The 144,179-nt window shown below is 46.4% G+C and overlaps 2 protein-coding genes across 7 annotated transcripts; one reads left to right on the top strand and one right to left on the bottom strand.

Annotated features, from left to right (window-relative positions):
- The first annotated feature begins 210 nt into the window (after positions 1-210).
- On the top strand, positions 211-4,656 carry Rpl31 (ribosomal protein L31). 2 transcript variants are annotated; one of them, XM_057794477.1, is made up of 5 exons: positions 211-281; positions 558-664; positions 2,626-2,751; positions 3,563-3,675; positions 3,915-4,656. In XM_057794477.1, the coding sequence occupies exons 2-5, from the start codon at positions 558-560 to the stop codon at positions 3,944-3,946; spliced, it is 378 nt and encodes a 125-aa protein (XP_057650460.1). In that variant the 5' UTR covers positions 211-281; the 3' UTR covers positions 3,947-4,656. The 2 variants fall into 2 exon arrangements, with proteins under 2 accessions (XP_057650460.1, XP_057650459.1); XM_057794476.1 differs by lacking the exon at positions 211-281 and adding an exon at positions 288-402.
- Tbc1d8 (TBC1 domain family member 8) lies at positions 4,654-104,228 on the bottom strand. 5 transcript variants are annotated; one of them, XM_057794474.1, is made up of 20 exons: positions 103,921-104,228; positions 54,749-54,859; positions 42,695-42,813; positions 38,119-38,347; positions 35,909-36,149; positions 27,859-28,066; positions 25,606-25,803; positions 24,612-24,782; positions 22,650-22,800; positions 19,633-19,847; positions 18,758-18,875; positions 16,834-17,119; positions 15,809-15,938; positions 15,575-15,673; positions 15,033-15,101; positions 11,829-12,069; positions 11,347-11,412; positions 6,849-6,926; positions 6,464-6,561; positions 4,654-5,625 (listed from the first exon to the last, which is right to left on the bottom strand). In XM_057794474.1, the coding sequence occupies exons 1-20, from the start codon at positions 104,045-104,047 to the stop codon at positions 5,170-5,172; spliced, it is 3,411 nt and encodes a 1,136-aa protein (XP_057650457.1). In that variant the 5' UTR covers positions 104,048-104,228; the 3' UTR covers positions 4,654-5,169. The 5 variants fall into 5 exon arrangements, 4 of the variants coding, with proteins under 4 accessions (XP_057650457.1, XP_057650456.1, XP_057650455.1 ...); XM_057794473.1 differs by having other exon boundaries at positions 6,837-6,926; XM_057794472.1 differs by having other exon boundaries at positions 6,837-6,926; positions 54,704-54,859.
- Positions 104,229-144,179: the final 39,951 nt, after the last annotated feature.

Consider the following 144,179-nt stretch of genomic DNA (forward strand, 5'->3'; position numbering starts at 1 on the left):
GGATTTAAATCCCACCCACCATCTTCAAACACAGCAGACACGGACGCTGCTCACAGCAGTCAGAAGACTGGAGCCTCGGCCCCGCCCCCGGTCCCGCCCCGGACCCGCCCCATGCCGCTCGCTCCGCCTCCGACGCGCTACCTTTACGTCGCGACCCAGCCTTCGACCTTCCCTCGCCACACTTCCTCTCCCCCGCCTCCCGACCCGGAAGTTATACTCGCGACGCGGCTTTCCTTCCCACAATCCCTCGCGCCCGTCCTTTCCTGCTTGGGCCCGGCAGAGTGAGTATGGCGGCGGGGTCCTGGCTCTGAAATCCAGCGCCATCCTCTCCGGGCGCGGGGCGGGCCGGCTTGGGGGATTTGTTCCGCGCTGACCGGAGGCTCTACGATCCGGGGCAGTAGGGCGCGCGCGGACGCAAGGCGCTGGGGTCGCTGGGAGGACAGTGGCAGGGCTCCGAGGAGCAGGGGTTCCGGGGTCGGCCGGACTCTGAGCGGAGGAATCAGCCCGGCTTTTTCCCGCTGTCTGCTTAGAGCCTCCCTGTCGCCTGCATTTTTTAGATGGCTCCCGCAAAGAAGGGTGGCGAGAAGAAGAAGGGCCGTTCTGCCATCAACGAGGTGGTGACCCGAGAATACACCATCAACATTCACAAGCGCATCCATGGCGTGTGAGTACCTGCGGCCGGCGTGGCCCGCGACCCACGCGAGCCCCTTCCGGCTTCTGGCTGTCCTTCGATCCTTGCCCTAGAGAGCATGCGGGGTTTGTTTTGTCTTTTCGATCCTGTCGCGTGTCCTTGAGAGTGTGCAGGTTCTGGGGTGTACGGTTCCGGTTAGGAACTGGAAATGGGAGGTCGTGTTGGGACTTTAAGAACAGTGGAGCTTGGAACGCTTGGTGGTGCTAAACCCGGAGTTTTGGTCTTCGGACGGCTCAGAGGAGAAGCTCGTGAAGGGGAACCTTGGCTAACTTCTGTGCTGCAGGAACTAGGCAGTTGTGAATTGCTGAGCCCCAATAGGTTTTTCTTCGTCCTCTGACTGATGGAGATTCATACTGCTGCGGGTCCATTTGTAATACTGGAAATGCTGAGGAGAAGCGCGTGTGAATTTATCGTCAGTTATATTTGCATACATGCCGAGGCCAGCATGTAGAGCAAGATTTCTTGGACTTGGCTGTTCAGTCTCTAGAGACAGGTTCTACCGTGTCGAAATTGTGCCGGCGTTTCTGTTTTGTCCCATGTGAGGTCTCTGCTGCCTGTAAGTGCCACTTGCGACCAGCCACATTCCATCCTCTGGTTGGTGGCACGTTGAGCGCTGTCGGGCATTGCTTTGAAGTGCGCAGATAGGTGAGAAAGGTAAGACCCTGCTCTCCCAGGGTCACCAACGGGGGGAAAGGTCGGTGAGAAGCAGTTTGAGTTGAAGATTGTTTGCTTTTAATTGCCCCATGTGTTGGGTGATTCTCGGGGAAAGAGGTGCTCTTTAGAAGCCCTAAAGGAGGTATAGGGTGTGTGGGCGGGCATGATTTTCGGGGATTTGTGCTGTTGGAAAGGCCTGTGCGAGGATCTCCATCCCCCTTCATTTTTTGCTTATATCTTGGTCCCCGTTTTCCAAACCAAACTTGCTCCCTGCTCTCGTCTTCTGCTTTCTCTATTTCATTGGTGATTCAGCTGACTGCCATTAAGTAGTGACAGCGGCATCTTGTTTACATTCCCTGACCACAATACTGGAATCGCTCACTGCTCCATCTCTTTCCTGGTGTGTCCTGTTTGGTACTTATTGATACCACCTGATGGGTAGCTTACGCGAGCTGTGTCCAATAGATCACCAGCCCTTGCTATTCCTAACCACGTTTTTTCCAGATTAGTAAAGTGGTTTCGTTTGGACACTGCACGTGGGCTGATACTGAGTGGAGAAGGTGGTTCCACGTTGTCTGTCTTGGAGTGACCTAGACAGATGCCGAGCACAACTGGGCTTTTGTGGTTATGAATTTTGGAGTTGAGATCTTCCTGCCCAGCTTCCAGTGTTGTAGTTAATGGGAGCACCACCCCCATGTCCTAGAAAAGTTTGTGGGTTTTGTTGTTTCGTTGGGTCTTAATCTGTATTGTGTAGCTCTGGTTGTCCTGAAACTAGCTATGTGACCAGGCTGGCCCTGAACACAAAAAGATGCACCTGCCTTTGTCTCCCAGATGTTAGGATTAAAGGAATACACCACCACATCCAACTAGTTTTAGGGTTTTGTGCTGATTTGGCTGAAAGCCTAAAATATAGGTAAATGGCTGCCTTGGTTTTACAGAGTGTTCTTGTCCTCTGTACATGGCTTGTTTGCATGTGCATCGCATGGATGCTGGGAAGCAAACCTGAGTCCTCTGAAAGAGCAAGTGTTCTCAAGCCCTGGGCCATCTCTGCAGTCCCTGGCACTTCAGGACTGCTGTGAGAGTGTGTTGTAGGAGTGGTTTCTGGGTGCTAAATTGGGAAAGCCAGAATTGTAGAATACTTCGTATTTATTTCATCCTCTTGTTCAAAGTACTGATGCTGGTTGTTAGAGTATGTTTCTGACTAGTTTTGATTGTTTTTGAGAGCATGCCGTTTATATATTGTGTAATTTGATTTTATATTCTTGTGTTTTGAACCTCAGGGGCTTCAAGAAGCGTGCTCCTAGGGCACTCAAAGAAATCCGGAAATTTGCCATGAAGGAGATGGGGACTCCAGATGTGCGGATTGATACCAGGCTCAATAAAGCCGTCTGGGCCAAAGGAATAAGGTACGGAAGTTATTAACAATGCACCAGCTATTCCTTCTGCATAGTCTTTTGTGACAGATTTGGTAGTTTGGTTGCCGGACGTGGAGTATAGATACTGGGACCGCAGCTCTAAGCTAGTGTCCTTTACAGTAAGGGAAAGAGCAATGTTAGAGCTTGGTGAGATCTGGGAGAGACACTCAGAAAAAGCAGTGTTTGTAAGCCTGAGGAAAAAATCTTGCTGCCCAGAAAGGTTGATTTGTACCATATCCTATAACATGAAAGGGTTTTCAGTTTTATCCAACCTGAATGTAAATTAATGCCAAGTTTGGGAAGTCCCCTTTAAAGGGGAGTACATACGAAGATGGAAGGGGGTACTGCTGCAGAAAGTGGACCCTCTATATAGAAAATTGTGCAACAAGAAACTACAGTGTCTACCTTGAGGTAAGGGGTGGTGTCACGGGGGCATGGAGAAGCCTTGTTTGTAGGAGTCTGAGGTCTAAGAAAACCTAGCATGTCCTGAGATGAGGAAAAGGGAATAAATCAGCTATTCTGCTTCTGAAAGGGGAGAGGGTTGTGCCTTTTGTTTGGATTAATGAGTATTTGTTGGTGACAGCCATCTTCTGCCTAAGAACAGTCCGTTGTCGTGGTGGCTGCCTTGGTGAATCCTAACAAGCATGTCATCTTAAGATGACAGCTTGATGCTCATTCACCTGGGAATTATTTTCATGGTCAGATAAGTTTTTCAGAGCATTAAGAAGCAGGAATAGGTGTGAATGCCACTGCTTTCTGAAAGGAAGCATTGACCTTAGCGGCACAATTATGTTTTTATTAGGAATGTTCCATATCGTATCCGGGTACGTTTGTCCAGAAAACGTAATGAGGATGAGGACTCACCAAACAAACTCTACACATTGGTAACTTACGTGCCTGTTACCACATTCAAAAGTAAGTTTCATGCTCTTCTCAAAGCTGTTGAAATTATTAGCACCTTTCAACCCTAAATTGGTTCATTGAATGTTGGTGCCTATTTTCAGTGAGATGAGTGGTGGGCAAAATTATCAGACCTTTAAGACTGTCTTAATGTGGGGGAAATAATGGAATTCATACAACTGTAGTGTTGTGCAGGTGCTCTTAAAAGACGGGGCGAGTATGGGTGCTGATTGGCTGTCATTTCTGCATTTCAGATCTACAGACAGTCAATGTGGATGAGAACTAACCTACTGAATCTCAAATAAAGTTGGAGAACTGCCTTCAGGTTTTGGTTTTCCTTTTTGTTGTTTGCCCCACTGGGGAATTTTTGGTAATGTTTAGAATAGGGTCTAAGGAGTATTGTTGGGAGTTATTTAATTGCTGCTTTGGGTACTTGGGAAATCAGGATTATGTGACGTGTTCCTTTCAATTGTTTTGATTTTTCAAGACATATTCTCTCTGTAGTCCTTGCTGTTCTGGAACTTAAGCTGTAGACCAGGCTGGCCTCAATATTGCAAGGGCAGGAATTTAAGGCGTTCCCCCGCCATGCCTAGCTTGCCTGTTTTTTTGTTTTTTTTTTTTTTTTAGCAAAGAAGCTACAGTATTATTAGGTCTCACATTAGTCCCAGGTGTGTATGTTGAGTTTAAGGATTGAGGTTATAACTTGTACATGATAACTGAAATTTTGTGTTCTTAGTCTTTAACCATCTTTGCCAACCAGTCCAGTTCATTCCTTGGAATATGCTATATATACTCTTAAGACAATATAAGCTCTTTTTTTTTCCTCCCCTCATCCCCAAAAGACAGGGTTTTCTGTAGCAGCCCTGGCTGTCCTGTAACTCCATTTGTAGACCAGGGTGGCCTCAAACTCTGATCTGCATGCTTCCTTAGTGCTATGTTTGTTTAATTTTAAAGAGTCACTACAAAAAGAAAGTTTTTTATTAAAAACCTTGGGAGCCAACATTGAAAGCATGGTTTTGCACATGTTTTTGGAAGGACATACAAAGTGAATACAACGAAATATATTAAAATGGTTTCAATTACCAGCATTGAAACAAAATTAGTGCAAAAAAAGCCAAATACAATTGTGCAGACAATGGTTCTGGGATCTTGGTGAGCTTATTTCCTGACCAATCCCATAACCAGTGGAAAGCGAGCCTGGGGTTGATGTCTCTTGGTTACCATGACATCTTTTTGTCCATCAAAGGGTAAACGCAAAACCAGGATCACAGCAGAAACACTAGTTTCAGCAAAGTCGATAGTCACAGTGTAAAAGGCATTCCACCTGTCTTGTCTGTCCTCTTAAGAATAAATAAACTGTGGGAGTTGCAGCAATTCCCCAGCCGTAGGTCTGAGGTTCGTTGTCCACATACTCAGCTTGTCGAGTTCCCTGTTTAGACTGAAATGTGGACAGTGACTGATGACAGTCCAGTCCATGCTTTGGTGTAGTGGGTTCCAGCAAACTCCTGGCTACAGGTTATTTAGCTTCAGTTCAGGCTGTGGTGGATGGCTCATTTCCAAAGCTTTGAGACTGTACTGGTTGAGCTTGGCATTTTCAAGTTTGGATTTAATGTTGAGTGGCTTTTCAAAAAAGTTTACCAGTGATTGCTCAGTGAGAAGTGAGGCCAGGATATGTTCCAGCGAGACCGTCCAGTCTCCTTCCCCTGCCTCCGGAAAGGCCTGAGGGTCTTGGGGAGGCTTCCCAGTCTCAACAAAAACTGAGTCCTGTTCAGGAGAAGGAGCTGAAGCCTGCAGCTCCTCACTACATTCCTGGGAGCAGCTTCCTGAGCTGCTGCTTCGCTGGCCCACTTCTCCTATCTGTAGTAGCAGAGTGGTTACTGTGGCTATGGCTTGGTACAGCTCGTTCTCCTCTGGATCTTCATGGAACATACTGTACAAAGTTTTACAGAACTGGATAAATTCTCTCTAGAATAAAAAAAAGCCAATAAAACAGCATGAGGATGGGAAGTATAATTTTTCCATTATCAGAAAAGCGTGTAGCATTTAATTTTTGTTCAATAGCAGCTCCCTGTTTTAAGACTGTCCTGCAACCTGTGATCTTCCTGCCTTACCAGCAGGCACGTACTGCTAGTTCCTGGTCCCACATGCAGAAAATAAGAAAAGGCTAGGTGGTGTTGTATTGATTATCAGTGAGAAATTATATGTCTCAACAAAATTGCTACATTTGCATCTTAGTGGAAAGGGGGTATGTGGCACATACTTTTAAATCCAGCGCTTAGGAGATAGGCAGGTGGGGTTCAAAGCAAAATGATGCGGACAGCTCTGGGTGGCTTAACCATCACATAAATAAGGAACAGAATGAAAGTTGCACCCATGTAAAGCTGGGAAGACCAAGGACTGTCTACCTAGCTTGAGCTTGATTGAGAGACTTGAAGTAAGGTAGAGGAAACCCATTGGCCTTCATGCATGCCTACTCATGTATGCTTCAGTCAAACATGGTCCTAAAGCCTCCCAGTATGTGGCATGAAGAAAACATTGATGTCTTAGGAGCATTCCTAACTTAAGCCTGCATTTCTTGTGTTAGCAGGAAGATCCTTTCCAAATTAAACCTGCCATCTTGTAGCACCTAAGAACCCTCCCTGTTCTGGGAAGTGATTAGAGGTATGAAGACTTGAATGGTGTGTATCATTTTGCAGCCTCCTGTTTAAGAAGTGACTTGATCACAACACTGGTCTGGGAAGTCCTGAGATTTATGGTTTCAAGTTGCTGAGATGGTTTCTTTTTTCTTCCCAAAAGTCCTTACCTGGCTCATTTTGGGCAACTCTTTTTCCGTTTTATCCTTTTCTTTGGCTAAATCCTTAATCATCTGTTTCAGTTGTTTTTGATAATCAATTGTGTCACCTTGACAAAGGGAAACAATAGTTTAAAGTCTACAAAAGCAATTAGGACAGTAAGGGAATGGGGTCCCACTAAGAAAATTTCATAGAAAGCCAGAAAGCAAGAGGCTACATTTTTATAGCTGACTACATAGGACCTTCCTGTTAAGATCTTAGAAAAAGATGAAAGCAGCAGAAGGCACTCAGTGGGCAGTCAAGCAGTGCTGGCCATGGGCTAAATGGGAACAGGAGGGAGAGGGGATGGGCTGCGAGGAGCAAGTGGTGAAGACAGATACTTGCCATTGGGCTTACCCAATACCAAGGGTCTTGACGTTGACAGCAGAGGATTCTTCAGTGGTGACTGACTGTCTCTGTCATTTTCAGTGAGTGCTTAAAAGAGAAGTGTTAAAACTGAACATAGTTTCTGTTTAACTGACAAAGACTAAGCCAACAGTTCCAATATTGTAAAGAGCCTTTAAAGCCAAATGAAGTAGGCAAATTCTGTCTGATGTTCTGAGATAACATAGCAAACCCCTTCTAATACTATGAATAAACTTATCTAGACAATGTATTAATTACAGTGAGCATATAATCAGTATATTTAGATGGTGTAAGTGGGGGCTCTTGGTTGGAGGAGGGTTTTGAGACAGCGTCTTTACGTAGCCCTGGCAGTTGTAGAACTTGAAGAGATCCACCTATCTCTGGCTTCTTACATCATGTAGGGTTTTTTTTTTTTTTTAATTTTTGTTTTAAAGTAGTGCTGACTTCCAAACATCATATTGGTGATTTTTGGTTTTTCAAGACAGGGTTTGTGTGGCTCGTAGACCAATTGGCCTCAAACCACCACACTGGTTTCTTTGAATTGCACTAAAAGTAAAACATCAGAAGTTTCAAACATTGCTAGTAATAAAATGGTTTAATCAGTTTGAAAAATTTGCCATTTCTCAAAAACTTAGGTAAATATGGTTCACACCTTTAATCCCAGCGGAGGAAGGCAGATCTCTTAATATCTACATCATGAGGTCTAGACCCAGTATCAAAACAAAAAAGCCTTCAGTTAAGAGCACATATTTGTTTGTATATATTATATATACTCCAGTACCAGGAGATCTGGCCTCTAGGCAGCAGGCAAAAATGCCTATACATTTTTTTAAGGTTAAACCCAGAATTCCCACTTCTGTAGTCTACTTGGGAGTATGGAAGATTTTTTTTTTTTTTTTTTTGGTTTTTCGAGACAGGGTTTGTCTGTGGCTTTGGAGCCTGTCCTGGAACTAGCTCTGTAGACCAGGCTGGTCTCGAACTCTCAGAGATCCGCCTGCCTCTGCCTCCCGAGTGCTGGGATTAAAGGCGTGCGCCACCACTGCCCGGCGAGTATGGAAGATTTTTATGCAAAACTGATAGCAACACAACCACAGCAGCAGTGGTGGTCATAGCCACAGTAGACACTCCTGGCCAAGAAGGACTGATTCTACAACATGGACCAACTGAACACAGTTATCAGCAGAAGCCAGACAATAGTGGTGCACGCTATAGCCACTTAAAAAACATGGAATAGGCAACAACAGATTGCAGAAGGCTGCATAAACATGGAATGGTCGGGGGCATTGGGGGGTTCGTTTTAGGGTGATGGGTCTCAGTGCATATGTAGTTTGTGGTTAGATACTATAAATGGGTAGAGCTTTCACTATGTTTCACTTAGTTATTTGAAACTTGCCATTCCAGACTTTGATAGATAGCTTTTGTCACCTGACACCCAATGTAAGCTAGAGACAGCAGTCCTATCCCTTGTTGTTCGTTTGCTGCTTACATTAGTGCTGTTCTTAGACAAGTTGTTTTTGCATACCAGAGCTTATTACTTTTGATATTCAAATCTCTTGATCTACAGTTTTGCAGTCTATGGGGTAGGTTTGTCCCATCCACTGGTGGGCTCGCTGCTGCACCAAAGCTAGCAAATGGATGTGCTATCGTGACAAGCCCTGAAGTAAAGACACTTGTCCAGTAGAGGCACAATACCAACATTGGTTTTAAACTCAATTTTACAGTCTAGAATCACCTGAAAAGTGTGTCTTAAGAATAGAATTAAGTTGGACAGCCATTTCTGGGAGATTTCTTAATTGGGCTAACAGGTGGGAAGATTCCCTGGGTAGCACCATTCGGAGAGTTTGAGGTTCCTTCCCATGAGTGGGAGAGTAAACTGAGCACTGGCATGCATTAATTCATTACTTCCTGTTCTTGTGATGTGACAGCTTTGGGTTTCTGTCACCCCACAATGACCTGGAATTGTAAGTCAAATAAACTTTCCCCTTTAGGTGCTTTTGTGTGAGTATTTATCAGAGCCACAAGAAAGATTTGGTCAGCCAGACCCAACCCCCCCCCCCCCTCAGTGCATCTAATTTCAGTCTGGTCTTCAGGGGTCCAGGAAACAGCTACCCCATCTTATTTTCTGGCCTGTCTTTGCTTCCTGAGTTTTCTTTCTTTTTAACCCTGACTGTCCTGGAACTCACTCTGTAGACCAGACTAGCCTTGAACTCCTGAGGTCCTCCTGTTTCTGCCTCCCATGTGCTAGGATTAAGGTCATGAGCCACTACTGCCTGGCTTCACTTTTAAAAAATCTGTAAATTTTTATTTCATTTCCCCTTCATACATTGATATACTTTTGTTTATGCGTTTTGGGCATTACTTTGATAACCTTTTCCATCTATGTATTTTTAATAGTTTTTAGTCCAACATTTAAAACCTCATGCTTTTATTTTTTATTACTTCATTTTCAAACCTCCTTATTTAGAAGTTAAACTTTCCCCTACACTTTTGTTTTTTTTTTTCTTGATCTCTTGCTCTTTTCTCTTCCCCCTCAGTAGCAGCTTCCCTGCCTCCACCTGTGTTTTCCTTCTATTAAACTGCTTTTCTTCCATCTTTCTTGTATTCCACATTTACCCTAAATAATTTTCTAACAATTTACAGTTACCATTTTCCATTCTACAGTCATCAGTGCTCTTTGGTTTTAACTAAGCAGGTAAGACATGGTCATTGCACATTCATCCTGTTGAGAAAGGGGCTCAAAAGGTCCTAGCCCTTCCTCTGAGGCCCAATGGGCAGTTAACAGTTGTTAGAGGAGGAAGAAACATTTCCTTCCTAGTCAGGTGTCCATACCTGCAGATAACACCTCATCTCAGCTATGCTTACTGAGTGGTCAGAAGAAAGAGATAAAACAGGAATGGGAAGGGTATATATTATCAAATGTTACATATATGGAAATGTATACTCTTAAAACTTAATGGAAAACATCTTCATCTTAAGTTATAAATGCTTTAAAATGATCATTTACGTCTAAGAGCATAAAGACAAGCCAATTCAAATCTGGGATCAAGAAGTCAGTAAAAAGCCAGGGAAAGAGTCAGCAATGTAGTTGAAAAAAACAAGGACATTTTTGAAAGCAAAGGGAGGAGCTAGGAGCTAGGGAGAGGGCTTCCCATGCAAGCATAACGACCCAAGTTCAAATCTTCAGAACTCATGTAAAAGCTGAATATGTTGGTACATATTTAATAGTTCCAAGTGTTCTTGTGGGGAGATAGATGTAGACAAGAGAATCCCTGGAAGCTCTGTACGGACTAGCCAGCCTGATAGTACAAAGCTGCAAACAACATTGACCCCTTTGAAACATGGTGACAGAATGGACACTCGGTCCTCTGACTTCCGTATGTGCATACACACATTAAAAATGTTGAGAATGAAAAAAATCAAGACCATCCACCAACACAAAAGCTTATGTGACCAAGAAGAAACATCAGGGATGGAGGAGAAGGGTAATGAAATACTACATTCAAACATCAATCAAAAGGTTTTAAAAAGCATGACCATAGGCTGGAGAGATGGATGCTCTTCCAGAGGACTTAGGTCTAATCCCAGTACCCATGTGGCAGCTCACAACCATCTAAGATGACACCTTCCTCTGGCCTCTGCAAGTACCAGGCATGCACATGGGACAAAACACCCATACGCCTAAAAAAAATTTATGACAATTAAAACTCAAATATAATCAAGTGACCAAAACCTTAGGATGTATTCATTTAAGTTATAGCAAGAAATTGGTTAAATCTAAAGATCTAATGGGCATTTAGAATCAAAATACAGTAAGATCAAAGAGTTCTATTCAGTCATGATATTAAAAAGTTCCAAGAAACATTAAAATCTGAAAGGAAAAGCCCAGCTCTACAAAAGCAGAACTGCTTTTCTGGAACCCAGGAAAAATATGACACAGTCTAGTCCATGTCCTAGGATAAATGGTGACAGAATAGAAACGTATTGCTGACATCTGAAAATTTTAGTTCAGTCTCTATCAGTGATTCAAAGATAGATGTATCATCACAATAGCTGATCTCAAATTTGCTACCATAACCATAGTATCAAAAATAGCACAATGGGGGAGGGACATGACACAACTTTAATCCCAGCACTTGGGAGGCAAAGGCAGACAAATCCGAGGCCAGCCTAGGCTACAGAGCAAGTTCCAGAGTCAAGGTTACTCGAAAAACAAGAACAGCCAACAACAAACCCCCCAACATGATACTACCATAAAAACAGACACAAAGGCCAATGGAATAAAATAGAGGACGAAGAAATCCACATAACTATATCCAACCAATCTTAAACTGAGTCCAAAAATGCAAGGGGGTGGGAAGTAGAGTCTCTAATGAATGGTGCTGGGAAAACAATATCCACATGGAGAAAAGGGAAACTAAATTTAGAACCGGTCACTGTCCTGCACAAAGTTGGTCTTGTGTTAAAGCAGAGCCCAAAATGACTTTCTTACCTGGTGGGATATGAAGCCTGTATAGCAGCTTAATCTTTTCATTCATTTCTCCATTGTACATAATGTCTGCAAATTCAAGAAAGAGACCGGGTACAAATGAATCCCATTAGTCATGGCTTCAGCTCAGAGTAATGCCAATGCTTGTTGCTCTTAATACCCTCAGCCCAAATGCACCTCATACTAGAAATGACTGAAATGCAGGATAACCTCATGACTTTTCAAAGATTTTGGTTTTATGCACAGCAAACTATGGTTGCACCTTAGGTATCAAGGAGAACAGATCAGTGGCTTTAAATATGGAGAGCCAAGTCCTCTCCTCCCCAAAGGACAAGTAAGGATGACCCTAACAGGAGCCTGTAGAGCAATATTTTAAAATCATGGGATAATTATAAGCACATTGTGTGGATCTGCCTAGCAGCAATCCACCTCATCTGTCCAGAGATAAATGCCAAATCTTACAGTGAAGACCTGAAGAGTCATACCTAGACAGCTTACGAAGGCTTTGAACTCCATGAGCTGGTCCATGTTGTCATCCAGGAGCCTGAAGGTTCTCTCAGCAAGGATCTCTGTGTGGACTCCACAGGTCCACGGAGATACCAACTGGAACAGATGTGCAAACTGCCGGGCGTCGATGCGGTACTGCTCAGCATAGGGCCTGCTGGGGTCATGGCGCAAGGGCATGGGCCTGGGGTGCTCCCAGTAACAGCTCATCATGTGTGCTCTCTTAAAGCATGGGGGGAGAAAAAGCTGTGTTACACAGGGCCATGAGTGCCTCAGAAAGTGCTGCTTATTGAGACTGACCGTGCTGAAGGACCAGACAGGTGAACACCTCGCCAAAGTCAGCAAAGCCTGGAATTAAACATCCCTCAACAGGAAGATGGCTATGGTATTGTTATCTTTGCCAAAAGGAATATGAATTTTGATTTCATTACAAAAATTTTTTAAGTTTTTTATGCAGTTAAGTGTAGTTCAGTTGATGTAGTTTTAATTATGAGATTTTTATTATTTTCACTGAAAATGGCTATTTGAGATTCACATGGATTTACAGAACATGGAAGGAGTCAGTAGTGTAGGCTACCTGTAGGTCAGGGTGATGAAGCTTTGAAGCACAGAGGTAGAAGTCTCCTTTCCTATTTTCTGAATTCTTACCATGTGTATATTAATAACTTTTAATTTTAAAGAAGTGGTACATTCAAGTCCCAGGAACTCATTAAAAACTAAAGCAATATGTCCATGGTCTCAACTGGAGGGAAAATCAACATCACATGTCTGGGCTGAAGGTCAATAAAATAAATGCTATCAGCACCAGCCCTATTGTTCATCTCCTTTTCCCTTCTATGTGGTACTAAGGACCAAGCTCAGGGGCCTGCCCATGCAAGGGATGCTGGCTAGTTTTAATTGTCAACACAATCCAGAACCACGTGAGAAGAAACAATAAGAAATTACTAGATCAAGTTGGGAAGGAGGGCGTGTCTTGGTTGATAATTGATGTAGAAGACCCAACCCATTGTGGGAAACATTGCCTAGACAGAGGGTTCTAAGAAGAGAAAGCTAGCTGCAAGCAAGCAAGCAAAGATAACGTTTCTTTGTTCTTGATTGAGGATGTGATGTAATGTGACTAGCTGGTTAAGTTTCTGCCTTGACCTCCCCAAAATAATGAACTGTAACCTGGAATTAGGAGCTAAACCAACCCTTTCCTCAAGTGTTTGGGGGTGGGGGTCAGGATATGTTGTCATAGCAATAAAAATAAAACTACAAAAACTGCTAACATTCCACTACTGTCTGGGCTACATTCCAAGCCCCCTCCCATGTTTATGTGTGTTTGTGTGCACACAGAACAATTTGTGAACACAGGTTTCTGAGGAATGAACTCAGGTCTTCAAACTTGGTGGGAGGCATTTTTTACCTGCTGAGTCTTTTTATTTGCCAGCCCCTAGTTTTGTTGTCCCACCATGTAGCCCTGCTTAGCTTCAAACTCCCGACCTGCCTCAGCCTCTCCTCCAGGTTATAGGCATGCACCACCATGCCCATTCTTCTTTAATTGAGAGAATATTTAAAGTAGTTGGTCAGAGACGATGCCTGTGAGTCCTATGCATACGGAAGGAGGAAATAAAGTGAGGATAACATGTTCAGTCAAACAGTAATTCTAAAACAGGGTGAGGATATTTCTGTGTAACCCCTACGGAAACAAAATTCTGGTTCAAAGGGCAAAAGATGCACTTAAAACTCAACCAGAAGACAGTGTGCCCACATGACTTGACCATTAAAGTGCCACACTACACAAAAGCTAAAAGTACTCTGGAGACAGGCAGGTGTTGTAGGAGCAGCGGCCACTTCCTGCTGTCCGGCTCCCACATGGCTAGCTTTACACCCGAAATAATTACACGGAAACTGTATTCTTTTAAACACTGCCTGGCCCATTAGTTCAGCCTCTTATTGGCTAGTTGTCACATCTTGCTTTAACCCATATTTAATAATGTGTGTAGCACCACAAGGTGTGGCTTACCAGGAAAGTTCTTAACCTGCCTCTGTGTCAGTTGGGAGAATCATGGCAACTGCCTGACTCGGCTTCTTTCTCCCAGCATTCTGTTCTGTCTACTCCGCCTATCTAAGTTGCTGTCCTATCAAAAGGGCCAAGGCAGTTTCTTTATTAACCAATAGACATATGACCCTCCTCCATCAGGCAGGTGGATATCTGTAAGTGCCAGGCCAGCCAGGGATACATAGTGAGTTCCTGGGGTTAAGAAAAATAACAGTGGCAGGCCTTTCTCAAATGGTATGCTCTGCAGGGTGGCTTACCTAACAGCCTGTAACTTTACCCAAATACCCAAGAATTGGAACTCTAGTTTGCTATACTATTTTCAGCTAAAAATAAAACTGGGCTCTGGAACATCAGAACACATGCAAGAGGTAGTATCTGTTGACAAAGTGTTAGGGTAAGAGATTAAATTTTTTTTTAAAAATTAACTAATTGGGTAAATTGCACATGCCTATAATCCTATCTACATTAGACATAGGACCATCTACCAAGCTAGAAGCCACCCTGGGCAACTTAGACCCACTTCAAAAGAATTTAAATTATGTACCCTAAAAAGCCAGCTAGAAGACATGATACAACAATGATAATAGTGAGATTTATGCAGCACAAGGAAGTGTTGATATCACCAAGGGCAACTAGATGACACAGCCACAGACCAACCACAGAATATAAAACTGATACATGTGTCCTATGAGGTCATTTCAGAATAGCCACTGCTTCTCTGCTCTGGACCAGGAAACCACACTCACTAGGACTCAGAGCAGTGGAAGTCAGACCACAGCACAGCATTGCTGCCTCTCCATCAGCGCATAGCTGCTGGGGTGTAACAGCTGCACAAGCCCTGTTGGGCTGTCCTGGGATCATACTAGCTCCTCCCTTCATGTGCCAGCCAGCCTGAGGCTGGACCCCAAGGAAGAGCAACACACACAAGAGGCACGTATCTGTGGACAGAGTGTTAAGGTAGGGTTTTCTGATTAAAGAAAGTCGGTGAGCAGCTCTAGCCTCTGCTACCAAAAAACAAACACATGGCAGGCCTCCTCAAGCAACCATTAGCCTTATAAGAAGCCACAGGCCCACAGGCAGACTGGGCCCTCTGGGCTAGGATCTGGCTCATGGCCCAGGACTCTCCTCCCCCCAGATTTCCTACCTTGAATAAGTCGTAGAGTTCATCAAGGTCTTCAGGAAGAATGGAGACTTCCGGGATAACGACGCGGAGCTTAGGGAAAGAATTAACAGTGATGGACTAACACCTTGGTGTACCCCTGCACCCCTGGGATCATCAGAGGGAAGGTGGGGACACGTGCAGCACCCTTGTCTCAGTCGCATCAACTCCTATAGTCTTTCCAGGTAGTTTCCCTTCAGCATCTAATTTGCACATGTTCTGAGCCAACGTATTAAGTTCTAATGGAGATGAGAACACTGAGGTTCAAAATAAGAACACTAACTGTAGCCCATCTGCCTGAGCATTCCATAGTCCCTACTCCATCTCCTACTAAACCATAGCCCTTACCCCTGTTTTATAACCATGGAAATTGAGGCTCCCAATAGTTCACAATTGACTCCTAAAATTTCATCACATTCCATGTGACACTGTGGCAGTTTTTAGTTCACTGAGAAAGAGGGAGGAAAGGAAGCAATACTCGCAATCAGCTCCATCCCATGAACCCCAAGGAGGTGTCCTCTGCTCACCACATTCTGCTTGGTGGTGTCCTCGTGACCTTGCAGGACCCTGATCCTGTGCTTGCATCGCAGGTGCTCAATCTGCTCCACAGACTGGTTCCCAAATTTCTGCACAGACACGGGCTTGCTGAGTCCAAAGCTATCAGGAAGCTGCCAGCAACCCTCCCTCCACATCTACATCCCAGGCACACTTCTGTCTCCAACTAGCAAGAGTCTTGAGGGATGGAACAGGGGTTCCTGTACCTCATAAGAGTCCCGGATCAGGTCAGCAATGTCGGTCACTGGATAGGGCTCCTGGTCATCAGAGAAAAAGGCATGGTGGCTGCCAATGGGGGGCCCTGGGCTGTCTTCATTCTTAATGTGATCTAGAAACCTGAGCACACCCCCATAGTTAAAGCCCACATCTACCCTCATCTGGAGATCACATGAGTATAAGCACACGCTCAGACTCTAACATTTGGAGTAGAGCAAGGCACCATACACTATGGTCACTCTAGCAGGAACAGCCAGCATACCCCAAAAGTCAGGCTTGCGCACTGCTAAGCCTTGAGACTCCCCAGTGAGGTAGCATCAACTGTGCCTGTGTGGTTTTGAACTTCTAACATAGTCTGAAAAGAAACCATCTACTTGTCTCCCAGATGCAGGGTCCAGGCTCAACATTGTGTGATTTTTCTCTCACTGTAGCTCACTTAACCACCGCACCAGTGATTCTCTCGCTCTTCCCAATGCTGCCACCCTTTAATACAGTTCATGTGGTGATCTCCAACATGAAATTATTTTGTTGCTACTTCATAACTAATTTTGCTGTTATGAATCATAATGTAATTATCTAATATGCAGGGTATCTATTTGACCCCCAAAGGGGTGGGGACCCACAGGTTGAGAACTGATGCCCTATACCTGACATTTCCAGTTGGCTACCTATACATGCATCAGCATTTCCTGTCAGTCCTCAGTTCTTAACAGTGTGTAGCATTAAGACATTTCATCTTGGAAGAAAAGCACGTAGGGCCCTATTCTCCCTGAACTCTTATTTAGCAGAAAGAGTGTGAGAAGATGGCAACCTTCTTTGCCTCCCATTGGTAGTGCCACACGACACTCATTCTGGAGAGACCACAGAATGGCAGGTGCCAAGGGGCAGTGTGGAACAGAAAGCTTCCACAGATGTGGCACACATGTTGTGGCCTCCCTCTGTGGTCATCCAGTGCCCCAGCCGCAACCTACTTCATTGCCCACACTAGCCACAGGAGGAAGCAGGCAGAGCCCACCTGCTGAGGATCATCAGGGCCTGCCCATCATCCTTGCTGCTGCACAGCTCCTCCGCATTGGCTTCCAGCACGGCTAGCCCCAGCTGGAAGATGGCCTTGATGCCGTCGTAGAAGAAGCAGTCGACCACATTCACAGCACTCTCCAGGGGCATGATGCTGAGGAACAGAGTCAGGAACCAGGACAGAGAGATGGACGCCAGTGCCGAGAGGTCGTTCATGTGCTCCGCCAGCTCTGGGAGGTGCTCCTTGATGAGCTCCTCAAAGACAGACTGGTCCACCTGAGCCCCTGCCAAAGAGAGCAGGAAGCTCTGGTGGGGAAGACTCGTGCTCTCTGGGGCGGCTGAAAGTAAGCTTGCTCTAAACCTTAGTAAGATGATGTCATGAAGCAAGATCTGAGTCCAGAAGAGGACATATGTTTGGGTCACTAATTCTCAGCAGCTGACTCAATGTAAGGACAAGCTTTCCAAAGAAACAGTGCTTAGTCAACTGGTTATCAATGGGGGGTAGAGGGGAGTCCTAACCCCTAACCTTACCTTACACATAGAAAAACACATTGAAAACAAACCATAGACCTAAAGACAAACGCTCATAATTTAGAACTTCTAGAAGAAAATATAGGAACAAGACAGAATTATATTAGGATATAAAACGTACTAACCACTAAAAACATTAAAAATCCCCTTCTTTGCCAGGCAGTGGCACACACCTTTAATCCTAGCACTCAGGAGGCAGAGGCAGGGGGATCACACTCAGGTCATAAGGCTCGACACACAGCACTTTATTGACAGGGTCATCTTGCCTGCCCTGACACCTCCATTTTAGTTGTGATTTTTTGTTTTGTTTTTTAATACAGGGTCTCTCTATGTAGGCCTGGTTGGCCTGGAACTCACAGAACTCTACCTCCGTCTGCCTCCCAAGTGCTAGGGTTCAAGGTGTGCATCACCATGCCCAGGTACCCTAACTTTAAACCACTTTGACGGCTCCTCTGGATTACTAAGAAGTAGCCTCCCACCATCCAAGAACAGTACCAAAAACAATGCATTGCTTTCTCCACTAGGAGGTTGTGGGGATATGAGATTGTGCACATCCACATCTAATCCATACCAGTGCAGGCTGTGCTGCTCTAGGCCCCCCAAACCCCTGCTATGATTAGGATATGACTGAATCTTGCCGAGTCTTGGAGGGTCTTGGGTAAGACTTGGTTTCCAGGGTGGTATGACTTGGAGGCAGGGCCTAATGAGAGGTGCTTGGGTTTGGGGGACAAGACACAGTTCTCCTGCAAAGACTGAAACAAAAGGAGCAGGTGTGTCCTTACCTCTCTGCTTCCTGGTTAGAGATATGACCAATATGCTTCAACAAGCATTCCCACTATGGAGCCCTCGCCAGAACTCAACTGTGCAGGGATTGTACCCTTCAACCTTCAAAACCGAGCTAAACCTACCTGTCTCTAAGTAACCAGCACCAAATATTTCCTTATAGCAACAACCACAAAACAGAACGGAACAATGTAAGTCTAGACAGGAAAGAAAAAAAAAACCCTTTCTCACAATCTCCTTCTGTGAGGGTCTCCTCTGGGGGAAGGGGATATCTGCACAAGCTGGCTTGGTAACCCAGAGGATGCCACTCCCTTTCCAGGCCACAGCATCCATGCGAGGCCACGGGTGTTTCACACTGATCTGTTCCCTGGACCTAGAGGTTTTCCCTTCCCTCTTATATATTCAACTATTTCAGTGTGCTTGTTTTTTCAGTGCAAACTCATTAGGTGTTTCACCGAATTACCTGCTTTTCTCTATTGCTACAATACAGAGAACTTCCTCTGAGTTAAACGATGCGTATGCCCGCAGACTGCCTAAGGGGAGCAGAGGCAGGGCTGACGGTGACTACCTTCCCCACATATGGAGGAGGAGAAAGGCAGGCAGTTTACCGATCACCCGGTGGTTGAAGTAATCCGGCAGCATCCGCTCACAGACGGCAACCAGCAGCCAAAAGGCTTCCTCCTCTTTGGCATACAGCAGCAACACAGAGGTCAGAATGTTCATGGACTGCACAGAGGGTCACAGAAGTGACAGTTAGTGTCCAGGCCACCTAGTGCCACACAAACATTCAAAACCCACAACTGAGGGGCTGGAGGTGGACAAGCACTGCCCTGGCCTACACAAAGCCCTGGGTCTGAACTACAAAACGAAATAAGCCCAAGCAACCCACAGGAGAAGAGTCAGTAGCTGAAAGACCCAGCACTCCCCAAGCAGAACAACCCCCAGAAGTGGAATAGTAATGAGCTGCAGGTAGCTGGGGCACGGCTTTAGGCTTGGTCAATACAGCCGTCTTCTGTACACTCAGCAGATGGACACACGTACACTTTGTTCACCCATTGACTTTGCTGATTCACTGACAAGTTAAATCTTATTATCTGTCAGAGCTTCTAACCCAGTCTTCTGCCAGATTGTTGTCTGAATTCCCTGGACTTCCACTTTGTGCTTGCTGGCTGCATCCTCCCACTGGGAAGAGCTCAAAGAACTCTCTACGCACATTTCCAGCAGGAAAGTGCCTGGCCCAGGTCACCCTGTCCTCCACAAACACACTGCCGCTTCGGTCCTACTATTTCTGCATCGGTCTCAGCACTAATTAGCCCACTCCGTCTCCACTGTGCTGGGGAGATGAGCAGCAAGAATGGCTGACTGGACAGCAGTTTGCTGTATTGATTCTGGGGAGGTGCTTAGCTAGATGGCTGGAAATGAGCAGAAACCCGGGGCAATCACTGAACACAGGGTTCTCATGCCTCCATCCACACCACTTCACCTGGCAGTAGCCAATCTTGGGGTTCCGGTGGGCATAGGCTGTCAGCACCCGCCTCAAGGCAGCAATACCCGTTTCGTTCTGGAAGGCAGGGTGCTCAGGCAGAGAACGGTGCAGGTCCCGCTCTATCTCGTCTGTCACCAGGCAGCATCTGCCTAGCGACTGCTCCACCAAATTTCCATAGTACCCAGGGTGCGAGGCGAGGTCCGTCACAGCGTCTGAGGATTGGAGAGCAACATTTCAAGACAACATGGTTTATCACGACGGTGTCGCGACAGGTGAGGGGCACGTAAATATGTGCCATAAAACATTCTGAGACTTCACTTCTGTCAGGTGGCCAGGTTCAAAGAATAACGACACGAAGGGAAACAGCTTTCCAAGAATAATGTCATACAGAAAGAGCAAGGATAGCATCATACAGAAAGAACAAGGATAAAGTCATACAGGAAGAGCAAGGATAGCATCATACAGGAAGAGCAAGGATAGCGTCATACAGGAAGAGCAAGGATAGCATCATACAGAAAGAGCAAGGATAGCATCATACAGAAAGAGCAAGGATAGCATCATACAGAAAGAGCAAGGAGAAGTTCATTCACAAATCAGGGTGGAGCCCGACGACAGAGCCCATGCTGCTTTTAATCCACAACACACACCCAAAGCAGTCAAGTTATTAATATGCTTTTAATAAACTGTGCCACCCAGATATGCACATGTCCACATACAATTTTTATGTGTTAATTCCACAAAAAATTGTCCTGCATCTCTGGTCAGAGCACACAAGAAAGCATGACCCAGGTTAAGTAAGGCTAACAAACCACTGGCGAGCAGCCCACAGCAGCCGGCAGGAACCCAGAGCAGGATGGCCACCACCCCAGAGCCAAGGCCCAGCTTCCAGCTGAGCCAGTAGCACTGAGGAACAGATGACTGGTGGGTGTGAGGAAATCTGCCCACTTGCCAGCCTGCCCCAGAACACACAAGGTAGAGGGAACAGAAATGTGTCTAATCTGTCTCAGATTGGATAAGGATTAAATTCTAGAGAGTATTGTCAAAACAGCCCTCTGCCTCAACTCTCCTCTTGAGTGAGCAGCTGTGATCCCATCATCACAACAGCATTCACATGTACTGGGACGTTTCTCACATGTAACAGGGCATTTCTCACATGGAACGGGACGTTTCTCACCCAGGTGAAAACAAACCAGCACCTAAAGGGTGTGTTCACACATGTTGAGGGGCCCGAGGACTGAAGCCCGCAGCATTTAACAGGCGGTACTCTCGGGGACAGTGCTTTTCAGTGAGTTCAGAAACACAGAAGGCGTTGACGGTTTTAAAGGTGGGGCTTCCATGCTGTGTCTCTGATGGGCAGTGGCTGGAGCACAGTGGGAAGCAGGAAGGTGGCCCACTGCAGTCATGGGCTAGGCCATAGGAGAAGCTTGGAGGAACACAGAGCTGAGGCTGTGGGTTGCTACACAGCTGAAATCCTGGACAGGAGAGGGATGGGACCAAACCGATCCAGGAGGAGAAAAGGGACAATGAGGGTCACTAGCAAGGGTGGCTGTGAGGAAAGAGCAGGGAAGGTTCCGCCCCCGTGTGGCGGTTTGAGTGAGGATGGCTCATCTATTTGAGAGCGTGGCTAGCTGGACAGTTTAGGAAAGACTAGGAGGTGTGGCCTTGTTGGCGTAAGTATGTCACTGGGGTTGGCTTTGGGACTTCAAAAGCCCATGTCAGGCCCAGTTTGTTTCTGTCTCTGTGTCTCTGTCATTCTCTTGGTCTGTCTTTGTCCCTGTCCCTCTACTCTTTGCCTGCAACATGCAGGTTCCATGTGAGCGCTCAGCTACCGCAGCAGCAGCATGCCCGTCTCTCTGCTGCCAGGCTCCCCAACATGACGGCCATGATGAACCCTCTGAAGCTGTAAGCAAGCCAATCCAGCTCATTTTACGAGTTCTTTGGTCATGGTGTCTCTTCAAAGCAACACAACAGTCAGACAGACACTGAGGAAAAGGGAACGGGGACAGGATGCTGCCCAGGCACAGCTTCTTGGAGGCTCACCAGTGACCACAGCACAGCAAGGCCCATACGGGGAAGCAGCCCCTGACTATGTACCCACAGCACCCGACAGGGGTTCAGTTCCCACAGATGGCAGGGCCTTCCCTTGCCTAGCAGGACATAATCATCCCTCATGGGTGGGGAGAAGCCTGGTCCTGGTTCAGCCTAAATGCGAAGCTTCTGAAGGCCATGTCTCAGCCATCCCTCAGTGAGCACTCTGTCAGACTCCAGGATGGTACCCAGCAGGCACGGAGAAGGACTGCCATCCTACTGAGTCCGGATGAGGCCATCACTGATGATTCACATGGTGTTGACCGGCAGACAGGACAGCAGTACAGCCACACCTCTCTGGGTGCCTTATTTCCAGTGACAGAAACAACACTGGGGATTCAACTCTGCAAATACAGCTTTTCTGGTTCATCTGCATGACCTCTCACAGCCGATAAGACACATCACTTCCGGGTAGTTCTTTATAGCCCAGGCTGCCTTGAACTCATTATGCTATCTGAGGCTGGCCTTTAATTTCCGGTCCTCCTGCCTCCACTTCCCAAATGCTGGGATCCCAGGCATATGCTACCACACTTTATGCAATGCTAGAGAGTTTGTTTTGTTTTGTTTTTAGTTCTTAGTACTATTGGCAGGCTTTATTTACATCTTTTATCTTTTGTGGGAGAAGGGGTGAGACCATCTTGCAGGCTTAGAACCTGCGATCCTACCCCAGCCTCTCCAGAGCTGAAATTATAGGTGCACCACAGCATCCAGTCATGGTTAAGTGATAAGAGGTCACTGCCCTGGACCTTACGTTTTCTAAGAAGACACCATAGATAACCAACATAGCAGCAGCTTCCAAGTCCACACTGGGGATTTACATAAACAGTCTGAAGACAGAGGACTTCATCTTCATGCACTGCTCACAGGAGGCCTGCTCCTGAGTCTATTCCAAAGATCACAAAAAGCTTGACTATGCCAAGACCTACCTGAGAAAAGCAGCCACAGCTTTCCACGTAAAGACTCAGGGATCCCCATGGCCACCAGCTTCCGGATCTTCTCAGTGCGAAACATACACACGGTCCTGCCGTACTCCACAAAGTGGTCGTTCCACAGACTGATTTTTATCTGCTCCCGGGACTGGAAAGGGAAACATCTGTTAACGGGCCAGGCAGCCCGTCCACACATAGCACTGGTGTAATAGTGTCTGTGTTTATCAGGGACTGACAGGAAGAGCAATGGTAACTGTTCACACGGCAAAACATGGCTGTGCCTCTGCTGGGCATAAAGGACGCCGGACAAGTAACACAGAGCGTCAGACCCTCAGGGGCCTCTTGCAACATCTGTGCAAACAAGACACAAGGTTCATAGTAGGAACTGGTCCATCCAAGGCCTAGAGCAGCTCAAACTGGATGGGAGAGAGAGGTACAGTGGAGAAATGGGGTAAGGCTTTGGGGCACTGATGCAGAGCCAACTGCTAAAACACCACTCGACCCCAGCGATGGAGGGGAATGAAAGGCACCTGATGGGCCCTGTATTTCCTGACAAAGGGAAAACTGAAACCTGACCCAAAAAATTACCTTCAAGAATTTAACAAGTTTTATATAAGTGTTTTGCCTACACACACCACATACATGTCTGGTGCCCAGAGAGGTCAGAAGAGGGTGTTGGCTCCCCCGGAACTAGAGGTAGGGATGGTTCTGAACCACCATGGGAACTCGGTGGAAAAACAAGCACTTTTAACTACTGAGCCACCTCTCCAGCCCCCATTCTCATCATCAGAAATAAGGGAGACACTATTTCTCTAAAAGTCCTATGAAACTATCCACATGTCAGCGACATTAGGACTTTTCATAAAATATTTATGATTACTCGTAATAATTGCTGTCTAATAATGTGAGTAATATATCCATAGTCTAGCATTCCCCTTCATTTAGACAAGAAATGACTGAACAGACTGTGTAAAGCAACTGAGAAGATTGAGTGTGGACTGTAACACGCTGACAACTGACCCAGGATCATGGGTGGCTGGGAAGCAGCATGGCCGATAAGAGCGCTCAAGGCCACCCCTGGGCCTGTGGCTGCAGCGTGGCTTCCTACCTACCAGCCGAGTCCGGTTCTAGCTCTACTCACTACATGACTTCTGCCTCAGATATTTCCACGTTAAAAAAGAACAACTATACAGGAAACAAAAATAGGGGCCGAGGAAACGGATCAGTGGGTGCGGAGGGCTTGTTCTGCAAGCCTGGGTACACAGTTTCAATCCAGCACCCAAGAAAAACCCAGTGATTTCAGTGTTGGAGGAAGGGTAGAGACAGGGTCTCGGAAACTTGATGCTCTGCCAGTCTGGTCAAAATGCAAACTTCAGGTTCAGTAAAGGGCAAAAAAAAAAAACAATGTAAGAAGCACACGCAGACTAACAAAACAAAGGCTCATTGCACACCTGGAACCCCACAGGGGCAGTACTGCCAGCTATGCAGGCCACACAGAGAAGGGCCAGCTCCCACTGCCTTTTAGGCCCTTCACTTGGTACCCAGGACAAAAAGAGATAAGAGAAGTGACACTGGAAGCTCACCAGCTGCCTAGGCCAAACCACTCCCAAGACCCTGTGTTGTGGGGACTCAGTCAACAGCTTCTGGGGTACTGGCCCTCTGCGTGCGGTCTGAGGTGCTCTGTGTGCACTGGTGAGTGGAGAGAGGAGCATGCTCGCTCTCTTGGGAGGTCGGAGAAGAGGCAAGCAGGTTCACATCTCCCTGGAGCAGAGCAGCGGGGTGCTGCGGTTTCCACCCTGTCCGGTGTCCAGTGAGTCTGTGTGCTCCCTTTGAATCCCATTTCCTTTGCAGCCCCACAACGAAGACAGTTCTGTGACTCCCACAATGCCTCCCGCATTCACCCTGTGGAGCTGAGAGCAGACAGCTGGGCAACCCCCATCCCAGAGGCATCTCACTCACCAGGCGGGAGTCAGGACTCTGACTGCCCGACTGCTGGAAGACAGTCAGGGGCTCAGGGTGTGGCAGTGGGCTCTTTTCCTTCTCTCTCTCTTCGCCATTTTGAGAAGATACCATTTCAAGATCCCCAAACTTGTCACTGCACATGCTTGTTGAATAAAAGACAGATGAAGTCTGCAAGGCAAAGAGCGTGAGTATAGACAGTATTGTGTACTCTTGAAAAATAAAAAATGGGGGCTGGGGAACACCTGCAGCACAAGCATGGGGACAAGAGTTTGGATATCTGGAACTCAAATTTATTGCTGGGTAAGTGTGGCAGCTGAAGACAGAGACAGGGGATCCTGGGGCAAGCTGACTAGTGAGACTAGCCATATCAGTGCACTCGGAGTTTGACTCAGAGAGCCTGCCTCAATGAATAGGTGGAAAAATGACCAGGATGATTCCTCCATATACCCATGCACACATCCGTGCATATGTCTACCATACACTCACATGATACAGAACACGCACATGAAAATTTAAAGATAAACCAAAAGACGTTTTCTAATGGAAGTCACAGCTAATGATGCCTCGGCCAACTCATCTCTCCAATCTTAGGATGACAAATCATCTCTTAATAGATCACAGCCACCTGAGTATTAGTTCCTGTAACTTTGAAAATGGGGTGATGCCTGTTTCAAAGTGCCTGCAAAGTGACCCCCCACTTATGGGGGTCACATTACTCCCCTGACCCGCAGAGGGAGGTGTCACATCAACTCCACCCCAGGGCAGGACGTAGACATAGTCAACTCTCCAACATACAGGTTTCCCCCATCAGTCCTCCTAACCCAGGCACCAACTCAGGACACCAGGGCATCAGAGGTGACATCACACTAACCCACGGTACAGCTGTCTCCAGCCACTGTCCTCACACCCATGGGGCCCATCTTCCGAGACAGTCCTCTTAGAGACCATGGCACTGGAGGTCACAGCCAGCCAGCGCTGTAAAGGCTCCTACCATGCCGTCGTCACTTGGTGAGCTGTCATAGTGCACGGGATGGTTGGCGTGGGCCTGCTTCAGTCTCACCAGGAGGCCCTCTACCAGGTTCTCTCTGTCCTTGAGCTCGATGAACTGGAAGGCCATCTTGCTGCGGATGCTGACAATGATGGGGTTGGGCAACAGGCTCGTGTCCTCCATCTTCTCAATACTTACTACCTGAAGCAGAGATGGCACACAAGGTACATCAAGAAAGGATCACACCCTTACGCAATATCCCAAGGCAGAAGGCTAAATCACTTGCAAGAAGAGCTCTTGAGCAAAGGCCAGAAAGTGAGCTAGGCACAATACCCAACATCACCACAAGGGGGCAGCAGTCCAAGATTCTAGCCACAGGTTAAGTGGCTAAGTAAACTGGTTTGTACAGATAATGAAGGATTAATGAGCCTCCAAAAGGAAATACCAATGCATGCTATAATATAGATGAAACTTGAGGGTGTTAACTCTATCTGGAAGACACCACTCATAAAAAGATAGATATTGGAGCTGGAGAGATGGTTCAGCAATTAAGAGCATGTGCTGGTCTTGCAGAGGACTTTTTGGGTCCCAGCACCTATATCAGGTGGTTCACAACGGCCTGTGATTCCAGCTCCAGGGCAGCTAATGCTCTCTTTTGGCCTTGTGGTTGAATGCAAGCAGGCTCATGTGTGCATGTGGGCGCACATGCACACTTTAAAGCGGAAAAAAAAAAGGGATAAATGCTGTAGGATTCCATTTATTCAACTATCTCGGATAGTCAAATTCACAAGGGGAGGGAGGGAGACCTAGAGGGGCAACAGTGTCTTAGAGGGACAAAGTTTTAAACTGGGGAGATGAAGAAGTACTGGAGACGATGGTGGAGCTGGTTGTGTGATGGTATGAAATACACCGCTAACAGTGGTCAAGAGGGTAAGCTATGTTATGCATAGCTCACTAGGAAAAAAGCAGATAAGACAATGTTCTGGATTTTTCTTTGAAGATAGGGCTCACTATGTAGCCTTAGCTGGCCTGGAACTCACTGTGTAAACCAGGCTGGCCTTGCACTCACAGAAATCTGCCTGTCGCTGCCTCCAGAGAGCTAGGCCCACACCTGACCTGGCTTTCTTAGCTGACTGTTTAGAAGGAACATGCCAACTACAGAAGAACAACACGGAGACCAGGGGCCACTGAGAGAACCATGCAAGGACATAGACAGAGGCATCAGACTCCAGAGGTTCCCATGTGTTGGGGTCTTGGTGCTGTCATGGCTGGGGTGCCTGAAGTCAAAGGACTGAGCTGTTCACATCTGGACATAAACTACAGTGGTCTCTGGTCTCCAGTAAGGTTTATAAAACTTTACAGTACGAAGGGACCCAAATCACACTTAATTTTAAATTTTTAGCTCAACTTCTAGAAGTATACGTAAGCCAAGGAATTTGCCATTTGGTTCCTGAAGGCGACACTTCTAATAGACAGCTTATAGGTTGCTTCTTTCTTGGGGAGGGGGCTAAATGGGGAGAATGCATCTCTAGGAGCTCTTGGGAAAGCTTTAATTACTGGCATGCACTAAATTTAACAGTAGCTCCATCAATGAGGAGGAGGTTAGAATACTCTTTACCCAGCCCTTCTGGGCAAATTTCAGGCTGCTAGAACAGCACCAGAAAGGACCACAGACACTCCAGTAACCAGAGCCACACTAGTAGCCAGCCACGCCAGTAACGGGCAGTTCAGGTCCTGCTCCTCGGAAAGTCAGAGGTCCATCTCTAGGCAACAGGGCCCTGGCCTATGGCCCCAGGGCCCCTCACAGAAGCATCTTAGATGCTGTGGTTTCAGCGTGACCCCAAAGGTTCACTAGTTGAAGCTCAGTCCCCAAGAAGCAGTGTTAAGAGGAAGTGGCGCAATTAAGAGGTAGGGCCTAGTTGATGTAGTTGGGTCACTAGGGGCATTTCCCTCAGAAAGGATTAACACAGTTTTCACGAGACCCCAGTTAGTTATCACGAAGTAGGTCACTGTAAACAGCAACAGGACTGGCCTTGGCTCTCTGTCTCACCATGTGATGTCTCCAGCCACTGTATCACCATTTTGGGCCCAAACAGCACCAGACTCTTAGGCGCTAACCTCCTTCTCTACAAGTTTATCTGGCCTTGAGTATTTTGTTTGAGCAACATAAAGCAGACTCAAACACTTGGGTTCAAATGGCACAGGGTGCTTCATGAGCACAAAGCAAGGCAGCAGGGGGTGAGCCCCTGGCTCTACCTCTCTCAGTGGGAGCACAACATTACAGCAGCCATCCTCCCGGCTGGCAAAGCAGATGTAGCTGTCAGAGGTGAACATCCGCCCCGCCGTGTGGCAGCGGCTGAAGGGTGTCCAGAGGGAACAGTCTACCACAGCGTGCAGCCTCTCCTTCCTCGGCAGCCTGAAGAAAGCTCGGAAGAACTCATTCTGTGCTCTGGCCTCCAGGTCCCTGGGGAGAGAATGGGGGGAGTGAACACGAGCTCACAGAGAAAACCTCAACACCCACTGGCCAGCCTGACAGTAAGGGCGTGCAGACAGCTGCTGTGTCCCCAGAGCCTCTGTGTCCCACGTTCATAGCCAACCCTCGGAGCAAACACTGCAAGCAGAACACACTGAGTCCACACAGAAATCAACGCCTGAGCTTGTGGATAAGGATAAACATTCCCAGGGGCGGGACAGAAGGCCTGGAGGGTAAAAAGCACTGGTTGCTCTTCCAGAGGACTCAGGTTCCATTCCTAGCACCCACATGGTGTTCCACACTTTCTAATTCTAGTTCCAGGGAGATCCAAACCCCGCCCACAAGCACAAAGCATACAGGTAAACAGACATACATGCAGGCAAAGCACATACGCACAAAATAAATGTTTAAAAAGAAATAAGCATGCATTGCTGGTTTGGTTTGGGTAAGAATGACCATAAAAATTTAAGTATTGGGGCTGGAGAGATGACTCAGAGGTTAAGAGCACTGACTGTTCTTCCAGAGGACCCTGGTTCAATTCCCAGCAACCACAGGGCATCTCATGATTGTCTGTAATTCCAGTTTTAGGGGACATGACTCCCTCACACAGACATACATGCCAATGTACATAAATTATATAAAAAAGAATTTAAGCATCAGAAAGTCTGATTTCTCTAAGTGTTGGCTAGGATGTGGCGAATCAGCCTTCATACATTGCTGGTGGGCATGTAAAATGATGTGTTCGTGTAGGAAACCAGCCTCGCAAGCTTAAAGGAGACTCACCGTTGACCTACAACTTCTACTCCTGGGGGTACACAAGCAAGAGACATGTGTACCTGCTAACAAGTCACATGGTAATGGTAACCAAAACGTGACCCAAATATCCATCAACTGAAGAATAAATAAAATGTGGCACCTGTCCTTTAATGGGATAGCTGCTACTCAGCCACAAGACAGGAGGAGGGTCCTGACACACATGGCAAGGAGGATGAAGCTCAAATACACTGAGTGTGGGCAGACACAGACTACTGCTTGAGTTGGGGCACATGCTGACAGATGCCTTACATCTGGGGGCCAGCCATTACTCCAGTACAGCTATGGTGATAACAGGGACCTGTGTAGTAAGAGCTGGCTCCATGTGAGGACTGTCATCAGCCGCAGGTGATGTGTTTGGCCACTTGCCTCTCAGATGAAAAGACTCAAGAGTGACACTGGGGAGGACTGTCTTTTTCAGTGAGATTAAAAAAAAAACAAAAACAAAAACAAAAACAAAAAACCTAATGTCATAGATGGACAAGTGGACAGCAGTGTGGCAGGGGCTTTGAGGAGAGGATAGACCAACATGGCAGAGTAAGGGGCCCTTCTTAGAGGAAGGGGGAGGTGCTTTACCACATGACTGACGGACAGTCTGTAGCACTGTCTTACAAATTTAGGCTCTTTCTGATTCCTAGCTGGTGTCAGGGAAGGAGGGGGCTGTGAGCCTGAGGCCTTAGTGCAGAATCAGTTGTGAGGACAAGAGGCGCTAGAATCTAGAAAAACAAACCATCTAGTGGGAGGGCTTGACAGAAAGTTAGCACAGGGCCTCCCAATGCTTCCTCTATAGAAAGACCAGCGGACAGCAGTCATGAAGAACATGCAGGATACCACAGCGAGCCCAGGTCTGCAGCCGCTGAAGAAGCATCTCTGAGCATGGACACTGCCCCAGGAGCAGCAGACTCAATTCAGAAGGCTCTAGAGCTAGACTCCACGGACACCTGTATTAAACTAAGACTTCTGGAACTTAGAAACTTAAATTCCAAAACTTAGAGACAAAAAATAGATTGTTTTCTCTCCAAATCCAGAATTTGTTTAGTTCAAACTAAATCCATCCCTCCTAAATCAGAGCAATGTTCCAGAACCAGGTTTTTTTCTCTCTCTTCTCCCATCAATCTTCTAGAACAACTTACGGAAGAATTCCACCTGGGACTCACAGTCTAACCCCCACTCCCTCTGCCACTGTGCTCAGGCTGAGTGACAGGCTAGGCCAGCCTGGCTATTTCTTAGCTTGCACTGGTGGCTCTCTAGTCACGCCCAGTACAGAACACCTGACTGACCATGACTCGCCTTCTGGGTCACGTGGGTCCTATGCTCTCAGCTTGCCTCACCAGGGACTCTTCACTTCAGGGACTCTGCCTTGTGTAGCTACCAAGACCCATACCCATGGGTCTTTGGGAAATGCAAGAATCAGCAACACAGGAACAGGCTGAAAGGGCAGATACGGTTTCTCCTCAATGTCTCAGTCCACAAATAAAAGTCCCTTCTTAAATATGCAATCACTCAAAACATAACCAGAATTGTCAAGGCCAGAGCCTGAGTTCCCAGAGCCCAAAAACCTTAGTTCAGCCTCCCATCCTGACACACCAACTAAGAAACAAGCGGTGTGGAAAAGCAGAGGAAGATTATTCAATGTGGCCACATTGCAAAGAGGAGTAGATAAAGGGGTGCAGCAACCCCAAGCCCATCTTCTGTGTATTAACATAAGCTTCTGAGTTAAGGAGAGGGAAGCCCAGGACAGGTTCACACAAATACACAGTCCTGGTCTACGCGTGGTCCCGCTGATCACTGCCTCAGTTCCTGTCCTGCAGGGAGCTCTGAAGGAATCACTGTTGCTTGAGGAGACAAGGGGGTTGTCAGGACATGGTTACCCCTAGTCCAGAGAGCGCCCTCAGTCCTGTGGGTAACGCCCACATTGTGGAGTGCAGCCTCTACCGTGTGAGGCCACACTGTTCCTGGACTCTAAAGTTCAGAATAACAACCCAACTCTGTGCCTTCAATCAAAGTGGAGAAAAAAAATGAAGGCCTGTGTCAGGCTCTCCTCCAGCATGGTCACCGTGGGGGTCCCTTTGCTTTGGCAGAAGTGGCTTCTGAGAGCCTCTGGCAATCATCCACACTGGCCCCAAGAGAGCAGATCAGGCAACATAGGACCCAGAGGTCTCTGCTCTCCAGGAAAAGCTGCCTGCTGTGTGTTCTTCTAAGCTGTGCTGCCCCGGAGAGACCCAGAGCTGACCAGCAGACAATCTCAGAGCAGCCCAGTCTGTGGGGTGGAAGATGCCTCTTCTGTGATGGCTAACATTGTGTGTTAAGTTTAAATTACTGTGCTTAAGAGATCTATAAAACAGAAATGCCTCTGACCCCGTGGTTCTCAACATGGGTGTCAAACAACAGGGATTGCTTAAGACCACCAGAAAACAGACATTTATATTACAATTCACAACAGTTGAAAAATTAGTTAAGTAGCAATGAAAATAGTTTTACGGTCGAGGGTCACCACAGCATGAAGAACTTATGTTAAAGGTCACAGCATTAGGAAGGTTGAGAACCATTGCTCTAACCTGTAAGCCCCACTCGCCCAAGGACGAATAACTTCCTGAAACACTGAGGGCTAGACGTGTAAGGTAACAAGTCCCATGTTTTCACTTCTGTGAACAAGCACGGCTGCAATGACTGCCCAGGATGTGTGCTTGCTCACATGTAGGCAGGAAGTACGTCAGGATGTATGCTTGCCCCTGACTGGGTGAAGGCAGGAAGTCTGTAGTCTTGAGGGTTCTGCCTTTATAAGCCCATGACCAATGTAATTTAGCCACATGTTCTGGGAATCCCAGCTATGGGCCTGACCAGTATTTAATAAAGCTTGCTTCAAATTTGGCTCAAGAATTGTGGTAGTGATCTTATTCTTGCCTGGTGGGGTTACCACTTTCCCAGTTGTCTTCCTGTTCCCAGCATAGGGCCTGCTCTGATGGGATGGATGAGAAGTAGGCGTGGGTGGGGGCAATGGAAGAGGAGCAGGAAACAGGATGGATGACTTTGTGGGGTAATGCCGAAAAGGTCTATAGAGGCAGGAGCTTGCCACTGAGTACACACTCTCCAGAAGCCACTGGGAAGGAAGTACTTCCCACGTGCAACTGACTGTATCCCACTGTTCAACCTGCCAGAGACTGGAAGAGGCTATGGCTCATTCCCCTCCGAGCTCCCCTGTCCTGCCCTCCATACAAAATGGCTGGACATCGGACCAGATCCTAACTTTGGGATAAACACTCTGTATGGAAATTTCAGGATCAGCTTATTCCCGGCTCTCCCACCGCCCAAACAGCATCCTCCTCCACACCACCACAGCCTGCCTCCTGAGCCCTGAGATGATGTGCTGAGGAGCTCTGGGCCAGGTGTACCAAGCCTAGTAGTCAGCTTTCCTCTCTCCTCCATCAGATTGACGGAGGATGGCAAAGCACCACCCTTCCTCCCACTCTCACAGCGCCTGCTTCTGCTCCAACCCAGGGACCCACGTCTCAGTGGAATGACCATAGGTCCAAGGTAGTCTGACGGGCAATGGATACTCAGTAACCTCGGCCTTTGCCCCTAAAGGTCACACTGGAAAGCTGTCATGTGGGAAGGGAAGTGAAAATGGATCAAGGAAAGAGCTGGAAAGGCATTCCAGCTTCTCTGGCTCTGAGCTGGGGAGACTGTTTTCCTAAACTTTAAAATCTGCCTCTAGGCAGGGTGCCAAGGAGCCTGAGTCATCACCTGTTTACACCCACAGGCCTGGTCTCCATGACAAAAGCTACTGATGGGCACTGCCCCAAGGGCAGGCAACCAGAGCCTTTCACGTTAGAGAAAGTTCCTTCCCAGGTAACTGGCAGGTGGGGATGCAACTGGAGACCAGAACCCTGCCTAGGTCATGAGTCCATGGACCCATGATGGGCCCTTGGACACTCAACTGCTGGCCAGGGTAGAATGTGGGTGGAGACTTGGGGACTCCCTGAATCCTGGGTGTGAAATGTACACAGTCAACACTGCCACTTCTATAACAGTCTGCTTTCTCCATCCTGCACAGTCCAGGGCCCCAGTCAGAAGGGCATCACTCAGTATCTTCCCACCTTAGCCTACCTCTTCAAGATGCCCCATAGGCATACTCAGAGGCTGTCTCCTAGGAAACTCTAGATTCTGTTCCGTCAACAACACTAACGCACATCCAGGGAGGCCGGCCAGCACACGTGTGGCTGCACGCAGGACTCCTATGCCAAAGGCCATGTGACTACACTCACAGGCCTGCAGGTGTTTACACATGGACAGACAACAAGAGCAAATGACCCAACACCCAGGGCCCTGTCATCATGGCTCCTCCATTTTGGAGAGCTCTTTATAAGCTAAACTAAAAGGACTCCAACAGCAAACTACTGCAGAGATGCAGAGAAGCATGGCGGCACCAGGCTGTTTCTTTTCAAACCGAATCTCCTCAGGTGGCTGTGAAGACTGAAGGGGAAAGGGAGGTATGCAAGCATCTGGGTCTGGGCATCAGAAAACCAAAGAACAGAGTTCCCAGGGCCCATCACAAGAGAGATTGTCTTAAAAGGAAACTCTCCCATTATCAAAGACAACCCAAATCATGTGCAGTTTCCTGGAATTTCACCCAAAAGGACAGTGAGGTTTGGTGCCTTACTCCTAACATTCAGTCTAAAACAAATGTACACAGCAAGAAGGGACGGGAATCTTCCCGAACACACTGTCGTTTGTGGAGCACTCCCAAGATGCTCAGGGAATGCCTGTGTGAGAAATAAGGAATCTTCATTTTCTTTTTTTTTAAAGATTTATTTATTTATATGTATACAGTATTCTGCCTATATATATCCTATAGGCCAGTAGAGGGCATCAGATCTCATTAAAAATGGTTGTGAGCCATCATGTGATTGCTGGGAATTAAACTCAGGACCTCTGGAAGAGCAGTCAGTGCTCTTAACCTGAGCCACCTCTCCAGCCCCAATATCTTTATTTTCTTTAGAGACTTCCTATTGCCAAACACTAGACTGCAAAGCTTTGAGGGAACTTAATGCAGGCTGAGTATTCTCTCTGTAAAATGACTGAGACATAAAGTATCTCAAATTTTTGTGTTTTTAAAAAGGGGATGTTTGCATAGATCTTATGGGTTGAGCATCCCTAGTCTGATAACCCAAAACTCAGCACGCTCTAACGCTGGATTTCAGAACTTTCAGATTCTTTCCAGGTCACATGTGTTTGACTTACAGACATCCAATTCATATATCAAAGACAAAGAAACATGAGATGCAGCTGACAGTCATGCCAAGGAATCTCTTGTTCTGCAGTACCTAGCTCCCTCCCAGGAGAAAGCACAGCTTCTATGTCTTCAACTAAGAAGAAGATGGATAGGAATATTAAAACAGAGAACTAGGGGGCTGGAGAGATGGCTCAGAGGTTAAGACCACTGACTGCTCTTCTGGGGTCCTGAGTTCAATTCCCAGCAACCGCATGATGGCTCACACTTATCTATAATGAGATCTGGTGCCCAGAACACTGTATACATAATAAATAAATAAATCTTTAAAAAAAAAACAGAGAACTAAACAAACACAAAACCAAAGAGGTGGAGCATGGCTCAGTTGGTGGAGGGCCGACCTATCACGCAGAGCCCTGACTGTATACACCTGCAACCCCAGCACTCAGGAAGGAGAGGCATATGGACTAGAAATTCAGGGTCATCCTAGGCTACACAGGGAACTCAAGACCAGCCGGGATAGACACTTAAGTCTCAAAACCAAAGTGTAGTGATACCTGAAATTCTTTGTAGCATAATTTCCATGGGCTCTTATTTCTCGAAGGTCACCTTTGTACCTAGTGCCATGACCCACAAAGCCTAAAACCCATCAGGCTCAAACTTCTGAGCTTCAGGTGGTAAGGCTGAACTTGTTTAAAGCAACAAATCCAAATGACTACCTCACAAGGTCACTACCAAGTCTTTCGAGCTATGGTCAAGCTAAACATAGACGACGACTATTGGCTCTGTAGTAGAAGTGCACTCCTGAGGACAAAAGTACCCAGACTAATCCAGCAGTCCCGAACAATCCCTCCCAGAAGATTAGCATCGGACAAGAGGACTGGGCTTGTAGCTCAGTGTCAGAGCACACGCCTAGCTGGCATGTGCCTGGGTTTAAGGCCCACCAGCATTAAGAAGTGAAATGTCTTCATGCTCCCTGATAAACAGCTCGTTTCCACCACAAGGGAGTCCACATTAAGTACTGAACTATTTGGAATGAAAGGGAACAGAGACCCAGAAAGCCTTGTCTACCACACAAAGGAAATGAGGAATAACGACAGTCATCATTTCTGCTCTGTCAAGATGAACCACAGAGATGGGGTCCACCAGACAGCTTGGAGGGTACAGGAACCACAGAGATGGGGTCCGCCAGACAGCTTGGAGGGTACAGGCACTTTCATCAAGCCTGACCACATGATGCAGGAGAGAACTGACTCTCTCATGTTGTCAGTAGTGTGTGTGTGCAGCACACACTCAAACACAAAACAAAAATGTAACAGAGAAGGAAAAGGTTAACCATAGAGGCAAATCTGCGTGGCACCACCGCAAAAACATACGTCTGGCACATCGGCCCTCAGTGTTCACAGGATCCGTACCCTTGGGTCCAACCATCCAGCAATCAAATATTCAGAAAAAAAGTTCTCTCTGTACCGAATTCCTATGTTTTTTTCTCAGCATTCTTCCCTCGGCAGTACAGTGTGACAGTTATTTACGTGGCACTGACACTGTATTAGGTGTGACAAGTCCTCCGGAGGTACTGCACGGTATCTGGGCATTTGCACAGGCCACGTGCAAGGCCTACAGTATTTTACAGAAGGGCTTTGCACAGCTGTCGACTGAGTGGCCACAGAGACTAAACAGATGGAGGAAAACCACGTACCCAAAGCTATCAAACACACAGGCACATGAAGGGTGAACACAAGTGTGGGTCCCCGGAGCAGCTGAGGGACACCTGGGAGCTGAAGTCCTACCTCTTGGTGATCTGGCTAGGTTCCTGAAGGTCAGGGTCCAAATCGAAGACCTCATTGTCCAGCAGCCTCCGGAGCGTCACATCTGCCAGCTGCTCCATCATCTTAAACACCTCATCCAGGTTCAGAAACATGGAGAAGTCACGCTCCTTATTCTGTGTGGTAATCCGGATGGTGTCCGTGAGAAAGACATTGGACGTCCGCTCCAACTTCAGGATGTCCACCCAAGGGATGACGAGTTTAACTGGACGAGAGAAGGGCAAACCTGAACTACGCGGCAGATGATGTCAAAGCTCTCCTTTAGCAAAAACACAAGTGTCTAGGGCCATGTGGGACTGTGCCTCATTCCAGGGGTTTCTCACAGATCTGTGTGGAAACTTCCTACGTTAATGGCTACTGCACTGCCCCAAGTGCCACACAACACCGTTCCGGAAAGCCGAGTCAACCACGCAGAACTTTCCCACGAATACCCCACCAGCCATGAGAGCCTTAATAAAGATCTGAAAATGGTTTCTCGTTGACTCGAGTAGCTGACAAACACTTCTACCATTTCCATTCACCGTGCAATTCTGTCTTCAGGGCTCTGGTCATTTTAAAGGGCACCATTTGTGTCATCCTCAACAGGAAGTTTCTTAGCTGCTTCTGTGTCCTCACACAAAGTGTCTTACACACACACACACACACCTTAGTTCATTTACACCACCAACTCCAGTTTATTAAGTAACTGACTGTGAAGAGTTCAGCATAATGGTTTGCAATGTAATGGTTTGGATATAAAATGAACCTCAAAAGGTTCGCATGTGGGGGCTTGGTCCCATGCTGAAGGTGCTATTTGGGGGCAGATGGGCCTTTTGAAGAATCTTGTCCTTCGTTCCTTCCTGTCCACAGTGGAAAGGGAGGCTCCCCTGACACACATTCCCAGTGCCTTGATGTAAGTGTGAAACCTCAGAGACTGTAAACCAAATAAATCCTTCTCCTGTTTCTAGCAGGTATTTTGGTCCAACAATGAAAAATCATTATCATGTACTGAAGCAGTTCATTCAAATAAGGAAGACAAATGAGTAAACAAACCAATCTGATGAACTCCAGCACAGTAACAAAAACATGCATAGATTATATGGAGGGACATTTCCTGGAGGGGACAAAACCAAAACTGGGTTTTAAAGGATGGAACAGGTATTTGCAAACAGGGAAACTATGAGGAAAGGAAGACTATTCAATTGATGAGAATTTCAGACAAGAACAGTAAGAATGCCTACGGTCAGGCTAGTGAGGGAGGATGTGGGAACAGTGGGCAATGAGGCCTGGAACATCAGCGAAGCAGCCGAGTGGAATTGGCTCACCATATACAGGGAGCTCACCAGAGGTGCTCAAAAGGGGGCCTTGAGCCAACTTCCCTTGAAAGACAAATGCAGAAAAGGAAAAAAAACACTATATCAGATTTGTTGCTTACCCAGTGCTGTGACAGGAATCCCTGCCAAGAGCAGTTGAGAGAAAAGAGTTTATTTGGGCTTAGAGTCCCAGGGTACAATCCATGGCGGGAGGAAGTTGGTCATATTGTATCCACAGTCAGGAAGCAAAGGAAAATGGATGCTGACACTCAGCTGCCTACATGCCTACACACATATACACATACACACACACACACGCTCACATGCATGTACACACAAACATATTCGGGGTTGGAGAGATGGTTCAGTAGTTAGGAGCACTTGCTGCTCTTCCAGAGGACCCAGGTTCAATTCAGCACCCACATGGCAGCTGACAACTGTCTATAACACTAGTTCCGGAGGATCTGACATACTCTTCTGGCCTCTGTGAACACCAGGTATACTCACGGTGCACATACATATACTCAAACACCCACAGACAGAAAATTAAAACTTTGGAGAAGAATCTACCCTCCTGGAGGATTATTCAGTCATTGGCTAAGATTCTGCATTTTCAAAGCACCTACAGTACTAAAACCTGATAGTGGCTACTTGAGTTATGCAGAAATGTTTAAGGGAGGAAAAGGAAGCCCCTTGTAGGAGACGCCTATATAATGAACACAATTCTCTACAAGCATCATTGGGAAATGGAGCAAGCATGCCATGGAAATATACCCTGCTTCTCTCGTCAGAGGTGCTAAGCATTCCCGGCTAAGCATTCCCCTGGGGCTGGCTGTATCTGTGAATTCAGGACCCAGTGTCCCTTGGCTCAACCACACTTACGTTCCTTGCCCAGGAAGAAGGAGTAGAAGCAGAGGTGGTTGATGCTGAGGTAGAGCCAGCCCTGGCGGGGCACCCGGCCCTTCCAGCAGCAGCATGAGTAGTAGGCGACCAGCTTCTCTGCCTCAGGGAAGTTGAACCTGGCCTCGAACTTCACCAGGGCTTCTCGGAACTTCTCGGGTTCCTCCTCCTGCTCAGCCAGTCTGCTACTGGTCTCTTCCGCGATCAGAGCCTGGGGCACAAAGAGACGCGGACCTGGTCAGCCAAGCAGAAGTTTAATACAAGGGGAAAGCGGGAAGAAAAGATGGACACCAGATTTCCTTGGATGTTTGTTAAAGTAACAGAGGACAAACTGACCCAAAGGATGTCAAAACCAAATCTTGTCCTTGAAATTTGGAGTTAAACATTAATACTTGAATGTCTTTCTGTCACATTTAAAAAAAAAAAAGTTGATTAAGGTGCATTGTGATGCTTCAGTGAGTGAAAGTACAGCCAAACCTGAGCATCTGGGCTTGATCCCCAACACCCACGGGATGGAAAGAGACAGCCGACTCCCACAAGTTATCCTCTGACCTCTACACATACTGTGCCATGGGTATCCTTGCACACAAATAAATGTAGTAAAAACATTTTTGCATGAATTGAATAGTGATATTAACCTAGCAACTACTGTACTTCAGTATCTTCATACGTTCTGCTGAGGGAGAATGGAAATCAAGTCAAGCTTCTCTGAGGTACTAAGTACCTCCATTGCCTTCAGGTATGAAGATATGGACAGCACAAAGAATCTGGATGAACACCCATGATATAGAATGAAAGACACGTTGCCGGGCAATGGTGGCGCACGCCTTTAATCCCAGCACTCGGGAGGTAGAGGCAGGCGGATCTCTGTGAGTTCGAGACCAGCCTGGTCTACAGAGCTAGTTCCAGGACAGGCTCCAAAGCCACAGAGAAACAAAAAAAAAAAAAAAACAAAAAAACAAAAAAAAAAAAAAAAAAAAAAGACACGTCCCTTTAAAAGGTCAAAAGTTTGTGGTTACAAAACTCTGATCCCCCATCCTGGGAGCTCACTGCTAAATTCTTCAATTAAAATATCTTCCTTGAGCTGGAGAGATGGTTCAGTAGTTAAGAATGCTGACTGCTCTACCAGAGGACCAGGGTTCAATTCCCAGCATCTACATGGCAGCTCACAACCATCTGTAACATCAGTCCTAAGGGATCCGATGCCCCCTTCTGGTCTCTGCAGGCACAACAGGCACACACATAATAAACTAACAAGCAGACAAAACTATGCATACAATAAATAAGTAAATAAATAAATACTTTTGAAAAGGCTGGGTGTGGTGGCACGTGCCATGCCTTTAGTCCCAGCGCTCAGGAGGTAGAGGGAGGTAGATCTCTGTGAGTTTAAGGGCAGCCTGGTCCACATAGCAAGTTCTGGCCAGCAGAGTTACACAGTGAGATCCTATCTTAAAGAAATAAAACATCTATGTTCCTGATCTTTCCAGGTAAGCTGCTATGAAATGTTCACAGGCCTCATGTATTTGAATTAATTTGAAAAATCTCATAAACACCCATGTTCTTAAGATGAAGCAACTTTGCGGTGTGCTGCCTGACCCCTCACTACAACTCATCTTAGAAATTAGACCTGGGAATTGACATCTCATTTTTTTAAACATAAATCTGAAGGCTAGACTGAAGAGATGGTTCAGTTGGTAAAAACCCTTGCTGTTTGGATCCTCAGCCCCCATGTAAAAAGCAGGTGTGGCAACCCACTTCCACGTCTCTAATGATGAGGGACAGTGAGTGTTAGATCCCAGGGGTCTCACTAGCCAATCTAATCAAAACAGAGAGCTTTTGGCATAATGAGAAGCCCTGTCTAAAACCTAAGGGAGTTCCAGGTTTAGAAGCATTCCAGGCAAGCTTTTGACTCACTGTGCAGCCCGCACTAATCTCCAGCTTGAGAGCCTCCTGCCTCAGCCTCCCCAGTGCTGACACTGCAGGATGTGCCTCCACACAGAGCAAAGAGACAGGACTTTTTAAAAGTAGCTAGTTCCAGTACTGAGAATCTAAATTTGTCACCCCCAAATATGCTACTTCGGCACACGGATTATTTTGAGCTGATGACAACTGAGAGAAGACTCCATCCCCCATCCACCCAAGACTGCAATAAAGCTCTGTTTGTACCAGTGCAGCCTCCCCGGGGCCAAGAGGATCTGACTTTCAACCACTAGAGACCCCTTCAGATGTTCACCAGCCTAGAGACAGCACTGCAGCGGGGCACAGAACCCCTTAAGTCACAAGCTGTCCCACAAGCCCCCGTTTCCCTTGATTTTTGTCCTTGGTCTGTCACTCCCCCACAAACTCACCCTTCCTTTTTTCAAGATAACTGAGGAGGCTGAGTGCTGACCACTTCTCAGTTACTCACAGCTGAGCTTCCGCCACGCTTATGTACCCTGGGAATACTAAAATAAACCTCTGGGGTGGGAGGACCCAAGAGACAGTGCCTACTGCTCTTGCAGAGGATCTGAGTTCAGGTCCCAGCACCCATAGAGGCAGCTCACAACCGCCCATGACCCCAGTGTCATGGGATCTAACACCCTCTTCTGGCCTCTGTGGCACCTGTACACATTAGCTCACACAGGTACACACACATTAATTTCAAAAATAAAATTTTAAACTTTAGTTAAAAAAAAAAAGTTTATTTTCTCTTGCTAACCCCCCCTCTTGTCTGGTTATCGTGGGTCCCACCACAGAGTCCAGGAGGAGAGAAGTGCTGCAGCCAGGCCAGCTTTTATGAAGCCACAGGAGCAGAAATGAACTTGTACCAATCAAAAGAAATACTAACTCAAAAAGGAAAATCACGCCGGGCGATGGTGGCACACGCCTTTAATCCCAGCACTCGGGAGGCAGAGGCAGGCGGATCTCTGTGAGTTCGAGACCAGCCTGGTCTACAAGAGCTAGTTCCAGGACAGGCTCCAAAGCCACAGAGAAACCCTGTCTCGGAAAAACCAAAAAAAAAAAAAAAGGAAAATCACTACAGTTGTTTAAGACTGAGAAAAGTGGAGGTGGGGGGGGTCTAGCCTTCAACAAGTAGAGGTAAGAGGACAGCCTGGGCTACAAAATAAAACCATGTCTCAAAAACCAAAAGAAACAAGGAATATGGGTGTGGTTCAGTGGTAGAGGCTTGCCTAACAAGTACAAAAGTATGGGTTTGGGAGAGAGGAAGAGGAGGGACAAAAGAAGGGTCAGTCGCATGTGAAACAGAGAGGCAGCTCTGTCACTAACCCTGTGTGAGGTCACCCTGCAGCTGCTGTCAGTCACTTAGACCAGGATGAGGGTTCAGGACAGTTGCCTAGGTCTACCCCGAGGTTCTAGCCTGGGGGTCTGCTGGAGGATGTCAACCAACCCAGGTGTCCTGGCCGGCTAGGATGTCCTCTTACTTGTAATGTTTTTCCTCACTAACCCTCAGAGACCCACCTGCCTCTGCCTCGAGAATGCTGGCATTAAATGCATGTGCTGCCATGTGATTGCCCTGGCCCCACAAGTACCACCTCGGTCTCCAAAGGAAAGGGGACTTCCATTTCATTTTTGAATATGATTTGAAACAGGATTGCACTATGCAGCCTAGGCAGGCCTTCGGTCCCTCTACCTCCACAAAGCACTTATATCCTCTTCTAAATGAAGACTCCTAGCAGGGCCGTGGTGGCACACGCTTTTAATCCCAGCATTTGGGAGGGTAAGTCTCTGAGTTCAAGGCCAGCCTGGTCAACAGAGGGAGTTCCAGAATAGCCAGGGCTACACAGAGAAATCTGTCTCAAAATACTGAAAAATAATAAATAAGTAAATGAGTGAATGAATGAATGAACCAATGAACAGTAAATAAATTAAGACTCCCTCTGATAGTATTTACTAACAGGCAGAACACTCAAGGGGTCATAGCTCCTTGCTTTTTAAAAGAAAACAGTCTGGGTTTAACCTGAAGGAAGAAAACTGTCCGCAAACTGACTTGCCTCTCCCTGCCCAGAGGGCTCTTCAGAGCTGATGCTAACCCTCAACTACACTGCAGCAAGACCAGCTGTGCACACCTCACAGGAGACAGCAACAAACACTTCTCTGAATATTCCTTCCCCGTCTTCTCCCACCTTCACTGGCTTTAATTCCATTCAGTTGAAGTACTGAAGAATAAGCAGCCACTATTAAGGAGAGGAAGAATGCGCCAGGTCCCACTAAAGGGACATGATGCCATCCACTGCAAACAAAGCTAGGAACAACGAACCCAAAGATTCAAATAATGCATCATACAGCGAAACGGAAAAACGAACAGCCTCATGCTCTCCCAAAACAAACAGGGTCCCAAACTTCTGAAACAGAAACTTGGGAAATGGATGAATTTGTAAAAGATGGGGTGTATATTGCTGGACTGGACTTTACGCAATGGGTGGTGGCAAACCGAACCCGCTTTGCTGTACGGAACGTGACAGGAAATGTAGCCACAGCGAGTGTGGAAGCCGTCAGGAAGCTGCGCAGCTCAGGGCCCTGTGAGGGGGACTAGCGGGTGGGGAGAAGCGTTGCCCACCTTCACCTTCCCTTTGACAAAGCTGGCGATGTCGTCCTTGTTGTCGAAGACCGACAGGGTGTGCAGCAGGTTCTGCTCCAGCCAGTCCCAGTGCTGGTTGATCTCCTCCAGAGTCGCACCTGGATTTGGACAGACACGTGCGTCAGGAAACAGAAGGGACTGCTAACACATGAACTCACTTTACAACTCCTGCCTTTTGTGAGTCTGTGTATCTTACATCACGGTCAGGGCGCCTGCTGCAGAGCAGACCCCCTCCATTAAAACAAGTCTCCTCCTGCAGTGTGGGTCTCTGCAGGGACAAATCCCACCGCCACAAGACAGGCCGGCTGACCGAGAGGGTCACTCTTAGATGTGATGTGGCCATCTTGCCTGCTTTGACAAAGCCCCCTGATCTCCATCTCCACTCAGTGACAGAGATGTTGGTCATTACATAGCTATCCCAACACAGAACATGCCCCCAGACAGCAAACTCACTGCCCACAGGCTCACACAGCGTACCCTGTGAGGAGGTCCTAAAGCCCAGGTTCACAGTGGAAGAGCTCCTGCAAAGCCCTGTTGGCTATACAAGAATGTTACCACTTGGGAGCAGCAGAGCTCGGACCAGCCAGGGGCGGCCTTAGAAATCAGCTGTCTACAGATGGATACCTTGTGACATTTACAGATATACCCCTCAAATGTATAGAGAAAGAGTTCTTACAATGCATGTTATTAAAACACACACACAAAAGCATGAAATCATACGCAATCCATCAGTTAATTTCTTTTCAAGGCAATTAAAACTCTTACTATACTACCAAAGCACTAAGCAACGCTGTTAACAAAAGTGTAGGGCTATCAGCCATCTCTTTCTTCTCGAGGACCCTTGTACTCAATCTCCACTGGGCGATGGACACCCGACATGGGATCTGTGTCAGATGCTCAGCTAAGGGTATCGAGGACAGGTAGAGTCCCTGACCAGAAGTTTTTTTTCAGTCACATTTCCAAAATGGGAAGAGAGTAAGCTCAGAGAAGCTAAAACTACTGAACCACAGTGCGGAGTCACCCAAACCAAGCAAGGGTCAGCAGAAACTAGTTATCCCAAAGCGGGAGTGTTTTGCTAAAAAGTTTCCTTTCTCTGTGTTACTTGTAGTCTTCTCCTTGAACATTCTTGGAAATACACGTATTACATTAGGGTCCCTCGTCTGAAACCACTAGTCAGAATTGTGGCATGATGTCACATGTGTAATATCCTACGGCTGCCTGACGTCTGATAACTAGATATTTAGACTTTCTTCATGCTCAAGATTTAAAATACAGTATAAGAAAAATGGAGGCTATAGGGAGAAGGTACATGAACTTCATGCCTAGACCAAGGTCCCAGCCCCAAAATATTATGTCTATGCAAGTATTCCACGAGCCAAAAGAATCCAAAACACTTGAGCCTGAGCATTCTGGGTGAAGGACCAACTTGCACTGCATGCAGTGAAGTGTCAGAGGGCTCAATCTGTACTTGTGACTCGGGTCCGTGGAAACGAAGACCACGTGTTAAATTGGGTCACTGTTCTGAGTGGGCAGTGAGCGTAGGAACAGGAAAGGCCTGAGAGGCTTCATCAGAAGGAAAATCGAGAGTTAAACAACACAAAGGACCCGATCCCTTGGCACCACTCAGAGGAGCGTGTCTGCGTCCTCACTAAATCCAGTTGTCTCAGCATGGGACCAGCCATGTGGTTCTCACTCAGCCCACTGCCTCTATTCATAGGTCCCGGTTTGGTTCCTGCACCTACAGCTCATGACCCGACCTTCACTTCCCTCCAGCTGTAACCTCCCCAGACATGTTCAGTTGGGGCTTACCAAGAGTTAGCCCTGGGGCGAGAGGCCCTTCTAGCTTTCGGCTTTCCTCCCTTACACCTCGGGGTATAGGAACCCCCTCGCCCCTCTGTAGTGTGGGAGATCCTTCTGATATGTGTTGCTTTTATTGGCCTGTGATAGGGCAGAGTAGAGGTGGGGAGGAGGGCTGGGTTGTGGGGGAGGGAGGGACACTAAATTGAATGCTGGAAGAAAGAAGGCAGAGTCAGGAGAAGCCATGTATCTGCTGCTGCCAGGGACAGATGCACCAGAGCCTTGCTGATAAGCCACAGCTACGTGGCAATACACAGATTAATAGAAATGGGCTAACCAAAGATATAAGAACTAGCTAGAAATATGCTTAAGCTATTGGCCAAGCAGTATTGTAAATAATATAGTTTCTGTGTGATATTTTGTGGTCTGGGCAGCTGGAAACAAACAAGTGGCTTCCCCCAACACTTCTGACTCCCCACATCTCTCTGTACAACCACCCAAGTTCAGCTTCTTCCTTTTCCCTCTCTTCTCTGACCTTTTGCTACCTGAACCTGGGACACCGAGCACCCTTCTGGCCCCTCAGCTGACTGTGGCGCACCACAGGCTGACACGGCTCAGGCAGTTTACCCTCCTCTGACCTGCATGTCCCCATCCTTTCAGCACTGTGTAAGTGACAGTATCCAGAATGGCACCCTGGCATCTGGAGAGCAGGAGTCCCTTTACAAAGTTAGCTCTGCCACAGCCTGTGAGTCTGCACAGAGCTGGAGAGGGCAGGCCTTTATGTACCATCAGATGGAAACCAACCAGGACACTGAGCAAACGAAAGAAGAAACTAAAGAGGAACCATCTTTATCAGCCCTTCAGTATCCCACTATGGTTTTTCAGAAGTACTTCCTCATTCGTAAAAACAAAACAGTTGGAGGAACAGGCAAGAGGGAGAGGGGAGAGAGCTGCTGATCTGTATTCAAGATAAAAAAGGGAAATGGAAGCTCGAATATTTGTCCTGGGTCACATTTCAGATGAAAAGCAAACCAAGCTTGCAGCACAAGGTTCTCCCTGCAGTCCCCTCTGCATGCCTCTTCCCAGATGCAGGGATACAGGTGATGCTTCATTTGTTTTAAAGATTGGATTGTTTTTATTGTATGTACATGTATGTATATTGGGGCTGTGTGTGTACACTGCATGCAGTTGGCCACGGAGGCCAGAAGAGGGTGTCTGAGTCCCTAAAGCTGAAGTTACAGGCATCTGTAAGCTGTCAAACACAGATGCTGGGAACCAAATTCAGGTCATTTGCAAGAGTAGTAATTGGGCTCAACTGCTGACCATCTCTCCATCCCCTGGGATACAGGCTTTCCTGATCATGTCATCAGAGCTCCCACGAGCTAAGAATAACTCCTAACAGCTTCAACAGACAATTTAGATAACACGAATAAAACCATAGTCAAATCCCAACCCCAATATATCACTGAGGAATTAAAAGTTAAGACAGAAGTTGAAGAGGGGGCTCAGTGGTTAAAAGCACTGGTTGTTCTTCTAGGGGACCAGGGTTCTATTCCCAGACCTACAGGATGGCTCTCAACTGTCTGTAATCCCAGTTCCAGGGCATCTGACTCTTCTAATCTCCACGGACCCCAGGCACACACATATGGTATACAGCCATAAATGCAAAACATCCATACACTTAAAAGAAAAATAACGTATTTTTTTAAATGACCTGAGATAACCAGACATGGTGGCCCACTCCTTTCATCCCAGCACTTGAGAGGCAGGTGGGATCTCTGAGTTAGAGGCCAGCCAGGTCGACAGAGTAAATTCCAGCACAGCCAGAGCTACAGAGAAACCCTGTCTCAGGGGGTGAAGCGGGGAGGGGGGAGCCCGACTTCTACTCTCACAAAGCACTTCTTTGCGATGTTCATAAGAAACTCCCCAACTAAAAGAGGAAATTACTACATAAAACCCATCTCTGGGCCACAGCACGACTGAACTGCGTCTCTGTGCTTGTGAGTGGAAGTCCTCACGCATGCCTCTCTCAGCAAAGACAATCGGAGCGAGGAAACATTTCTACCCCAGGGTCTGTTTCCTACAAAAGTTGCCAAATGGCAGGGAAACTTTCCAAACGGAGTTTCCTCCACAGAGAAGCCTCGGGACTGGCTTCAGGAGCACCACAGAACAAGACAAGCTGATACACGTCCGTGACCCCAGATGATAGGCTGAGACTCACTAATAAAAAACATCCCAAATCTGAAGCTTTGAAGGAACATGCATGATGCCACAAGAAGGAAATTCCATGCCAGAAACTTGTTTTTACGGACAAAATTATTTTAAAAGATTGCACATAATTACCTTCGCTATGTATAATATGTATGTATGTATGAAATAGAGTTCTGTGTTTAGATATGGGTTCCATCCCTAAAGTATTTTTATAACATTTATGTAAATATTCCAATATAATAAAGTAATCCAAGCAGTTCAGATAAGTGGTTCTCAGCCTGTGGTTTTGAAAGCAGGATCATTGTCAGTCCCATGTAACCCTGATGTGCTGGATAAGCGGCTCTCAGCCTTCCTCACGCTGCGGTCCTCTCGTGTGTTGACGTCCACCATAGCATTAGTTCAGTTTCTACTTCTGACTGTAGTTTTGCTGTTATGAATAGTAATGTAAATGTCTGTGTTTTCTGAAGGTCTTAGGTGACCCCTGTGTGAAAGGGTCATTTGACTCCCAAGGGGGTCGCAACCCACATGCCGAGAACCACACTGTATTAGATGCTTGCTCACGGCAGAGAACAGCCCCTTAGCTGAGCCCTCTGAGACATCGCCGACACTAGCAGGGGACACACATACACACATATACACACACACGAGTAGGAGAACTCACCCTCCAAGGTGAGTCTAGTGAAAAGAGGAGAAAAAGCACACAGCACAAGGGCGTCCCAGCAACTGCTCCCATGATGCCCCTTTCTGACCACCAAGGGATTATTACCTAATAGTCACCAGGATTATCTTTCTGTGACCCTCATGTCTCAGCATCTCTTAAATTAAAAGAAGGGGGTGGGATTAGCTTGGATTATCTTTGAGCACCCCCTCCAGGTGATCTCTGTTGACAAGTTGATCTACCTGGAAGTCAGGTAAACTTTGATTTTAGGATTCAGTTTTTTGCTTTTGTTTGTTCTCCTTATATGGTTCAGACTGATCTCAAATTCATGGGATCAAATGATGCTCCTGCCTCAATCTCTTCAATAGTTAGGAATACAGGCATGTACCAACACATTCATCTCCAAAGAGATTTTTTTTTAAGCTCACTTTCAGCCTCAAAACATACTAGATCTAAAAGTGGGTCTCAGAATGCCCTTGCTATAAAACACCCACCAGCAACACACATCACAAAAGAATGCATCCTTTCAATGAAAATGTGTACACAAGCAAAATTACTTTTTAAAAAAGTACACTAACAGCTTAATGGCAGTATCTCCATGACAAAGGAACAAACATGAGTTGGCACCCCTCTTCCCACTTCTAAAGGTGAGCCCTATCTGGAAAATTCCAGCCGGTGTTGTTTCAAGGAAATGCCGCGCTACTGAAAACAAGCCTAACAACCCTGACCTCAGAGCATAAACCCAGAAAGTTCACACTTTCCTCCTGCTGGGATGCCTCCCAGATGTTCCTTGAAGCACCCTGTGAGTCCTCTGCTCGGAGAAAACGAGCTGGCACATCCTTTGCCACCTTGGCATGAAGTTCAGGAAGACACTAATCTGGTCCACCCGGGAACATTTCCTCCCCTTAATAAAATCCACTCCACAAAGACAAAGCAAACAGTGAGGCAGAACACAAGAAAGCAAAACACCAGCCACGGTCAAGGGCACGGATAAGAGACCGTGCGTCAGAAAACGCCCTGAACGTACATTCTGTCAGAGCTCGCGGCTAAGCTGGCTGCTAGCACCCCGGCGCCTGGCGTGACCCTGGCAAGTGTCCGGCTTCCTGCGCTCTGCATCTTACCCCTCCAGAGTAGGGTGTGTTGCCTCTAGCGTGCTGCTGAGAGGAATGGATGAGAAAAATAAAGGTGCTTAACAGGAGGATTAGCTCCTATGGCTCCCAACTTTTAAAAATGTGCACGTTTCAATTAGCAAGTGTTTGCACCTTTCCTTTAGTGATCTTTGAAGTTTCCAAAAGGGTATCTGTCTTCATTTTCCAAATCTAAACCATTAACTAAGTGTTCTTCAAACTACAGCAGTCCCTCTCTGTCTGCAGGGGACTGGATCCAGGGCTTCCCAAAGACACCAGAGTCCAGGGCTGCTTAGACTCCTTATCTAAGACGGTGTGGTATTTGCAGATTACTTACTCCTCCCAGATACCTTAAGTCATCCCTAGATTCCTTATAGAAAGCAAATGATACAGAATTCTCATAGCATATTTGTTTATGGAATACCAAGAAGTCTGTCCATGTCCAGTACAGATGCAAGGATTTTTGTTGTTTTGTTTTGCTGTTTTTAGTGGGTTTGTTTGTTCCATGTTGGTTGAATCTGCAGGTATGGAACACGGAGACATTAAGGCTCAGTGCATACACACCCTCAGTGAGCATGCTTCTGCCCACCCAGCTGTGCATCTAGACCCTACCTGCCCATTTCACCCAGGCCCATGGAAAGCATGCTCCTAACCCTTCCTGCTTCTCCTTCATTTCATTCAACTCCATGGAGCAGACCTGGCAAGCAAGCACGGAGACTCTGCACTTATGCATCTATGAACTCCTCAAGTCAGTTCAAGTCCAAATTAAGGTCTGGGAACGGGGCATTGTGGAAAGTCCTGTACAAGGCTAAGATGCTCCAGAGAAGAGCTCCGCGGCCCCTCTCCACTGGCTCTAGAATGGCTTCTTCCAGGAACCAGGAAAGACACAGCCCCAACCAGGCCTCGGCTGACAGTAAAAGGAGTCACCTTATTGCATAAGCAATTTGATTCTTGAAAACTGATTCTCACCAGATAACTCAGAGCCCTGCAGAAGCTCTTTCCTGTTCTTCTTTGTGTGCTTCGTAGAAATCAAACGTGAACAAACAATTCACCCAGTGTTCAAAGACACGGTGATGAATAAGATGTGCGTGGCAGCATTGTTGCAACAGCACTGAGGACCACTGAAAATTACCAGGACATGTCATGTGGAAATAAGGACAGCCAGTACAGAGGACAGCGTGACCCGGATGGCCTGGACTTCAAGTGCAGGACAAGATTGAGAGCACCAGACACCGCAATGACAGGGATGCCTCATCCTTACAGGGAGAGCCCCAAAGCTTGCCACAGCATAGGAATCCACTCAGCAAGGTCCAGACCCTCACTCAGCGTTTCTCAACCTGTGGGATATTTCACAAGGATCACATATCAGATATTTACATTACGATTTCTAATTACAGTTATGAAGTAGCAATAAAAATAATTTTATGGTTGGGGGTCACCATAACATGAGGAACTGTATTAAAGGATTACAGCATGAGGAAGGTTGAGACCCAATGTTCCAACCTGCTCCTCTCCACTTGACCAGGGATTAGCTCCTGGTATTCTGCCCTCCTCATTCGGTGCCTCGTGTCCTCGTCCTACTCATGGGCCAACTGCTAGATGTCTAATTCCAAAAAGAAAGCTGTCATACCCTGGATTACCATCCCGAAATTCTGACATGCGATGACGTAAACAGACCAAGAACACACGATGACATGAATGAACCCAGAAGACATTACAAGCCGCTTTCAAAAGGATGCATCATGCATGAGATGTGAGTCAAATCCAGAGATAGATAACAGAATGGTGGTGGCCAGAGGCATGTGGCAGGAAGGTCCGGAAGTAGTTGTCTCTTCTGGATGGTGATTCAGCTAGGAAGGAACAATGACGAGTCTGAAGGATCAGCAGTGGCCACGAAAAGCAGTGCATCTGAAGTACACCATTATAAACAGAGCCCCGGTGGGAACACAGCTCAGGGGTGCATGCTGGCTCAGCACGTGCCAATCCTGGGCTGGCTCCCCTCCCAACAAAGGAAAAGGTTATGATAACGAACTGTTACCGATATTTCCCAGCATTTCTTCCCTAGCTTAGACAGATCACCTCCAGCCTCATCCGTCTAGGCAAGGGTGACACACCAAGTTACACACCTTTTTCAGTTTTTCCCTCCCAGCAATTACTGACTCTCCTCCCCACGTCTACTCTGCATTCTTTGTGAAGGACAGTGTAGCCCAATGAGAGTTTCCGACTTTGTATTTTGAGGCAGGAGTTCACCTGCATTGTCCAGGCAGAACCTGAGCTTGCAATCCTCCTGGCTTCAACTCCTGAGTACCTAAGATTACAGGCCTGTGCCACCAAGCTCAGCAAAACATTTTTTTTAAGATTCCTAACTTCTGCCTTCTGAGGTCTACCTGTTTAACAAGGAGACCTGTGACGTGCCCCAGAACGCCTGTTTTCTGACGTCTTGAAGCGTTTTTATTGCTGTAGCAAACACCATGACCAAAAGGCAAGTTTGAGAAGAGAGGGTTAATTTGGATTCACACAGATAGCAATCCGACATGGAAGGGTCAGTGTAGGAACCTGAAGGCAGGAACTGAAGCAAAGGCCATGGAGGAGCACGCCTACTGGCTTACTCAGCTTTCTTACAGAACTCAGGACCACCAGCCCAGGGATAGCCCCACCCACAATGGGCTGGGCCTTCCCACATCAATCACTAATTAAGAACATGCAATGCAGCCTGAGGGTCCCTCCTCTGATAACTCCAGCTTGTGTCAAAGTGTCAGAAAACCAGCCAGCACACCTGACTTACCAGAAAGGGCCCAAGTCTCATTTGAAATGACCAGTGGGGCTGCAACCAACACCTAAGCTGGAACTCCTGCGAGTCAGAAATGCCCTTCACGCAGTGACCCACCGAGCCTGGCCTGCCATCAGTGTGCTGGTACGCTCCCACCAGCCCTTGGACCACCAAATCTCTAGGAAAGTACACAGCAGAGCTGCTGTCCGGCTGTGCTTCAGATAAAGACAAAATTCTTCGTCCAAGGCCACGTGAACCCGCGTCACCTCACAGAGGAGCCTGAGTCCCCCTCTTCCCAACTCTTTCACCTGGTGGTGACATACTCAGTGTTGTCATGGGCATCGGAAGGTCACTGTCCAGAAAGACTCTCAGTGTTAGCATATCCATGAGGGAGGCAGACAAGAAACAAGAAACGCCAGTGGTGGGAGAGCGTCGGAACACACAGAAGCAGGCGACTGTTGCTAAGGAAGGGAATATCTGGTTTCTGACCGGGAGAGCTGGGCCCATTTCTGTCTGCAACTTCCCCAACAATTAGGCGTCTCTCCTGCAAGAACGGACTTCAGCTCCCTAGTCACAGAAGTTGCTTGTCTTTCTAGAGTCTTACGGTTGCTTGGTCCATGCTGTTAAAACAGTATCCTGTCTCTGTCCGGAACCTTGATGATCTTCAGATCTTTTGCCAAGTAAAATAACTGACCCAGGAGACAATCTACCCATCTCCTTTGACCTCCGCCTCAAAAGAGTAAGAAAACTCTTAAAGGCTCCGCTTAGCCTTGTCAGTCCACTGTGTGACAGTCACACTTAAGTGAGGATCTGGATTGTTCCTACATACTGCTCTTCCCGGTTGGACACAGACACTTCCTACAGCATTCTTCACAGACCTCGAAAGAACAGTACTCAACTTCATATGGAAAAGCAAAAAACCCAGGATAGCCAAAAAAAAAAAAAAAAAAAAAAAAAAAAACCTGTAGAATAAAAGAACTTTTGGAGGCATCACAAGAGCTACAGTACTGAAAACAGCCTGATATTGGCATAAAAACAGACAAGAGGACCAATGGAACTGAACTGAAGACCCAGGTATTAACCCACACACCTTTGAACACCTGATTTTTGTCAAAGAAGCAAAAAATATCAAAAGGAAAAAAGAAAACATTTAACAAATGGTGCTGGCGTAACTGGATACTAACATGTAGAAGAATGAAAATAGATCCATATCTATCACCATGCACAAAACAAGTCCAAATGGAACAAAGCCACACTGAACCTCAAAGAAAAGGTAGGAAACTCTTATGTTTAATCCCAGCACTTGGGCAGGGGTGAGGAGTGGAGGATAAAGTCAGCTGATTTAGTCTACAGAGAGTTCCAGGCCAGCCAGACTACTCAGTGAAACTCTAGTCCGGTGGTTCCCAACCTTCCTAATTCTGTGACCCTTTAGTACACTTCCTCATGTTGTGGTGACCCCCAACCACAAAACTCTTTTTGTTGCTACTTCATAACTGTAATTTTGTTACTGTTCCAAACTGTAATAAAAACATCTGTGTTTTCCAAGGGCCTTAGGTGACCCTGTGAAAGGGTCATTCAACCCCCAAGGGTTAAGTGCTGCTGTAGTCCCCCAGGAAAGAAATGAAACAAAATAGGGGTTCCAGGATGGGAAACGTCATACCTGACTGTAAGTATTACACCAGCACAAAGACCTGAGACAAACAATAACAGGAAATACAGGAGCCGGGGAGAGAACCGGCTCCATGGATAAAGTACCGGCTGCACAACCGTGAGAACCTGAGCTCAGATCACCAGCATCCACACAAAGGCGAGGTACAACAGCATCTGCAACCTCTAAGCTAGAATCCAGCAGAGACGGGCAGATCCTTAGGACTCACTGGCCAGCCAGTCGAGCTTAGGCAGAGAGTACCAGGTTCAGTGAGAGACCAAGTCTCAAAAGCACACGGTATCATCCTCTGGCCTTCGTACATACTATGCAAAGAACCACACCACACCTACATACATGTGTCAGAAAATAATAATGGAGTATCGTTGTAGGTCTGGATGGGGCTTGCAATATCAACAGTTCGTTTTTAGTGAGGAGAAGCAGAAGGGATAATATGCTGGTACTCTTGTCCCATAAGGTGACAGAATACTGTCACTGTCTTTCAAACACTGCAACTCTAGCTTCCTACTGTTAAACAAAGTCCCTGGCCTTAACCTGACATGAACCTTTTTGAAAAAACAATCTCTAGTCTAAACATCTGGAAGTCTTGTTCCTCTTTAGTTTTTTTGCCTATTGAAACTAACTAAATGCAACATTTTCTTTATAAAATGGCATTGTCAGATAAGCCGGCTTTTATAAAATTATATGTATCCACTTTTGTAACCATCCTTGTTGGACCCACTAGAAAGCTGATGAGAAAATGTCCATTGGTGTAACCAGAAGGTATTCAGGATGGCTAGAGTTTGAGGCAACAGATACCTTAGTAGTGCTGAAAGGTGATTACTTTATAGATCATTTTTTAATTGGAACAACCTGCCCTAGTTATAAAAAAAATGGCAGACAAGAGCATGCCCAGGTGTTAACAGTGTTCAGGATGGGATAGCAGATGGGAATGAGAAGTTTCTCCAAACTTCTGCTTTTTGCAAAGGAAAAGCCCAGCACGGCTGTTGAACAGGAGCAATGAGCAAAGTTTACTGTACCCAGTGCAAAGCTAGAGACACTATGTCCAGGGGCACACAGAGACCGAAGGTTAACACTGACTCTAGCATTCAAAGAAAAAGGCTCTCGGGTGGTATTTCTTATTTTTTAAATATATTACTCATATAGAATAAAACAGACATTAGGCTTCATTGACACAGTGTTTCTTGGGGTGTGACAGCTCCATTTGGGACGCCCCTAGGGGCTCAATGCAACACCAGGAAGAACAGGACCTCAAGTCCTGTCCTGAGGAGTGAGGTGTTTTCCAAATTCCCTCGGCACACGGGGGAGTCATGTTCTTCTTTTGTGTCTAGCTCCCCCCGTTGTGTGAAACGAGAGAATGCTGTTCAAATCAGATAGAGCCCTCAGACTTCGCCTGTGTCAGTACAGTGGGTGTGCACACCCGGGCACACACAGGTCAGAGCAAGACTACAAAGAAAACAGCTCACCTCAAATGGAGCTATAGTCGTGCTCCGGGACCTCTCGGAACCTGGCACACCCAGACTCGCAGCATTTACATACTATGGTAGTTAAAAGCAGAGACATGAAGGATAAGGGAAAAAACAAAAACCAGGAAACGGGAGGCAGTGGATAAAGAGGGAGAGAAGTAGGTGCAGGAGAAGAGGAAGAAGAGAGGACTGTGGAAGGCTCCAGGGTGTTACCGTTCAAACGTCACTGACATGCAGACACTCGCATGCTTGGCTGGTTAGGTTTGGAACATTCCACCTGGAACAAAACTCACCAGTGGCTATGGCCCAGTAAATGTCTGATCCAGTCAGTAACTCACCACATGCTATGGGAGAATAAACCTGGGACCCGGGGACTTGAAGCAGGATCCGAAACGGAGCAACGCGTGCACTGGAATCCAGGACCGCATCCAGAGCGCCCACAAGGCGACCTTAAAAGGGAGACAGAAGAAAGGACACTTGTGAGTCCAGGGCAGACCAGGCCAGGCAGCCGGCACACATCCTCCTGCTCCCGTGCGTGGGAGCTGTGGTGGTCTGAATGAGAATGGTCCTGTTCTGAGTGCAGTTTCTGTTGCTGTAATAAAACTCCATGACCTAAGCAACCTGGGGAGGAAAGGGTTATTTAGCTTACACTTCCATATCACAAGTCATCATCAAAGGAAGTCAGTAACTCAGGGCAGGAACCTAGAGGCAGGAGCCAATGCAGAGGCCATGGAAGCATGCTGCCTACTGGCTGCTCTTTCACCATTATCCTCTCCTGGGCTCTCTTCAAGGTGCCAAGCCTCAACTTCTCCGTATGATCCCTTCAATCCTAGGCCTTTAAGCTGCTACAGAGGCTGCACCTTCATCAATGGACTCTCCGGGTCTCTCATAGTGCTAAGCCCCAGCTGCTCTCCACAACCCCTTCATGCCTTCACCAGTACCACCTGGGGACTGCTTACATATTACCAAGACCAGCTGTCAGCACAAGGAACAACCTCGGCCACTTCATTAACAGAGTCTCAGTGCACTGACTCTGAAGAATCACTTCCCAGATGGCTTTGCCTCAGTGATGCTGCTCTCTTCTTAATCACCGCTAAATTCTCAGTTCCAACTGACCAGAATCAACTGTCCCAGCAAAGCAGAGGTTTTACTTTAGTAATTCTGGTCTCTTATTAAGCCCATTCTTCAAGCTGCAGCTGACCAGAACCACAGATTCTTCACATAAATGGTCTGGTAGAGTCTTTGCTTCCGTCTGAAACTTCACAGGCCGAGTCTTCATCCTCTGCATTTCTCTCCACACTCTTTTCTCCTACAGAACAGCGCACCGAGCTTTGAACACTCAGTGGCCCTTCTCACCCAGAGTTCCATGGTTCTTCCTGCTGGCGGTCTCTCAGCCTGCTACCTGCAGACAGAGACACAGGCTCTCAGCTACTGATCCTGCACCACAGCTGCCTGACTGTTGCCATGCTCCCTGCCCTGATGGCCATGGACTCTAGTCCCCTGGCACTATAAGCCCCCAATAAACTCTGCCTTGGTCATGGTGTCTTAACACAACAACAGAAAAGTGACTAAGACAGGAGCAGTCACAAGCAAGGAGCCTCAGGTCACATTCCTGGACTCTCACAAAAGACTCCCATTTCCCCAGCATCTGGAGTCTACCTGCATCAGCTACAGCAACAAGACCTGGGAAAAAGAGCAGAGTCCCACAAGTCAGATTTCTAATTCAAACCTGGCGTATGTGATTTAAAGTGCTTAAACTTCTGGTGTTTCTGGTCTCCTTATTTGAAAAAAAAAAGAATAACTTGTATAGTACAGCACCACCTTGTATAGAATAGAATAACACTACCCGGTAAAAGTAATTGAGAGAATTACATGAGTTTCATGTCTGTTACTTGAAGTGCTGCCTGGACCACAAAAAGCACTGTGTTAAGTATTGTTCCTGCTACTGCTTTATCCTGGGCCTCATCCCAAATACTGAATGTTACCTCTACCTGCTCCAGAAATACGCAGTGAGGAAAATCTATCAAGTCCTTCACAGATTGGGAGTCACATGCACACATACACACACACCTATGTGATATATGATGAACATATATGTGTGATATACATAATATACACATGTAAGGTGTACATATCATGATATACATTATATTATATTCGTGATATTTATTATATGCATATTTGTGTGATGCGCTGAAAACATGTATGACAGACATGTGTGACATACATGATATGTGATATACATAACATATGCATGTAACACATGTATGATGTACATGTATGTGCTATACACATGGTGTGCTATGTATGGTACACATGTGTATGTGTGTCTAGATATAGATATATGATACAAAGAAAGGATTGGCTTTCTGCTATGATGGACATGCCCTGAACTGAAGGTGGACAACTGCATTTGCTCCCACCTAACGGTCTGTTCCTACATGGGAACAAGCCTGGGGAGACTCTTACTGACCACACCAAGCTACTTCACGTCAGGTAGACCGCACCACCCGGGAGAGCACCACTCATGCCCTGGGGGCTCACTGCAAGCTGTAGCTGCCCACCACTGCCCAGTATCCCATGAGGACTGTAGCACCTATCCAGGGGAAGGTTCAAATTCAAAACTCCAATTCCACAGATCGACTCTATACCATTACATAGAGAAAAAACACCGACTCTAACCCTCAGATGTGGAGACCCATCTGTACTATATCCTTTTCTGTAACAGGTCACTTCAGGGTCAAGTGGTGTATTTACCCATTTTCTGTGACATCTTTTCAAATTTAAATAAAAACTTACTAGAAAAGCCAGATATAGTGGCACATGCTTTAATCCCAGCACTTGGGAGGCAGAAGCAGGCAGATCTCTAAGTCCAAGGCCAGACTTAGTCTACATAGTGAGTTATAGGACAGCTGGAGTTACATGGTGGGACCCTGTCTCAAAAAAAAAAAACTAAATATATAGATGACTATGTGAATGCACACAGATGTGTGCATAGGTACATATATATTTAATTTGTGCACATATATTTTTGTACAAATGTATATATACATTTAAGACTTCCATTTGTATTCACATATACAATCAACACTTAGAAAAGTGGGCTCTACACCATCACTTCTGACTACAATCTACTCCTACAGTATTCTTCCCACAAAGTCTGCAACCTGCAGCTACACCAAACCCAACACTGAGAAAATTCTTTGAGCAAGCTCAGTCTAACGCCTAACTTACCATCCTCCTGCCTCAGCCCTCTGAGTAAGGATTACAGATGTGCCCCCACCAAGTTTGGCTTTTATGACTCTTAGCATGTTTACTTATCCATGCAAGATAACCTTCCTGGCAGATGTCCTCCTCATGCTACCCAGCCTCCAACTGTTCCGCCCTCACTTAACCTTCTCCGGGAGAAGGATAAAGGCACAATACTGTATAGCCAGAACTACTCTCGCTACAAAGAAACCCACGTGGCTGTCTGAGGGAGCAGGGCCTCTCTGGATAGGAGGTCCGATCAGCAGCTGTTAGGCAGGAGGGCTAAAGGTGTGTTTGCAAAAGACTACTGAGCTAAGACATTTGTCTAGCAAAGATGGGCTGGGATAGAGAGGCCTAAGAAAAATTAGAAAGGAGCTCAATGACCCATCCACCCAACCCACACAGACCCTTGGAACCTTCAAGTTTGATAGAGAACCATTCTTTGTTTGACGGTGCTGAGGATTAAATCCAGTACTTTGTGCACAAGAGGCAAGCACTTAGCACTCAGCTATCACCCCAGGCACCTGAGGGACTCAGGGAGCCGTGGAGACGAGAATGGAGGGGAGGTGGGTACCAACTCAGAGAAAGCAGGGATTTTTTTTTTTTTTTTGGACTGTAAAGAGTGGTTACTTCCCCCTATAAGATTCAGGTGCTTTTGAAAGGTCAGTGTCTTACATAACCCTAGCCTCTTCAACTAGTTGGACAGTGGGGAAGGCTGTGTGAAGAAAGCCACAAGGGGACTTCCACCCTTGGCTCAACCATGTAGAGCCTGGAAGTCATCCCATCCACGCAAGAAAAAGCTGAGCAGCCTGAGAAGGGGGGACTTTTCCTCAGCTCACCAGAGAACTGAGGTCACGGATCAAACCACAATCACCAAATCTAGAGACATCCAGGAGAATCCAGAGTCACAGACGGGGATGATTTCCTCGGTAAAGCCACTGACTGCAGGAACAACCAAAAAGCGAGGTTGGTAAAATGCTACATGGGGATTGAGTGCATAAAGGCAAATCCCAAGACTATGGTTTCAAGGGAACCCTCTGAGCTGCATGGGCTTTAACATCAGGCACCCACCAGGCTGGGAAGGTATAGAGTAACACTATGCAATGGCCTCTACACAGTCTCCTCATCTGTTGAGACCATTTGGAGTCCTGGCCTCCAGCTGCTCTTCCCTGCTAGTGATCTTTACTTTCCTTCTGATTTGAGTTACTGAAAGCTGTGTCAAAGTTGTTTACCAGCTCTGCTTCACGAGCGCGTGTTGCCTTGGTCTTGAGGATCAGAGGTTTTCACCTGTTTGGCCCACCTGACTGTGTTGGGTATATAAGCCTCCGTGATGCTACTGAATAAAAGGGCTTCTAACCAGTGACTAGAGCTCTGTCTGTGTGTCTTTGTGTGTTTCAATCTCCAGCCCCTTGCTCTAAGCTCGCAAACTGTATGGTAGCGCATAGAGGGCAGACAGGCGTTGTGCGCTGCACTCATCAAAATCCTGGACTTCCACGGAGGAGTGGCCAGAACCTTATCCAAGCTAGGGAAGAGCACTGGCCAAGTCCTACATTTCCTCATTTCCTCTGGCTTTTCTGTCCTCAAAGACGGACAAGCGTGACCAAGAAACATTCGTGAAGATCACAGGCCCATCACACTGCAATTTGCCGGTATGATCACAGAACCAACTCCCAAAAACCCCTAGCACAGTGATGCTACATGAGAGGGTAAAGCACTAAGACTCACACTGTCTGAAAAAAATCTTTAAAGGAACCCAAAAACGGAAGGGCATCAGAATGAGCACTTCAGAGGAATGTCAAAGTCCTGGTGTCTACAGTGGTAGCCAACTTTCAAATATGCTCCGATCCAGCCAGGGCATTGATGACACCTTCAGTTCCTCGTATCCAATGCAGTGTGACTGGCTTTCACATAGTGACTGTTGGCAGGAAAGTAAACAGTCTCAGAGAGAAAGCACGATCGCTGAGATGCTGACCGTGCTGATACAGATGGGGAGTTTGTAATAATCCTATTTAACAGGTTAATAACCCTTCTAATGGAAAGGCAAGGGCAGGCAGGAAATTTAAATGGAGAGAGAACTCCAAGAATGAATTGAAAAGCCAACCTGCAAATCCACACCCAGAGAGACCCATTATCCTTCGGAACAGAAAGAAGCACATAAAGCAGCACAAGCCTGTAATCTAGCACAGCAGCAGGGGCACGAGCTCACGTAAAAGCAAACACCAGCAGTGGAGGCAGGGGAGGCTGCAGTCAGAATGTATTGCAGGAGAGAAGAATAAAAAGAGTCAGGCGGTGGTGGCGCACGCCTTTAATCCCAGCACTCGGGAGGCAGAGACAGGCGGATCTCTGAGTTCGAGGCCAGCCTGGTCTACAAGAGCTAGTTCCAGGACAGGAACCAAAAAGCTACGGAGAAACCCTGTCTCGAAAAATCAAAAATAAATAGAAAGAAAGAAAGAAAGAAAGAAAGAAAGAAAGAAAGAAAGAAAGAAAGAAAGAAAGAAAGAAAGAGCTGACCTCAAACTCGCTGTATTGCCTGGGCTGACCTTGCTGCACCCTCCGCGTCTCTTCCTTCTACCTCCAAGCACTGAGGATTTGGGTTGTGTGCCACCACATGCAGCTTAATGTTTACTAACACTACGAACTACAAACACCAGGCAAGGCATGTTCACTAACAGGAGCGTGGCCGGAAGGAAGAAAAGAATGTGGCGCACACGCAAAATGGGGTTTTAGTCAGTCAAAAAATCAATTTATGACTTTATGTGTTTCTGGTCTAAATATACCAACTAAAATGGATTTCAAAAGCCATGGAAAGCTAAATCTTGTCATTTGCAGAATAATGGATGGGACCTGAGATCATTCAGCAAACTAAGCCAGTTTCAGAAAGATAGACATGATTTTTCTCTCATATGCCAAATCTAAATTGTGTGTGTGTGTGTGTGTGTGTGTGTGTAAGAGGCTTCTATTTGAGAAAAGGGAAGGGGAGGAGGAGGAGGCAAGGGCTGATAAAGAAAGCAAACATGGCCAAAGTACAATACACTTGTATGAAAGTAACGATGGAAACATCACACCAATTGTACAATGAATAGATACAAATGCAACATTTTAAAATTTTTAAAAGAAGTTTCAATTTTTAAATACTAGGATAAGGAAGGTAAGCATACCAAGAGATACTAGACTAACACCAGTTAAAACTGAGCAGATGCGTTAATTTTAGACAAAACAGATTTCATAACAGGAAACACTATCAGGGTTAAAAGAGGCATTGTGTAACACTGAAGGTTTCTGAAGGACTGTACACCAGTCATTAACATGAATTACCTAACAGTACATCTACATCCTTTTGACCAGAGTGGTAAACTTCAGGGAAAACAGAGGAGTCTAGCATCCTAGTTGGAACTTCAATAACCATCTCCTAATAACTGGCAGACCGAGCCTTCAGAAAAGCACTGAGTCCACATTTACCCCAAACAGTATCCAGTCACAGAATCTAATCTGTGTTTATGGACCCCTTCATGGGCACCAGACAGTGCATCTCTAGTGTACGGTGGCAGGTACCAAGATGAACCTAAAACAAATCCTGTCTGAAACAGAGATCACACAAGCACACCCTCAAACCACAAAGGAATTACACGAGAAGCCAAGGAACAGAAAGCAAGCTGGGAATTTCCCCAAAATTTAGAAATTAAACAACTTCAAATAATACAGGTCAAATAAAAAAAAACAAAACCCTCATGAGATTTTTTTAAAATATTTTAACCACATGGAAGTGAGGTTTTACAAATTAGACAAATGTGTAGGATAGAGCAAAAGGATTGCTTGGGGAGATTACAACATCAAGTACATAAGTTAGGACAATACAAAGACCTGGAACCAATAACCTAAGCCAGTACATTAGAAAGCCAAAGAGCAATCTGATCCTAATGCAAAAGAAAAATCAAAGCTGGAGTCAATAAAAGCTAAAAGATAGAGAAGAAAATAACACTAAAAGATCAATGAAAATTGGCAAAGCCCTACCTAGGGTAACCAGGGAAAGAAGAAAAGGACAAGTTACCAATACTAAAAAGGGACAGAAGGCAGGGGATGTAGAGTGTCTGCCCGGCATGATAAGAGCCTGGGCTCTGATTCCCAGCATGGCATAAGTTGGGTGTGAGGCTGCCAACTTATAATCCCAGTGCTCCATAGGTGGAGGAGGATCAGGAACCTGGGTCATCCTTGGCTAAGGAAGTGTTCAACACAGCCAAGATGCTGAGATCCTCCTGGGAGGAGGAATTAGAGCTAATACCCAAGGGTTTTAACCATAAGGAGATACTGTAAATAATTGTATGCCTCTAAATTCAATAAGTTATACAAAAGGGCACAATCCTTTAAGGAAATGAACTACCACAACTCAAGGAATAGTGAGTCATTTGAACAGACCTTTATCTAGTAAAGAAACCAAATCAATAGCAATAGCCTGATAAATTATCCAACGCAAATGTGTTCGCCAGCAAATACTACTAAACCTTAAGAGGCAGTGATGGCATTCCCCGCTATCTCTTCAGAAACCACTCTTCTAGCGCATTCGACTGTGACAGGAACCCTGCATTCCTGAAACAACCAAACTGATGGAGCCACTGAAAAAAGAAAGCTACCGTATCTAACCCTTGCAGAAAGTCATCAACAAAACATCAGCAAAAAAGAATCCAACATCATATAACATGAATTAAACTCTATGGGCAATTGTGACTCACTCGGTATACAAGGATAATACATTAGAAAAAATATCATCAAGGTAAAATTCTTGTGCCAATTGGTACAGGAAAAGTATTTGAAAAAAAGATCTAGCACTCACTCATGATTAATTAAAACAAAAACCAACCACCAAGGAGTTGAAATTTTCTATGATCTGGAAATCTCTCTCAACATACAAACAGAGCACCCTACAGTTATCATACTGAATGGTAAGAAACCGAACATGTCCCTGGACAATGAAGGATGAGGTAAGGACGCTTTTTACACATCATTCCCACTTAGCAACATACTGAAAGTCCTAACTGACACAGCAAGACAAAAAAAAAAAAAAGGAAATAAAGCGTGCACAGATAGGGAAGAGAGAAATAAAACTTGGTTCACAGATGACATGTTTGCTCAACAAAACAAAAACCTTAAGGAATAACCAAAAGTATAGTACTTGCAAGATACCATGTTACCCTATGACAACTCCTTTTCTGTGTGCCAGCAATGAATGCCGAGACTCTGAAGAAAAACAAAAACAAAGTAAGTCACTACGGACAACAGTAAAAGGCACTTTTTTCCAGCACAAGCTTAACTAATATGCACAGATCTACATGCATAACATTACAAAATGCTGAGGAAGAGGAGCCAAAAAAAATGTCAATGGGAGACACCGGAACTATTGTGGTCGTGGAGATTCAACTCAACACGAGTAAAAATCCCAGCGTGCTACTTCATAAATATTGACAACTGAAGGAAAAGCAAGGGCCAACAAACTCTGGAGAACAGATTTAAGATGATTCAAAGCTGTTCTGCAGAGCTATGATGGTCAAGCCCTTACCCAGGCCAGTAGGAGAGAACAGACCCTCACAGATGCAATCAATCACCCGTCCGATCTTTGACAAGGGAGCAAAGGCAACTTGGTGGGAAAAGTGTTTTCAGCAGCTGGTGCTTAACTGAAAGAAATAACCTAGACAACAGACTTTACATCAGTGACAAATATTAACTCAATAGCCTACTACAGTGTGAAGTATGAAGAATAAGCCATAGCCGGGCGGTGGTGGCGCATGCCTTTAATCCCAGCACTCGGGAGGCAGAGGCAGGAGGATCTCTGTGAGTTCGAGACCAGCCTGGTCTACAAGAGCTAGTTCCAGGACAGGCTCCAAAAACCACAGAGAAACCTTGTCTCGAAAAAAACCAAAAGAAAAAAAAAAAAAAAAAGAATAAGCCATAGAAGTTCCAGATGAGAACACAGACCACCTAGATGGCCTCAAGTGTGACCAATCCTCACTGGTTTTTAAGGAAAAACAATCTAACTGTGTAAGTGATCTGGGACCCATCTCACTGAAGTGGGCAAGGAGAGCCACATTCACATGTAACTGGACATAAACTGAGTCTAAAACAAGAAACACAAAGAAATACATGTATGTATGTACGTACTTCATGGAGTACAGCTTAACAATCCTGGCACTACTACACACAGCTACTACAAATGAAGCATCAAGGAAGATGCTTAGACTTGACAAAGGAATGCCCACGTATCTAACTGTACAGCACCATCTCTAATTCCAAGGATATTTCTATTTCTGGACATAATGCTGAGGATATTTCCAGAAGAAACTGGTGTTTCAATCAATACATTAAGATGATCCACCCTGAACCTAGGAGGACATCGTCCAATCACATCAACGAGGGCAGAAGAAAAGTGAATTCCGCAGGCAGTGATGGTGCACGCCTTTAATCCCAGCACTCGGAAGCAGAGGCAGGCAGATCTCTGTGAGTTTGAGGCCAGCCTGGTCTTCACAATGAGTTCCAGGACATCCAGAACTGTTACATAGAGAAACCTGTCTCGGAAAATCAAGAAAAAGAAAAGTGAATTCTATCTTTTCTCAAGCTACGCTGCCCTCTTCCTCTTGGACTCCTTCACACTCCGAGACTTACTCACTGGCATCTCACCCCAGGCTCTCAGTTACATCGTGAGTTTCTCTAGTTGTCCAACTTATAGATGACCTGTCCCGTGAATTCTCAGTCTTCACAATCACATCAATCCCTGCTGAATGGAGAGGGTCCCTTTGTTCCGGCCGCCCAGCTAGCTTACACCCAAAATAATCACACAGACTGTATTAATTAAAACACTGCTTGGCCATTAGCTCTAGCCTCCTATTGGCTAACTCTCACATTTTGATTTAACCCATTTCTATTAATCTGTGTATCACCACATGTTTGTGGCTTACCAGCAAGATTCTAACCAGCGTCCATCTCAGGCAGGAGATCCATGGTATCTCCATGGCAGCTCTCTGCTTTTTTCCTCCCAGCATTCAGTTCTGTCTTCTCTGCCTAAGTTCTGCCCTATCAGGCCAAGCAGTTTCTTTATTGATTAACCAATGAAAGCAACACATGAACAGAAGAACCTCCTACACCAAGACCCATAATAAACATTTGCATACATCCCGGAAACAAAGGTTTTCATCAAGGCAGAAGAGAATCCACAGGACCTTACCTATCCCTTCATAAACAGCCTATGACACAAAGAAGCAAGCCCAGCCATCAGCATGGCCGTGCCTCTACAGAAAAACAAAGGGGCAGGAGAGATCCAGAAAAAAGCACTGGTGGAACTGGAGGGATGACTCAGCAATTAGGAGTAGGTACTGTTCTAGCAGAACAGTTAATTCCCAGCATCCACACCAGAGAGCACACCTCGCCTATAACTCTAGCACCAGAGGATCCAACACCTTCTTCTGACCATCTCCAACACCTGCACTCCCACCAACAAATGAACACACACACACAGGCATGCGTGCATAATTAAAAATAAAAAGACAGTGGCAGGACTGTCACCTTAAGAGGTTACTTACCCTGAAGTCCTTCCAGAGCGACAGAATGTGTGTAAAAGACAGTGACACTGATGGTCTTGATGCTATGTGATCCTGGGCCAAGCACTGTGTTAGTGTGTCCGTTTAGCAAAAGACAAACAAGCAAAAACCTTAAAATTACATATACATGTGTATAGATATACATATGTATATATACACATGTATATATAATCTCTTAACTATCTTAAGATATATATAGACACAGCCTAAGATATATATAGATATAGCCTAAGATATATAGAGGTATATCCTAAGATATATATCTATATAGACCATGTGTGTGTGTATATATGTATATGTATATATATATATTCCCTAAGATCTTAGGATATGGATATATATATATATATATATGGATATGGAAAGGTTTATAGATGTATTTTAAGCTAAGAATCACTAGAAACGTTTTTTAAAGTTTATAAAACAACAAAAATCACACAGTAAACTATGGCAATTGTTCTTGGAAAAAAAAGAAAAATATTTTGGTATAGATTTGGCCCAGCCTGGGCACAGCACATCTCAAGACCACAGTGGTGACCCTGTCAGGGCCAGCTATGCTAGCTCCCAACATGCCCTGCTGTGTGGCAGTTTGCTCCAAGATTAAAACTGTCCAATTTTGGAAGGACTCCTTAAGACACAGGATGTTCTAAAGCAGTGGCTCTCAATCTGGGGGTCAAGAAAGACCCCTTTCACAGGGGTTGCCTAAAACCATCGGAAAACAGATATTTATATTATGATTCATAATGGTAGCAAAACTACAGCTATGAAGTAGCAACAAAAATAATGTTATGGTTGGGGGGGGGGTGGTCACCACAGCATGAGGAACTGTATTAAAGGGTCGCAACATTAGGAAGATTGAGAACTACTGGGCTAGAGGAAGTGAAATAATCCATCCTAGGAAGCCCCTTAAACTCACTAAGTAAACAACTGGGTTTCAGGAAGTCCCTGAAACCAACCATATTCACTTGGTCCCTCCTGCCCCAAGCATATATAAGCAGAAAGGACTACCAAGGGGTACTCTCAGACAAGCAAGCTTCCTAGAAGGGGCTCAGACTCACAGCTGCTTGGAAGGCCCACTCTACAACCTGTTGAGTTGCTGGAAAGGCACTCCTGGTTTCAAGCTGTGGTCCACAATGGGGTGAGCTCTGGTGATGGCAGCTGTCCCTGAGTCATTTCTGCTCCTGTAAGTTAACCCCTAACTCTATTTCTGTAAATAACCCTACAGTAAAACCCAGTGGTTCACCGAGTTGGACTGTGGTGGATACTTACTCTTCGGTCAGCTAGAGGTTCCCTGTCTGGGGTAGGTAGGCATTTGGTTACATCTCCCCAGCATTAGTGTCCCAGAACACCTCCAGAGCAAAATCTAGCCCTGCAAGTACTACCCACTAGGAGTGTCCTGTATAGGTAGACCACGGTGTTTATTTTTACTGCACTTTTCTCAACATTTAGGCATGTTGCAACATGTATAAACATATTTAGACAAATACCATTATGTTACAATTACATGTAGTATCCAGTAAAGTTACACGTTTGTAGCCTGGGAGCAGTAAGCTATGCCATTTATCCTATGTACACAGACGGTACTAGCGCCTCAATGTGTGTAAATATACCCCGGTGTTCAGAGAGTAGCAGCAGCAGTGTATTTCCTGGAACACACCCCCATCACTGGGTAACACCTGACTATGTGTATGCAAACATCTTACTGGCTTCATCTCTGCAGTTTGCTGACGCAGTTGCATAGAGAAACACCCCCACCGAGTATGATGGCACACTCACCCTTGAGAGTGTAGCTGGTGCAGGAGAATTGTCACAGTTCAAGGCCAGCAAGGCTGCACAGTAAGTTGCAAGCCAGATTAGTGTCTAGATATGTGCACATACAAGTGTTAGTATACATACACATATCCCTTGCTCTGTCAGCTGATAAATCCAGAAGCAGAGAGAAACGCACGCATGCGGGCGCACACACCAACACACGATCTGGTTTCTATTGAGATTCTCAATAAAATAAATGGTTACAAAATTAGGTCTGTGCCTCAAGAAGACAGGCTTGGCCATCAGTCCTTTATAAGTCAACTAACCAGCTAATTTAATAATTAAAAAGCAAATAGGGGAGGGGGCTTACTTAATACGAACACACAGGGAAGAGAGAAAATGACACCTGGTGTCCCCCTCACATCCATCTCCCAGTTGTGGCCCACTGAACAAATCTTTTTTCCCCTGCTTTTAGCTATTGACTTGGTTATTCTAATTGAGTTGAGGACAGGGAGCTAAGCCAAAAAAGCCTCAAGAAAGCCCAAAACAGAGTCTCTTGGAGAAATGGTTCCTTCTGGAACTATGGCAGGCAACAGTCAAGATGAGCCTAGGGCATTCTGTAGTGCCAGGCAGTATTGAAGCAATACACACAAGCGTGCACGCATACACACACAAGCACACGCATGCACATGAACACACCAACAATAAGGAAAGCAGGGTGCCTGTACAGTTGAGAAACTTGACAAGCTCAACCTCACCCAGGTGCTCAAGGTTGACATCGACAGTGATATCATGTAGTGTGTACACATACTACCTCTGAAATAAAGATATTACACACTTCCGTGGTCTTCCACCTAAACACCAATCATTCAGTCTACATACTACAAGAAAAAAACACACACACAAATTCCAGTTGAAGCATATTCCAAGACACATAACCAGTCATCTGTGTGACTCTCGAGGCCAACAAAAGCCAGGAAAGGCTTAGGAGGCCACGTGTTACCCTGAACAGGATTCTGAAACAGATAAGGATTAAGGAAATCCAAACAAACTTACTGTCATTGTTCCATAAGCAGAAGCCTAACACAGGTCCCTCAGCATTCAGATCTATGTCAACAGGAGCACTCCTTTGGGGGGCTGTAGGTGAGAACACATGTGCCCTCCCCCCAGCCTCTGAGCCCACCCACTTCACTTGGCTGCAGGACCCATATTCTGTCCTACCAGGCACGGTCTGTTTAAAGACAGGACAATGACACTGTAGCATGGTGACACACATCTGCACTCCTAGCACTCAGGCAGTAGAGGCAAGAGGATCAGGAGTTCAAGGCCAGCCTAGAGAATCTGAGATTCTGTTTCAAAACCAAACAAACCATAGAAAGGGGTTGGAGAGTCCTCTGGTCTACAGAGGACCAGAGTTAGTTCCCAGCACCCACATCAGGTGGCTCCCAATCATCTGTAACTCCAGCTCCAGGAGAAAATAACTCCAACATATCTGGCCTCAGGCGCCTGCATTCATATGCACAAACCCACATACAGACCGTCATAACTAAATGCACACATAAAAAAAAGAGAGATGACAAGCCATCACCTAAAACCAATAAGCCCAAATTTACAACTGCTCTCCAGGGGGCCCAGGGCAGCTCCCGGGGTGCATTCTGGTCTCCCCTCAGCAGAGGCTCCACGTGGCTTGTCTGGCACCACAGGAAAATCCTCCTGGCATCCTAGTGAGCAAAACACTCCTATTTTTAGGTTCTTAAAATAACAACTCTGGCTGGGAGCGACATTGGGTGACAAGCTGCAGGAGAGACCGAGGAGGGGCTAAGAACTCACTCTGATATGAGGGTGCCATCATTTGATCCCCGCTGGATCCGTATGCTCAGGGTTGTCAGGGCTGAGATGAAACGGCAGTGTTGACACAGGACAAACAGGGACACTAGGAGAAACCTTCCATGGCTTTGTAGTTTTTGTGATGTCTGTGTCGGGCCTTGTACTTAACACAGGCTCTGTGGCAAGGTTCTCTGCCCTTATTGAAAAATAATCCCACAGTGAGACCCCTATTTTTTAATGGAGACATTTACCCCCATCCCTACACACAAAGCATTCCAATAAAGCCTGAAGTCTTTTATTTTTTTTTCTACCTTTGTATTAAACAAAGCAGGTATCTAATGGCTTTGGGTTCAGACACAATCTGAGCAATCCCATGATGGGAAATTCTTTACCTCAAGGGAAGGGATTCCTGTCATCATATACAAGCCATCAAAGTGTGTGTTCATTGGGCACCACCACAGCCCAGTGGGGGGAACCCACGCATTGGCTAGGTCGGTCTTCCTAATAGGCTGTTTGGTTTGGCTATTGTGGCTGTGGGATATGGAAGAAAAGAAAAATTAAGAATCAGGTGGGCTGTGGGTAGCCCGTTGTCTAGCAGGCATCAGGACCTAACATACACACACACCATCATAAAGGAAAAGAATGCTAAACTCATTAATCACAAATAACCAAAAGGATATCCCATAGCCAAAAAAAGTACTTTCCCTTAACTGGAAGAAGTAGAGTATCGGAGGAAAGATTTGGCTTTTTAATGGGAGCGTTCGTCCTAATCCAGGTGCCAGCACTCACCGGAACACTGAACTCGGCTCTTTTCTCAAAGACTTCTGTATAACTCAGGGTCCCTTTGGATGCAGAACCTTTATGCGCCACCCAAATCTCACCTAAACCAAGAGGTACAGGGTTTTGTTCAGCAATACCAGCAGACCATCAGGCAAAGCCACCATGCGGTAGCCAAATCACACCCAGTACCCCAGCAACATCCACCAAATGAGCTCGTCTCTCAAAACTAAGTAGATAATATGGTGATGGTGCATCTGTCACAGCTGCTGCAAGCGGCTGCGGGGGTCACAACCTGAACACCAGGGAATGTGTGCATGGGTGCCCCAAAGAGCAGGGCAAGGCAAGAGCAGCTCGAGGGTGTGGCCAACCAACTGCCTGCCCTGCCCCAGACGAGTGGGATGGCATCTACACAGCAGCCCTTAGCTTTCTCAGGACATCAAGGGAAGATGGCAGGGGTGGGTGTCTGCCTCAGCCAGCCAGGGTGACAGATGCTGCTCGTTCTTTATAGCCATGCAATTAAAGAGCAGGGAGAAGCTTCTGAAGGGTTTCACTTAAGCTAAAAAGCTCTGAAAACAGAGTTGGTTTTGCAGCCTAAATCTGAAGAAGCTCAATGGTGAGATTTACACAACAGCGGGACTATGCTCAACACTGTGGAACTATATGTCCGAGACGTGCACAAAGGCCGATTTCTGCGTGGAAAGCATGGGAAACTCCAACAGTCAGAACATCCGAAACTCAAAACATCAATGCAAATTTTTGCCTAATCCACATCTACAAGTGAGGAATTGAAAATGTTTCTGAACAGGATCTGAGCCTGAACTCATGCAGCTGACCCTGGCATCTTCCTCTGTGTACTCTGTAAATAACCCCTGGAAAGGATCCAAGCCCTCTGCTTTGCCTCACAATAAATGCAGGGGTGCTGTGGTCCTGGCCCTCGAAGCAGGATGATGTAATGCTCCAAACGCATCGACTGTGAGCATCCTGCACAGAAGGCCGTCAGGTATGAAAACTGCTGACGCTTGTGACCACAGACATGGAGTGTGCAGCTCTCTGAACCCTTCCAGTGTTTCTGTCCACATGGCCCTGCCTGATCTAAGCTACACTCTGGTGTCATAAAGTCATTAGTAAGTAGAAGGCCATGGACACAACGGGGGGAAGAACAAAATGAAGCTCTGACAAAGAGCATGGCTTTCTGCTCTAATAGAGTCTTCAAATGAAGTACCAGCGACAGGCATCCAGGATAGACAATTATCCAGCCCACGGCAACCAGGACCATGCAGAGCTCTTCCTGAGACCCTCAACGACATTTCTTGCTTGTCCTTAACCGTTCCGGCTCTCAGCAGCTGTAGGTCCTAATGGTTCCATCCCACTGTGTAGGTCCACTCACTATGGGCTCTTCCTAAGAGCCGTACTGACTTCCATTTTAACTGCTAGACTCCTCCATGAGTGACCAGTAACCCCTAACCCACCAAGACTAAACTATTATCATGCCCTAATCCATGAAGCTTAGACAAAAACCATTTTCTAAAATATGTATCTTATTGCTACATGGGGTCATGTAGTACATGGGATACCCTCTTGCCAATGCCTGCTGCTTCAAAAGAACCAAGATCCCAGAGGCAGGTGGGTCTCTGTGAGTTCGAGACCAGCCTGGTCTACAAGAGCTAGTTCCAGGACAGGCTCTAAAACTACAGCGAAACCCTGTCTTGAAAAACCACAAAAATTAAAAAAGAAAAGACCCCTTAGTGAAACCCATGTATACACATTTTCTCTCTCTCTCTCTCTCTCTCTCTCTCTCTCTCTCTCTCACACACACACACACACACACACACACACACCCCTTGATACTCCCTTTTAACAAGTTTAGTAACTATTACCCCTACCCTAAAATTACAAAGAGAACGAAGTGGGTTTTTTGTGACAGGGTTTCTCTGTGTAACAGCCCTACCTAGCTGTCCTGGAACTAGCTCTTGTAGACCAGGCTGGCCTTGAACTCACAGAGATCCACCTGCCTCTGCCTCTCAAGTGCTGGGATTAAAGGCATGTGCCACCACTGTCCAGCAAGAATGAGTTTTTAAAATATCTTTCCTAAAATCCCACCTAGGAAAGTAAGACTTAGTTTTGATCTGTCCCCCTATTAGCTATTAGCAACTTCTCGGCTGCTAAAATAATCTGCTGTACTAATAAGCTTACTTCCTATCTTACCAGCCAGGAGAGACTGGAAATTGGAAATAGGCAATGTAGGGCTGGGGATATGGCTCAGCCAATAAAGTTCTTGTTGTTGAGCATGAAGGCCTGTGTTTAGATCCCAACAACAAAACTTGGACCTGGTGGTATGTTTATAACCCTAAGGCACTGGGGAGGGGGAGATAAAAAAAGTACTTCCTCACTGGCCAAACTGCTGTGGTTCAGGCTCAGTCTAAGACCCTGTCTCCAAAGAATGGAGAAGGTCAGAGGAAGATGCCCGGTTTTGACCCCTGACCTCACACGCATACACAGAGGACCATGTACACATACCACATGCAAACCACACATATGCACGCAAGATTGAACATGAAAGCACAAAGGGTTTCCATTTCCTATTCAGAGACAGTTGCAGAAAGACTGCTAAACTTGCCCGGCAGGAGTAACAGCACATGACACAGTCAGCCTGCCAGGCCCAATTCAGCACAAATGCAACCTGCTGCCCGACCGTATCTTACCGGAGCAGAGCCACAATCCCGCCACCTCCACCTTGCCATCCACGCTTTTGTTTAATGCTCCCATTCCGAACTAAAGGCAGGAAATGGAGCTTGGAGGCACTTAATAATCACAGAAAAATAAATAAGCCAACAGTGTCTCCTTTGCAAAATGGAAATCAATATGAAAGACAAAAAGGTCAGAGAATGACATCAGTTCTATAGGCTCAAGTTCAAAATGAAAGACAGAGTTGAGGTGAGCTCTGTCTCAGCACGGGGGGGGGGGGGGGGGGGGGGGGGACTTCCCAGGGAGCCTGCACTTCACAAACAGAGGCCACTGTTTACCAAGCCGCATGCACATCAAGACAGAGGCTCATCCTTAATTTGTGAAACAAGCATCTATTGTTCATCCACTACGTGCTAGGTGTCCTGAGGCCAGACCGGGTTCCACTGATACCAAACGTGCCCCGCTGAGCACACAGTGGCACTGGGTATGACTGTTTACAGGCCTCACAACAAAGCCCAAGCTAACTTTCATGTCAACATTTACCTTTGAGCCCATGGTGTCTTCAGAACTCAAATTCAATCTAGTTTCCTACCACTAAACAGCAGGTGTTTTCCTAAGCGCAAGCCTATGAGGGACAAAGGCAAAGGATAGGGCTGAAGAGCCCTCTGAACAAGAGAAGTTCAGAGCACAGAGTCCGTAAGCTCATTTGGAAACTGTTTTCCATATGCTAAGTAGCTGGAGTGTGCCCACCACAGCCCTGAAATCGGATTACTCAAGGTTGGCCATCTGTCACTCTCCTGCAGGGACTTGCAACACAGCAACAGTTCTGTAGTTCTGCGACAGTGCCCTGCTAATCTTATCTTAGACTACGCAGAAATGCATGCTTAAGTAACTAAATTTATCTTGTGGATTAAAATAGTTGCTTTCTTTTGAGGCAGAAGCATACAGTAAAGTCCCAGCAGGATAGAACGTATGCCCGGAAATGCTGCGTGTTTTCTGTACAGAGATACAGATGGCAAATGCGCCAACCATTAACTCCAGAAAGTAGAGCAGAGCAAGATGGGAGAAAGGAGAACACACTGCCTCCCCCCCAAGAAGGGTTCTATTCAGGGAACATTAGAAATCAAATATGAAGTCATTCCAAGGTCTGAGTTCCTCGGGAGGTGACACCGTCAGAGCTGGTCTTTAAGATGCTGCCAGTGCACATGAGTTACAAATTCTGTTGCTACTCTTGGGTTCTAAGAAGGCCATGGACCAGGGCTCAGCTGCAGACAAGTCCTGACAAGACCAAGACGGTCGAAGAGAAAGAGTGACAGTTTGCCCTATGTCTCTAAGGCCAACATGCATCCTAGGGACAAAGGTCACAACTTGTCTCTAGGAAAGTTGTCCTTTTTACCCCCAAGATGTATTTCCACCAACATCTGCAGGCAGAGAACACGTGGCTGACAGTCAATGTGAGGGCAGTGATTAGGAAAAAAATTCTTATCCAATTAAAATTATTAAGACTGAGTGGCAGTATCCCAGCAGGGGCAATTTACTTCCCAGGATGGCTGGCTGACTCCTTATTACAGAGGGTTTCCTACTGGGGATTCAGAGCTTGCAATCTATTGGCCGCTGCAGCCTTCCAGATTCTGCATCCCTGAGACAAACCAGTGCACAGCACTTATTAGCAAAGAACTGACACCAACTCTGCAGACAGATGATGATGATGATGATGATGATGATGATGATGATGATGATGATGATGATGATGATGATGATGATGATGATGGAGCCAGGACATCTTAGGGCTCCTACCCTCTGGGCCCTTGTGTGCTAGAGAAGCAACCAGAAGCATGTACGGCTGATGGCATAAAAGGACCCCGTGCTCATAGCAACATTCAGCAAAGTGTGGAGAAGCCAAGGTCTAAGAGCTTTTTTTTATTCCATTAAAGGTTAAGTACAGCTTGTTAGGGTGCGTGTGAATATGCATATTTAAGAAAAACGTCCACCCCTTCTCACCACTTCAACCAATTAAACTAACAGTGTTTCCATGCTCCCTTTTAGAAACAGGTGATACTTATTTTTATCAAGAGAGGTAGGAGACAGGAGCGTGGTTTCTCAGTAGAACAGCTTCTGGCAAATGTGTTCCAGCACCCCCGTTCTGAAAAGGGCTGAGAGAATATGGATTCCATTCCAGACAGCCCCCAAAGGACCCCAGTCAGTCTTGAGTCATATGTTCTTGAGCTACAAAGTCCTGGGTTCGAAATCTGATTCTGTCCCCACCTAGCTGTGTGGCTTAGACAAGCACACTTATACCCCCTTCGGTCTCAGCGTCCTGTGAGTCCAAGCACGGTAACACCCAGTGCACAGGTCTGCTTGGGATGGCACATGCACCAAGACTCATCCATCTGCCTGCGCTGCAGTGAAACTGTGCCCCCTCCCCCAACACATTTAGTACTAGCCTCAATACCTAAAAATTATTATATAGATGCAACATGAGTCAGTGTTGAAAGAAATAAAACCAAGAGGCAGGGCTATAATTCAACACTAGGATCCTTGCCCTCCATGCATGAGGGAGGCCCTTAGGTTCAATCCACAGCTTCATAAAGGAAAAACTCAATGCTATTTGATGTCATGTTGGAGTAAGGTGGTCCCTTAGTCCAATGACTGGTGTCCTCATAAGAAGATAGACATGTGAAGACAGACACCCAGGAAGAATGTCATCTGAGGATGAAGGCAAACTATGAGGAAACCCACAAATTGTCAGCAGCCACCAGAAGCAAGAGGAGGTGAGGGAGAATTCTTCTCGTGGTTTACAAGATGCATGGTCCTACCTACGTCCCAGTTTTTGGACATCTAGACCAACCTAGGACCTCAGCTCTGCTGTCTCAAGCCACCCAGTTTGTGGCCCTGTGTTATGGCGGTTCACAGAAACTGACAAACTGCCCGATGCAGGAACAGGCTCCAGTCTAGGCAGCAAGACCTAAGGGCTTGAGCAGAGCTGTCTCTAAAACCTCCTGTGATAGGGCTGGAGCGGAGCTCGCTGGGGAAACACTTCCCAACATGTACAAGGGCCTGGGTTCCACTCCTAGCACCATTAGAAGCAAAGAAAAGGAGAAAGAAAGAGACAACTGTGGATCAACCATCTCAGTTAGTCCGTCTGTCTGAACTCAAGGTGGATTTCAAAAGCAATTTCTATAGTAGTTCTTTATATTACTCTTCATTTTATCCATCTTCTTGACTTTCTAAAGTGCAATGAAGGACACATTCAGGGAGAAAGCCACAATCAAAGACCATGTTAGTTATTAGGCTGGCTAAAAAAAAAAAAAATTGTTTAACTTTCAGAAAGGGTGAACTCCTCGGAATCTCTTGGATGTGGGCAGGTTGCTCTTAATAACCTCCCCACCCCCCCCTCCTTGCACACCAGCTGATGTACCCACGCTCCTGAAACAGCTAAGGCCATGCCATCACCATTCTTCGGGCCAGAACTAGTAAGGATGGGACTTAACAGGTGACCTGGCAACATACCAGCCCCAGCACCTCAGGTCCAGGGCCTCAGCGAAGTCCTCTCGGCTCTCTGCAGAGTGGGGACCAACTGAGAATACTTCAGCATCTATCCCTAGAATCCTTCAAGTCTCTCTCCATAGATACCCCACAAGAAGCCCCACCTAGAAACTACGCAGACAGTTCTCTGCTCACGCTCCTGGTCCCTTTCATGATGCCCAGTCTCTCCACTGCAGAGGCTCTTGACTTTGGCTACAGTGCTGAGGCCAAGGCCCCACATACCATCCAATGGCAAGAGCCTAGGGGGCTGCTTCAGACATGGGAGCTATCCCAGGTCACTGGGGACTTGCTATGCAGTCCAAGCCCAGGACCAGTGTCCTAGGACTTGCCCCCTCCTCCCCAGGGCTACTGAACCTGCTGCTGTGCTTCCCTACACCTCAGAAGGGAGGCAGAACACACCTCCTCACTGTTGTGCCTAATGTCCAAACCCCATTTCATCTGCATGATGAAGACGGTGATCTTCTTGCTGGTCATAGGAAAAGCAGATAAAACAAGATGGTAGACAGCGAGGAGACTCTTTCTCACCAAGCAGGCAATAAAGTAACCAAACCAGAGACAACTGTGGACTCAGGCCTCCCCATCCCTCAGCTGGGACTTCCCTTGTGCAGTCCCTGGAGGTCAGGGCTGGGAGGGGCTCCCTGACTTCTCATTCCAGCGTGGGGTGGGGGCACGGAAAAAGTTGTTCGAGCATCCGAGATAGCAGCTCCAGTCTGGTGCTGGAGGCAGTGTGAAAACCTCTCTTGTCTGCAGAACAGTTGGGGGTGAGGCATCTCGCTGCTTGGCCTCCCTAGGCGCCCCTCACACCTCCAACCTCATCTTTAGCCCAGGAACCCCCAGGGAGCTGTGGAAATCCCAGTACCAGAGGAGTTAATAGTATGGGATGCGGCCTGGGACAGTCACTGAGAAACACAGGGTCTACCCCGTTGTTCCGTACAGTCAAGCAGGGGCCTTGGGTACGAAGCAGAACTATCCACCAAAACTCTGCCTGAGAGAACATAAAACACAAGTGAGCTGCCTACATTTAAGAATTATTACAAAGGCTGGAACACCTGACAGTCTCCTTCATCCAGTAAGACAGGACAGTTGGCCCGTGTAAGAATGCCAGTCTCACGAGGGACAGACTCACATACTGGGCAGAAAAGGCAAGGACCATACACAAAGCTGACTGACATCTAACCTTTGCCCAGCTCACTCATGAGCACAGGCTGGGGAGGAGGGTTAGAGAGACGGCATACAGGAGGGTTTATGCACACACACAGGCCTGGAGGGCATAAGAACAGCACTATTAAACTTCAACCCAAAGACTCTGGTCCTGGTGTTATGCTGAAATGTTCAGTAAAATTGAGTTTTTAACCCTTTTTTTTTCTCCTTTCTCCTCTTCTCTTCCTTCCTTCAAGCTTGAGGAACATTTTATAAGAGGTTGAGACACAGGGGGGCAGGGCAGACAAACTAAATCCCACAGCTGCTAGGAGGAGGGACATGGAGGGGGAGAGAGAAAGTTCTGCCTTTTGAGTTAGGGTCCAAGAAAGCAGGCAGTCTCAGAGCAGCGAGGAAGGGCTGTGAGCAGCTGTGGGAAAGTGGGAGGGGGAAGGGTGGTGAGAGGAAATGGTGAAACGCCCCAGTGTCAAGGCGCAGACTTAGGAAGCCATGGGTAATGGAGGTGGGAAAAGAAAAGTCTTGCTTTCTGAGTTAGAACTCACAGCCTCGGGCAGGCTGAACGGCTGAGTGCTGTGAGCAACTGCCTTCTTATCTATTTCCACTCTGTTATTCTGCTGGCCCTTTTGAAGCCCAGTAGCACATTGATACCGGACATGATTGACCAGGACACTGAACGGCCTAAGAGACCCCAAAACAGCAAGTCTCCAACTGGCCTAATGGACTATATTCAAGGTCTCCAGCAGGGCTTTGCAGGGGGAAAGAAAGGAATCGGAGTCAAAACTCCAAAGCCCTAGGGAGGTGGGTGCAGAAGGATCAAAAGTTCAAGGTCATCCTCAGCTATACAGCAAGTTGAAAACAGTCTAGGAAACATGAAATCTCATTTAAAAAAAGAAGGAAAGTGAACTCTGGGATGAGATCTTTCTCTTTTATTTTCCTGGCCATCTACAATCGCCATTTATAAAGCCATTCAAGAAAGCATCACGAAACACACACACACACAAAATAATTCACTATATATCCCTGACTGGCCTTGAACTCATGGGTAATCCTCCTGCTTCAACCTTAGAGCACTAGAATTATACTACATGCCACTGCCTGGCTCTTGTTTTTGTTAGTGTTTTTATTAGTTTATATCAATTATATATAAGAATGGATTCTATTGTGACATTTCCATACATTTAACATAGTCTGACATTTCATACATATATTTAACATTCTGATCATATTCAGCCCTGCTCTGTAACTTTCTCTTACCCCTCCGCACTTCCTGATTCCCTTTTTCTTCCCAAATATACTCACCTACTTTCATATCTCGTTTTGTTTTCTTTATAACTCAATGTGTATCATTTGGGCTGTGTACAGGGCTACAGGGACCTTGACAGTTGTTACACCACTGAAAAAAAGGTCTCTCCCTCTGCCAGCACACACTGAAAAAACTGAAATGTGTTCCCTGGCAGTACTGAAGCACGCATGGGCAGCCTGTGTGTGGCACTTCTGTTGACCCTATCCATACTGGGCTTCATGGTCTAAGTGGATGAGGATGCAGCACGCATTAACTATGTAGAAATCCTCAGGGGCGGGAGGGGGCGCTACTGAGCCCTGGCTCTGTCTTCTAATTTAAGAACTAAATTATGTCCATCATAGCTGGACACACCTGTAACCCACTACTCAGGTGGCTGAGGCATGAGGATCACCTCAAGTTTAAGGCCAGATTGGGCTTCTTGGTGAGATCTATCTCAAAACAAAACAAAACTCTGAAAGCTGTAATACTGACCTGCCAGAGATGTGCCCACTGGCCAAGAATGGATGAAGGTACGGGGGTAACCAACTGGTTTTTGGGTAGATCTGAGGTCTACTCTACAGAAAGAAACCCAGACCTTGTGCTGTAAACCTGGCCAAAAACCCATGACTCAGAAGGTCAGAGACCCTAGAGGGACCTACTTCTATTTTGCTGTTTTTCTCAAGGGACACATTGTACTTTTTATACCCATAGATTTTATACCTTGACCAGAGATGCTTCTCTCTGAGGTAGACAACAGCTAATACAGAGACTCATGACTACTTGAGGTACTGAGAATACATCACTACTGTGTCCTCAGTCCCAAATGGGAGACCTATATCAACCACCCCACACACACCCAGGCTCAGTGAAAGAAGGGGTAGAAAGAATTCAAGAGCCAGAAGATGGGAAGGCTGCCAGGAAATGCTGCCTGCTGGACATGACATGGCCAGTGTACTCAAGACTTCACTACAGCTATGGTGACCTCTTCAAGATCAGGCCAACAAGATCAGTACCGAAAAAGACGACACTAACTGGACTCAGAGGGTTTAAAAAAAAGATATGACTGTAGGAATGAGATGGGAAGTGTTGAATAGGGGTAAATATAATCAAAATGTATTACACACACACACACACACACTATCACTCTTACTTGTCAACAAATAAAAGACACAAAGAAATACGTAACCAGGCATCAAGCCGGTATGCACTTTTAATCCTAACTTTAACTTGAGAGGCAGAGGCGGGCAGATCTCTGTGAGTTTGAGGCTAGCCTGATCTACACAAGTTCCACGCCAGCCAGGGCTACCCAGTAACTTTGTCTTAAGAAATGAAGGAAGAGAAGGAGAAAGGGACGAAATAAAAATGGCAGACAGGCAGGCAGGACTGAGAAAGTCTCTAAAATAATGCCACCTTAGCAATCATCATGTCCCCCCCGCAAAGACAGCAGCTCTTGTGATAAACTGGAGCCATAAATACATGTACCCACAAACACTCCTGAACTAGGCAGGATTTTAATTGTTCCAACACTTAATAAATTTAAAACAGCAGCCCCTCCCCCAACCATACTTGTATTCCCTAGCGAATCCCAAGGTGTCACCACAGTGCCGAGTCTTGGTCACCATATAAAGTGTGCTTTGCCACAGCAGAGATATTTACATGTATGTTGCTGTCTACTGGCCAGCAGCAGGTGGGACAGTCTTGTGACACCGGTGTACAGACTGCTGCCGACAAAAGGCAAAAACACTATGCCACAGCCAAGCAGGACTCACTCTTGTGACACACTTTCAACCTTGACATAAATGTAACGCGGATGTGTGACTTGTCTCAAGTTCGTCTGACACCTCAAGGCTGTAAGAGAAACTGCTAGAAACTGCCCTCGGGCCTTAGGTCAGTAAAGTTCTTGCTACACAAACCCCAATACTCACATTAAAAGCCAAGCAAATCGAAATGTGCTTAAAATCCCAGTGTTGGGGATACAAAGACAAGACCTCCCTGTCCACCCTGTCCAGCCTAATCAGCAAGCACCAGGCTCCAGGGAGAGACTCTATCTCAAATACAAGGTGGACAGTTCCTAAAAATGGCATCCTCCCTCCCTCCACACCCCCCCCCGTGTGTGTGTGTGTGTGTGTGTGTGTGTGTGTGTCCTTCTCTCACTCTCTTACGTGCATACAAGCACAATGAATATATGAACATGGGGGTGCAAACTCACGCCTATGCGCACATGAACATACCTAAAGAAACTATTTGGGGGACATCTGAAACACCTGAGGGATTATATGAAGACTGAACAAGAGGAAATTACCACACTGCCATTTTGCAAATTCCCGCCCCCCGACCATTTTTGCAAAACCTCTCAGTGTAAGGGAGCACTTCATACTAACTCAGGGTACGGTCAGTGGCTGAAGGAGTGATTTGGCAAAGGGGTTCAAAAAAGTAAATAAGGCTTGTTCTCTCCAAAAGCAGCAGACAAGCCTACATCGGGAACCAGACTCCACTTGGCTTTTCTCTTCCAATGCTCAGGACACAATCCTGTTTTGGTCCACAGCCCAGGGTTGGTACGGCAGGGGAGGCACTTATTTTGTTGTTACTTGTAAAGCTGTGGGAAAAAAATGCCGCAGCCAGTTATGAAGGAGCCGAGTGGGCCAGAGAATCTGGAGGCACGGGAGGGTTTCTCATAGCTCAGCACAGGAAGCTGAACATTCCCACAAGAGGGGGTCAGAGCCTCAGAACAAAGTTTCCCTGTAAACCAAGCTATCTCACAGGCACAACCTAAGACCACCAAGGTTCACGGCACTCTTGAGTAAATCAATTTCCTTTGAGCAAAACGATATTTTTATGCTTGTTAAAAAAAAAAAAAAAAAAAAAAAGGCAGTCTCCCATGACAAATGCACTCAGCCAAACATCCAGCAGCCTTCCGGCCACTCCTCTAGACAACATCACTTCTGGCCAACAAGCGCTAGCCAGCCAAAGCAGCACCTACGGAGCCCCCTGCATGCTGAGTCCAGGGTTCAGACTATGACAACACGGCCCCACATTCCTGAACCTGCTCCTCACAGCCACTCCCTCCTAAAAGGATACACGATGAGCCTGTAAGGAAAAACCGTGGAAAACATCACATTTTCCATGACTTCTGCACCACTCCGAATACCAGTCTGACAGATTTATGAAGCCCTTGCGGAGTCAGGAACTTGAGAAAATATACAAAGACGTTCACACACACAGACAAAAGCCTCTCTGGGAGGATTTCCACAAAGCACAGTATAGACAGATCCATTTCGGAGCTGCTTATTATATATCCAAAGCCTTTATTTTGGTTTGAAGGAAAGTGGCCAGCCCCCAAACCTCAAGATCAGCAATAACATATGTTAGGTGATGTTTCCTGTCTTTTTACAGCTAACAGTACTGTCAAGTAGCCTAGAGAGAGGAGACAAGACGCTTTTAATGCTACACAGCAACACATAGAGTCTGCAGGCCAGGACACCTAAAGGCTGAGACAGGAGGATCTCTGTGAGTCTGGTTCCAACCTGAGCTACAGAGCCAAATTCCAGGCCAGGTAGAGCTACAGAGTGAGAATCTGCTAGAGGTAAGCTGTGAGTGGAGGCACACACCTTTATTCCCAACACTCTGGAGCCAGAGGCAGGTGGAGCTGAGTTCAAATCCAGCCTGGTCTACACATTGAGTTCCAGGACAGACAGAGCTATGTAGGGAGTGTGGTCTTGGAGCACTTGACTAGCATGTGTTAGACACCAGGTTCAAAAACCAGAACCACAAAAAGAATGGGAAAATGAATTCAGAGGAAGACAGTGGCTATGGCCAGAGGAGATCAGAGCAAGTCCTTCTTAGTCCCTCTTTCCTGTCTTATTCTATTTTCCAATCACATGCCCCACCTGGTGTGGATATTCTCTGAGAAACAGGGCCTTGGGAGCTAATGTCACGGTCACATAGGTACTTCAAATCCTAGGCTACAGAGACGCAGCACCAAGCTGCTAACAGGAAATTATGACCCAGAAGGCGGGCATCTTGAACTAACAGACATTCCTCTTCCCAGCTCTTTCACACCGCATGAGACGTGTCTGCCATCTTCAGAGAAGGGCAGGGAGGTGAGAGGTCCGGCCTCCTCACAGGTGAGGAAAATGGGTGAGGAGTGGGGTGGAGGAGAAACGCCTATGTGAGACCCAAATTCAGCCCGAGTCTACCCTCAGCTCCCTTCTGAAGTGGAGTATGAAAGTCAACCCTTGCCACAGGGTTTCTACAACACTCCCTGACAACAGGATCCAGCCCGCTAATGACTAAACACTGCCCCAGGTGGTTCAGATCCACTTTCCCAATTACTCACAACCATTACTGTTTCTGTGTCATTGGTTCAATTTCACAGAAGAGGAAACTAAGGCCTAAGGACATCCAGATAACAGAAACAAGATTACTTTCCCTGCCTCCTAATGGCACCCACTTTACATACAGATAGAACTGAGGATGTGTTGGGAATAGCCTCCAAAACCAAACTAACTCGTAGCACTTCACTTAGAACAAAGCCCATGAAATCCAAAACAAGACTTAATAAACCTGGAAACACTAAGTCATTTTTTTCCCTCTTAGATGAAGTCAGCAGGGAAAAGTCAAGGTGATCTCAAAGTTTAACCATCACCACATGGGCCAGCAATTCCATTTTTAGGATACATACTGTAAAGGGTTGCTAGCAGGAACCTACAGATAACTGTATCGTTGGCAAACCCGCCTCTCCGGAACCCGCCTCTCCGGAACTCATTTCCAATAGTCAGGAGGACAAAGCAACTCAATGCCCTTCAATGAACAATGAGTGAAGGTGTGAGTGCATACAATGGAGTGTGAGCCTTGAGTACATTCCTTGGGACACCTGAAGATACCGTGCTGAGTGAAATAAGATAGACACAAAAGAATAAATGCTGGCCGGGCGGTGGTGGCGCACGCCTTTAATCCCAGCACTCGGGAGGCAGAGGCAGGTGGATCTCTGGGAGTTCGAGGCCAGCCTGGTCTACAAGAGCTAGTTCCGGGACAGGCACCAAAGCTACAGAGAGACCCTGTCTCAAAAAACCAAAAAAAAAAAAAAAAAAAAAAGAATAAATGCTGTATGACTCCACTCTCAGAAAAGATCAAGAATAACCAAATCCATAAAGACAGGAAGGAGAATGGTGGTAGACAGGGGCTGGTGGGGAGGGGAGGGGGGATGGGCAGCATTTCCACGTGAGGATAAAGGTTCTGGAGGCAGATGGCAGTAATGGCTGCACCTCGTGAAGGGCCACTCAACCTCACACTCTTAACAGTTTAGGTGGTGAGTCGAATGATCAATATATTTTTGCCACAATATTTTTATATGGGTTAAACCATTAAGAGCAGCTGTGTTGACACATGTCTTTAATCCCAGCACTTAGGGGGCTGAGGCAGGAGAATGACAAGTTCAAAGCTAATACAGGCTACAGAGCGGATGTAAGGTATTTCAGGAGAAGGACGATGCCTGTGTGGAAATCAAATAGAAGACTCTTCCACATCTCTTTCGCTCACTCAGGCATGAGTTGCAGGAACCCATCTTTTAAACAGTTGTTTCATGGGAAAGAGCTAACCTCAGGTAAAGGACAACCAAGCAAACCCATCTTGGGCACAGATAAGTTCCTGAACCTCTTCCCAGCTCTCTCATCTACAAGAAGATAGCCTCCACTCCCAGCTCGAATGAGGACTTGCCCTGACCCGTGTGGAGCACGGTGACCAGGAGACACCTGTCCCAGCCCCAAGACAGGTGCCATCCTCGTGATCAGAAGCCTTGAACCCACAGCTGTCGGGGCTATTTTTAAGCAGAAACATGAGTCCCCTTTACCCCTGGTTCCTCCAGAAAACAGCTGAGCTGCTGAACACAAGGAGCGGGGGTAGGGGAGACAGGGAAGCATCTATCAACCAGAGTGGCTGTGCCATACTCTATAGGGCTGAAGAGGGTTGAGCCCAGGGGACAGGTGTCTGCACCCTTCAGCCCAGAGCACGGCTCCACTCAGCTATGCACTCATGCTCCACACGCCTCCTGTCTCTGGTGAACAAGTCTTCGCAGAGTCAAAGATGCTTATTCCAAATCCAAGTGCTTTGCCCTAGGCTAGACATCAACAAACACACCTAACTCAGAAGAGAGCCACAAAGACAGTGTTCAGAGGTCCAGGTGCCTCTGACCTGAACAGTAAGCACTATAAAAAGTCAAGATCTTCATATATGATGGAGACACGAGACACCAAATATTTTAATTAAATGTGCCCCAGTAAAATACTGCCCAAGCTAACATATGTGGCACTATGCACATACATGCACACCAAGAACTCCTGCCCTGCATGACCAAGGTAGTCTTTAGGTTCCATGAGGGCAGACTTTGATTACCCAATACGTCTCCACATCCTCCCTCCTTTCCATCAATCAAATTACTTTCAGTTTGTAAAGCGAGTGATACTATCACTCAAATGTTAGTGTACTTAAAAAAATCAATAGGTGAGTGCTTCCAGATCCACATTAAATTCTTTTATTTTTTATTTAGAGAATATAAATTTTAATAGAATGTTCCATACTTAAAAGCCATCAATCTCTCTGATGCTATAATGGGAAGATTTCTAATTTGCACAATTATAAATCTAAATAAAGCTTTTCAGGAATGTACATATCTATGTTAGGTAGAGTGTATGGGCATGTGTGTTGCCAACCAGTTCCAGGACGAGGACCTCTCTGCGCCAGTCCATCAGTCACAGGCATCTCAGGTTACCCCTCACCCATAAAGTTTCTCTGCTATAAATGGAAGCTCTGGGCAGGAGTCTTAGGAAGACTTGGGCATCAACAAGCCAAACTCTGGCTTTGCTTTATAAATTAAATAAAGTTCTAGAGTTCCTATAAAGTTTAATTCAAAGAAAGTATACTGTTATGTAAAATGCTACAGAAAATTCCTCAGATGGATCATGGTCAGCAGTGCTTGCTTGAAGAATGGTAAACAAGACAAAAATAATTTGCAAATTAACTTAAAAAAAATAAAAGTACTTGACTGGCTACAGCTTAATCAGTCAGCCAATTAGTTATAACCTAGTTTACTTATATTAGACCTCCTTCAGGCAAAACTCCATCACTCACCAACCTATTTGACTTAGTCCTTCTGGCCACTGCAGGGGCTTAAGTCCATATGCATGGTCTCCCAACAAATTGAGCTCGACAAAACGACATCAAGTCAGGCATGGTGGCTCACACTCTCGTTGTCAGCATAGGGGCTCAGGAACCCAAGGTCATCCTCAGCCACTCAGTGAGGTCAAGGTGGGCCTGGATTACAGATCAAAAACTCATCAACAACAACAGCAAACACCTTGATCCAGTAAGACCACAGGGCACTGGATGCAGCGGTCCTTCGAGAAACACAAGATTCCAAAGGGAAACCTAGTCCCACCTCTTCAGAGGATGAAGTCGTCAAGAGTGCTAATCAAACCTGCACCCTATTAAGACCAGACAAAATTCTAAAAGCTACAAAATTCTACTTGCGAACAGATCTGCTTTGCAGCTTCAGCCAACCGAGGGCACGCCTTGCATTCTTCACACAGGAACGGCTTCCAGTTTCAGCTGCCACCTGCTCACCGGTAGGAATCTCAACTTCTAGGGACGACTAAGGGAGTGAAATCAGCGATCTGCGAATGAACGTCGCTTCTTGGAATCATGTCTCCTCATCATACAGCTCTGGCTACCCACAGACCCAACTGCACCTAGATTCCCACACTTTGTAAAGCTAAGCTGAGAAAAACTGACTCAAGAGAGAAGCAGCTCTCTGATCTGTATTAAGTGGTACAAAAATGCTGACACAGGGAGCCCATTCCAAGCCCTGTCTTGCAGAAGTACACAGGTGACAGAGTTGACAGCCCCCCTTCTCCTCCCTGTGTTTCCCCACCGTGTGTGCATCTGCTTCTCCTGCGGCTCCCATGAGGGAAGGAACTACATATATCTACCTTGTCACTTCCCTGTGCCTCTCAGACTGCGTTACACTTCGATGGTTGTGCATCTGTTGAATGCCACACATCGTCAGCCTCAACCACCTTGCTGCTCCGTGACTCGATGCTTTCCAGTTAGAACCCACTACACACTTCTCGCTGCCAGCAGGGCAGAGCTGGTTTTCAGAGCAGCCTCAGGTAGTCAGACACCTGGGCACTCTGCTGTGGGATCGCACTGAAAACTCTCAGAAGCTTTAGCGGTTTAACTTTCTTCAAAAATATCCAGACATTTCATAGATATCTGTGAATTCAAAAACACGGTAGACAGACCTCAAGTTCAAGAGTCCCAAAGCTATTGTCAAGCTCACAACAGATTTATGTTTACCATAAATATGCTTGAAGTGCTTAAAGTAAGTTGTTGAAAGAGTTGAAAAATTATCACCGCAAAATATATTCTTTTGAATATCCATACTGATTAAAAGTCCAAAGCACTAGAAAGACAACAAACTGCCAGGGTAAACCCTCTCCAACAAGAGATGATTCCCAACTGCACCAACAACGATCTTCGGAGATCAAGTCTGCCTCAGGAGAGGTTCCACCTAAACCAGGCACAACACCTTAACAAAGCCTCCTGCCCACTCAGCGTTCTCAGCAGTCATTTTGAGGAGACCCACTCTGTCCTTGCCCATGGAAAAGAGAGGGCTGATTCCAGAACCTCCCGCCTTTCCATTGACTGAACTGCCTCAGGATTGCTGTAGATCAGATTTCAGACCTGAACACCATTCCCGGCCAAGACAAAGAGAAACACTAGGTAGGATGTCATGGTCAAAGGTGAAGCTTCATCTTCTCTCGGCCCCAGGTCCAAAAGGAGCCACCTCCTCTAAGTATTGCTATGAAAGCAATTGAAGCCGCAGTATTCTAACTGCCTCTGTCCTTTTTACTGAAGCTGAGGGTCCTGTTAACACGGGGCCCACAGGGCACCTTCCAACTAGGATCCTTTACTATAGGCTCAAGAGTTTTGATCAGCACATAAAGGTGTTTAAAGTGACAGATCCCACTGATCTAAGGGTTCAACATCTATAAACTAACCCCCTCCCACACACACTTAGTTGTTTTAAAGGTCTCTTTATACTAATTTTAAATATATATCCATCCCAGAGCCGTTGAGATGGCTCAGTGGTAAAGCTGCCTGCACTAGGCTGATGCCGAGTGCTACCCCCCTAGCACCCAGCACCCACTTCCACAGCAGACAACTGACTCCTGAAAGCCGTCTCCCGACCCCCACATGCATGCTCACACACACTTCAAACCCCCACATAAAGAAATAAAAATTTAAAGCTCCATACATTCCAGCACTCGAAAGGCCAGCCTGGCCTTGAGACAGATTCTGTCTCAAGGGTAATATTATACATTCCATTGTTGTCTCGTGGATTCTGAACTTTCCTTTTATAATGTACTCTATAAATAGTTTTACCCAAAGCAGAACTCCATAACTGTGGCCACTGTAATTTCTGGTAAGTTCTATCCTATTCTCAAAAAGAAGTATGGGCTCTGGGAATTCTTATACATAAAATTGGCCAGAGTTCCAAACAGAGGTGCTCCAGATCCTGGGACTAGTCCAGGTTCTATTTAACTCGGGCATCACCACAAACCCCCGAAGGGTCGCATGCCCTCCCTGGCACACCCTGGCCCCTGGCACACCCCGGCCCCCAGCACACCCTACTGTTACTAGTTCTCTAGCAGCATGGCTAACTCATGACAGTGTAAGGGAAGGCAGAGCTCCACACTCCCTGGGTCTAGAGGAACCCCAACTCCATGCCTCCCCAAAGTCCAACCTATTTACTGAACCCACTTCAGTTTGGTTTGTTTTTATTTTGGGGGGAGTGGGGAATCCTCTCTCCATGATCCAATCCCATCCTACTGAACCCAGTTCAATTTCTGTGTAACTTAGACACCTTAGGGTTCCTTCCAGGACCCAGTCTTGTTCCCGCCACATCTTCTAAATCCAGGCCAGACGAAAACGTGTATCAGACTCAAAGAACTCAAACTATAGATGCGTGGAGCTTTGAAAAGTCAGGGAAGAACTTACTCTGACCAACAATGATCAGTACATGAGCTGTGAGACACCTATGTCAGTTATCTGGTTCCTGGGAGAAAGGAGGGGGGCTGCTGGAGCCCTGCTTCATAGTTCACCCACTACACCAAGACCGTGATTTCCTCAAACATTGCTCACACCAGACAGCTAGAGCTCCTAGAACCAGAGCGGGCTCTGAGAATGCAAGCGAACAACCTGACAGCGTTCAGGGGAAACAGCGGCAAAGCACAGAGAATTCCTAGATTGGCTACCACTTAATCAAACGTCAACCAGTTGCAGCATGGTTAGCTGGCAACAGGTGCTCTTGCATGCAATTCGGTTATTGCAATTAAATGTCACATTGACTTGGCCTGTTGAGTCCACTGCAGGTGCCCACACTGCATCCATCCTCAGCCTAAATGAATTTTATTCATCTAGCAGAGTTTAACTCGACATTTTATTTTTTTTTATATTGAATGCTCACACCTGGCTTTCTTGGTTATATAAGAAGTAAAAATCCAAACTAGGAAATTAGCTTGTGCCGTGAGATACACGACAACCATAGAGAGTCCTCCAGTTCTACAATGGGCTCCCAACTCTTTCCTTTCCCAGACCAAAATATTTGTTTGGATAAATGAAGAGGGGCAAAAGGCTAAAGGGGAAACAGCATCCACTTAGTACAGATGTGACCTGTGGTTACAAGCCCATTCAAACAGCAGAAACCAGTACTGTTGCTCCAGTGAAATGTCTCACCCATCAGTATACCACTGTCCCCGCCAATAACACCTCCCCACTAATATAGCAAACTATAGACAACTGTCTGACCTCTGGCTGTGACATCATCTTAGGGTCTTCAACTCGCATCTCAAGTTTGACTTATCAAATTCAACAATCTGTGTCAACCAACACACCCTGAGCAACACATCAGCATGGACTTCCTGTTACTGGGAGAAAGAACGCCCCATACAAATTCACAGGACACTATCACCCAGTGACTCTTTACAGCACAGCCACGTTACCGAGGGACAGGTGGCCTGCTGTTTCTGCAGCTGTTTTCACCTTAAGCAACCCTTGTCCCACGTGTTGCTTTTGCAACCTAATCCCACACGCACAGGCAATAAACCTTATCCGTTCGGAAAGCTGACCGTATGTCCAAATCCCCCTTTCTTAAGGAATCCAAGAGAAGCTACATAATAAAGCAAAAACGCAAAGGTGTGGTTCGCATGTAGAGTCTGGAGACACTGTATCCACTAACACCTAGCCTGATCCTTCCCACCAAATACTGTTGCTATGGGATCCCACACAGGTGAGATCAATCTCAAGCTGCAGATTCTGAGAGCAAGCCTCATGCCTCGTTCAAGTTTTACACTTAAATCATAACACTGAAACAACACAGCCCAGAGCCCCCTTTAGCTCTCGGCACCTCCTCCAGCTCCTTTCTGCAGTTGGGCGAAGGCCTTCGTGGAGTGGAAGTGTTTCTGTCATTCAAACACCACTTCTCATGGGAAAAATCCAAGAGTCTATTCTAAGCTGTTCCTCACTAGGCAAACCCCACTGGAAGAATGCCCCTGCATTCTGAAGACAAAGTCCTCTGCATCCCAGCCAATGGGCTACAGACACATTCAAGACTCTCTGAAACAGTCAATCATTGTTGCACTTTAATTATAAAATGCACCCACACACACATTCATTCTTGAAGGCTTGGCCCCAGCTGATGATATTCTTTCAGTGGGTTCTGGAAATTTTAAGTGGGGTTAGCTCCACAAAATAGGTTCCTGGTCAAGCATCCTTGATGGCTGTACCTTTTCCCGGGGTCTCTCTCTCCTTGTTGGTCACTGTGAGCGCCTGTTCCATCATGTTCCCAGCTCTGGTATTCAGTCTCATGTCAGGCCCACAGCAGTGGGGCCAGCAGACATGGACTGAAAATCCTGAAACCATGAGCTAAAATCGAATGAGTCTCTGCTGCTGAAAGGTGTGTGTCTCATGGTCTGCCACACACCAAGAATTTAACACAGTATTTAAGAGCCAAACTCCTGGTCAGTCCACGTAAGCCACTGAAGTGATAATCTACCTATAGTTCTCTTCTAAACCTAAACTGGATTGCTCAAATCCTGGTCATACCATTTATAACAAAACATTTCTATGATGCTGAGACATGAAGCCTGAGCCAAATAGTGAAGCCGGCAAAGAGCCCCATCACCATCTACTCTGGGTGAGACCGACAGCGTAGAACACATCCAGGCACCATGTGTCACCAGACGCCAGGTAAGTCACATTACTCACTTTCAGGGCCTCTGGTTTGCTTCACTACTGTGTGTTGTTTTTGTTCTTTTAGCCTTTATTGGGGGAACAAGACCCAGCTCCCAAATAAATCACACACAGAGGTTTACTCTTAGTTATGAATGCCCGACCTTAGCTTGGCTTGTGTTTTCCAGCTTCTCTTAAGTTAAATCATCCCGACTACCTTTTGCCTCCAGGCTTCTTCCTTTTCTTACTTCTGTGTATCTTACTTTCACTCTTACTCCGTGGCTGGCTGCGCGGCTGGCCCGATGTCCTCCTCATTCTCCATTCTCCTATTTCTCCTCTCTGCCTGCCAGCCACGCCTATCCTTGCTCCTGCCTCACTATTGGCTGTTCATCTCTTTATTAGGACCATCAGATGTTTTAGACAGGCAGGGTAACACAGCTCCACAGAGTTAAACAAATGCAACGTAAACAAAAGTCACACACCTGAAAATAACATTCCCTAACACTTCACCACTGAGCTATACACCTGGCCCATGTTCCTCAAGTTTTAAATTTTCCTCCAATACTACCTTTCTCCCAGTGATACATTTTCCATTTAGTGCTAAAAAGACATCCTTGGGTTCCACGTTCTATTAATTAATTCTTTGAGCTGGGAGGCGACTTCTATTCTTAACAGTTCTGAAACCAAGTTAAGTATGGATTCTCCCTACATCAACGGGATGTCCAGCATTCCATCAGAACACCGACTACCAGGAACTCAGGCAGATCCTGGAGGTGAAAGGTACCATCCTATAGGACTGACCCACCTCAGATGTTCATTACAGTTTCTACCTGTATATCAACCATAAACTAGGAATCACCATGCCCCCTTTCTCACATTTGATAATTTATTTGAACAGCCCCCAGCACCCAGGAAACAACTTATTATAAAGAATACAACAGGTACAGACAAATAATCAGATAAAGGGGTGTCCAGGATGAGGTCCAGAAGATCCCAAGTATTGTGGAATAGAACATTTAATTAAATATGTGTTACATTTGTTTGTTTTGCAGAATAATTAACTATATAAAGATGTACTGCTATTTTACCTTGCCTGCCTAAGCTTGGTCGGTCTAACAAAAAGCTGAACGGCTAATAATTAGGCAGATGAGGGATAGGCAGGGCGAGGGAGTCAGTCAGACACAGAGGAAACAGGAAAGCAGGATGTACAGTATAGAGATGAGGTAAACAAGCCTCAGGGCAGCACACAGATTAATAGAAGACAAGTCTAAGCTAAGATCGAGCATTCATAATTAATAGTAAGTCTCCACATCATGATTTGGGGCAGGCGGCCCAAGAAAGCTGGCTACATTTGGCACCTAACATAGAGCACATATTTCTATGTAGAGCCTGAGAGAACTGAAAAAAAGAAAAAACAAAAAGCTAACACGGCTTCTTAGTAACCCGGTGCGCGTAGAGTACAGAGGCATGGCTTTGCCATACAGCGAGCACTTGAGCATCCAGCACATTAAAGTAGGAACAACAAGCTAAGAAAAACACCACCACAGTGTGGGCACCGACTTCCTAGAGCTGGGGATTAAATGCAACTCCCAGAACAGCTCTTGATCAGGCCCATGGGCGCAAAGTAGAACTTTCACAGACACAAGTGGGGCAGAGCCAGCCGCCTGCGCAGAGCTACACAGCAAGTTTAAGGTTCAGTTCATGCAGAGAAGGCTACAGAACACAGTAAAGCAGATGTAGATGGAAAAACACTCTAAACAGGTTATGCTGTGTTTTAAAATGTGCATAGGCACTTAAGAAAGAAAAGAAAATGGATACAGACTGTCATAGGAAAAATAAATAGGGAAAATGTTGTGCAATAGAATATTTGTTTATAATAAGAAGTCTCCGTGTCATGATATGGGAGCTGGTTGGTGGCCCAAAAGAAAAATCCTGGTACACATGTGGTTACAGGAATCACACACTTAGGTCATCAAGCTCGTTGGCAAGCACCTTTACCCACCGAGTCATCTCAGCAACCCACCCCCTAAATTAGAAAAGCGTTTCATGGAAGAAACTGGGGAGAGAAAAATCATAATCATCGTATATTGTGTGAAAATGATGTTTTTCCATAAAAAAGAAAGGAGTTTCAAAAAAAAGAATATTTGTTTAACTAAGTAAACATGTGTTACATTTGTTTGCGCTGCAGAGTAATTGTTTAACTATATAAAGATGTGCGGCATGTGTTTATGTTGTCGCCGTGCCTGCCTAAGGCACCTGAGTGTTCTAACAAAAAGCTGAATGGCCAACAGCTAGGCAGAGGAGGGATAAGTGGGGCTGGTGGGCAGAGAGAAAAGGGGAGCCAACCAGCCAGCAAAGGGCCCAGCCAGTCATGGGCTAGACAGACAGACAGACCTGGAGGAACCAGGGAAACAGGATGGGCAGTACCTAGACGAGGTAAACAAGCTTTGGGGCAGCACACAGATGAATAGGAATGGGTTAGTTTAAGTTAAAGAGAAAAAAACAAGCCTAAGCTAAGGCCGAGCACTTATAATAGTGTGTCCATGTCCTGATTTGGGGGCGGGCAAGCCAAGAAAGCTGGCTACACCCAAGCCTACAAGCTACAGTCTCTGTGAGGTTGAGGAACACCACTCTCCCTAGCAACGTGGTCTTCCCAGATTGGACTCCTGGAACCCTGTAGTTTAGGTACTTTTATATAAGTTTCATCATATAGGATCAATTGTTGATTTGATCTAAGCCCTTTCTCTTCCCAGGAGCACAGGGCTGGGGCTGGGAACTCTAAATTTCTGATCGTGGTTGGTCCAGGAGCCCAAAGGTTGCCTCACTAGGACAAAGAATGCTCCGATCACCAGGAAATTCCCAAGGATTAAGATCTCTGAGGCAGGAACCCAAGTGACAGGCCAATTATTGGAACAAAAGATGCTTCTAACACCCGGTCACTCAAAAATTATAGCGTGTTAGGCGCTCCAGCCAGGGAGAGACACGAATGTGTTCATTACGTACAGGAAGTTGGTCACTGAAGCAATTATCTCTTCTCTGTGCAGAGTAGTTGGCATGGTTTCAAAAGCAAAACTTCCTTGGGAAATGACACCTAAGCCTCTCCTGGGGATGCCTCACCTGGCTCCTGCTTACGCAAATCCTACCCTGACCCATCTAAGGCCTGCCATCTCTTCCCCTGGCTCGACCACCTATAGACTGAGCATTCCACAGATGCTGTGTATTGGCGAATAATAAACTTTTTTAAAAAATATTTGTTACAAAAGAAAAATATTTGTTACTATGTATACAGCACACTGTTTGCATGTTAGTCAGAAGAGGGCACCAGATCCCGTTATAGATAGGTGAGCCACCATGTGGCTGCTGGGAATTGAACTCAGGACCTCTGGAAGAGCAGCCAGTGAGTCTCTTAACCTGTGAGTCATATCTCAAGTCCCAGTGAATAAAAAACAGAAAAGAATAATAAGTGTAATGCACTCACGATCTTCCTCATGTGCCCTCTCATTTCGCTCAATGACCACTGATCTTCAGGAACTTCTGCACTCACACTGCACATACAGAGGCTCCCAATGTCTTGTCAGCCTTCTTCCTCCTTCCTTCCTGCATAGACTTCAGCTTCAGGGAAAAGACGCTTGCTGGTTTTCTCCTGTGCCTCTGGCCACCCCTTGGTTCCTACTGTTTCCTCTACTACAGGGCTTACTGAACAGCGCTGGGAATGTCAATTCTAACAGACTCTCAGTGGCCTCAGGGCCTTTGCACACACTGTTTCTGATTCTCCTAGGTACTTTCTTCCACCTTTGACCCAGTTAACACCATCTCACAAACCCTGCAGATCTCAGCTGAGATCGCATGTCCTGAGACATGCTTCGTGGTGCTCCGCATTCATTAATCTGATGCTGTCTCTTGCATTCCCTGCATTCACCACCCTTTGTAGTTTGGTATTGTGACTTAATGTCGCACCACCACCACTGCCCTATCTCCTCCTCCGTCAGACTGTAAAGCTTTATGAGCACAGGGCTGCATGCTGTGGGGAAGAGAAGCCTTCTGGGAATTTCTTCTTCTCTGATTTTGAGTAACTAAATTGACTTTGCCAGCATATATGGAGAACAAAATGGTGTGGGACAAGAAATCTTCTGCAATACAAAAATTGTTTAGGTAGTGTGATAGTGATCGTTACTACTATTTACAGGTTAAGAACCTGAGACCCTAGAGGGAGCGTATCATGTGACAGGCACCTCTCTAGACTGGAGGCAACACAAAGAGCCTAAGTCTAAACTGCTTTCCTCTCTAAAGAGAAAAAATCTAGAGTGGATTATCTTTTAAGTTTAATTGAAAACACCTGAGCAGGTTAGCTCACTTCTGAACACAGGTACAAGACTACATGAAACACGCCCCACACATTTTAGACATCGGGAGAATAAACACAGCCCACCAAGGGGACACAGAACTGGCCACAGGTCTCCCGAGGCTAGGACAGGACACTGTCCTATCATCTTCCTGGTCCCCAGTACCCACACAGGGATGCTAGCTGAAACACTACCAAGCTCTTCCAAACTTCAGCTTCTGCTCTGTTTAATCAAAGCTACAGGTGTGTGCAAAGAAACAGCCCTGGCAAGGCTCATGTGGACGACACACAGTCCCCTGACCCCAGCCTGACCTCCTGTCCCCTGCTCCTGAGAGCGACTTCTTCCAGTTCTCCGAGTGTATTCTCCTTCATTTCTTCAAGCCTATGAAACTATCTGAATTTTCTTTTTTCTGATTTTCAGTGTTAGGGGTCAGACCCTTGTACAAAGGATTCGACCACTACACCACATCCATGGCAGTTTGGGTGGTTTTTGTTTCTGAGGCAGAGTCTCACCAAAGAGCCCAGGCTGGCCTTGAACTCCCAATCCTCCTATCTCTGCATCCCTGGTCCTGGGATCGTGGACCTGTATCACCTCATCCAGCCTCTTGAATTCTTAGAGTAGGCACTAGCTACCAGCTCTTAGCAGAGAAGGAGTCATTCCCCTTTCATTGGCCACCATGCCCCTACCACTCACATCTCACCTAGACGATAATTTAGTACGTCAATCTTGAAATTATTACAATCACAGGAATATTACTGACTGCAGAGGAAAAGAAACATGTTCCACTTTGGAAGAACCTTTACCGGCCAATATGACATTTACCAGGGGCTTTCCCCTGCTCCAGTGATCACGGAGACACCCTGGATGAAGCCTGCTCCAGTGATCACGGAGACACCCTGGATGAAGCCTGCTCCAGTGATCACAGAGACACCCTGGATGAAGCCTGCTCCAGTGATCACGGAGACACTGTGGATAGAGCCTTCAGCCATTCTTGAATGACTTCAGTGAGAGGAGACCACTGCTGACTCACACAGGACGGACAGCATGAAAAAAAAGAAATTCCCTGAAACAGACGTGTGGCTCAGTTGGTAGAGCACCTGCCTGGCATGTCGTCCAAGGCCGGGTCCAACTCCAAAAGAGAAAAAATAAATAAATTCTGCTGGTGGGTGAACTACTGCAGCATAAAAAAAAAAAATCTCACCTTGACGGATATGCCCCACCGAAGTCTCTCACAGACGATATATTCTCTACAGGAAATTTTATATGTGTGAACACTATTCAAAAATGTCCAAGGGGCTGGAGAGCTGGCTCAGTGGTTAAGAGCACTTGTTGCTCTTACAGAGGACCTGGGTTCTGTTCCCAGCACCTACATTGATGCTCAGAAGTATCCAGGGGATCTAATGCCACCTTCTGACCTCCACATGTGGTCCACATACATACATTCAAGCAAAACACTCATACACATAGAACAAAAAATCTTTAGAAGCATGAACATTCACAGCAACACTATATGTAATAGTAACAATGACAACTAGAAGCCAAACAGCCACCAGCAGGAGAATAAACAAACAGCAGTAGTCAGGCCACAGGCTAACACACGTGGGTGAAAATGAGTGGACTCTGGCTACACGTGCCATGGTTCAATGTCAGGGAGGCATTTTATTGAGGGAAATGGGTAACCAAGCTGCTGAAAAATATGTGTTGAATAAAGCATGGCTCTTCATTACGCAGTCACAAGATTATACATAACTAAGCAATAAATGGAGTAGGGATAGACATAAGCCACTGAAAGAAGGAAAGCAAGGTGATGGCACAGAAATCAGGGCAGCGGTTACCACAGGCGAGGGGGAGGGAAGCAAGGAAGCCTTCTGCTAACCAGCAATGTGTGCACAGGGTTGGTCCTATGGCTTATTCTTTACATTTATGTCGTACACAGGATTTCACACAGGTTTCATACTCAGGATGATGCATGACATGCATCGTTCTTAAGGAGAACACAGTAGGGGTGTTTGTTTTGTGAGTTTTTCTTGTTTCCTCTATGAAAAGCAGATCTCTGGAAGAAGAAAAAAAGATAAAAATCCACAAGCATTCAAGAAGACAAATGGCTGGAATTCACAGAACAGAGAGGCTGCTACCAGGCTGGGAGCTCTGTCTGGCTCAGAGTGGAATCGCTTCTGTAAGGTCACCTATGGGTAGTTCTAACAGCTAGCCCCACCAACACTCACTCAACTGCACACCACACTGGCCTTAGAAGTGAGAAGCAATGTTCTGTTGCTCATTCCTATGTTCCGAACATGCAGAATTTCCATTTCCAGGGTTAAACTCACAGGCTCCTATCTCAGACCTGCCTGGATGCCCATTCACTTAACAAATATTTACCAAGCGTGTTCCAACAGCAGGAACCACTCCAGCTAGAGAGAGTACAGCAGAGGAACAAGGACTTTCCCCTACCCCCCTCCCCTGCTACAGTTCCTGTGCTAGCTGACTGTGGACAGATAAAGCCACCAGGAGCTCAGATGTGACACAGGTGGAAAGCAGAAGATGTTCAAGACTAAATGGGGGAGGGGCGGGTCCTGCACTTCCAGGAAATGGAATTCAGGATGACAAGCGAAAACATGAAGCAGGAGGGGTGAGGGACATGTGGCAGAAGGATCCAGTAGGGACAGCCAGCGGTAAAGATCCAGGCAGTCATGACCATCTGGGTCTAAGGGTAAGAGAAGAGGTGTAGAAGTCCCAGGACTTAGAAAAGGGGAAACACCCACAATTCAGAACAATGAAAGCCTTCACTGGCTACTTTTCAATACAGTTGAGGAACAGTGTATACAAAAGGCTAAAAGCTGCCTTACAGTGTTATCTATGGCATTTGCTACTTTTCTTTCCCTAAGTTCCTCCCTTCCTCAGTGCCAGCAGAACACCAGGTCAAGAACATAAAATTCTTGCCCCTCCTTCCCTGCTATGAATTCGCTTTCTTAAAGCTATAGGCCACCCAGTTCAGTCACTCTTCCTCGGGGGTTTCCAGGAGCTGGAGGCTCACTGCCCACCACTCAGAGACTTTCTCCTTAGAACGGCTTTGATCATCTCACTGTAGCGCTTCCTCTTACTGTGCCTCCATAAGGGCAAGTCCTGGAAACCACCAAGTTTTCTGCTAATGGTTTAATAGCCCCTGGGATTGTGTCCATTATTTCAGTCCTGTCATTTCTCAGATCTGTGCACCAATGCAAACTACTCCCTTTATTTATGGCTTCTCTCTTAATGGTATTTTGGGGAAACAAGACCAAAGCAGTAAGACTCCAGAAGCAACATGGAGGCACTACACAGAGCAGCGGGCTGCCCTGCTCAGCCAGGGATTTTCCTTGGAAACAAAACCACCAACAAACCCAGTCCCCTGAGTGGGTCCCCAGCCAGCACCAGACATACCTGCCATCCTAGTTTCCAGTCCGTGCTGTGATAAAATAGCCTGATGGAAACAACCTAGAGGAGGAAGAAGGCTGTATCTGTCTTACAGCTCCAGGTTACCATCCATCAATGTGGGGACATCAGGGTATGACCCTGCAACAGTTAGTCACAGCTCATCCACAATCAGGAGCAGAGAAAAAAATAGATGCAGGCATGCGTATTTATTCTTAGTTTGCTTTTATACACACTTCTACCATGAAGGGTCCAGCCCTCAAAACAGTGCCACCCACATTCAGGGTGGTTTTTCCAACCTCAAGCTAGTATAAAACCCCCTCACAAGCATGCCTATGGGCCTGATGTAGGCAATCCCTCACATACATGCCCATGGGCCCGATGCAGGCAATCCCTCACATACATGCCCATGGGCCCGATGTAGGCAATCCCTCACATGCATGTCCATGGGCCTGACCTAGGCAATCCCTCACATGCATGCCCATGGGCCTGACCTAGGCAACCCCTCACATGCATGCCCACCGGCCTGATCTAGGCAACCCCTCATTAAGATCCTCTTCCAGAGGTTGAAGAGCTGGCTCAGTGGTTAAGAGCACTTGTTCTTGCAAAGGACTCAGGTTCGATTTCCAGCACCCACATGGAGGCTTACCACCTCTTCGGGTAACAGGCATACATGTGGTACACAGACAGACATTCTTATACACAAAATAATAAATTAAAAAATGAACATTAAGAAAAGACTCTCCTTCAGATAATTCTAAGCTGTGTCAAGTTCAAAATTAAAACTAGCCAAGACACTAGTCAAACAGAAGCAAAGGCGTGCTCGGCTTCCCTCACGCCCAACACACTCCACAGAAGGATATGGGGTGAGGGTCTTTGCATGTGATCTAAGAAGCCCCATATCAAATCCTGGGAAAGTGTCTCTCCCTTTTATTATTATTGTTGTTTTTGTTTGTTTGTTTTTTGTTTTGTTTTGAGGCAAGGTCTAACTCTTGTCCATATTGGATACAGCTCACTTCTTAGCCTGGGCATCCTCAAACTCGTAACAATGCTCCCGTCTCACTCTCTCTGGCATGGGGATTGCACGTATGAACCACCACAGGCTGCGAAATGCCTTTCCATTGGCAATGGGCAATCAACAGGACTCTGGAGCATTGGGAGGCATGCTATTCCCTACTAGGTGTACTCTGAAGAGGTTTCGGAAGCTGCCAGAGCTGACAGAGTGGCTAGGGTTTGTTGGAGAAGGTTAAAAAGAACAGAAAGGGTGGGTGTGATGGGGAGAAGGGCAGGTGAAGAGCCACCCTGGGAAGAAGCAGTCCAGAGTCAGACCATCCCCACGTCCACACCAATGTGACGGTTAAATAAAAACTAGCTTAGATGTGTGAGTGGTCCCAAAGAGTAGATGAATCCTTTGCCCCGCAATGCTTTGAATGTGTCAATTTTTAAATTGCATTTAGGAAGCCAGCCGCGGTGGCTCACCCTGGTTACCCTAGACCTTAGGAGGCTGAAGCAGGAAGTCAGCTGAGATCTAGGCCCGCTTGGGCTACAGAGTGACTTGCAGGTCAGCCCTGCAGCTCACACAACAGTACAAACTTTTCTGCACATTTACTCTCAAAAGCCATCACAACACTAGAGTCTCTTTTAATGCTACTTTTCCTTCTTTTCCAACCTCCTAGGTGCTAAGGGCCAGGCAGCGTAATGAATTATCCCACCGAATTCTAACCCTTTCCTGCTGGCAGAAAGGCAGCCCAGAACCACTAACGTAGAATCACTCCTAACCCTCCACTCCGACTTTACCATTGCTCCATTTCAACTCTTGAGTTACAACTCTGGCTCGAAGGACCGGATCAACAAAGCTCAGGCCTCCCACCCCACACTGGTACCCAGCACACTTAACCCTGACTCCAAAGGCAACATTAGCCACTATGTTCCACTATCCATTACCCCCTTCCCTGATCCGCCTTAGGTCATTACAAATGCAGCAATGTGAACAGGGGCTGCGGCCAAGCACTCTACAAAGCAGAAAGCGTCAATAACTTGTTCAAGTTGTAAGTTTATACTAGCAAGGCTCTACAAGAAAACAATTATAAGATTATAGAGAAACGTACAGAACCAAACACTAAAACGAAATCCTTCAGAGGGGCCCATCTAGTCTAGGAGGCCTGAGCTTTAGGGTTACATTTATCCCTACTGCTTAAAGGGTTTCAGAGAGACCTGGGGGAGGGGGCAGAGCGGTGTATGCTCTCTCTGTCCACCACCTCCCACGTGCTCACTTGCTGGCTCTTTGTTCTCCCAGGGTGGACTGAACTTCCCTACGCAATATTCCCATGGGTTGGAGACTGTATTCAAGTGAACATCGCCTCAGTCTAGGTCCTTCCCAGGGTGGCAAAACCACTTCTGTCAGTGGAGCGCAGGAAACGCCTCATGGCACTGAACTCATCATGTTCTAACCTGACGTGATGGCCACCCAGACTTCCCAGAGCCCAGGCTTTCGCATTTCAGCAATCCCTCCCCTCTAAGAGAAACGGGTCCCAAGGTGGCAAGGACAGCTCCATCTTACCCACCCTTGCTGGCCACCTGAGAAGTCAGTACCATGATCCTCCCCAGGTCTCCAAAGCAGGGGCTATAAAAATAAAGGAGATGGGAGAGGAGGAAGAGGAGGGGTACAACATCCATCCACCCATCGCAGCTTCCCACAGTTGTCAGACTGACAGGAAAGCAAGAAGTTCAGAGGAGGTCTGATCCCATAGGATCAACTTAGCCTGGGTCACTATGCCCACACCCAACATGAACCCCCAAAAGGAGGCTCATGTGTTTTCACCCACTTATTCCTATTACAAATGTTTATTGAGCATACAGTATGTACCAAGCATCAAAGATAAAACATTTGCCCTTATAAACAGGCAACTGAATCAAGAAAAACATCCAGTGGGCCAGAGAGATGGCTCAGTGGTTAAGAGCACTGGCTGCCCTTCTAGAGGACCTAGGTTCAATTCCCAGTACCCACATGGCAGCTCACAACTGACTGTAACTCCAGTTCCAGGGGATTTGACACCCTCACACAGGCATACATGCAGGTAAAACACCAATGCAATAAAATAAAAAGAAGTATTTTTTTAAAAAAGGAAAAACAACTAGAAAAAAATGTAAATATATGATTTAAGAGAATATGGTGGTTGGAATGAGAATGGCTCCCATAAGCTCATATATTTAAAGGCTTGGTCCCCAGTTGGTAGAACTGTTTGGGAAGGATTAGGAGGTGTGGCCTTGTTGGAAGAAATGCATCACTGGGGGTGGGCTTTGAGGTTTCAAAATCTCAAGCCATTCCCAGTTCTCCCTCTCAACTCACTCCCTCCCTCCCTGCTTCCCTCCCTCCGCCTCTGGTTGTTATCTCATGGTGCCAGTCTACTGATTTCTCTGCAAAAACAAACAAACAAAAAAGATCTAGAATTAGTCACGGCACTCATCATTTTAGTCCCTATCATTTCCTTTAAACACAATGTAAATGATAAACTCTTACTAAAATATGCCAATTGCACTTCTGCCTTCTAACAGCTGCCACACCAGAGCTGCCCAGCGCCTCATCGGTCCTGACTCTACCACATTCCTACGTGGCTGAGTGAAGACGAGCTCTCAAGGGCAATGCACTAAGTCTAGATTGCTTGATAAACGTGCAAAGGTTAAGATTCAGTCTACAAAGGGCATGTCCTCCTGGCACAATCAAAACGTGATTCTACATGTCTCGAAATGAACTACCTTCTCTTGGTGGGCTTTCTCTCTTTTTAATTTTTTTTTTATTTATGTGTTGTCTTTAAGAAATTTCTCCCCTGGGCATGGAGGCATGAGCTATTAATCCCAGACCCCCAGAAGCGGAGGCAAGAGGAACGTGAATGTGAGGCCAGCCTGGGCTACATATTTTAGCTCTTTGTGTCTCAAAGAGAAGAGAGAGGGAAGTTTCTGCATACTCACAAGATGGAGACAACGGAAACACCAGGGAAGACCAAAGCTACAGGCATTACAGCACAAGACCTCAGAAGGAAGGAGTCCACATTTGAAGTCATGGACAAACGGACTCTGTACATGTGACTCATAAACCCCCTGAAGCTCCGCCCAGCACTGATGGGCAGCTGTGCCCTCTGGTCTGGACCCTGCTAGATGGAGAATAAGCCCAAGGCTGCGGGTCCTTACCTGCCCCACTGTTTTTTTCCCCCAAGGCAATGCATCAAACATCCCACAGGGTCAGTGGATTAAGTGGGTGGGTGGGCAGGACAGAACGTGTCTGGAGGAACACACTGTCCTCATGTTCCCCATGTTCACAAGTCTCTTGCCCTACCGTCACCCTCTGCAACAGGAGACCACTTATATACCAGACATTCTACTCAATCCATCACAAACTGAGCCACTGTCCTCAGCGTTGTGGACATACAGTCCTCTCCAGTTTCTTGGCGTCTACTGCAATTTACAGGATGATACCAAGTTCTTGTTCCCCAGGCCAACACTAAACTCCACCTTGCTGCTCAGGTGCTCACAAAAGGCCCCTACCTCCCGCCTCCTACCGCACAGCCCACCTGCTGCAGAAGTTGTCCCTGCTGCTCAGGCAGACCGCTACCCCTTTCAACCAGAACCCTACCATAGCTGAGGTCTCAAGAAAGACTCTGTTGTCATGATGGATCTCCCCCTCACCCCCAAACCCACAGGCTAGAATATCCTGCCCTTTTTTTATGGTTTTAGGGGCATATTCCTCAATTTCTCTAATCATATTCTACTCCCAAAGGGCCTTTCCCAGACTGGCCCAAGAGCAGACAGTCACCGACAATTAATCTGAGCACACAATTCTGCTCCTTTGACTTCCTGGGCTCCCTTCCGCAGAAGGTTTTGAAAGGATGGACCATCATCTAAGATCCCTGCTATTCAAAGGACTCATTTCCATCCCCTAGATAACAATACCACAATTCTCCTTCACTGATTGAACGGGCGCTCTAGCTAATGAAAACTAGTCCCATTTTCTAAAAGCTTTGAGTTCTAACTTTTAGGAAGGGAAAATGCCTTGTTTTGGGCAACTTCAAAGCCTTGAGTTTTTAACTGAAAGGAGAAACAAAACTGGCATGCTTAACTTCACTACTCCAAATACAAGCTTAGGAATTATAGTGCCTCAGTTTCCCTTCGGAGCGAAGACACAGTCCTCTCCTCCCGAGCCAGAAAGTCCGGAGTCTCTGGAGCCTCGCTATGGTCTGGCCTTGGGTCCCAGCTGCAACACCACCTGGAGCCACAGCTGCGTCCAGATGGTCAAGTCCGGGCCTGCCTGGGCGCACCCTTCTGTCACCTGGCGGGGGCCCTAGGGCGCCCCGATCCCGCTGCCTTGTGGCAAGCTCTAGAAGCCGGGTCTCCAGCGCTCACGAGCCAGGTCACATCTAGGTGCACCTGCCTCTCCCGGCCCGTGGGTCCCTGAGCTCCAAGCCCGACCAGAGCTCGCGTGAGAAACGAAGGAGAAAGGAAAATAAGCCATAGGCTGGGCCGTCCTGGCCTCGGCGGCTGCCACCAAAACACCACCTGCGACGCGATCGGGCAGCAGGGACAGAAGCCCGGGCCGAGCCGCCGCGCGCGCCCCTTACCCGTGAGGCGGCCGCCCCCCTCGCCGTGCCCACGGCGCCGCTGCAAGACGAAGTAGCAGCTGCTCTTCTGGGTCACCCAGAGCTTCAGCGCGTTCTTGAGCAGCACCTCCTCGGGCTTGAGCCACATCGCGGCGAACCTGCCGCGCCCGAGGGCCCCGGTTCACATCGCCCCAGCCGCCGGCAGCACCGGGCCGAGCCCGCTTGGAAGGAGACGGCGGAGGCTGCGAGCGAGGATCGCAGCCCGAGCGAGCGCCTGCCCGAGTCCCAGAGCGCGCAGACCACAGCTCGCCGAGATCACCCCGCGCAGCCCGCTGTGGCCCCGCCTCGACTAAGACCCGCCCCTCCCCGCCAGCCCGGCACCGCCCATCTCCCTGAAGTCACGCCCTCCGCCCGCCCCCGTGGATCCCGTGGCGCCTCCCTGGTTTCCTAAGTCCCAGCAGCTCCCGGGCAGGGTTCCGGAGTGGCGGGAGGAAATCGTAACCACAGCCAGGTTCCCTCCCTCCCTCCCGTCTTGAATCCCCCTCCTTCCCTGGAGGAAGCGAGCAACAGCGCGAGTTGTCTTCTCGCTCCAGGTTCTAAGAGGTGAAGGAAGGCCCTAGAGGAAAAAAAGACATCTTGTTATCCAAACTGCAGCTTGTCCAAACCAGAGTTTTAGTTAACCCTGGGGAGTACAATGCACGCCGGTAAACTCGAGTGTGTTTGAGTTTCAAATAACCAAACTAACACTGAAGTTAGGAAACCATTATATTTGGATTCTTTAACTATTGCGTTCTTTATTTTTTAAATTGGCACTAATAACTACGTACAAAGTACTGCATATTTTAGTACCCGTATACAGTACATGAGGATAGGATCAGAGAAATTGCTTTCAATTAATTCAAATATTTACCATTTCTTCTTTATTACATTTCATTTATTTGGAGAGTGGTTCGAGAGAGAGCGAGATTTTGGCATGTGGAAGTCAGAAGACAACTTTTCGGGAGACAATTTTTGGCTTCCACTCTGTGGGCCCTGGGGATGGAAGTCAGGTCGTCAGGCTTGACAGCAGAAGTCATCTTGAAAAGCCCCCATTTGTTATTTCCCTTACAGCACTTTTTTTCCCATGCTTTTGTAAATTTCCAGCTGAGCTATGGAAGGGGGCAGAGAGGCAGAACTGGAGACAGCAACAGACCATACTGAATACTGGCAATGTCCCTCCAGAGGCCAGAAGATAGGAGGCACCACTATGTGCCCTGGGGGTCTTTGACACAGAAATAAAGCCCTTGCGTCTGTTCTGAGAAAACATCAAACACTAGAACAAGCGGAACAGGTCATAGTAGCGAGAAGCCACCGGGCGTGTAGACACAGGGTCTGAGTTTTGCTTTTGTTTGTTTTGATTTTTTGAGACAGGGTTTCTCAGTAGCTTTGGAGCCTGTCCTGGACACGGGTTTTTAAATAAATATTTCTTCCTGTAGAAATTAGTACATGGTGGCTGTCCTTGAAAGGGTGGAGGAGGAGGGATCCAAGTGCTCCTCAGGGAGGTGCTTAGAGCCAATATCCTAGCCAAAAAGAGGGGAAAGGTTCTCTTAGTCCCTGGGTTTTGACAAAGGGACAAAATGTGGTTGTTAACTAGGACAGGACTGAAAAGGAGAAGCTGAGGAACCTGTCTGGGGGAGTATCAGAAACTCTGATCAGATCCAGCAGACAGGAGCCTTGGAGAAAGTGAAGCTGGGGGGCGGGCAGTGGGAGGAGTGAACAAGCAAGGCTTAGAGCTATATTGTATGAAAATGTGACCATGAAACCCATTTCTCTTCAGACCAACCAAAAAATTAATACAGAGAGAAGGAAAGAGAGGAGAGAGAAAGGAAAGAAAGAAAGCCGGTACACTGGCCAGCCACAGACAACCATCTTCTGAATAAAATAGAAAGCCTGCAAGCCATAATCACAGGCATGGAGCCACGCCAAAGTCAAAAGAGTCAGAGATGGGTGGCAAGTAAACATCCCTGAGAGAAATATTAACAGGCACCCTCTGCTCTCAGATGCACAGCAGGCCGGAATCGTAGAGGCGAGCTGGCTATTTAGCCTGCTGTTATGTGTCAAAACTTTTCCTGGGGAAATGCAACACACGTGTCCACCCCAGATAGGGAGCCCATGACAGACCCAAGCACACGTGCCACCAAAGTCCGTCTTGGTGAACCAATGAGTTTTATTGGGGTTACTTACAGGGCCAAAAATGACTCAAAATCACCTGCATCACCAAAGCCTACCCCAGCATGGGTGACAGCTCACAAAGCTGGAAACCTGGAGCACACTGCACAGCCTGCAGCAGCTCAACAGGTTGGAGGTGTCCTATCCAGGAGCCTCAGTGGGTCTAAACTCTTCCAGGTAGCTTGGCTGGCTTCTGCTTCTTCAAGGCGCCTGGTTTGGTCTTAGAGGTTTTTTTGTGGTCTAGCTCTTCAGGGAGGGGCTTAGAGACTCTGGTCAGTTTCAGGGACTTCCTGCGATTTGTTTACTTTCCTGCTTAAGGAGCTTCCCATCAGGATGGACTTTTTTAACCCTGGCAGAAACTGTTACATAATAACATCTGCCCTAAAGTGTCACAGACGGTAAAGCAAATTCAATGTTCAAGTCCTTGGGCACCAGGTTGAGAGAGCAGCTTTTGTTAGATGGGAACTTAAAAATTATATACAGGTTTGCCACAAAGGCAAGCCTAACGCTCCTGATGCCCCAGCCTCCAGAACTGTGGAGCAAATAAACTCTGTTCTTTATAAATTATTCCAGCTGACGTATTCTGTTATAGCAGCAAAACCAGACAAGACATGCTGCACACACCCAATGAACATTAGCTGTTCTTCTAGAATGTAAAATCTCCTGATGCAGCTACAGTCACTCATGTTGTAATTATTAAAGGCTTCCCTGTCAAATGTTAAATAAAAGTAAGAGAAGCAGGGACTGGAAAGATGGTTCAGTGGTTAGCAGCAAGACTACTGTTCTTGAAGTTTGGGTCCCAGCACTCAGACAGCTCCAGAGGTCCAACACCCTCTCCTGGTATCTGCAGGTAATGCACTCATATAAACACCCACAGACCGCCAACACCCTTTTCTAGCCTCTGCAGGCAAGGCACTCACACGAACTAACCCCCCCCACACACAGACACATACATTAACACACAATATAAAATATTTTTTAATCTTCCAAAACAACACCGAGAGATACACAGAGAAGCCACTCTGACTTACCTCTCTTCCAATCTCTAAGGCCTCTCACCATCTATATCAGATAGAATCCAATAGAAGCCAGGAACACTCATGATACAGTCTATGGAGCTCAGTCTTCTGAAACAGAACAAGGAAAGGGGAGCCACAGGGTACCCACAGAATCTTCTGTCACTCACATCTGGATGTCAATCACCATAGGGTTATCATCGTGTATCCCTCAAAATTCCTGGGCTGTAGCTCTTACCCCTCCAGTAGCTCAGACTGTGTCTTCACTTAGAATCGGGGCAGATATCATTAGTTGAGGCGGGGTTATTAAGGTGGGTCTTAGTCCCGAGGGTGTGGGCCTTATAAAAGGGGGGAAGTTTGTTCAGACACACAGAACTGTTTAGAGTAATCCTGTCACAGTGAAGTCCAGGATTTCGAAGAAAGCCTGACCATCCTCAGCAGGAACCAACCCCAGTGACACTGGATTCTGGGTTTCCAACCCACAGAACTAAGAGATGATAAATCTCTATTTAAAGTCTGGTTTCTGGTACTCTGTTATCCCTATTCTAGCAAAAAGACGACAGTGGCTTCCCTGAGCCTGCCTACATCTGTGCAGCATCGAGTGGCTTCCAACCACTCTGAGATGGATTCCAGTTCTGAACAGGACCCTGGCTGATATGAAGAATGACCTCAGGAAACAGTTTATTGACAAGGAATCCTGACTGAGCTGTTCCTCGAACTGTGCACAGGGGACAACAGTACACTAGGAACCCATGTGGTTCTCTGCCAGCAGGGTTACTCAGAGTATCCCTAGTGGTGGTGTGAGGGGCTGGTAAAGAACAAGGCTTGGGGGCTCTTGCTGCTGTGAAATGTGGTTGTTATGGCAACAGTGATAATTACAAAGCTTGTACAATGAAATGGCTGTTTGCGACTGCCCTCAAGACAGAAAGAGAGAAAGAAAGGGAGAATGAAAGAAAGAAGCATGAAGTATTAAATTCGCGTCTCAAGGTACAGACGTGGTGTAATTCAAAGAAGCCCTTCTCTATGTGACCACAGGACAGACAAGCTTCTTCTGATCCTAAATGTAATTGCGCAGGTTACCAAACTGGGACAAAGGTTAGGCATTTTACCTCAGCGAGCTCCATTGTGAAGATGAGGACACCGATTGGGGAGATGTTTGTCAACAGACGCGTTCTGGATACGTTTGGACTGACCCTCAGATCCAAATCTCCCAGCCCAGTGCAAGGGGAAATCAGCCTCAGCCTCCAGCTACAGGAAACCTGAGACTCACCGCAGCCCTTGCTTAAAACCTACCCTGATGCACATCAACAACTCCCGGATCGCAGAAGAGAGGCTCCCTGGGAGGAGAATCCAAGGTCAGTTGGAGGAAGGGGACTGAAAATACATTATGTACCTTGGAATTGGAAAGTCTTGTCCGTATATATTGAAGGTCATGTACAAGCCATATTCCAGAGTATTAGACCAAGAAGGATGAAATATAAAATTGGAGTCAGCAATATTTATAAATAGTCACATGCTTGGGATTATTATGTGATATATGATATGTCAGAGTAAGAAGAGAGATTTGGAAAATGTTACGGTGCTTACAAATATACATGCATACGCCAAAATCGCTTTACAAGTGAGGGCTTGTGCTGGGTAGTGGTGGTGCACGCCTTTAATCCCAGTACTTGGAAGGCAGAGGCAGACGGAACTGTGCGAGTTCCAGGACAGCCAGGACTGTTACACAGAGAAACCCTATCTCAAAAATAAAAATACACTGAAGGCTTGTGACATTAGGGAGAGGACTCAGTCAATCAACTGTTTGCTGTGTAAGCATGAGGACTGAGTTTGATCCCCCAGAACCAACAAGAAAGGCCAATGGCACACATGGTATGGCAAGGGCCTTGGGACATGCTAGGCAGCCAGTCTAGCCAACTCAGCAAGCTCTAGGTTTAACAAAAAGACCCCCATCTCAAAAAATAAGGTAAGGGGGCTGGAAAGATAAATAAATAAATAACCTTTAAAAATCAGGATTGACTTTTTTAAAAAGCTAAAGAGCAGTGAAAGGAGACACCTGACATCAGTGTCCAGTCTCCATATGCACGCAGACACCCACACGTACATACATATAACTTTGTAAATGTTTGAGAAGGTATTTTGTAGAAAACAGAAACACAGGTAATTCTTACTCAGAGCAATGCAATGTGTATTTGAATGGTTTGAATGGGGAAGGATAGGGCTGTGTAGCTGAATGGTTTCAACGAGGACGGATAGGGCTGGGAGACAGTCGAGCATGTGCCTTGCAAGCATGAAGACGCAGGCTTGACTGCCACAACCCAGTGAAAACCAGGGCATGGTGGTGCGCATGCGTAATCGCTGGAAGGCAGACACAGGTGGACACCTGGGCCCTAGTCAGTAAGCCTTACTGTGATTCCTTTTATCGTTTCATTAAAAAACAAAACTGGGGGATAAATATATGGGAATAAACCTGAGAGATCCATTGAGCAATCAAGACACAATCCTGCCCCTCCCCACTTCCCAGATCAATAGGGCCGCACAACCCTTTGGCTCCTCCTCTCTCTCCCCTATGTGTCCTTCAGTCTCCCTCTGAGGTAGCCAGTGGCGGAAACTCTTTGGACCACTCCGCCCCAGCTAGCTGACTGTGAACTTAGCTCTCCAAACCAAGGTTGTAATCTATTGGTGGTCTCAGAGCAATCAACACAAACAGATCTCCACACGGCCTCCCCCAAAGCCTAGCTCAGTTCCAAGTCCCAGGTCCCAATGGGTCATGCTATCTTAACAAATAAGGTTGAGGGGCCAGAAAGATGGCTCACTGATGAACAGCCCTTGAAGCTCTTGCAAAGGACCCCAAATTCAATCTCCAGCACCCACACCAGGTGGCTCACAACCTCCTGTAACTCCAGTTCCTTGGGCACTGGCATTTACACGCACATACATACACATAATGTTTTAAAAAATAAATGTAAGGGGAAAAAAAAAACAAATTTGACAGTTCCTGAGGAATTAAATTTAAGTTTGACCTCTGACCTCCACATATACATATGCATGTAATAGGAACATGCACGTGCATCAGCACACATATGAACACCCACACAGGAGCATATACAAAAATAAATAAACAAATGAAAGAGAAAATGTAATGGAGGAACTAAGAAAAAAACCATCAAAGGTACGTTTCCTTTTCCACGCACAATAGAGATACCCCACTGAACACCCCACTGAATCCCAAGAAAATATGCTAATCTCTTCAGATGAGACACTTGGCCAAGCCCAGGAGGGAAAGAAACAGGCCCGACCTAGGACGCCTCTGCCACCCATCCCAAGGTCACCCACTCCTAGTGGAGGGCTCACGGCAGCCAGCCACCTCCTCGGCACTGACTAGCAGTCTGAGAAAGGTCTTGGGAACAAAGCAACGAATGCTCCAGATGAGATGAGAAGCACTCAGAAAAGAGGTGAAATGAGTAAGAAAAACAGAAGTTTTTCCTGTCAAATACTACAAAACTTGTGTTTAGGACCGTGAATTCAGATGTTTTTACACACACACACACACACACACACACCTTGAAAGACTTTTATGTAAATGTTTGATCCCTGCCTCACACTTTGTTTATACAAAGGTCCTGTGTTCCAGGAGATTGACACCTGGAGTTGTGACTCTTTTCCCTTCCTTCACTTCCCAGTCACCATTCTCTTCAGACTAGCCATTTAGATTAAGACTGTGACCTCGGACCCCGGCCAATAGGGCAAAGGCTCAGCTACCACCTGAGTTAGGATGAAAACCAAATGCGATTCTTGTCTCCTCAGTGTGTTCACCTTCCGAACACACGATCGTGACCAAGAATAAAACTGGCTTTGCTCAGACATTTCAATTGGAACGGTAGTCTCTTCCTTTGGGACCCAAAACTCATTTCTAACAACTGTTATCAGCATGTCCTTCTGAGAGGGCAGATGTGGATCTGAGCACCTCAGGCGGGCCCTTTAACCTCATGTGTCTGGGTGAAGACACTGGAGCTGTCTGAGGCTGAAATGAGGTGGCCTACCACAGGCTTGTCCTATGTGCATCTCTTAAACAGAGCTGTTGCCATCACCTCCTGGTTATCACGGCCCTAACCCTGGCATGTCGTGGTGTATCTCACCTCTACCTGCCGCTCTGTATGTGATTCCCAATCATGAAGGCCAAAGGAACGGCCCTGGCGTTCTTCCAAGCATAGGTGGAGGTCAGCATCCAGGAAAATAAGGTGATAGGACGTGAATAATAATGACACATCTACACTGAACTACCATGAAAAGCATGGAAAGCAAATACACACTCCTAACTATGCCTGGAGTGAGTATGTATATGCATAATTATGGGTGGGGCTATCTGGCATTCTCTCAAGGATGAAGATTAAAATCATTTAGCACACATATAGGCCACATGTGGAGGTTAAGGTAAGTTTGGCTTCTGTGTCTGCAGACAAGCCCATCACTGAAAAGGACCTCATCAGGTACGGGGAGAGGGATGGTCCCTGCCATCCCTTTTGCTGGGATGGTGCCTTGATGTCTCTGTACTGTAGAGGAGCTCACCTGCCCTCCGCTTGCCTTTCCCTGACTCTGGACTCACATTAGAAACATTGGCAGGTTACAGGCATCCTGCAGAAATACAGCTGGTGTCCCATCCTAGCTGCACAGCTCCACTGAGAGAATAAGGCACCAGAAGAAAGCCAAAGAAGGGAGACCAGGGAGGTGTGTGTGTGTGTGTATGTGTAGCTCTTTGCATCCCCATACTTACCCCCCTACACACACAAAAACAAAAAGCTGAAGTGTAGTGAAATCTGCAATCCAGGCAACCTTGGGAGGTTGAGGCAGGGGCCAGCCTGGGCTCTACAGTGAGACCCTGTCTCAGAAATTGTACACAGCTGAATCTGTACACGTGTCAGAGAAAAACCACAGTGAGGTGAGCAGGAGAGCCATGTCCTCTGCCAAATGATTTCCCCATTTTAAAACCAGCTGGTTTTATTTCTTTATAAAATGAGAAGGAGAACCCACGCATCCACGCATCCACGCATCCACGCATCCACGCATAGCCCGAAGAATAGAGCCGTGAAATGGTCTCTAATGGGCTCCTGATCAGCAGATACAATCTGCCTTCTGTGTCTTTGGAGAGTTAAGCTGGTGGCCGTGCTGGGGACTAAAGCCAGGTCTTTGGGCCTGACAGTCAAGCACTCGTCCACAGAGCCACAACCCCTTGGCCTGGTGTTCAACTTCAATCTTATGCCTCTTAAACAGAATGATAGCAAATTTCAGTTTATTTTTGTTTTTAATTTTTAAATTTAACCTCTAGGGTATTAGATATCGTCTGCCTTTGTTTGTTTTGAGACAAGGTATCACAGTGTAGCCCTGGCTGGTCTGAAACTCACTAGGTAGGCCAGACTGGCCTTAAACTCACAGCTATCCTCCTATGTCAGCCTCCCAAGGGCTAGGACTAAGGGCATGGATCACCATGCCCAGCTGTCTCATTTGGGTATTTTGAAAAAAGTGTGTTTTAGTAGATTCTTCTCTCTCATCTTTGGCTCCTCCTTTGTCCCTCTCCCCACTTGTAACCTCCCCTCAGCCTCTTTTCTCTATTCATGCCATGGGTCCTTTTGTTCTCCTCCCCTCCGCTTCCCCCCCCTCCCCCCGTCACATGCTTTGGCAAATATCTTTATCCTCTAGGCCTCCTTTCTAGTTTTTTAGGCTTCCCCCATTTCTACCCTCATATATAGGTATACACACATACATCACAGCCAGGACATGTATATGACAAAAACACACAGGTTCTGTGTTGCTGAGTTTGGTTATCTCACTTAATATGATGCTTTCTAGATCCATATATTTTCCTGCAAGTTTCATGACTTCATATTTTATTTATAGTTATCTACCAGATTTTTCTTGTTGATATCTTATAGATATTATTGATATCCAGGCTGGTTCCAGTTCATCACTGTCATGAATAGAGAAGCATGGATAAGCAACCATCTCTGTGGTAGGGGTATGAGATCCTTTAGATGACAGCCTCTCCTTTAGCCCAGGCTGATCTTGAACTCACAATATGGGCAAGAATGCCCTCTACCTCCCAAATGCTGGATTCCGGTGCCATAACTGGTTCTACGAAGAGAACAATTCTCTTCAATCAATGAAAAAGATCTTCAAGGGGCTAGGGAGATGGCTCTGTGTTTAAACAACTTGTCAAACAAAGTTAAGGATTGAGTTTGGATGCCCTAGAAACCACTATCAAGGATGATTCTCACCAACCTCCAACTTTGACACGAACATCCATCCATCCATGTGAATACACACTTCCACACAAGTGCATCACAAACACATGCAACATACATACACACATACACATGAGAATGAAAAAAGAAAAGACTCTCCAGCTTGGTGTGATATAACAGCACATACCTGTAAACCTAGCACTCAGGAGGCTGAGGCAGAAGCATCGTCATGAGTTCGAGACCAGCCAGGGCTACATAACAAAACCTGGCTCCAAAAGCAAAACAAAAATGATTTTCACAGGACTAGGGATAGAGTTTTGTGGTCGAGTTCTTACCTAGCTTAGTACCACGCCAAACTTTTTTAAATTAAAAAAAAAAAAAAGTCAAGCCAGGCATGGTAGTGCACACCTTTAACCCAGACACATGGGAGACAGAAGCAGGTGAATCTCTGAGTTTGAGGATAGCCTGGTCTACAGAGTGAATTCCAGGGCATCCAGGGCTACAGAGAAACCCTACCTCAAATAAAAGGAAGAAAGAAAGAAAAAAAGAAAGAAAGAAAGAAAAGAAAGAAGAAAGAGAGAGAAATGCCTGTGGATCTACGACTTTCTGGCTATGCTATCACTTGGCATACGGACCGTTTTGAGTTCTTCTTTTTTAAGAAGAGCAAGAATTGCAATGCTGTCATGCTGGAAATCACCTTGTAGCCTAGACTGGCCTCAAATCCACAAAAGTCTTTCTCTGTTTCTGCCTCTGAAGAGTTGAGATCATCGCAGGCGTCAGCCGCCATATTTAGTATCTAATCAGTGTTGACACCCAACACTAGGGATGGAACCCGGGGTCTGCTTTGCTTAGGTGGATGAGGGTTCCATCCTTGGCCTTAGATGTCAATTTAAATTAGTCATGCCTACACATGACACCGCAGTAAACAAAGACAGTATGTATGGTAGTGGTCCCATAAGGTAATAAAAGAATGAAAAACTTCCTCTTGCCTGTGGTACACATCAGGGACTGGCACAATGCATTAGTCGTATGAGTGGTGCTGCCAGCATGAATGACCTACTGTGCTCTTGGCCTATGGAAGTATCGCCTGTGCGTGATGCATGGTGCACGTACCCAGTGATAGTCAGCAATGTCTACTGGTTTACTATTGCTGTACCATACAGCTCACTGCATGTTCCTCCTACATGTATGAAAAAGGTTGCAGTACAAACTATTACACTTCATATGTTTTGTGTACAACGCAGCTCCTGAATCAATTAGAACAGTGGTTCTCAACCTTCCTCATGCCGCGACCCTTTAATGCAGTTCCTCACATTGCGGTGACCACCCTCAATCATACAATTATTTTTGTTGCTACTTCATAACTGTAATTCTGCTACTGTTATGAATGGTGGCCCACAGATTGAGAACCACTGGCTTAGGGGTTGCATTTAGAGGCCATACTGAGAGCCCGGTTGTCCCTTCCAGGCCTTTTTCTTTTCTCCTCTTTCAGAACTCCACTGAAATGACCGTGAATGGGACTTAAAGGCTGATAAACAGAGGAGGAGAGCAGAAACAGCAGCTGATCTAGCCATAGCTTGGAAACGGAATTGGGCTAGAAACCAGTCTAAACTGTGAAAAGTTTATTCAGAAGAATTCTGCTAGGCCGGGCGGTGGTGGCGCACGCCTTTAATCCCAGCACTCGGGAGGCAGAGGCAGGCGGATCTCTGGGAGTTCGAGGCCAGCCTGGTCTACAAGAGCTAGTTCTGGGACAGGCACCAAAGCTAAAGAGAAACCCTGTCTCGAAAAACCAAAAAAAAAAAAAAAAAAAAAAAAAAAAACAAAAAAAAAAAGAATTCTGCTCACACAAAGCTGAGCCGTCTCCACGGTCAGCTCTGAGTGTCATCAATTTCCTCTCTAGCTTGAGTGGAGGCAAAACTGAAAAAAAGAACCATTGACTAGGCTTTAAGGAACATGTGAAGGGGTTTTCCACACACACAGTCAGGAAAGGAGAGAAAACGCCTAGCTGGTGAAAAATGACTGCAACATACGGACATTTGAAGCTTCTCTCAAAAAGATAACTCAGTTCCTTGTCCCCACAGTGAGGGGCCAGCAATCAGCACCACCATGCACATATCTGCCATTCAGATCTACTGAGTAGTGCTTCAATCTAAAATAGGAACAAGCCGCAGAGTATTTCAATACACTTGGAAAATGCTAAAAGAGACAAGAGACTCTGACAAACAACACTATAAAAAATAAACTCAGACACAACACAGGAAGCAGATGACATCTTAAAAAACATCTATAATGAAACCTGGGGATGGTGATACACGTTCATCATTCCAGGTACTCAGGACCTGAAGCAGGAGGAGCTCTTGAGCCCAGAAGGATAAGACCAACCTGACAACCTAAGTAGACTCCATCTCAAGAAAAAAAAAAAATTAAAACTTTAAAAATCTATGCCGGGCAGCTGTGGTACACACCTTTAATCCCAACCCTAGGGACGCAGAGGGAGTTCGAGGCCAGCCTTGTCTACAGAGTTGAGTTCCAGGACAGTCACAACTATGAAGAGAAATCCTGTCTCAAACAAACAAATAACAACAACAAAAAACTTTTAAAAATCTATATTGAAAGTCCTCAGAGAATAAAACATTGCACCATGACATGAGGGCAGGAGCTATTTTTAAAAATGAGAAAAGAGAATAAGGAAGATACTGGAGCAAAAGAAAAATACAACCATAAAAGGGAAAAGTTACAAACGGGAAAGCGAGAAGTTCAGTAGAAAGGCCGTGAGTGGAGCCTGAGGTTACATTCCCAGGAGGAAGCAATACAGACACAGAAAGAAAACAAGGTATCCATTTAAGTAGGCAGTGTCTAACGAATTAGAGTTTGTAAAGGGAAAATATGCAAAATGACAGTGGAAATCACCTAAAAACACAGAGCAAATACTAACCAGAACTAGACGACATGAATCTATGCATTGCAAGGTCCCTGTTTCAGTGACAAACTTTAAGACCCAGTTTGAAAGTACATAGCTTCATAAATTAAAATAGAACCATGCAAAGACACACCATCACACTAATTAATAGACCCATGCTAGAAATATCTAGAAATATGATTCTGAATCCTTCCCAGAGAGAGCAGAATGGCCACAAACAAAAGATGAGGCATTAGAAAAACGTACTGGCTTCGTCTCAGTTACTGGGATAAAATAACCTGACATAAACCAACAGGGAAGAAACGGTTCATTTTAGCTCCCAATTCCAGGTAACAGTCCGCCATGTGGGGGCATCAAGTCAGCAGGCTCTTAAAACAAAGAACTCTCACATGGACAGTCAGGGCAGAGAGAAATGAATGCAGGCATGTTTAACTGCTCGGTTGCTTTCCCCGCTTTTACACAGTTCAGGGCCCGGCCCAAGAGATGATGCTGCCCACAAACTGTTCTTCTCACCTCAGTGAACATAATTAAGGAAAAGGCCCTACAGGCATGCCCACAGGTGAGCCTGATTTAGGTGATCCATCACTGAGACGCTCTTCCCAGGTTATTCAGGGTTGTGCCAATCCAATGATGAAAACTAGCACGGCAATCGATAGTGTACTTCTCGGGAGAAATACCAAAGCTAGAAGAGAGCAGAGCAAAGCCTCCAGAGGTCTGAGGAAGGATATTTCTTTTTAAAGATTTATTTGTTTATTATGTATATAGTGTTCAGCCTGCCTGTATGCCTACAGGCCAGAAGAGGGCACTAGATCTCATGACAGATGGTTGTGAGCCACCATGTGGGTGCTGGGAATTGAATCTGAGTCCTTTCAAAGAGCAACCAGTGCTCTTAACCCTTGAGTCATTTTTCCAGTCCTCCATGGTTTTCAACAGTCCCAATAATGTTCCAAAATCAAAAGTCTCTTTTTTTTTTTTTTTTTTGGTTTTTCGAGACAGGGTTTCTCTGTGGTTTTGGAGCCTGTCCTGGAACTAGCTCTTGTAGACCAGGCTGGTCTCGAACTCACAGAGATCCGCCTGCCTCTGCCTCCCGAGTGCTGGGATTAAAGTCTTGGCCCATCAATAAGTGAAGCACAGGCAGGAACTCTAGAGAGGAACTGAGCAGAGAGCATAAGGCTACACTGCTCACTGTCCTACTGTCCATGGAGCCCAGGACCTCCTGTTTAGCAGTGGCACCCACTGTGGGCAGGGCCCTTACACATCAGTCACAAATTAAGAAGAAGCGCACAGTCATGTCCACAGGCCCATCTGATGGACACAATTCCTCAACTGCAGTTTCTTCTTCCAGGTGACTGTAGTTTGTGCCACGCTGACAACGCCTTTCGAGTGCAAACATTAAAGTCAAGGTCTGCAAATCTTTACAGCATCCCTTATTCTGTTTACATCTATCCAAACCAGACATGCACAGTTTTATTAACTAACTTTTACAGTTAGAGGTTGTTAAATACAAATAATTTGAATTAAACTCTCAACATACTTCACTCTTGTCTCCAGGGACCTGTCTCTGCCCCTCCCTGCCCCCTTATCTGTCCTCTTCCAATAAACCTCCCACGTGAGCCTCGTTGCAAGGAGTGACTTCTCCTCACACCATTTTTAAATAAATTGCACTTAATGTTCAAATATTAGAGGCCAGGGGGGGACATTGCACCTTCAAACCACAGCACTATCCAAACTGTTAGCCAAGAGTTAGAAAGAATAAACACGCAACATACTTTGTCAGGAATTATTGAAAGTTGGGATCTACTTAGAAAGCTGAAGTTGAAGGCCAGCCAGGACAATATATCAAGAGTCTGTCACCATGGGGAAGGGATGGAGGGGAAAGAAGAGAATAGGAAAAGGGAAAAAAATAGCAAGAGATCCACTAAATGAACAAATCAAGAAAATGGGGGGAAACGGGAGCCAGAAAGTAGGCGAGTCACCCCAGGAGTGAGTTAAAGGGAGCCCACAACAAAGGTCCAGGCAAAATTCACCCCAACAGCCAGACAGGAGACCTAGAAAGCTCTCAGTCTAGCATTTAATAGGAAGCCTGAGGCTCCGAGACAGCTATCAGAGGTTCTCTGATTGCCAAGGATGAGGCTGGGAGGAACTTGATAGCTTACAGCAGACTTGGAGAAGGGATTTAAGTTGAAAACACAGAAGTAGCAAAACTGTAGATCAAGAGATCTGAATATCAAAAGTGATAAGCTCTGGTATGCAAATACAACTTGTCTAAGAACAGCACTAATGTAAGCAGCAAACAAACAACAACAACAAAAAACTAAGTCCTTGAATGTTAGTTTTTATCTAAACATTGTTACAGCCTTTACTGAGAGAACGAGAGGCATTACTGTTATTCTTTTTAAAGATATAAGTGGGGAGCCCGGCGGTGGTGGCGCACGCCTTTAATCCCAGCACTCGGGAGGCAGAGGCAGGCGGATCTCTGTGAGTTCGAGGCCAGCCTGGTCTACAAGAGCTAGTTCCAGGCCAGGAACCAAAAGCTACAGAGAAACCCTGTCTCGAAAAATCCAAAAAAAAAAAAAAAAAAAAAAAAAAAAGATATATGTGGGGAGAGGGAAGGCCGGTCTCACAAGGGATGGTGACCTGAGGCCTTTGCAGGTCACCTTGGCTGGTAGGAGACAGACAGATACATCATGAAGAGAGAGTTTGGGTATAAAGTTTCTTTAGTAGGTTATGGAGGGAAAAGGAAAGGAGGGAGGAGAGAAGGTGGAAGAAGAGAGAGAGGGAGGCGGGGTCAAAGAGCAGAAGTTACCTCTTCAGGAGAGAGAGAGAGAGAGAGAGAGAGAGAGAGAGAGAGAGAGCGAGAGCGAGAGAGAGAGAGAGAGAGAGAGAGAGCACAGGCTGGAGGCTTGCCTCAGCAGAAGGGGAGGGTTGGGAGTAGGCAGGATTTGTCTCTTAAAGGGACAGGGTACCCGGGTGACATGACAGATCAGCAGATCATAACAACTACTGTGTAGTTTAGGAACTGAGAAAAGCTAAGTCTTAAAGCTCCATGTGGATGGGTGGCCAAGCATGGGCCTCAAAGCAAAGCTCTTGGCTCACCTAGCATCACAGTAATATATAAAGCAGGTCTTCACATTGGGTAGCAAAATGTTAGCAATACCATACACTGAAATGCTGAGAGTTAAGAACTGGTAACAGAGCCTAACATTTGGAAACAGGAGAACTAGTTCTTTGACTCTGAGCTAAGATCAATCATAAAACTAGGAAGAAAAAACAGGAATTAAAGCCGGGCGGTGGTGGCGCACGCCTTTAATCCCAGCACTTGGGAGGCAGAGGCAGGCGGATCTCTGTGAGTTCGAGACCAGCCTGGTCTACAAGAGCTAGTTCCAGGACAGGCTCTAAAACCACAGAGAAACCCTGTCTCGAAAAACCAAAAAAAAAAAAAAAAAAAGAACAGGAATTAAAACAGGTTACCCTTTGGGCACTGACCATAGGGCAGGGAACTCTTACTTTGCATTAGAAGTTTGAATAACAGAGCTGAAGAGATGGCCCAGTGGTTAAGAGCACTGGCTGCCCTCCCAGAAGACAAAGATTCAATTCCCAGTACCTACATGGCGGCTCACAGCTGTCTGGAACTCCACTCCCAGTGGGTCAGACACCCTCAAACAGACATACATGCAGACAAAGAAAAAAATCAAAAAAGAAGTATGAAGAACAATGAACAAGGAATCATGGCTCACACCTGCAATACCAACACATTACAGGTTGAGGCAGGAAAACCACAAATTTGAAACCAGCTCTAACTGCAGAGCAAGGCCTTGTTTCACAAACAATAGTTTGGAAATCAGTATGTACGGGCTAGAGAGATGGCTCGATGGTTAAGGGCAGCTCTTGCAGAGAATAAGAGCTTGGTTACCAGCACCCACATCAGACGGCTCACAACCCCGTCATACCAACAGGATTACCAAGGCCCTATCTGGTCTCTGCAGGCACCCCCATGAATATGCACATACATGGACACAAAACAATAAAATAAATCCCTTTCCAAGAAACAACAATATGTCTTATTAAAAATATAAATTTTTAAAAGCCTTTTTAAGAAATACAGGATCTAAAGACATACATAAAAGACATATTAGGGGGAGTGTAGAGATGAGAATCGGTTCTTTTATTTCAGGATTGCGACCTCCACTTTCCTTATCTCACCCCTGTGTCAGTGACTGTTGTGCTGCTGTGATAAACACCAAGGCCAAGGCATCTTAGAAAAGAAAGGGTGGGGACTTCCGGTCCCAGAGGGAGAAGAGTCCATCATGGCCACTGGAACTGGAAGCTGAGAGAGCTCACATACGGTTCTGCAAACAGAAAGCAAAGGGAGTCACTCTCAAAACCTGCCTCCAGGGACAAGGGCACACTTCTTCAGTTTCTCCAAATAGCACCACCACTGGGGACCAAGTAGTCAAGTGCCCCAGACTATGAGGGACATGCCGGTCAAACCATAGCAACCTCTAAAGAGACAGGAAACCAAATCTCACTTAACCTCCCATTTCCCTAAGGTATGGGAAGACAGTTGTGCAAGACTGGAGGATTCCTAGGCATCAGCTGGTTATCACATGACGGTTTAGCCTCTGGTAGCACTACTTATCTGTTTGGAACACCCCTGAAAACCTAAAATGTTCACCTAACTTTGTATTTGTTTTTTTTTTATTATAATTTCAATTATGCATCTGTGCCGGGCTATGTGCACATGAGTGCAGGTGCCCAGTGAGGCCAGAGGTGTCGGGTCCTCCAATTAGAGTTACAGGCAGTTGTTAGCCTCCTCATGTGGGTGCTGGGAACCAAATTCAGTTCTTCTGGAAGAGCGGCACATGCCTTAACCATCGGTGGTTGTGTTTACTCTTCACTCTTTGAAGGCCTGCCTCCCAGCTCCCAAATAAACACACGGAGGTTTATTCTTACTTGTGATTGCCCAGGCTTAGCTTGGTTTATTTCTAGCCAGCTTTTCTTAATTTAAACTGTTCTATCTATCTTTGCCTCTGGGCTTTTATGCTTCTCTCTTCTATATACCTTTATTTCTTACTCTGTAACTGTCTGCGTAGCTGGGTGGCTGGCCTCTGACATCCTTCCCTCCTTCTCCTTTTTCTTGCTCCTTTTTTGCTCCCCTGAGTCTTCTATTTGTTCTCTCTGCCTGGCAGTCATGCCTATCCCTCTCCTGCCAAGCTATTGGCCATTCAGTTCTTTATTAGACCAATCAGATGTTTTAGGCAGGCAAAGTAACACAGATTCACAGAGTTACACAAATGGAACATAAAAGAATGCAGCACATCTCTGCATCATTAAACAAATGCTCCTCAGCATAAACAAATGTAACACATCTTCAACTAATATTCCACAACACTTAACCCCTGAACCATCTCTCCAGCCCTCATGGACATTTTAGATGCATGGGGGGAAAAGTCAAAAGAAATCACTGGGTGCTACAGTTTGAACATTTGAATCCTCCCAAGATTAATGTAAATGTTAAAAGCCTAATCTTCAGTGTGATAGCATTAGGAGGTAGGGCCTTTGGTGGAGTAATTAGATCATGGGGATAGAGCTTCATGAACCAAATTAGTGTCCGCAAGAAAGAAACCCCAGAGAAACTTCTCCCCCTCCCACCACATAATACTGAAAAGAGGTACTATCTACGCATACCTTCATCAGATACTGAACATGCCAGCACTTCAATCAAGGACTTTCCAGGCTCTACAACTGGGAGACATAAATCTCTATTATTTTTAAGTCCCCAGTTGAAGACATTCTGTTATAGCAGCTTGAAAAGACTAGCAAGACTCCAGGTATTCATTTATTGAAGCATACTGAGCTAGCTAGCAAATTTATTGTCAGGGTTGTTTTATAAGTCTGTATAGACAGAGGCTAACATGTAGATTTTTGTCTGATAGAAATGAAGATTGCTGGGTGGTGGTGGCGCACACCTTTAATCCCAGCACTTGGGAAGCAGAGGTAGGCAGATCTCTGAGTTTGAGGCCAGCCTGGTCTACAAGAGCTAGTCTAGTTCCAGGGCAGCCTCCAGAGCCACAGAGAAATACTGTCTCAAAAAAAAAAAAAGAAAGAAAAAGAAAAAAAGAAAGAAAGAAATGAAGATAAATTTTTGTTCAATTGGAATTTCTGTTCATAACCCCAAAAGTTATGATTTGTGGACCTGTTCCAAGTTCCATTCCCTAAAGTAGTGTGTAAAATACTGTGTGTACAGATTTATATTACATACATACATATATTAACTGATCAACATATAAATTCTTGACATCTTTTCCTTTTTTTTTTTTTGGTTTTTCGAGACAGGGTTTCTCTGTAGCTTTGGTGCCTGTCCTGGAACTAGCTCTTGTAGACCAGGCTGGCTTTGAACTCCCAGAGATCCGCCTGCCTCTGCCTCCCCAGTGCTGGGATTAAAGGCGTGCGCCACCACTGCCCAGCTCTTTTCACCTTTTTTACAATTTCATTTTATATCTCATCGGAGTCAGGACTGTACATTTCCTAAAATTTTATTGTAACAAAGACTAAGACGAAACCTATAAAAATTGATGTTTTTCCTGTTTTGAGAGAGTCTCACCATGCAATGCAGGCTTGTCTTGAACCTCACCTCCCCCATAACATGCTTGCATCCCAGACATGGGCCACCACACCTGCCTTCAATAGGAACACTTTAAATACCTATTGTTAGAATTAGCTCTTCAAACACCATTACAGAAATTAAGAATTGTGTGTGTTTTTATTTTTAACTACATAGAAGTAAATGAATGGGTTTTATCTTCTTCCCTGTTTTGGCCAGAGGCGCCACTAGACCCAACCAGTCCATCAAAAGATTGTTTCTAGACTTGAAAGGGCCCAATCTTCTCAGAGTTTATGTCAACCGGGAAGAAGAGAGGCCGTTTGTTCAGATGAGGCCTGAGGCAGCGATTTCTCAGCACCCAGGAAGGGAGATGATGCTTCAGGTTTGGTGGGAAAGTCACCTCTCTTGGAAGCAGCCAGCTAGAACTAGGGCCTGCACGGTGGAGCCAAGCAGGGGAAACAGAACGAGCAAAATCAAGGAAAGTGGCGGAGAACAGAACACTGTTCTCAGAGCATGAGTGAGAAGAACTTTGTACCCAAGAAGTTGAAAATAAACATTAATTACCCTGTGAATTTATTTATTTATTTGTGTATGTGTGTGAGTGTGCACACACACACACAGGTGCCACAACATGGGTGCAGCAGTCAGGGGACAGCTTGTGAGAGCTGATTCTCTTCTACCATGTGCCCTCCAGGGATCTAACCCAGGTTGTCAGCCTTAGTGGCCAGTGCCCTTACCCACTGAGCCATTTTCCTGGTGCTCATTACATTCCCATTTTTGATTCTTTTTTCTTTTTTGTTTTTGTGAGACAGGGTTTCTCTGTGTAACCCTAGCTGGCCTGGAACTCATGTTGTAAACCAGGCTGGCCTTGAACTCAGAGATCTGCCTGCATCTGCCTCCTAAGTGCTGGGGTTAAAAGCGTGCACCACCACCCATCTGGCCTGTTTTTAAATGTTTAAGATGTTCTTACATATTATAATAATTATTCTTACAAGAGGAGGAAAAATGCCAAGTCATGTTTACTGCTATAACAAAGTGCCACAGGCTACTAACTTAGAGAACAGGAATTCCCTTCTTGGAATGCTGTGTGTTAGAAGCACAGGGTGAATGTGCCGGCACAGCGGCTTCTGGTGAGCCTCTGTCCTTTTCCACATGGCCTTTCCTTGGCCTTTACCACTCTCTGCTGCCTCTCTCTTCTCTTTTTCTGAGGCCACCAGGACTCTTGGATTAGGGCCCACTCATAGGACCTCATTTACCTCTTGTGGTACTTTTCTATTGCTCTGATAAACACCACAACCAAAAGCATCCTACAGAATGAAGGATTTATCCTGACTTATGGATCCCCAGGAGGTGTCCATAATAGCGGGAGGGGGGTGTGGTAACAGGTGGTCAGAGAACGGGGCTAAGCAAGCCCATCTTCAGCCACACATAGAAAGCCAAGAGAGCAAAGTGAAGGTGGAGCATGAGGCTCTAAGCTCTCTCAACCTGCCCCCAGTGACGTACTTCCTCTAGCAAGGCTATAGCCTATAAAAGCCTCATAAGCTCCCCAAACAGTACCGCCTTGCTGGCTGGTCTTCTGTCAACTTGACCCACGCACTAGAGTCATCTCAAAGGAGGGAGCCTCTATTGAGAAAATGCCCCTGTAAGATCCAGCTGTAGGGCATTTGCTTAAACAGTGATTGATGGGGGAGGGCCCAGTCCATTGTGATTCTATCCCTGGGGGCTGGTGGTCCTGGGCTCTCTAAGAAAGAAATCAGACTGAGCAAACCATGTGAGCAAGCAAGTAAGGAGCACCGCCCCCTCACTCCCACCCCTCAACCTCTCACCGCGCCCACTCATAGGACCCCCCCCCCCCCCCCCCCCCCGCTTTTGCTTCTGCTTCAGCCCCTATCTCCAGGCTCCTACCCTGTTTGAGCTCCTGTCCTGACCTTCTTCAATGTTGAACAGCAATGTTGACCTGTAAGCCAAATAAACACTTCCCTCTCCAACTTGCCTTTTGGTTGTTGTATTTCATCACAGCAATAGAAACCCTAAGACAGACACCAACTGGAGACCAATTGTGTAAGCCTGTGCAGGAGATTTCTCATTCAAGCCACCGAAACCTTAACTGCCTCTTCAAAAGTACTTTCTCCAAATACAGCCACATATTGAGATACACTGGGAACTGTGACTTCAAAACATGAATTTTAAGGGAACACAATTCTGTTCATAACACATGGCAAAAACTCAGAACGTGCTCCATGACACACATTGAAAACTACATATGTCTATCTCAAGTACACATTATCATGCACGTTTTACATACATTCGTTTGCGGCTTCTCTCGGGGGGGGAGGGGGTCAATACCACGTGGTACAGACTGTGCAGAAAGGCATGGCAGCCTTGCTTATGACCTCAGAGGGAAATGAACAATGGACTAGGAACCCCTACAGCCAGCACGTCTCTTGACCTCTGGCTTGTGGAAGGCAGGATGGCTGGGAACAGTGCCTCCTGGGTGCAGCTGAGAGCAAAGTGGGCATCGCCATAAGTACATCTCACTGGGAAGTGGGAATAACCAGGAAAGAATATCTAACGATTTCCATGACCTGAGAGCTTCCAAAGGGACAAGATAAAACGTGGCCCACCATATTTGTACCCTGAAAATCTTTCATTTATCTGTGTGTGTGCATGCAAACACAAACATGCCAGTGCGCTATGTGCATGTGTTATGAGTGCATGTCTATACAAGTGTGTGTGCACATGGGTGTCCGTGTAGAATCCAGAGGTCAACGTTAAATGTCTTCTTCTGCCTTTTTTTTTTTTTTCTGAGATGGAGTCAGTCATCCACTGAATCATCTCCCAGCCCTGTCTCCGTATTATTGAGGTGCAATAATTTCTTATATATTCTAGATCCAAGTCTAAGTCACCCTGTGGAAGCTGCCAGAATGAAATACAAAATGAAAGGGCACATGCAACAAAGGACACTCATTTTCTCGCAGTCCTGCAGGTTCACTATCAAGGGATTCGTAAGAGCTGTTTCCCATGAGGCCTCTCTCCTTGGCCAGCAGACGTCATCTTTTTGTTCTGTCTCACTCGGCCTTTCCTCTCACGTGTCCTTGGAGTCTCCTCCTCCCCTAGGGCACCAATCCTCTTCCAGGAGAGCCCACTTTTATGATTCCATTTAACCTAAATGACCTTTCTATTTTTTTTATTGTAACTGTGGTATTTTTATTCTTCAAGAATTCATACATGCACACAATGTATTTGGATCATATTAACCTCAACCCTCCCCCTAATTCCTCTGACATCTACTCCTAATCTCCCCACCCCAGCCCAACTTTATGTTCTCTCCCCCTCTTTTTTTCCTTAAATAACCCATGAAGTCCAATTTGTGTTGCCCATATACTCAGAAGGATGCAACCATCCCCTGGACCACAGTCAACCTACTAGGGGCCATATTCTAAAAGAAAAATTTACCTCTCTCCCCTTAGCCACTTTTTGAAAGGCCCAATATGTGGTGGGGCTGGGTATGTGTAGATGCAGGAGCCTCTGAAGTCCAGAAGGTACGGGATCTAGAAGGTACGGGCAGTTGTGTGAGTGATGGGAACCAAGCCTGGGTCCTCTGCATGAGTAACACAAGTTTTAAACCACTGGGTCATCTTTCCAGCCCCTCTCTCTCGCTTACTTAGTGTCTCAATCTTCTCCTCTCTCCACGGTCACTGCCAGTGTGGCGCGAGACTCTCATCATGTCTTACTTGAGTTTCCAACCTGAATAGCAGAGCCTAAATCTCTCAGCCTGTATGGTAATAAGACTACACCTTGCCCGATTCTGCTCACCCCTGTAACATTTTGGGACCCATGTTCTGTGTTCAAATCACACAGGGAGGCAAAGCCTTGCACTCCCCTTCCTAGGTCCCTGCTTCATCACCTTCTCATAACCGCTCCTTAGAGCTATGTACACGTGTGTCCTCTCCAACCCTTTACCATCCCTAACCAGATCAGACTCCTGATCATCCCAGGATTTATGGGACAGAAGCATTGCCTTCCCTAGTGTCCCATAACTGTGCCATCTGGCTACACACCCAGACAGGCCCCGGAGACAGGCCCGTGTTCTGGTTACGTCTCAGTGGCTGCTATTCCAGGTATTTCTCAAGAATCAGCGACAGAACCACCATGTTCCGGGCCTCCTGGGACTCTTGCCTTTCCCACTCGATGTCATCTGAAAACTCTCTGGAAGCCACGGGAGCTTCTGCCTCTGACCTAGCGCAGTGCTTGCTTCCGTGCCAGAAGTTTCTTCTGTCAGTCAAGCGCATAATCATTCAAAGGAAAAAGGACATAATAATTAGGGGAATTTTGTGTGAGATCTAAGGAGTCTTGGGCCCCAGTTCCTGTTTGGGGTGACCTTACTTCCCCACTCTGACCTCCATTCCCACCGCTCCTTCTAGGAGAAGTAGGAGAGAGGAAAGGGCACCCAGATCTCAGGGAAGGCTGGAAACGTGGGGTGTTTCCCAGTTGAGACCTTTCCTGGCAGAAGGTTACTTCCCACTCAAGGGAGCCTCAGCCATCAGACCTGCTCTCCCAATCCTTGTTAGACATTCAAAATGGGATTTCCTCAGCGCTTCTCCCAGCACCCACAGAGCGCAGAGTAAAGTGAGCCACTGGCTTGCCGTGGTCACTCCACAGGTCTGTGGTGACAGAGAGGAACCTGTTGCCTGAGGGGTCGCTTTCCCTGCAAGAAAGGGAAGATGTTGTGAAACACACACCAAGCTTGGGGCTTGATGCTGGCACTTTGCCAGCAGTCAAGGGTCACCTGCCAGGACCTGGAGAGGAATGGAGGAAGCTAGCCTGTTATGTGGCTGTCTCCTCCCGCCGCCAGAAGAGTCTTTCTGGGTGCACACACGTTTCTTCCGTTTAATAATAGCAAGAAGATTTTGTGATGTGAAACTGCCCACGGCTCCCCCTCTTCCCAAAGCTGGTAGATTTGACAAACACCAAGAAAAAAGTAGCTTAACAAACCAAACCCTCTGAGTACAAACTCCACCACTGTCTGTATGCATGTGTGCATGTGTGCGTGCGTGTGTATGTTTGGGGGGCATGATGCATGTCTCAACACTACCAGTGTTAACCTTTCATTTAGAACTGTTACCCAGGCCAGGCATAGTGACAAACACATACAGGGGCCCAGCATGCACAAGACCAAGGCAGATCTTTGAAACTTCTGGGTCAGCCTAGTCTACATATCAAGTTCCGGGATAGTCCGAGGTACATGGTGAGATCCTGTCACAGAAAACAACAAAGACAAAATAGAAATGCTGCTCCAAAGGTCAAGGTAAGAAGAGTTCAGAGATGCCTAATACAAGGGACTGATGAATGTTTCAGGACAGAGAAATTATTTGATCATTAAATATTGTATTCATAAGCCAGGTGGTGGTGGCGCATGCCTTTAATCCCAGAACTCAGGAGGCAGAGGCAGGTGGCTCTCTGTGTGAGTTCGAGGCCAGCTTGGTATACAAGAGCTAGTTCCAGGACAGGCTCCAAAGCTACAGAGGAACCCTGTCTCAAAAAAAAAAAAAAAATATATATATATATATATATATATATATGTGTGTGTGTGTGTGTATGCATGTATACATACACATATATATATTGTAAGCATGTATCAAGCTATCCCAGAGAACACATAGTGGTACAATATTCTTCTCACTATTTTGTGGTACTTTGTCCTTATTAGACAAGCCCTCTAATTTAAACTATCTCCCCAGTATATGTAATGATCACATGCTAATTAAAAAATAGATGTGAAGGGCTAGAAAGATGGCCCAGTGGTCAAGAGCACTTTCTGCTCTTTCAGAGAACCACATTAGGCTCCCAGCATCCAACAGCCCGTTCTGAGGACCACATTAGGCTCCCAGCATCCGACAGCCCATTCTGGCCTGCAGCAGGCGCCAGGCAAACCCATGGTGCACAGATACCCATAAAAGCAAAACATCCACTTACATAAAAAAATTTATTTAATTTAAACATTTTAATATAAAAATATTTTAAAAGCAAATATTATTCAGAATTTTTGTTTATTTTGTTTTGTCAAGACAGGGTTTCCCTGTGTAGTCCTGGCTGTCCTGAAACTTGCTCAGTAGACCAGGCTAGCCTCAGATTCAGAGATCTGCCTGCCTCTGCCCCCCAAGTGCTAGGATTAAAGGCATGTATCACTTCATTATTATTATTATTATATACTATTTATATATAATAAATATAATAAAATAAAGTAGTATTTATTATATATAAATAGTATATAATTATATATTATTACACCAGCTAACATTATTCAGAATTTTAAGATGCTATTTACTCTTTCAAATGAGTTGGTTTACATCTGTATAGTTGGTGGTCAGGGAATGTTGAAGGTAACTGTAACTGGGGATAAGCAGATGGGGTTCCTGTTCAGTCCCTAATTCACACCACTCTCAGGCTTTCCTTCTGGTTCTTTCATCGCATGTGTAGCTAGACCCCTGTGCAATTCCATAGCCTATATTTCTCCCCAGGGAAGCTGGGGCCTCCTTACAGAGATGTTCAACCCCAGCCCACTTGGAACTAGACATAGGAAAATGCTTGGACACACAATGGTGTCCCATGTGTTAAGATTCCCAAACCCAAGGGCTGGAGAGGTGGCGCAGTTGGCAAAGTCATGTTGCAGCATAAGGACCTGAGTTCATGTACAAAACACCCTAGTGGAACATGGCGGCACTGGAGAAGTTGAGATGGAAGACCCCTGGGGGTTCCCTGGTTAGACAGCCTAGCCAAACTGGTGAATTTCAGGTTCACTCAGAGACCCTGTTTCAAATAATAAGGTGGGGGGGCTGGAGAGACGGCTTAGCAGTTAAGAGCGCTGGTTGGTCTGCCAGGAACTGGGTTCAATTTCCAGCACCCACATAGCAGCTCACAACTGTCTCCAATTCCAGTTCAAAAGGATATGATGCCTTCTTCTGGCTTGTTTGGGTGCCAGGCACATATGTGGTTCACAGACATACATGCAGTTGAGATACCCATACATATAAAATAATAAAAGTTAAAAAAAAAATAAGGCAGAAAGTGAGGAAGATACATACCTTGAATTTCTGGCTTACACATGCACACGTGCACACACACACACTCATTTACATAAAATGAACAGGTACAGACTCATATACACACACACATACATGCACCTATCCATTTACACACACATGAACAAGAACACAGGTACACACACATGGATGCACATGAACAGTTAGCTACACACACACACACACACACACACACATATCAAACCCACCCAGGGAGATTGGTAAAATCCCCTGGGGGGAAGTCTACCACCCAGCTCCCAGCCTCTGAGCTCTAATTTACTCTGAAGAGCCCTTGACCTCCTTTCCTTTCCCACTTGGTGGCCTTGAGACAGTGCAGTGGTCACTGGAACTCTTTCTTCCTGTCTCTCAAAAGTCTTGGATGTTTAATTTCATGGTCAGTTCAAGGGTAAGCGTGGGGTTGTCTTACTGTCCTTCCACACCTACCGCTTCGTTCTGCGTCAGAGGAAAACGACACTCGCCTGCTTCCCCCACCAGCACCGCACAGCAGACGAGAGATGACTGCAGAACCGTCAGCTTTTAATGATTTTGCTGAAGTCGGCCCCTGCCAGGGCCTCTAATAGAGAATGTGTGTCTGCTTAGGGATCCACAGACCGTCCCCAAGGTGGCTCAGGTTCTTACCTGGACTCTTTATCAAAGCTGGCCATCAGATATCATCTCTGGATTGATTTCAGCTGGGGCTCTTTGGTGGCGGACGCTGTCAGAATGGACCAGCTGAGGTTTCAGGAGCTCTGGGCTAAAGGAGAGAGACAGGCTAAGAACCGAGAGCGATGCTGGGTCTTACAGAGATTCTCAAAGGTATCTGCATAGTGAAGGAAATTGTTTTTTTTGCTTCAAAATATGAAGGGGGATGGGGTGATGGATCAGTGGGTAAGGATGCTTGCCACTGTTGGTACAAATTTGATCCCCAGGACTCACCCAGTAGAAGAAAACATCCTGAATGTTGTCCTCTGACCTCCACACTGACTAAATGTTTTTACACACACACACACACACACAGAGAGAGAGAGAGAGAGAGAGAGGAAAGAGGAACATGCGTACATGCATACAACACACATACTACACAATGTTTTTCTTTTCTTTTGAGACAGTGTCTCACAGTGCAGCCCTGGCAGTCTTGGAACTCACTGTGTAGACCAGGATGACCGCCTACCCAGAGCTATGCCTGCCTCTCTCTTCAGAATGTTGTTAAAGGCCTATACCATCACTCTTGGCCCCCCATAGAAGTCATTTGTTTTAATATTCAGAGCATTCAAACCAACATCTCTACTTCAATAGGTGAGTGGAAGGAGATTATCCAATTAAGTAATGTGTTGTCTAATGTAAGTTTGTTTTTGTTTTTTGAAGACAGTGCCTTACTGTGTAACCTTGGCTGTCCTGGAACTATGCAGACTGGACTGGTCTGAAATTCACAGAAATCGCCCTGTCTCTGCCTCCTGAATGCTGGACTTAAAGGCATGCACCATCCCAGCCAGCCCCACCTTCTGCACATACGTTTGTCATGTAGGGTCTGCAGTAGTGTGATAAATGACCTCAGTTTAACTCGATGCACCTGGGGAGAAAGAACCCCCCACTGAAGAACTGTGGGCATTCTCCCAGCCTACCTGCGACAGTCGAGGACTAGAGTTTAAGCCACTTGGAACAGGCAGTTTTCTGCCACCCACCCCGCAAAAGCCCCCTCTCATTCTGAACACCATAGGGGAGACATTGGGAATCATCCTCTTTTGTCCCCTGCCACCAAATGACACACCTATACCAGGATGGGGACAAGGTAACTGATGTAAAGATTGGGTCTTCCTATTCTTAAAAGTACCAGGAAAACGAAAGTGTGTCCGTGTTCTCCCCCCCCCCCCCCGCCGCCCCCGGCCCAGAAGCATGGCCACAGTCATTGTCTTTCTACTCTGATCACCTCCACAGGCATTGTGGTATGAGTCCCAGGCAGTACCCTGTACTTTCTAAGAGTGGGTACTCAGAGCCGGGCGGTGGTGGCGCACGCCTTTAATCCCAGCACTTGGGAGGCAGAGGCAGGTGGATCTCTGTGAGTTCGAGACCAGCCTGGTCTACAGAGCTAGTTCCAGGACAGGCTCCAAAGCCACAGAGAAACCCTGTCTCGAAAAACCAAAAAAAAAAAAAGTGGGTACTCAGGACGGTGCCCACGATGAATCACACGCTCTTCTAGACCCTCCAGATCTAGCGGCTTGATTGACGAAGTCAACCTACCTTCAATTCACTTTGCCTTGGCCCAGGCTAACACTGGATCTGCTTTGGGCAGGTCAATGGGGAAATCACCATGTGCATACAACGTGGCCACATTCTGTACTCTAGAAACCGCCATGGTGGAAATCAAAACCATTCCTGGACATTCTGGTGGCCAAGGCACTGAGGAACTCTGTGGGAGAGTGTCTAGAGTTTCTACTGCTGGGAAGAGACACCATGACCACACAACTCTTATAAAGGAAGATATGTAATTGTAGTGGCTTACAGTTCAGAGGTTCAGTCCCTTGTCATCATGATGGGAAGCATGGCGGTGTGCAGGCAGACATGGTGCCGGAGAAAGAGCTGAAAGTTCTTACATCTTGACTCACAGGCACAGGAAGTAGTCTGAGACACTAGGCAGTATCTTGGGACCTAAAAGCCCCCTCCACAGTGTCACACTTCCTCCAACAAGGCCAAACCTTCCCCAAAAAACCCTATCTCCTAGTAGCAGCACTCCCTATAATCCATTTTTTAATTTGTTTATATCCTTGAACACAGTTCTTAGCCCTATTCCACTTTCTGGTGTGCCTTTTCTCCTCAAATGGTTTTCCTTGCTTAGCTTGCTCCTGTTGTGGAAATTAGTTTAACTAGGCAAAGATGTATTACATTTGTTTATGTTGCAGAATATATTATTTTAATTGTGTAAAGTTGTGTTACATTTGTTTATGCTGTATTTGTTTAATGATATAAGGATGTGTTACATTTGTTTATGCTGTATTTGTTTAATGATATAAGGATGTGTTACATTTGTTTATGCTGTATACTATTACTTTAATAGTGTAATGGTGTGTTACATTTGTTTCCATTGCATTTGTTTAATGATGTAAAGATGTGTTGCATTTGTCTCCCCTTGCCCACCTCAGGCACCCGGTTGGTCTAGTAAAAAGCTGAATGTCAATAGTTACACAGGAAAGGGACAGGCAGGGCTGGCAGGCAAGAGAATCAGTAGTAGGAGAAATCTAGGCTCAAGAGAGAAGAAGAGAATGAGGGAGAAAGAGAGGGACATGGCTGAAGCCAGAAGCCAGGCAGCTGCCAGACAAACAGACAGACACTAGAAGCCATAAAAGTAAGATATACAAAAATAAAGATAGAAAGGTAAAAATCCCTGATGCAGAACACAGATAAAGAAAAAAATAAGTTAAAATAAGAACTAAGATAAGGCTGAGCATTCAAAACTATTAATAAGTCTCAGTGTCAGGATTTGGAAGCTTGTTGATGGCCTAAGAAAGCCTGGTACATGTTTTTCTTTTTCTTTTTTTTTTTTTTTTTGGTTTTTCGAGACAGAGTTTCTCTGTGGTTTTGGAGCCTGTCCTGGAACTAGCTCTTGTAGACCAGGCTGGTCTCGAACTCACAGAGATCCGCCTGCCTCTGCCTCCCAAGTGCTGGGATTAAAGGCGTGCGCCACCACCACCCGGCCATGTTTTTCATTATAGATGTTCATTAGAGTTAACACTAGTCACCACACAACAGGGTCTACACTAGGCTGTTTTGAGATTTCTTCTGCCAAAGGAATTAATCCAAAACTCTTCACTTTAGCCTCAGGCAAACTTTTTGGACAAGGGCAAAAACCAGTCACATTCTTCACCAAAATATCACAACATATTAAAATTCTTCTCCTCTGCCGGGCGGTGGTGGCGCACGCCTTTAATCCCAGCACTTGGGAGGCAGAGGCAGGAGGATCTCTGTGAGTTCGAGGCCAGCCTGGTCTACAAGAGCTAGTTCCAGGACAGGATCCAAAAAGCTACGGAGAAACCCTGTCTCGAAAATCCAAAAAAAAAAAAAAAAATTCTTCTCCTCTGAAACCTCTTGAGACAGCCCCCCTGCATTTCAGAGCTCTCTCAGCACCACTGTCTTCCATGCTCCTACTAGGATGGCCCATTACACAACACTTAAAGCATTCCACTGCTTTCCTAATCCAAAGTCCAAATTCCTCCAGACAAAAGCATGATGCCTTTAATCCCAGCACTTGGGAGGCAGAAGCAGGCGGATCTCTGTGAGTTCGAGACCAGCCTGGTCTATAGAGTGAGTTCCAGGACAGCCAGGGCTACAGAGAGAAACCCAGTCAAAAAAAAAAAAAAAGCCGGGCGATGATGGCGCACGCCTTTAATCCCAGCACTCGGGAGGCAGAGGCAGGCGGATCTCTGTGAGTTCGAGACCAGCCTGGTCTACAGAGCTAGTTCCAGGACAGGCTCCACAGAGAAACCCTGTCTCGAAAAACCAAAAAAAAAAAAAAAAAAAAGCGGGGCTAGTGAGATGGCTCAGTGGTTAAGAGATTAAGAGCACTGACTGCTCCTCCAGAGGACCCGGGTTCAATTCCCAGCACCCACGTGGCAGCTCACAGCTGTCTCTAGCTCCAGTTCAAGAGAATCTGACATCGTTATACCAATGTGCATGAAAGTTGTTGGAAAAAAAAAAACAAACAAGCATGATCAGGCCTTTCACAGCAATACCCCAGTTCTGTCTTGGTTAGGGCTTCTCGTAATGTGAAAAGATACCATGACCATGACCACTCTGTTCCACGGACTTCGAGACAGCTGATTCAGGCGACTCCAGGTCAATCATTTGACATTTCTTCAAAATGACATTTTTTAACTGATCAATCGCTTTTGTGATTTTTTTTTTCTGAGATGAGACTCACTCTATAGCCCAAACCATCTCAGAATTTGTCATATAGCCCAGCTTGGCATTTAACTTACAGTGACTCTTCTGCCTCGGCTTCTCACGTTTATAGTATAGGCATAAGCCACAGCTGGCTAAAAGTTTAACATTTTTTTTTTTGCTTGTTTGTTTTGTTGGTTGTTTTTGAGGCAATGTCTCAAATAATCCAGACTGGTCCTGAGTTCACTGTGGAGCCAAGAGTAGTCCTCTTGCCTTGGCCTCCCAGGTGCGGGGATTATAGGTACACTCAACCACACTTAGCTCTCTATTTTTCATCTCTTCACTTTTTTAAACATTTTTATTTGAGGTGTATAAGTGCTTTTTTTCTGCATGTATGTGTAACATGCATGACTGGTGCCCACAGAGGTCAGAAGAGGGCATTGGATCCCATCGAACTGGTGTTACAACCATTTACGAGCCACTGTGTGGGTGCTGGGGACCAAACCTGAGTCCTCTATAAGAACAAAAGATGCTGTCAACCTCCGGGCCATTTCCCTAGCCCTTCAGCACTTTTTTTTTTTTTTTTTTTTTGGTTTTTCGAGACAGGGTTTCTCTGTAGCTTTGGAGCCTGTCCTAGAACTCCCTTTGTAGACCAGGCTGGCCTCGAACTCACAGAGATCCGCCTGCCTCTGCCTCCGAGTGCTGGGATTAAAGGCATGCACCACCACCGCCCGGCCCTTCAGCACTTTCTTAGTGGGACATAAAGACATTCATTCTGTCTCCAATAAAAGTGATACAGCGCAGGACGGTGCTGGCGCACGCCTTTAATCCCAGCACTCGGGAGGCAGAGGCAGGCAGATCTCTGTGAGTTCGAGACCAGCCTGGTCTACAGAGCTAGTTCCAGGACAGGCTCCAAAAACCACAGAGAAACCCTGTCTCGAAAAACAAAACAAAAACAGAACAAAACAAAAAAAAAAATTAAAAGTGATACAGCTCCTGTGTTCAAAATAAAGAATTTACTCCAGGCCCATGAAAGGCAGAAATGCAGACAATTAAGGAAGCGGTTTATTCAGGCTGTAAGAGCGAAACCACTCACAGCCAAGAGACAGCAGAGGCAAAGGGAAGGAGACAGTTCCCACGGGCAGGTAGATGAGCCAGTTTGGAGGCTCCAGCCTTGGGAAAATGGCTGGACAGAAGTGCTAGCTGAGTCATTAGGGGAAGAGGACTCTCAGACATCAGGGTCAGCCCTTTCCGGGAGTGCAAAAGGTCAGACCGACTTCATTCAGGAGACAACAGACTGGGCAACTTCACTGTGCTTTTCCCAGGGACACGAGACTCAGCTTTCCATTCCCAGTCCTGTTGAGCCCTCAGAGACAATGTGGGGTTTTGTTGTTGTTGTTTATTTTTGGTTTTGGAGACAGGGTTTCTCTGTGTATCCCTGGCTGTCCTCGAACTCACTCTGTAGACCAGGCTGACCTGCCTCTGCCTCCTAAGTGCTGGGATTAAAGGTTGTGCCACCACCGCCCGGCTTATGAGGCAATTTTTTTTTTTTTTTTTTTTTTTTGGTTTTTCGAGACAGGGTTTCTCTGTGGTTTTTTGGAGCCTGTCCTGGAACTAGCTCTTGTAGACCAGGCTGGTCTCGAACTCACAGAGATCTGCCTGCCTCTGCTTCCCAAGTGCTGGGATTAAAGGCGTGCGCCACCACCGCCCGGCAAGAATGAGGCAATTTTTTAAATGAGGGGTTTTCTTTCTGATTTTTTATATCAGGGATTGGAATTTGGGGCTTTATACATGCCAAACATTCACCCTACCACTGAGTTACACCCCTAAGATATTTTTTTTTTCTTTTGAGACAAAGTCTCACTAGGTAGTCCTGGCTGGCCTTGAACTGATAGAGACCTGCCTGTCACTGCTTCCCTAGTGTTCAAATTAAAGGCATGCACCATTGAACCTGGCAGAGTTTTTTAAAATTGTTTGTTTAGTGTATGAGAGTGCACATGTCTCCTTCTCTCTCTCTCTCTCTCTCTCTCTCTCTCTCTCTCTCTCTCTCTCTCTCTCTCTCTCTCTCTGTGTGTGTGTGTGTGTGTGTGTAAGTTGTAGGAGCTGGTTCTCTCCTTCCACTGTATGGGTCCCAGGCAAGGAACTCAGATCACCAGGCTTGGTGGCAATCACCTGTGCCCACTGAACCATCTTGTTGGGGGCTGCAGACCCCTGGCCCCTTGACTTTCTTTGCCTGCCTCAGACCGTTTACCTGTTGGAGTGAACTGAGCAAAACAACTTTTTTTCCTGTGCCTGCAGCTGCTCTAAGCACGAGACCCTCGTGAGTTCCTGATGGCAGGGGAGTGGATTCTGGTGGGGTTTACTGCTGGAAATCCCCAGTGCTGGAGCATGGCTATCAGTTAAGGATCCCTATATAAGCTTCCCTGGAGCACAATAAAGTTGGCATTCTTTTTTTCTTTTCTTTTTTTTTTTTTGTTTTTTTCGAGACAGGGTTTCTTTGTGGTTTTGGAGCCTGTCCTGGAACTAGCTCTTGTAGACCAGGCTGGTCTCGAACTCACAGAGATCTGCCTGCCTCTGCCTCCCGAGTGCTGGGATTAAAGGCGTGCGCCACCACCGCCCGGCTAAAGTTGGCATTCTTGTATCAAGGATGACCAGTGTCCCCGTGTCTCTCTGCGTGTGTTTTTAAATTTCCAGCCTAGTTCCCAGCTCGCATACCCTCCCATAGTGCAGGCGCTGCACCGTCTTGCTGGTCCCACGTTTGAATCTTTCAAGAACTGTCTTGTCTTTCCGGTCTCCGTTTGTCTATTGTATGTTGCTGGACAGTCTGAGTGGCTCACATTACCAGAGATCTGCCCGAAATATGTTTAGATGACCTTTCCTCATTTGCCAATGACAAACACTTCTCTACTTCTCAATAATTCTTATTTTCCAATTCTATTTTGCTAGTTTAAAAATTGGACAACTTACTGACAAAAATATTAAAGGCTTTCAAATTTAGAGGGTAAGCCCTCGAGTGTTGTTCAGCCCAGACCTTGCTTTGCTAGACATCACCTTGGGTGACTGGCAGCTGGCTGGTCCTGGGTTCAAGGGTGGGGCTGGGGTTGTTCGGTATGGTTTTCTATTGCAGACATACAACAATAGCGCTCACTGGAAATGCGTTGCTGCTACTGATGGGCGATGCTTCAAGCCATGTTTTTTTTTTGTTTTTGTTTTTGTTTTTCACATTCATAGGTTCTCCAAGACCACAGGTGAGTTGTTTTGTAAAAGCATAAGGGGTAGGGGTGGGACTGGGAGTAGGTGGCCCTGGCTCTAGGGGCCTCTGAGGTGTCTTCCACACCTGTGCTCTCTGTGGTCTCACTGACCTTGCTCAAGTCCTTGATGTCCCACCCCTGTCTTCAGCAGCCAGCCCTCCTTACAACAGGCCTCTCCTGAGCACTGAAGAGCGCTGGCTTTGCTCTCCGCCTCGCTCTCCCTGGCCATCAGCACCATGTGTCTAGCCTTTTTCTTCTGTTCCAGGTGCCACCTCAGATGCCACCAGGAGCCCCAGGGTGGACAGGTAGAAAGTGACAGGGCCTGAGTTGCCAGATATGAGGCAAGAGGAGCCAGACCCTCTGTGCGGAGTCCCACTTCATTACATATGCGTACCCCCTCATTGCATATGTATAATCCCCTCATTGCAAATGCATATTACCCTCATTGCATACGTATATTTACCTCATTGCATATGTATTTTCTTATCTGCATAGGGATTCCAGTTCACTGATCTGAAAGAGAAGGGTACTGGAATAGTTGCAGGGTGGCCTGGTTACTCTTCCTAACGTGCAGGAAGACGTATTTGACACTGAAGTTCCCTATATTTGACACTGAAGTTCCCTACTAGGGTTGGGTCCATCAGCTTTGGGGCCAGGCCAAGGCGCTGGTAGGAATGCGTCACAGCCTCTGAACTGCTATGTCCTCTAGCCAAGCGCATCATCTAAGTCTTCTTCTGGTTTTTGGCCAGGATGTCTCCCACCGTCTTCCCATTCTCATCCCCAACAATGAAAGAGAGCTGGGGCCAGGAGAGGCCATGATGAAAACAGCACGGCATCCAGCAGTTCTTGGGCAGGCAGAGGAGTTTGCAGTGCTGCACAGTCCCCAGGCCCACAGGCTCAGCACTGTGCGTGGTCACCAGCAGAGCTTGAGGGTCCCTGTGAGTTGGGTTGTGAATGCACCCTCAGCAGGGACTCAGGAGCAGGGCAGGGACAACAGAGGTGGGGGCTGGGACTGAATTGATTTTTAAAAATCTTTGCTGTCTAGGGATGTTTTGTCATGTATATGAATGTTTTGCCATGTATATGATTTGTCGTGAATATGAACATGCATATTGCATGGAACCTGGTGTTCATGGGCACCCCATTTTCCATTCGTTTTGGGTGTGAGAAAGTGGGGGAGTTGAGACAGAGTCTCACAATGTAGCTCTGGCTATCCTGGAACTCACTATGTAGACCAGGTTAGCCTCTAAAAATCATTATTATTGAGTTACAAAGCGCATGCCATAATTTCACCTTTGTAATGTGAACAAGCCAGAGGTTTCTAATACATTAGCAAACTTGAACTGCTACCATTGTCACTTAGCTCTAAACCAACCTCACTGTCCCTGCAAGAAGCTCAATGCCAATCAACAGTCACCCCTCGCTCTCCCCTCTCCCCAGTTCCTGGCAACCATTAATCTAGTTTCCTGCTTCTGTAGATTCATTTCTGCCAATAACACACTCCTGTACTTACCTGTAGCACAGAACCTGAGAAACTGACTCAGGAGGATCAGGAGTTCAAGGCCAGGCTGGCCTACACAGCAAGACTGTACGTAAATAGGGAGGGGCCAGCATGATAGTTCAGGGCAGTGATTCTCGACCTTCCATATCCTGTGACCCTATAATACAGTTTCCCCATATTGTGGTGACCCCCAGCCATAAAATTACGTTCATTGCTACTTCATAACTGTAATTTTGCTACTGTTCTGAATCATACGTTTTCCAATGGTCTTAGAGCAACTTCTGTGGAAGGGTCGTTTGACACATCCCCACAAAGGGGTCAAGACCCACAGGCTAAGAACCACTGGTTCAGGGAATAAAGGCTTTTGCTTTGTAAGATTGGTGACCAGAATTCTAGCCCTGAAGCGAATGTGATCTTGGCGGGAGAGAAACCACTCCACAGTCACCCTGTGACTCCCACACGCACACAATGGCATCAAGCATGTACTGAAAAGACCTGTGAGCAAACACTGGCCTGTCGTGATTGTCCAGAATGTTCTCTGAAACATTCCAGGGAACAGATAAGTTTAAAGGTCACGTGTAGTAAGTAGTGGGTGCCTGTAATTCCAACACACCAAAAAATGAGACAGGACGATTGATCGTCACAAGTTTGAGCCCAGCCTGAGCTACCTAGTGAGCTTAAGGCCAGCTTGAAGGATGTCTATCAAGAACTATTGGGATAAAACTTTGTGATTAGCTGGAATGCTGCAGATTTAAAGCCAAATCATCCTGGGCTATCTTTAGTCCCCTTAGCAGCCATTCCTTACCCTCTTGTGTGTGTGACCTGACATCCTTGTGCCTGTCAAGCAATACCTTTCAGAATGTGTCAACTCAGTAGACAATCAATTGATGGAAATAGCTTCCATCAATCAAAAACAGACATGAGCTAGCATCTGAGACCTGTAACAGATCCGCCCTGTTTGATGTAATCCACTGGTCTGATTTCTCCACTAATGCATTAGAAAGTGCTTTGATTTCTGACCCCCTTTTGTTTGTGTTGGAACCTGTTATTTAGGGCAACCTGAATCCGTGTTTCCCAGCTGGAGTCACAGTGGGCTAGCCTATTTTCACTCTCTTTGAGGTGACAGCTGTATTTTGCATCTACAATGTAGAATTCCCACACTTACACCCTTCTGCTGGGACTGTTCCATTGAAGAAATGGCCCCCAAAGGGAGTGGCACTATTAGGAGTGTGGCCTTGTTGGAGGAAGTGTGTCACTCTGGGGGCGGGCTTTGAGGTCTCCTTTGCTCAAGCTTTCCTCAGTGTGACAGTCAACTTTTTGCTGCCTTCTGGTCACTCTCAATTCCAGCACCATGTCTGCCTTCATGCTGCCATGCTCTCTGTCATGATGATAGTGAACTGAACCTCTGAAACTGTAAGCCACCCAGCCCCAATTAAATGTTTTCTTTATAAGAGTTGCCATGGGGGCTGGAGAGATGGCTCAGTGGTTAAGAGCATTGCCTGCTCTTCCAAAGGTCCTGAGTTCAATTCCCAGCAACCACATGGTGGCTCACAACCATCTGTAATGATCTCTGGTGCCCTCTTCTGGCCTGCAGGCATATACACAGACAGAATATTGTACTCATAATGAATAAATAAATAAGTATTTTAAAAAAAAAAATAATAAGAGTTGCCATGGTTGTGGTGTCTCTTCACAGCAATAAAAGCCTTAACTAAGACAGTCCCCAAATTATAGTGCTTCCAAATTTGATTTTTCCATTCTGTATAGAGCAAAAAAGATAAGTATTCAACAGGAACCATACCTCAAATTCTGAACTGAGACATTGTTTCCAGCTAGCATCATATGGTTTGAGCCCCTTTTACCTTGCTGGGCTTTGGCAGTGAGCGCGGCTTCCAATCAATCTGGCCACCACATGGGAAGGTGACAGACTCTATAGTATGCTGTGGTACTAAGCTGGGGCACTTGGTAAGCTGAGTGGAATGGATACATGTCAACTGGTGATATTTTATGTCAACTTAACATAAGCTAGAGTCATTTGAGAACAAAGAACCTCAATTAAGAAAGTGCCCCAGTGCCAGGCCTAGTGATACATGCCTTGTGTCTCAGTGCTTGGGAGGCAGAGGCAGATGAATCTCCATGGGTTACAGGACAGACAGAGATACATGGTGAGACCCGGTTTCAAACAAAAGGAAAGAAAATGCCTCAATAAGATAAGGCTATAGGCAGGTCTGCAGAACATTTTAATATCTTAATGATATTTATTGATGGGGGAAAGCCCAACCACTGAGGGTGGGGGCAACCCTGGGAAATTGGTCCTGGTTTCTATTAAAAAGAAATCAGGCTGAGCAAGCCATGGCTTGTTCCACAGCCTCTGCACCAGCTCCTCCTCTGTTTGAGTTCCCGTCCTAACTTTCTTCAGTGACAGGCTGTGATATGGAAGTGTGAGCTCAAATAAACCCTTTCCTCCCCAAGTTGTTTTTGGTTACATATTTCATTCATCACAGCAACAAACACCCTAACAAAGCTGCCTGCCCAGGATGGAGCAGGGGGTCTCCTCTCTAGATGCGTCCTGGCCTCTCTGCTTAGGTGGGAAACTGTTTGAGATGCACGCTGTGGTAGAGGCTCATATGGCTTCAGGGTTCGCACATTCATCGACAGATGTCACACAGAAAAGCTCTCATAGTCCGAGGCCTTTGCTCCTGGCTGTCTCCTGGACGGAAGGTGGTACTCTCAGTGATGCAAGGGAGAACATCACTTTTCCTGACACTGTGTTCGCCATGCTAGCAATGATGTGACAGAACTCTGGAGGGCACATGCCAAACAGTCACACCTTCTTATCTCTGCTGAGACAGAGTCGGATGAGAACAGAGGGCATGACGCTAACTGACCACTGAAAGTTGGGTCAGTGGGGCAGTAATGTAAGACTGAGGGTCTGTGTACACAGAGATCAGACAGAGCCCAGAAAAATGGAACCAGCTGATACAGCCACAGGTCCAGCTAGCTATATTACTATATTACTATTCTTTAGTGTCTGGATATATAGTAAAAAAAAAAAAAAAATACAGAGGAAAAGGTAATGCGAGTGGTAAATCTTGATGTTTTTCCCAGAACGATGCATAGATCTTGATGCGGTTGGTACCTCAGGAGACAACATGTGATCTGTGCTCTAATGACATACATAAATAGCGCTGAAAGATGTTAATATTTTGCACAGGAAAATCGATAACTCCCCGCTGAGAGCATCTGATCACCATTATGTTTCATTATAGTGTATTTAAGCATCAAGTGGGATTGGCTAGAACGGTGCCAGCCTCTGGGCATGCAGAGGTGAAAAGGAAAGGGAGGAATAAGAGATAAAAATAGAAAGGGCCATGTGTGTGCCTGGAATCAGAGGGCTTTGGGAAGGAGGAAATGAGCCTGGACCAGCCTGCTTGCCTGTGGCCTGCCAGCCTCTCCAGCAGGCTCCTGCCGTCTAGGCTGGGCTGCAGCAGCTAGTGGCCTGGGTTTTGCCTGCCAAAGGTGGCTGTCAACAGAGCTGCCCAAGATAGGGCCTGATGTAGGTAGAAGTGAAGTTACCTAACCCTGTACAAATCATGTTGCCTCCCAGCCAGGCCCCCTTCCTCCATGCTAAGCAGAAACTGATCCCACACCACTCCCAGCATCCTCCCCGAAGAGAGCAGGATCCAGGAGAGGTGCTGCTTCCTGCTGGCTGACTGCCAGTATTCCCAGCACCCCCATCCCTTCCTACCATTTTTCATGGCCCAGGAGATGAAAAACAGAAGCTATGGAAAGTCATTGTTGCAGACTGAGCTCCTGTGCTGAGCCCCATCATGTCAGAACAAACCAACATGGAGCTTCTTGTGCTAACTGAGTTCCTGTCCTGACTTCCTTTGATGATGAACTGTGATGTGGAAGCATGAGCTGAATGAACCCTTTCCTCTCCAGTTGCTTTGATCATGGTGTTTCATCACAGCTATAGTAACCCTAACTAAGACACCAGTCATAGAAGTAATCCCCTGCTCTCATTCTGGAGAAGGCCTGTCCTCTTCAAGGTAAGTGGAAAGACAGCACAGAGAAGCAAGAAGGAATCTTCCACTCCAGGAGCTCCAAACCTTTTCATATTGACCTCACCACACATAACCCCTGATTTAGTTAGCATTTCTATTGCTGTGAAGAGACGCCATGACCGAGGCAACTTTTATAAAGGAAAACGTGTAATTAGGTGGCTTACAGTTCAGAGGTTCAGCCCATGATCATCATGGTAGGACATGGTGGTGTGCAGGGAGACATGGGGCTGGAGAGGAAGCTGAAAGTTCTACATCTTGCATAGAAAATTAAAAGTAGTCTGAGACACTGGGCAGTATCTTAAAATTATCTGAGGCCTCAAAGCCTGCCTCCACAGTGACACATTTCCTCCAACAAAACCACACCTACTCCAGCAAAGCTGCACCTCCTAATAGTGCCACTCCCTGTGGGGGCCACTTTCTTTCAAACTATCACACTCCTTCTTGACAATACTGCTCAGCAAAAGAAAACTTCCACCTCAGGCTACAACCCAAGATAGCAGAAGAGGAGAAACGGCCTGAG

Source organism: Chionomys nivalis, chromosome 19 (assembly GCF_950005125.1).
Source record: "Chionomys nivalis chromosome 19, mChiNiv1.1, whole genome shotgun sequence".
Classification (NCBI taxonomy): domain Eukaryota; kingdom Metazoa; phylum Chordata; class Mammalia; order Rodentia; family Cricetidae; genus Chionomys; species Chionomys nivalis.

What these genes read in the sequence shown, in the direction of transcription:
- Rpl31 (XM_057794477.1), top strand. Translation starts at nt 558, where the DNA reads ATGGCTCCCGCAAAGAAGGGTGGCGAGAAGAAGAAGGGCCGTTCTGCC. An exon ending in CACAAGCGCATCCATGGCGT is followed by an intron (nt 665 to 2,625) that starts GTGAGTACCTGC and finishes TTTGAACCTCAG; the next exon opens with GGGCTTCAAGAAGCGTGCTC. An exon ending in GTCTGGGCCAAAGGAATAAG is followed by an intron (nt 2,752 to 3,562) that starts GTACGGAAGTTA and finishes TGTTTTTATTAG; the next exon opens with GAATGTTCCATATCGTATCC.
- Tbc1d8 (XM_057794472.1), bottom strand. Translation starts at nt 104,047, where the DNA reads ATGTGGCTCAAGCCCGAGGAGGTGCTGCTCAAGAACGCGCTGAAGCTC. An exon ending in CCTAGCCAGATCACCAAGAG is followed by an intron (nt 28,067 to 35,908) that starts GTAGGACTTCAG and finishes TTCTCTCCCCAG; the next exon opens with GGACCTGGAGGCCAGAGCAC. An exon ending in GCCCTGATGATCCTCAGCAG is followed by an intron (nt 15,939 to 16,833) that starts GTGGGCTCTGCC and finishes GGGTGTGCTCAG; the next exon opens with GTTTCTAGATCACATTAAGA.